Source organism: Trichoplax adhaerens, genomic scaffold, assembly GCF_000150275.1.
Source record: "Trichoplax adhaerens TRIADscaffold_5 genomic scaffold, whole genome shotgun sequence".
Classification (NCBI taxonomy): Eukaryota; Metazoa; Placozoa; class Uniplacotomia; order Trichoplacea; family Trichoplacidae; genus Trichoplax; species Trichoplax adhaerens.
Genome location: NW_002060947.1, coordinates 7504438 through 7628121, shown reverse-complemented (window position 1 = coordinate 7628121; position 123684 = coordinate 7504438). Strand labels below are relative to the sequence as shown.

At 32.4% G+C, this 123684-nt stretch overlaps 8 protein-coding genes across 8 annotated transcripts; 6 read left to right on the top strand and 2 right to left on the bottom strand.

The window, feature by feature from the left end:
* Positions 1 to 5520: 5520 nt before the first annotated feature.
* On the top strand, positions 5521 to 72887 carry TRIADDRAFT_25733 (uncharacterized protein; the record flags this gene model as incomplete). The annotated part of the gene is made up of 15 exons (XM_002113057.1): positions 5521 to 5673; positions 6224 to 6292; positions 6523 to 6629; positions 6870 to 7003; positions 22852 to 22985; positions 24052 to 24147; positions 53421 to 53513; positions 53692 to 53748; positions 53924 to 54060; positions 54389 to 54500; positions 54629 to 54733; positions 54840 to 55013; positions 55156 to 55343; positions 55558 to 55653; positions 72521 to 72887. 15 exons carry the CDS (start codon positions 5521 to 5523, stop codon positions 72885 to 72887), a joined length of 2022 nt encoding a protein of 673 aa, XP_002113093.1.
* Positions 72888 to 78075: 5188 nt separating this feature from the next.
* Positions 78076 to 78420, bottom strand: TRIADDRAFT_8412 (uncharacterized protein; the record flags this gene model as incomplete). Its single annotated transcript, XM_002112620.1, has 1 exon — positions 78076 to 78420. A coding segment is annotated over one exon (345 nt), but the record flags the coding sequence as incomplete, so codon positions are not given.
* Positions 78421 to 79757: 1337 nt separating this feature from the next.
* TRIADDRAFT_26103 (uncharacterized protein) lies at positions 79758 to 80336 on the top strand (the record flags this gene model as incomplete). Its single annotated transcript, XM_002113056.1, has 1 exon — positions 79758 to 80336. A coding segment is annotated over one exon (579 nt), but the record flags the coding sequence as incomplete, so codon positions are not given.
* Positions 80337 to 81701: 1365 nt separating this feature from the next.
* Positions 81702 to 84140, top strand: TRIADDRAFT_56899 (uncharacterized protein; the record flags this gene model as incomplete). Its single annotated transcript, XM_002113055.1, has 8 exons — positions 81702 to 81988; positions 82401 to 82527; positions 82681 to 82776; positions 82935 to 83081; positions 83285 to 83450; positions 83535 to 83647; positions 83788 to 83865; positions 84072 to 84140. 8 exons carry the CDS (start codon positions 81702 to 81704, stop codon positions 84138 to 84140), a joined length of 1083 nt encoding a protein of 360 aa, XP_002113091.1.
* Positions 84141 to 87241: 3101 nt separating this feature from the next.
* On the top strand, positions 87242 to 90136 carry TRIADDRAFT_56898 (uncharacterized protein; the record flags this gene model as incomplete). Its single annotated transcript, XM_002113054.1, has 7 exons — positions 87242 to 87449; positions 87706 to 88241; positions 88339 to 89103; positions 89372 to 89505; positions 89578 to 89722; positions 89841 to 89944; positions 90025 to 90136. The coding sequence occupies 7 exons, from the start codon at positions 87242 to 87244 to the stop codon at positions 90134 to 90136; spliced, it is 2004 nt and encodes a 667-aa protein (XP_002113090.1).
* An 8084-nt stretch (positions 90137 to 98220) lies between these two features.
* Positions 98221 to 101129, top strand: TRIADDRAFT_25548 (uncharacterized protein; the record flags this gene model as incomplete). The annotated part of the gene is made up of 2 exons (XM_002113053.1): positions 98221 to 98998; positions 100561 to 101129. The coding sequence occupies 2 exons, from the start codon at positions 98221 to 98223 to the stop codon at positions 101127 to 101129; spliced, it is 1347 nt and encodes a 448-aa protein (XP_002113089.1).
* Positions 101130 to 104294: 3165 nt separating this feature from the next.
* On the top strand, positions 104295 to 106251 carry TRIADDRAFT_25450 (uncharacterized protein; the record flags this gene model as incomplete). The annotated part of the gene is made up of 3 exons (XM_002113052.1): positions 104295 to 104862; positions 105236 to 105375; positions 105481 to 106251. 3 exons carry the CDS (start codon positions 104295 to 104297, stop codon positions 106249 to 106251), a joined length of 1479 nt encoding a protein of 492 aa, XP_002113088.1.
* A 2068-nt stretch (positions 106252 to 108319) lies between these two features.
* Positions 108320 to 112713, bottom strand: TRIADDRAFT_56895 (uncharacterized protein; the record flags this gene model as incomplete). Its single annotated transcript, XM_002112619.1, has 9 exons — positions 108320 to 108522; positions 108626 to 108890; positions 109036 to 109273; positions 109436 to 109736; positions 110299 to 110389; positions 111281 to 111419; positions 111642 to 111793; positions 112026 to 112173; positions 112400 to 112713. The coding sequence occupies 9 exons, from the start codon at positions 112711 to 112713 to the stop codon at positions 108320 to 108322; spliced, it is 1851 nt and encodes a 616-aa protein (XP_002112655.1).
* Positions 112714 to 123684: the final 10971 nt, after the last annotated feature.

The window sequence follows — 123684 nt, the reverse complement described above, 5'->3', positions numbered from 1 at the left end:
AATTCTGAAGTTAGAAAATCATCTGGTCTAATAGAAATATTCACTATACGCATATTATGAGGAGAGTTACCATCCAAGCCTAATATAACCTTAGAAGAAGTACATAAGCTACAGCCTGACACTCGAATAGAATATTGAGACGCAATCAGAGTTAAATCGATTACATCAGAAAATGGTCTTAAACTAGCGCTTGAACGTTGTAGATGGAAAACAATTTACTATTGTTTGTGTTATCTACACTTGAAACTTTCATGCGGATACAGAGAAGTCCTTGTTAAACAGATGAATTGTATTATTTTGTTGATTGAATACGTAATATTTCGATCGCTAATAACTATAAATATTGCTTTACAATCGGGCTATGATTCAGTGACATGATATGGTACTATTAAATTTGTTTATACACCCTATCAAAGTAGAGCTTTGATAATTGTGTCGTAAAAAGCTTCGCAATGTTACGGTAATGAGATATTTAGCTGCATAAAGCATCCAAATACTGTATCTTGGTGTATAGAAGTGATGTTAAGTCACATTAACGCTAACACTACTGGTGTAACCAAGTCTTACAGTTGATGTTATCGTAAGTGAATACTTTGCAAGAGAATATAGTCGGATTTTCGGTACTTCTATTACAGAAATGGAAATTATTCGTAGCGTATTTCTTTAAGTTAACCTAAACGGTTGTTGGAATTATCTGATGGTATATCGGTATTATTACATGTCATTATTCAACTACGGTACATCAACTTACCTGCAGTATGACTATATCTTAAAGTTTTTTTCATTATTGTTCACTGCAGCATTATTCTCAAGTCAAGATCCTTCATTTATATCATCACTACTTGAAATTCAAAGGAAGATTTATCAGAAACTACATTGGACCCAACGCATAAGACGGAATTACTAAGAGATGTATCAAAGGAGGGTTTCCGGTAAGAATATACAACTATTTGTATCTATCGATCATTCCTTTGCAACGTCGGATTGCAAGTGATATTTATCCGGTAAATTCAGTCTGGTTGAAATACTTGTGAATTTATTAGCCAGCTGGCTACTACTACCCTACTAGATTAATGTTAATTAAATGATGTGACTAATCTTTCGGATCTTATTCTGTCAGTCAATTAAATTGACCATGGCTGATTTATATTATTGATATACTGTTTGTAAAACCTTACGATAACGTATCCTGGGTACCTTCGTTATGTTATAAGTATAGTATCTGTGCTCGTCTATTTGCTTGATTTCACATACGTCATCGTTATACAGTGTTAACCAGAAAGTAAATCTAAACAAACGTCGATCAATAAAATCACTTGAACCTCCTTATTTTACGATAGTGCTGTACCGTTATCTGATCTCAAGGCGTTTAATAACTAATTTATGTCCAATACAACTTATGTTACTTTTCTAAAGATAAGCTATGATTCTGCTTAAACAGAAATGTTAGCACTGATTCATAAATCAGCTAGGCATTCAATTACTATAGGCATTGTACGATAAGAAAATGATGCGGCTTGTCAATGAGCAACTTGTAATTTAAGCTTTGCATGATTAGTTACAAAGGTTCAGTTGCTCATCCTCTTCATTTTTGCTATACAACCTTGAGGATTCACATAAACCGGTTAGATCATGGCTAAAATAGTTAGCTGATGCTACGTAATCTTAATATACTCGCACGTTGTATGCTATATAAAGTATAGTATGACGGAATTTATGTATTATAATAGCTTATTGTTAGAATGAATTATTAGTGTTTAATCCAATATTCGTTGATTGTTGAAGTGTCTTACTGCAATTATGCATATTAAAACTTCTTACGCTTATAGCAGCAAGCCAGCCACAATAAATCACGGTATGTTTCATGTAACGTATTTTCTCGGTCTATCTGCTATCTTCGCCATTTATGCATTACCACAGTCTACATAATTATATATTGTTTTACTACAAAGTAAAATAGTTAAAAGTTATGCCGGATATAATATGTTAGCATTAAGGCAAATAATTGTATGCTATAAAACTGGCAACTTGCACAGGGTTACGGTTAAGTGTTACGGAAATAAACTGATGTATCACCACTATGTTTGCAGAATTTTTCTTTTGCGGCGAAGATAATGCAGCAGTTAGTTAAACAGGGAAAAGGTAATAAAAATTTGTTTGACTGCGGAATGCATCTATTTGTAACATAATTAAACTATTTTAAACGCTGAGAACATAATACATAATTTACTTCAAATCCATAACATTAATTTTGGCCTTGAATTCTTAATTTTATCCAAGAATATAGAAATGAAATTACAGATCGAAAATATATCGATCCATCTCTTTGTATTATATTTACAGTGCTCGGTTAAAAGAAAGTGGGTGACTTTTCGCTTTTTATTAGATAGCTATTTCATATTAACATTCGATAAAACATTACCTCTAATGCCAGCTTATAACGCGTAGCTACAGTGACATATTTGCTGGCTTAAATTGAATTTTAACCAGTCAAATTTCATGCGAGTTTAATTTTTAAGCAGCTGCAATGGAAGGAATCTTATGGATTTACCTTGTGCCAAGAACGTAATATTTGATAATAAATTCATCAATATCTAAAATCTCTAAGACTGGCCATTCTAATAAGCATCGAGCCAATCTGCTATGATCCAGTAATTTTTTTTAGATGATAGAGTAATTCCTAGTACCGACGTACGTACATCAAAGGCTGTATTAGATTGTATAACTTTTTTAAATTATAAACTATATGCTCTTTTGCAGGTGCTAATTATAATTATTTGCATAACTTGCTAAAACGCAATGGTATGTTGAATTTGTTACATATATATAACTACTATAATTTTAAATGCTAACGAAACAACTTATTGATTAATTATAAATTTATATGGAATATTCATTAACTGAAATTATCCAACTTTGCAAATAATGTACTTTGCCAAATCGATAATATTGCTAGATAGACTATCGATTGCTCTTAAATGAATTGCTAAATAAATCATTAATTGTTATTTAGCTAGCCTATTTAGTATATAAAATTCAAAAATTAAACTTATATTTGCATGCTAGATCTTATTATTTTATTACTATGTGCAAGTTTGTCATCAGGAACATGATACACTACGATACTTTACAGGATTAAAGATACTTTAAAACCAGTCGATTTCAGTATTTATGATGGTTTCATCGAATTTTTCCGTACGGTACTTTATTCACAGTGATACTTTATATCCGAAATATTCCCGTCAGATCATAGACTCTGGTAGATATCATTCTGTGATACAATTTCTTCAAATTATTGCAGAATGAGACAATAGCTCTTGCAAAGCTTCACTTTAGTATATAGAATTTGGTTTATACAACTGCTCGAAGGGTTATCTAAATTTAGTCATCCATCTACGATTTATACATAATTGGCTATGCATGTTACATGCGGCTAATTTCATCTTAGAACACATAATATCACAATCTTACAATCAAACATTTAATCTCAACTATTTTCGTCCGGCATTATTAATTTTATCTGATGATAATTTGGGGCTGCACTACGTGTCCCTAACCCTAAGTCATTTTCGACGAGCACATTATGCATCATAATACTTTGCAGTTATACTTAACAATAACTTATTCCTAGTTTGTTGTCGATTATTTTGTCTGATAATTAATGCTGATAATTTAATTATGGAATATTGGATTTTTTATATCCACTAAAAATAAGTTAATTTTTTATTTACTAATCGTAATGGCAATCAACATACTTTAGAATACTTCAAAAAAAAATTAATTATTAATATTATGATTCTTGTCCATAAAACTTTTCTATATTGACAGCTACTAAAAATAATATTAATGACAAATAAATCATGAATAGAAAAATGACCATAAATAACTTGTAATCAATTTATGGTATTAAGGGCAGTGCTATTCGCTAGTATTTCATCTTTGAATTCGGGCATTCGCATTATGCTCAAAACTTTACCCAAATGCTATTTATTCGCTAATATTTTACTTATAAATAGTTATATCCTGGATATATTTCTTTCATATACTGTTTTAGATCTCTGATATCGTTTTTAAATAGGTGAGGAAATTGGCTGATATATCTTAATGTTATTTAAAAGAAAGCAAAGTAAGGCATTTGTTATATGAAATATCGAGATTTACTTATATATAATAGTTTTCTATATATATGAATATTTTAAAGTAATCTAGTGATCAAAATGCTTGAAATCTATGCTGCAAATGGATGACCAACATAAATGCCATGCTAAATATTAGTTATTTTTACGCACGCTCGGTTTATTCATAGCCATATTGCCATGCCAACCATTCTACGTCAGAAACACTAGTATAAGAGCTTTAATGGCGATATTATTAGCGTTAAATTGAAATAGAATAGAAAGTGGAGGTTGTTGATTCGTATTAAATCGATAATTGTATCTGCTTAGCGTAGTACAGTAGTATCATTTAAATATGCCGCTGCAACCGCCCTTTTAAGTGTTACCTCCGTCGATTTTAACTACTACCATTTGCAAGAGAAGCTCAACAACTATCATTGAACATACTTAGAAACCAACTAAGCAATTTCCTTTATAGCTAAGGAAGTAAGATAGTAAATGTTATTTACATCTTGATATACTTATTGATTGAATCAGTTTTTTGCGTATTTCTCTTCAATAAACGAAATACATCTTATCGATAACTTCAGCTACGTTATAGTTCAGTGATTTCCATCTAGGGAAATTGACTAGAAAGACAGAATTTCCTAGGTTTATTATATATAGCGGCAATAAGTTCAATCACTATATACATGTAATGAATTATCTTATCTTTTTAATGATTAATTCGAAAGTTGTTTCTAACAGTTTAAAACCTAAACGTTACAGTTCTCTACTACCGTACTTTTAATCTCCGATAACTATTGAAATTTCTATCAATTAAAAACAATGTTTTTATAAGTCAAAGAAGATTAATTTTTACAATAGTCTCTTACGGATACTAGTTCTTAGTCGAGTATCATAAGAATACGATATCTATTTTGCTATAAATTTAAAATTGCGATACGATAACGTTTGCCAGCATGTTCTGATTGATTTACAATTCAATTTTACCTTACGTCCATTTTAGGACAGTAATGTCTACATTACAAAGAGTAGCATGATAGCTTGTTGGATTAAAATCTATAACCTCACTTTTCCTTTACATACGATATTAATTTTAATCTCAAGGATGGGATGTAGCTCAAGCAGAAATTTGCAAGTAGTAAATCAAAGAGGAAATAATGCGCCCCAAGTTGCAAAAACAACAACTGATAATACAAAGCCAAACACACAAACTGCATCAAATGATAATGCTGGGCATTCATCATCAGCGGGTCCAAACTCTTCAACGAGAAAGAAAATTAGTACTAAAGTTAAAAAATCATCTGGTCCAATAGAAACATTCACTATATTATGGGAGGAATTGCCATCCAAGCCTGAAATAACGTTGGAAGAAGCAAGTGAACTAGAGCCGGATACTGCGATGGAATGTTGGGACGCAGTAAGAGCTACATCGATTACATCAGAAGATGCTGTCATGCCAGCACTTAAACGTCGTGGATGGAAAACAATTCGATTATTTGTATCTTCTACATTTAAAGATTTTCATGCAGAGAGAGAAGTCCTTGTTAAGCAGGTAAATTATATAATTCTAATGGTATAATACGTAGTATTTCGATTACTAATAATAATAAATATTACTTTATACTCGGGCTATGATTGAATGATATTGTGTGTTACTATTAAGAAAACCTTAGTGTAGTTGCAGCAATGCGATATTTTGCAGCATAAAACATCCTAATATCTTAGATATAACTGGTAGTCAAAAGATTATTAGATTGCCATAAAACTTGTAAATTGTTCTTATGAATTGGTTAATAGTAGTTCATATTACAGAACGATCTTACTTGAATGCAACCTTGCATTTAAGCATGCTTTCCCTTAATCTACTTGAAACTATTTTTGGGATGAACATAATTTTGGATGCATTTGAGAGACTATACAGTAAAGCATGAGTGCTCATATTAGAGGAAAATTTGCGTAATGCCATCAATACGAAATAGTAATATTATAATATCTATGACCTCTGATGTAATATAGCAATAGACATGTAAAATTGAGCGCCTATTCATAATTATAAATTTATTTAATTAAGTATATGTGTGTTATAATTATTTTGATGATAGGTCTTTCCTGAATTAAGAATATGGTGTGAAAAGCTAAAGCTGCATTTAATCGAATGCGATTTAAGATGGGTAATAATTATACGTAAATATCAGTTCTGATATAAGTAATATACATAATAGGATATTATTTTCGGTCTTAATAGAGTACACTTCTAAATCTAATGATAGAGTATACTCTGCAATCTCTAAGTAGCGTACGCGAGTATTGTAATTATGATCGCTTAGACTTTATAATTATTTCATTTATTGGATGTGCCGAAGTATTTGCTACAGTACTTAATTTTTGATATCAAATTTAGGGCGTTCCTAAAGAGGCAACGTCTGAAGAAACATTACGTATTTGTCTTGGTGAAATTGATCGTTGCTATGAAGATAATCAGTGGCCTTTTTTTCTGAATCTTTCCAGGTTATATTATGGCAATAATCTAAATCGATACAGCGATAATCATGCTCATCACTACTAATAAAAATACTACTTGTCAATCTTTTCTTATTCGATACTGTGTCATGTTTGAAATGAATAAGCAATAATTTATCTTATTTTGTGTGCATACTTTTACGTCATTGCTATATATACACGCATATCAATTGACCGAAATAGAAAACTATAATCGATTTTTATTATTCATGTCATTTAAATTTATAGCCATCGCTCGGGTTGGATTCCGGGTAAATCTGATGTACCCCAATACTTGGCGAGAGAATATGGTTGGATTTTTGGTACTTCTATCACAGAAATGGAAATTATTCATGGTGCATTTCGTCGAGCAAACCCAAACGGTTGTTCTATAAATGTGACTTTATATTATTAAATATTATTTAGCTACCCTTAGAATGACTATATCTTAATGTGTTTTTTATTATTGCTGATGGCAGCATTATTCTTAATTCGTGATCCTTCGTTCATATCATCACTACCCGAAAAATTGAAGGAACATTTCTCAGAAACTACATCGGATACAATGGATAAGATGGAATTACTGAAGAGATGTATCAAAGGAAGATTTCCGGTAAGATCATCAACTACTTGTATCTATCGATTATTCTTTTGTAACGTCGGGTTGCAAGTGATATTTTATATGGCTAAGTTAGTCAGTCTGATGGAAATACTTATGTAATTTGTAGCTAGCTCGCTACTATTACTTTACTACATTGATACTGATTCAATGATATGACTAGTCTATTCAATGCTACTCTGTCATCCCATGACATTGATGATGGTAGATTGGCATTATCGATCTAGGTCAAATCTTATGATAAAGTATCTTAGTTTTCTTGCAAGGATAGTATCTATGCTCTTCAATTTGCTTGATTTTTTGTATCGTAATACAATGTCAATCATGCAAGCTAACCTAATCTTAATATTGATCATTCAAATTACCCCTAAGATCTTTATTGTACAATATTTTTGTACTGCTGTTTTAATGTCAAGATGCTGGATAATGTGTCATTAATTCGTATATAGCTCAACTATAACTATCATGCTATAAATCCTAATTCTATGTCGACCGAGTCGTCAACAGTAGTGATTGCTAATTCGGCTAGGCATTCAATTACTATAAGCATTGCACTACAAGAGAATGATACAATTTGTCCATGAAAAATAGCGAGCGTATCATTAAAGCTTTGCTTGATTCATGACAAAATGCATCTTGATTGCTTCATTCTCCTTTCTTTCTTTTTTTGCCATGATACCTAGTCTATAAAGCAAAATACTTGTTTGTTAATAAGTTCTTGCTGGTGCTACTACTACAAATGGGTTTTGCTACTCATATTAGCGATGGTAGGCATTTCCTAAGTGAGATTGGAAGACCCCTTATCCAAGGGGTTAGTACTAGAGCCGATGGCCTTGTGTTGATGATAGACCCTTGCCGCGGTAACATAGCAACGGGGAGGAGTGACGTGTGAAGGTCTTATCCATACATTCTCGTCTTGCCCACCCCTCTCGCTATAAAAGACTGCATTAATAGGCATAGTTTGCTACACACTATAGGCCATGATTGGCGTGACCCGCTGATGATTGACTCGACTGTCATCTAATACTGCATGAGTACCATGTATCATACTAGTCTCTAATGCATATCAGTTACTATCATTTCGTAGCCTTGTTTTTCAAGCTTGCTTCCCGGAAGGAAATTGCTAGGCTAGGGCTGCTCTGCCTTTAGAGCTCTACCTGCTCGACTTCTCGACTCCGAGCGCAACCACACCATTGCTAAGCAGCTATTTGCATAGAGCAAAGAAGAAGAGGAGCTGTTCTTCATGTAATTGAATGTAGAATAGGAGACTAACTTGATCAGGCTTTAGTAGAGATCGTTTACTCTTGAGTTTTCTTCTTGTATGGGCGTTTACTGGAGTAGAAAGTGGCAGTAGTCAGAGGTCATCATGGGGAGAAAGAGTATGATGATGATGGCGGCCGCTGGAATCATCTACCCAATTTGCAAATGCTTTAGCGGCCGATATCAACTTGACTCGATTACTGATCCACTTGATCGTTTTCCCTTATTATTATTATTATTCTGATCCATCTGGTATTCCATCGTGTTGGGACTATTTATTGGTCCCCTATTGTTATATCGGCTTGAAGAACGATAGTTTCTAATCATTCCCCCACCACCTTTTCAGTGATCTTGTCGGTTGTGTCCACTTGCTTGAGCGTAGAAGATAGAGAAGTCATAATGACTAGGGTCCAAAGGATTGCCAATTCTCCATCATCTTATAGCATCGATTCTCTTGATCGTTGACACTCTTGCTTAATTGGTCTCTCCTTTCTTATTCTAATCATTTGTAAAGTTATTTTATCGGACCTTGAACAACAATAGTTTACAGTCTTTATTCTTGCATTTTGTTGTCTCTTGTTTCCCTTACTAGAGCATCGATGGTAAATAGGTAGTAATTACTGCATAATCACTAGCATAGAAAGGGTAGGCAATCGTTTACAATCTTTTTCTTGCACTTTGTTGTCTCTTTTTTCCCTTACTAGAGCATCGATGGTAAATAGGTAGTAATTACTGTATAATCACTAGGGTAGAAAGGGTAGGCAATCGTACGCTCGATCAGCGTTAACTCTTACCATCTTCCGTTCTTTCTCAAATCCGTCGTATTTGAATTCATCGTTTGGAGATATCCTTTCATCGAATTTGAACAACGATAGTTTATAATCTTTTTCTTTTCAACTTTCTTGTCTGCTGTACGCTCGCTACAACATACTGTAGAAGTGAAAGAAGCCGTTGTCACTATCAATATAATGGCCATAATAGGAAATGCCGATAGCTGCTCGATTACATCATCTTGAGATCAGATTTATTTCCAACATAATTTTATTAGGCTTGAATATCGATATCTTTAAAATACTTTTCTCTGCCAATGTTCTTTCTGTTACATGAATGCTAGAGCATTTGAGATAAATAAGCAATCATAACGAGTGTACGTTGCCATACGTTACAAGGGGAGAATGGTTAATTGAAATACTCGTTTATCGTTCAATTTCATAGTTTGCCATCTTCCATCTCTATTCTTTCGTGCCCAGATGGATGTTTCATCTAATCATTTCACTACTTAACGGATAAAATAATAAAGGCTAGAATAAGTGTAGATCGAAAATTTTGTTTAATAAATTGCTTTTAGTATTATTTCATTTTAAAGTACTAAGGACTTTTAGTTACATAATGGTGTAGTATTCAATTTTTATGAATGAGCCCACAAACTGATTATCTTTTCTCATCATGTTACCCTTTACAATAATCGTCTTAATTGGCTTAATAGGTTACTAATCGAATATTGTTTTTTTATGCCTCTGTCTATAAACTATTATATATAGGAATCGCGTGTGATAACTTATGCTTGCGAATTTGATGGGCTTGATAAAACAACAGATACAGTTCGTGCAAAAGGTTTAGGAGCAGAATCAACTTTTGTCAGAGCGGTAAGTATGTAGAAAGAGAATGAACGATAGAATGATCCAGTAAAGATTGAAACTCTATTCGCAATAGCAAGATTTTTTACGATTAATTAATTAATCCACTGAATTATTCTGTACATATATTTCTTATTTACATTATATTACAATAATTAGTTATTAAAGTGATTCTATGCTATATCTTGCGTCCTATTGCCGATTTTAAGTGTCAGCCATTGCAAATAGTCAATACTCTAAAACTGACCGATAATCGATTTTGCAACGTTCTATTGCAGGTCATTGACTTTTTCAAAGCTAGAATTAGCCATCAATATCCCTTAGACGATTCTGCTATGGATCAGTTAGAAGTTATCCGTGAAGCTCATGAGGTAACTGCCAGTGTAATGCTACTTAATCTAGACTGATCATTCATTTACTGTTGCATCGACTGTAGTTATGCTAATATTAAATATGATTATAATGTTTAAAGCAGCAAGTCTTTCCTACGGTTGCACATGTTAATTGCACAACACTGATCGCTGTTGCTCTATAGTAATAAATATATCAAACATAAGCCTTTTGCAGTACATATTACTAAACAATAGACATGTATTTGCTTTACTAGATAAGACAGTAATCTATCTATTTACTATATTACTAATGAAATATTTAATCCACGAAAGGTATTAATATGTGTAACTGCATACAATATTTAATAGCTATGAATTAGATTAAAAATCTTATCCAGCAACGCAAACTAATTTGATGATAATAAATTACATGGAAAATCCTAAGTCATTAACAATATTCGTATACAGGTCTTTCTTCACCGTAGCAATAGTAATAGTTGATATCGATAGTAGAATTTATCAACGATGACTTCCATCTCGTCTACTTCATTTCTGTATCTTTAAGATTCGATACCGGCCTACTGATAAAATGGCGATCGTTCTTTCTTACATAATTTACTAGTAATAGTTTTATAAATATTTATGGATATGGCTATAGACATTACGTTGTTATTAGTTATAAGTTATTGATAGACAAATTTAACGGTCGTATTTTGGGAAATTTATTCTTCATACAATGTTGTGAGATCGTAATCATCCTTGCATTATGGTTTTATTCTACAGGCTTTCCTCAATACTCGCTCATCATCAGTGTTAGGTCGCGATGAAATGCTCGATCAGGTACATACAAGCTAGCCAGAACTCAGTTCTATAATTATTATTTGACATAAAAGCTTAAAAAGGCAATAAATAATTCAGATATTTGTAGTAAATTCCATGAGTATTACATTAATACTTTACATAACAAACATACCATTTTGTAATTTTAATTTACAGATATATCTCTGGTAATAGAGATAGTAAGATTAAGTACTGATTTGATGCTTTGTAACCATGTTTTTATTGCACATGGGTGATATTCTTTACTCTAGGTATAGAAGATAATTGCATTCTACTAGAACTACTAATTAGTAATCCTTGTCTTCTGTACAGCTAGATTACTTACTGTTCAAAAACGACGTGGTCTTAATGCTTGCATGATATTGATAATACTCCAAAATAAAATGCTTGAAAGATTTCATGTGTCAACAATAAGTGTCACATTCCACAAACTTACCGGTCACCTACTCTTAATTCTTTATTACTATCGGCTAGATCCAAGATTATATTTGCTCTACGAATCGCGGAATCCCGCTAGTCATCGTTGGTATGGCTGGAGCTGGCAAGAGTGCTGTAATTGCTAGAAGCGCTGCAACAACAGTCAATAAAGCGCTTAACTACGATATTCCTGGGTAAGATTTAAAAATCAGATGTAACCTATTTGAACGATTTATGTTTACTACATTGAAGCTTCAAACTGTTCAGTATGAGACGAAGCCTCATAATCTTAGATTACCTCTCCTTCATAATGTAAGATATTAGTGATCAAAGGATTGCTCTCGTTTTACTCTTGATCAAACTATAGCTAGATTGTTCAGTAAACTAAATGAATTTATAGTATCTATTAATGATAGATTGAGCATATATGATTATTAGTAACGCCATCTCGTCATCTCGAACTGCTTATTAATGGGCTCTACATTATTTTTCGTATTTAGTGGCAGTAATAAGGGCTGGAACGTTTTCTATCATTTTATTGGTGCGGCTCCTGGATCTACTGATCTTGGTTTCATGTTGCAACGAATGCTAAAAGAGCTAAAATATGTGGTAGGTTTGTCAGTTCTATCATAAATTTCTCTATATAAACGCGTATTAACAGTTCACGAAGAAATTAAAACAATGTAACTGAAATTTGTGTTAAAAATTATGTCGAGACGATTCTAAGAATCATCACAAACAAATCACTTCTTTATTCTGACTGGCTAATGTTGTTCTCAATCTCCTTCTACACGTACCACAGGGGGAGATTCCAGCCGATATGGAATCCTTAGTTCGCCTATCTAATATCGTTTTAAGTAGTAAAAATTTAGAACCAACCATATTATTTTTTGATGCTTTAAATCAGGTTAGTCATAACGGTATACAATACACTGCTAATGTTGCAATATTCTAAATTTATAGTTAAAATGGGAAGAGCACTAATTTTACAGCATTTAAAATGATTTAAAAATAAAATTTTGCCTGTCTTTTATCTTTAATAGCTAGATAAGACAAAGGAAGCTGAACAAGTTAGTTGGCTACCATTCGATATATCTCCTAATGCTAGAATCATATGCTCTGTCATCAACGATACTCCATGTCATCGAAGTTTAGCAAGTCGATCTAATCATCCGAAAGAAATATTATGTGGCCCTTTAGACTTAGATAGCAGACGGGTACATAAGCTATTGTCTATCGTAATAGATTATTATAATTTTTGCGAGTCTCTTTTGTAAGCAGAAATTACTACACAACAAACTGAAACTATCGTTCTAAATTACATAGGAAATCGTGGACCAAGTTTTAACTAAATTTAATAAACGATTAGATAATATACAAATGGATTCATTGTTAGCCAAAGAAGCATCTGCTAATCCATTATGGTTATCCATTGCTTGTGAGGAGCTGCGAGTATTTGGTTTATTTAGTAAAGTAACTGACATGATTAAAGGTCTTGCTGACGGCTTGCTTGAGTGAGTTAGCGCTAAAACTAGTGTTTAATATTAACTTCCTATATGTAAGATCGCCTAAAGATTACTTGCTTCTTATAATATGTGTAATAATATAGAAATGATGATGATAATTTGTAGGCTACTAGAACAAGTGCTGACTCGATTCGAAGAAGAAAGTGGTGGTCATTTAATGGTAGCTACATTATGCTATCTTGAATGCTCGCGTCATGGATTGCTCGAGAGAGAGCTACTAGAATTGTTAGGAGAAGATGAGACGCTGAAGCCAGATACGGAAGAACAGTTTGAGAAAAGCCGTAAAATTAGTACGAATAAAGAAAGTACCAATACTGATACCAGCTTAGCAAACGATTTATCGAAACAGCTGCATGTTACGGTAGAAGAAACATACCGTAAAACTGACTTTGAGGAAAAAGCAAATGAAAGTGATAACAAAAACAGTACGTTGATGCAGATCATGTCAATTTCTTTCTCATTTAAATTATTTCAGACGTTGTAATTGTACGGTTTATGTGCTATTCTTCAATTTGCCTTTATTCAACTAAAGATAAAGACATTAGCGAGTCTTCTTCTAAATTAAAGCGAAAGCCTTTACCTGCAGCTAAATGGGCTGTGGTGTTTCGATCATTGAAACCGTTTCTTCGACCCTGTGGAGACAGCGGCGAAGGAAGGCTAGATTTCTATCATCGAGCAATGAGTAAAGCTGTGAGGAGAAAGTTAGTACACACTTCAATCTAAATGCGGCACAGTAGTATTATATTGTGTGTTGGAAGGATTAGTTATAGTATTTCATAGAATCGCTTTTAGCAAATGCTGTATTGATATAATATCAATCGTTCTAGCAGCTATCTTATTACTGATACTATATGCGCTATTTCTATGTATTTTAGATATTTTAAAGTTGGTTCTGAAGATTACCGACAATATTTATACACCTACTGGCATGGAAAGTTAGCAGAATATTTTGAACAGATCGAAAATCAGGATCGTAAAGCCGAGGTAATCTTTTTATGACTTACCTTAAATCTTTGTAAGTACATTCAGGGAATGAAATTATTCTGCGGTAGTAATGGAAGCGTGATAATTTGATATGATTTGTAATTGGGATTGCTAGTTATGGTCTTATCAAAACTTTATCAAGTTTGATAGTTACAAAAGAATTTGTTCCTAGCACTTGTTATTTAAATTTTTTATCTCTATCCTATTGTTATGCTAATAAAATGAGTGATTATCAACAGGAATTACCTTATCACTTGGAGAAGTTGCTGGATCATAGTCGTCTAGCTCGTTGTTTGCTAGAATGGCCCATATTCGAGAAATTATCTGCCGATGAATACAACATTGAACTGTTACGATCATGGCGCTCGGTTTGATGCCTTATGTTTTAGTTTTAATGAAACAATAAATAATGGAGAGACCGAACAATTAATAACAAAAATATTATTTCTAATTAGGCTGGAGGGTATGTAACTGCGGCAACACTTTACTCTCAATCGCTAGAGCAACTAGCTGCAACAGCTACAGATGACGAAATTGCTGACAAAAAATGGCGAGTGGCGCGCTTCTTGTAAGGCTAAAGATTAAATTTCATATTTATTATGTAGTTCTTAATGGCATGGATAGTTGATAAATTTAAGTGTAAATGTAGGTGTCATGCTGGACAGCATAGCGAATGTCAAAGATTAGTTAATGAGGCAATTGATATGGAACAAAATACTCTTGGTGGCAGGAAAGAAAAGCTTGCCAATCAATTCGAATTACTGACCGATACTTTAAGTGAGGTATGATTCGTTCATTTCGCAATATAGGTATTTAAACGAACAATTTGCCGATTAAGCCTTAATTAAATACCCTTTTGACCCTCTCACAATCAAAACTTGCTTATTAACATTACTACGTTTATAGGATAGTAAATTACGAGAATTTATAACGGTTCAAGGAGCCAAAGATCACTATGAAGTAGTGCAAACTGGTTTAAAGGCAATTTCTTATCGCAAAAATCTCAGCGGTGATGATAATAAGGTTATTGATACAGCTTTTATGGGTAAAAATAAGTGAAATTAATTAGTAATAATTTAAAATAGAACAGGACTTAAGATATCTAATTGCATACCTCTAGCATATTGTAACAGATCTATTCCACTTTTTATGCTTATGTTCTTGCCTTTATTTCTCTTTGCAATACAGTATCATTTGGGCTTATTGGAACTACTTGTATCGTTTCATTATGGCGCATTTAGTCAATCAAATTTTGCATATAAAGATCTAACCCCGGCAGAAGGAATTACGAAATGTGAAGTACATTGCAATAATGCGATACAAATATTTCAGGAGGTTCGTAAACTCAATCTATCTAAAATAGCAAAAGAATACTTTAAAAATTGTAGATTATTAGAACGCATGTATCTAAAGTTCAAACCGTAACAATAGTTGGGAGACGTTGGCCATTTAGCGGAAGCTTATCAAAATGTTGCTACCTTTGTCAAGAAAGAAGGAAGTAGTGAGCAAATGCAGGTAATATTGGCTAGGTCGTAAGTTTACTAAAATTTTCTTATTTCGGTAGTTAATTTTGATGTTAGTTGTCAACTGATCTGTGTACTCTTTGTTGTCATACTTTGTCAAAATATAACTTAAAATATGTGATTTGATCCAATGTTTGCTTGTTTGTACCGAACTTTGACAAGATTTAACCAATCTTATTTCTTTATATATTAGCAATACCATAAAGCCCTTGATTTATGTGTCCAAGCCTATGGTGAAAATCATAGATTAACTTCACGAATTGTGTTTAATATGGGAATTGTCATTGAATACAAAAATAAGCATGAGTCGTATCATTACTATCTGAGAGCATACAAGATAAAATGTGAAGTATGTTGATAAGGCATATTTTTATAGGTGTAGTGGCAACTGCTATATTATTTTCTTACAAATTCTTCTCATGATAGCTGCTTTATTATTTCAGAATAATCACTTGCATAGTAACAATGGTCCTTTGCTTTTATAGATTCTTGGGCCAACGCATCCATCTACATTGCGAACCAAAGCTGTTCTTGATGAGCCCGGGTTTCGAATTATTGCCGAAAGCTTGGAAAGGGATAGCGAAAACGACTAGATTCTGTTGAGCACTTTATTTATCTTGACACAGATATCCTCAATGCATACTTCTACCATTTATTGCTCACTGATCTCCTTTACCATGAACTAATTATAATTATAGCAAATTTATGAAGCACTGTAATCCATTTGTCTCTGTAATCAGTACGTGACGCGTTTAAGGTAAATCTTACGACAATATATTGATAAGTTTACGTGCTGGAGGAATACAACTTTAGCGACTTATTCTCTAAGATATTCATTATACTAACAATAATGTAATCTATTTTAAAATAGAAGTGTTATGTCACTTGTGTAAAGTTAACTTAAAATCTTTATACGTCCTAAGCGGCTACTATCCATCATGCAATTCGTGTGGTGTATTACGCATTTTATAGCCATTATTTTATCACTGTATTTTCCAACCGCAAACTACAAGCTGTCGACGCCTATCTTAATTATTGACAGAACTTGTATAGATACTCTGATAAGTTTGCATTTCATTTATTATAAAATGCATGCATATATAGATATTTAATTAATAACTAATTGATAGGATCAATATAACCATGATAACTTTTCACTACAGTAATATAAATAAAATTAAACCAAATATTTAAACAACGGACAAGCTGACTAATGTTATTTATAGCTTTGTTGGAATTTTAAGTTTTAATTACAATTCTGTGTTCCAAAGTCGACAGGGGAAATTATCATTAGTAAGAATACCCCTTTCATTACTTTACTTATTCCTAGCAATCAATGTGATCAATTTATCGATTATACCGAAAAATTATAGTAAGTATACATACTCGTATAGTAGCCATCCTACTGTAATACAATGAATAAATAAAATAAATTGTTCTATACACTCTGAGAGTTAGTCATCAAGAAACGAAATGTGCGGAAATTCAATACTACAGGATGAACAAATGAGCATTATTATATGCGAATAAGAGATAAAAGTAATCACTTGTAGCAACTAATAAATCAATAATGATATCCTTACAGCCATAGTACAGTTTAAGACTAACTTTGAACATGTAGTAATTGCTGTATTGTATGATAGTCGTAATTGGATTTCTTAGCTGATAAATGAATAAAAACTTGTTTACTCCTCCAATCATGATCAATTCTTAAACAATGACAGACTTAACTAAGAATAGAAATCTATCTTTAGGGTATCTTATAAATTAATCTCTGCTTCTATTATTACGCTTCACATGTATATTTAATATAAGCTAGCTTACAATGTTAAAAGAAAAACAAGACTCAAAGTTTAAGATTTTCCTTGATGACAATCGTATATAATCTCATAATCTAGATAGAACTTCGTATAACATTGATAGCAGGATACCGTTGCTTAATTCTATTTTTAATTATAATGCTAATACAGGCAACCATTCAGTAAGCATAAATTCACTTAAAGGTGTAGATAAAGATGCCAAGAAACATTTCGTCTTATTTATAAACTTTCGGATAGCATTATTATTTAACTCCGCTCTGGAGCTGAAAGTGATGCAAAAATAATACTACCGATATTAAGCTTACAGCTCGTAAACTTAAAAATAAATTATTCCTGAGATACAAAACATGAAATATTATGTGAGGAAGATAGCGGAATAATGAAACATCAAAATGCGATCATTTTATTCACCGATCTTTTTGGAATTAGCACAATACCGGCATAGTTGATAAGAATATTTTCTATTTGTTATATGGTATGAGTAAGATCTTACAGTAATTGTTGTGCGTACATTAACATCCGATTTTTAAAGATAATTTTATTTATCTTTAATTATACCAGCTATTACTCAAGTCAAAAGTATTATTTATAGTATAATTAGGAATAAAATACTTAATGCTTACCCGATAGTTTGCCCATCTTGCTGCATATCATTTAATGTGTACTTTTGTAATTGAATTTTTCTTTATCATAGCAATAACTGAAACATATGCAATTTAAAATACCACCGGCAAAACATCAGTATAAACTTTTAGCTAACTTTCTGTAATAGAATTGTCCACCCATTAAACGTTCCGTAAATGAGCTAGTTACAATGCAAGTATATTCATTGATACACTTTATGACGACTATATGTCCCCATGGTAACGGAGGTGGTTCTTCCTAAAGATCACGAATATATTAAATCACATTTTACTTGAGAGAGTAAATGAAACAGAACCGAGATCGATAATTAGTAGCATCTATTCTTATTTTAATCCTTATAGTTAAATACTGATAGCTACTTGAAATAGCAATTGGCAAGAAATTGGAAAAATTAAATTCTCGAAAAGCATTAAGGCCAATTTTGCCAGCAAACCGTAATAGAAAAATTTTTATTTTTCAAGGTACACATAGGTATGATTAAAATGTGTAGATGAAATGATCATTTTCGTTAGAATGTTTTCATTTTGGATTGTTAAATATTCGAATATGTAGTGGACAAAGTAGACGTTCACCATGTCCCTCGTAAAGATGTTTCATATCCACTACAGTATTAAAGCATAACTGACACTAATGCTATTTAGTAGAGAACTACTTTATAGATACTTACGGGTATGTAAGTAGACGTGTAGACAACCGATATCGGTCGTTTAATTCGGCAGTCTAATTCGGCAGTCTAGTTCGGCAGTCTAATTCGCCAGTCTAATTCGCCAGTCTAATTCATCTTACCCAATATTCGGATAATGGTAGAGACTAATGGATTCAGTATGAAACTATTACTGGTGAGCAGCAAATCTCAAGTTAATGCCTCAGAGATTTATGGAGTAGTCATAACAACATATTAATCAGCTTCAAAATAAAATAATTAAAGAAGATTTCATCAGAAATTGTGTATTAATTTGGCAAGAAGATTTACAGATAGTTTGTACTACTTTATCTCTCTTTATAACTTTCTCTCCAACCATCGAATGAAAAATACTATATTTACTTAAAGTTTACATTCCAATAGAATTGATAAAGTACTAACTAGATATTAGTATTATAAGACGTTATTAAAGTATTCATTCCAGTTAAATTTCATTCAAAGTCAAGTAGTTATTCCAATCATGATACCGGAACTACTCTCTCATTTTTTAGCACTTTTTTAAGTCTCAAGTAAGATGTTAGGTTCGCTTTAGTTGAATTTTTTATTATAAAATTAGATAGAAAAAATTTATCAAGCTCTTTGTTTAGCTAGTAGATTCTTCATCAATCCTAGAATAAAATATACTCCAATTAATTTAATAATGAAAATTGACAGACTTGCTAAAAGTACAAGCTAGATGTTTGTATTAAAGTGTGTTCTTAACACGATGATACCCAGTTAAATTTTGTGAGAATTGATGCAGCTATTCTAATTGTGACACAGGGATTATGTTCTTACTTTTCTTTAGCAATTCCTAGAAGATACAAGTAATATATTGCGTTTGTTCTAGTCGGAATTTTTTGCTGCTAAATAAGAAGTCAAAACTGATCAAGCTCTCTTTTAGCCAATAGTCTAATAATAACTATATTTGGTATTGAATTTTGCCGAGGATATATTCCAGAGCACTGCTAATAGATAAACCAGACAAGTTCATCTAAATCTAAGACTTGATTACCTTAATGGATAGGTCCTCTAACATGCATGATTTAATACGTACATCACAATCTAATTATATCACAGGTAAATGCTTCCTTGTTAGAAATGATAAATTACTAATTTTGAAGGTGTTATCGCACACAATTTAACCATTCAATACCCCAACTATTTCTTTATTATTTCTTGCTGGCTGGCTACTTAGTTTAAAATTCACCAATGGAAAGATATTGTACTAAACAGTAGTTTAATTTACGTGTCTTTGAAGTATAAACTATTACTGGTAAAATAAAATAAATATATAACATATACCAGTATATTTTAATAATTACAGGTTCAAAATGTGTACTTTCGAAAGCACAAGAAGTTCATGATTTCGCATATTTAAAGTAATCTTATAATCTACACTCAATACGCGTACCGTATATTATAGTCCAGCTACTCATTTCCAACACTATCGTTCTTATTACTTAATTTCTATCACTTTTTCAGCTAGAGTTTATCGCCATTCATGCTAGCAATTGGTAAACTGTGAAATTGTTCGACAAAAATTCAATTACTAGCGTACTATATACTGCCATTATGGGTTGTGCATCAGGAAAGCAACTACAAGTTGTCAACGAAGCCAATCGACCACTTACTCGTCCGTCCGCTTCTGCAAATAATCATTCATCAAATCCGCAAATCCAAAGTACAAATGTTTCGACAAATGAATCTGATCATTCAACGAGAGATGCAGTCCAAGGCTCGAATACTAAAGCATTGAAATCTAGCACTAAGAATAATGATAGCAGGAGTAGTGCAGACAAAAATAAGCACTCCATAACTACAAATTTACGTAAAATTACAAATGTGACAAAAACATCAGGAACTATTGAAACCTTTACAATCTTATGGTCAGAATTACCACAAGTACCAGAAATGTCATTGCAACAAGTCTGTGAACTGCAGCCATCGACTCCAATGGAATGTTGGAATGCTGTTCGAGCAACATCGATTAAATATCAAGAAGACATTAAACCAGCTTTCAAAAGACGTGGTTGGAAAACTATTCGTTTATTTGTGTCCTCAACATTTAAAGATTTCCATGCAGAACGTGAAGTTTTAGTTAAGCAGGTATAATGCCTTGTCAATGCTAACAAAGCTATTCAATAATGTTTAGATTTAGTGTTTGTTCAGCTAAAGCAAAGGATAATAAATGGACTACTTATGTATATATTGAATATCTCAATTTTAGGGATAAAATTTGAGCACGGTGAAAATTATAATTGATTTTTATTACTATAACTTACACAACTTTAAACTTTCGTCTTAGGTGTTTCCAGAACTGAGGTTATGGTGTGAAAAATTAAAGCTGCATCTCATTGAATGTGATTTACGCTGGGTAAGTAAAATATAAAACTTGATATAAGGGTAGGAACTGTACGTTTTCTCTAGTTCTAGCTACCGTTGCTTGTATTTATTAATATACATTGGCGGCAATGAATCCTTTACTTGTTTAATGCTCAGAATTCATGATATCGCGTACTTATGGATGTGTTATCCTATCTTTCAAGTAGACTACAGGGCACTTGTATAATTTGCCATGTATTGATATTAGGCACGAATTTAATTAAATTCTAGTGAACATTTTATTCTACTCATCATGAAAAGTATTATATCCTTAATCACTTCTTGGTATTGTTTCTGAAATTTACTCAGTTCTTGTCTATGCTCTATGGTATTGTGATATATATCAATCACGAGATTCCATATTATAGAAAAATAAGGGCTTTATTGAATCTTATACAAAGATTAACTACACACAGCTCTACTCTAGCCGCATACTACTACGAAAGACTTCTACAACGAACTAACAGAATAATCTAAAGTTGCATGCTTTTATACTTTTCGTAGCATTTGCAGCTACAATCCGCATAGCAACCTTTTACCTTATTTTACACATAGTTAAACTATTCTTAGTCAGATTATTCTACTGCGGACCATCATTAATCCAATATCGATACGACTACAGTACTTATGTAGACATTATTCACACCAGCCAAAGTACAATGAATTAACCATATCCTAATATATGATTTAAAGTTCTATTTTTACCTATAGCCTTATTAGTAACTCAACACCTTACTGTATATAGTGATCTGTACTCTAGCATAGAGTCTCTACCACTACAGTCTATAGTTATAGCTACCAAATATCTTTTAGGATAAATATCTACCGTACATTATACTAAACATGGCTAACAGTCTACAATCACAATACTAGTTACATTACAGGTATCTTTTCCCCAATAATATTGACATACAATCTTTAAGCGATATTATACTACAAATTTGCTATATTTTAGTATAAATCTCTTCAGTATATTATCCCTTTCATACAAGTCGTTATTATCATTTTTGATTAATTTTGTCTACCATTGGTTGAATATCCATTGTGACTTTAAGGTATTAGCTCAAAGGAACGTGTATTCTCTCCTTAAAATTTATCTAGGGAGTGCCGAAAGAAGCTACATCAGAAGAAACGTTAAGGATCTGCCTTGGAGAAATAGATCGATGCTACGAAGATAATCAATGGCCTTTCTTTTTAAATCTGTCCAGGTGCGATATGATGAAATTTTTTTTAGTTTAAATGTTAAAAATTTTGATTTATGGGCGTACCGTAATAATAGTTTATACCGTCCTCTACCTTAAACATCAATTATTGTAAATATTGATCAGCCACCGTTCAGGTTGGATTCCTGAACAATCCGATGTACCTCAAAATTTAGCTCAAGAGTATGGATGGATTTTTGGAACTTCTATAACTGAAATGGAAATTATTCATGGAGCATTTCGTAAAGCTAATCCTAACTGTAATAAGACTTTCTAGCCAGTATCTAGCTCATTTCGTTTTAGTGCATTATCCCTTTACGTTGGTTCTTATTTACGATTGCTACTTTCAATATTTCTAGCATTATTTCTTATTCGTGATCCAGAATTCATAACATCTATACCGAACAATTTTAAAAATGATTTTACCGAATCATCTGAAGAAGCATTGCAAAAGATGAAGCTCCTAAAGACATGTATCAAAGGGAGATTTCCGGTGAGTTAAGTCATTATAATGTCATAAGTTCATATGTGGTAAGCTAGTACAAGAAAATTTGCAACATCGATGTATGGGTGTAAAAATTTGAGCGTAAAACTTGCGAAATACATACAATCTATTCTTAGCCGAGTTTCTGCTGGTATACTTCATATTTTTTATACTTTATCCTTACATTGTAACAACCCCACTTTCCCCACATCCTCGCATCCCTAATATTTTGAATACCGTACAACATGGCACTATTCTGCATGGATACCTTCGAGCATACATTTTATTAATGCTTCTTACCTGCTCCAAGGCTTGGGCGATTTGTTTTAATGGCAAGTTCGTTCATTCTTTTCCTAAGTAATTAATTCGCGCGGTGCAAGCATTTGCGTATTTCTCCACTTCTAGCTAGCTCTTGCTCGCCTCTATTACATATTGTGTAGCATATATTCTTAGTTTAACCATGGACCACTAGAAGAAGACCTGAAGAAGATTTAAAGGTGTTCTTCTAGTAGTCCATGGTTTAGCCTTCACAGATATTGCTGTAAATACTTATAACTTTTCCAAATTTTTCTCATCCATCCTATTTCTAAAGCTTCGACGTTGTTCAAGAAACTATAATGACTATTCTGTACCAGCATAGAGCCAAATATCTATCATTTATCTGACAAAGTATTAGGTTAATAAATCAATATACAGTAAATAGATCATTTATATCTTTTAAAATGGTTCTGCTTTAGTTACTTCGATTTATTTCTGTCATAATTGCTGTTCAATAATGAACACGATGATAGAACTTTGCATCAGTCACGTAATAAAGTGCTCAAAATGATCATAAAGTAATTAATTATATTGACCTCTATGAACTAGCTTAACATTTAGCATTAACACCTTCCCGCTAGCATCTCTAAATCTACAGTTACTTCCATTTATTGTCTTTTGAGAGGCTTAATATAAGCATCCAATTGCTAGCATCTCCAAATTTACAGTTCTTTTCATTTAATTGTCATTAAGTTTCGTAATTTAGTCAAATTGCAGATCCCCATCAATGGGCTTTACACTATTGATATATTTTTAGGATTCACGTGTGGTAAGTTATAGCTGCTCCTTTAATGGAATCGATGAAATTAACGGTACTATTCGAGTTCAAGGTTTAGGACCAGAATCGACTTTTGTTAAAACGGTAAGGTTACGAAACAGCTAAACTATTTTAGTACACATCAAATATCTCGTAGTTCATTATCAGCCATTTTACGATAATGAGGTACATTCTTGGTAAAGTAATAGTTAGCCAGGTTAAGTTATACCAGATTCTCAAGCATGAACTTTTACAGGTGATTGAATTCTTTAAACGTCAAATTAGTCATCAGTATCCTTTAGACGATTCTCCGATGGATAAATTGGAGGTTATACGTGAAGCACATGAGGTAAATGAATCTGTATGCAGCATATGAGTATAAATATGTTGAAAATCCTTCATAGAAAATCAACGGATAAATTCTTCGATCTGATACATTCGCCAAATATTACAATAGACAAAATGATCATCTAGTAGTTATGGATCTTTTTTTTGCGAATTTCTAGCGCATAGACTGGTAATCGTCTTTCTTCTGCCTTCGTAGCCTATATACTATATAAAATATAGATGTATCCCGTTTTACTTCCTTTTTGATTACTCTCCCAAGAATTTGGATCAGTTTACATTCCTTCATGACCAAATATTAACTTTTTATTCCTAGGTATTCTTGAATACGCGATCATCTACCGTATTGGGTCGAGATGATATTTTAGATCAGGTTCGAAATTTCGTAAAATATTAAATTTGGAATTACACTAATTTAGTCGCGATAGTTAGCAAAATTTATTACTAATCTAGCCAATCTCTATAATTATTGATGAATCTTTGGAATCTTTAGATCCAAGATTATATCTGCTCCAAAGGTTCCGGTGTACCTTTAGTTTTAGTTGGCGTTGCAGGAGCTGGAAAAAGTGCAGTTTTAGCACGAAGTGCGGCCACTACAGTCAATAAGGCCCGCAATCATGACATACCAAAGTGAGCATCTAATTAGGACTAAGAATATCTTTCTTGAAAAGATCTCCACCATGATCACATAAAACCTTTAGAAATGAAAATATCTCCTGTATTAATAATCGTTATCAATTCATTTCTTAGTGGCAGTAACAAGGGCTGGAATGTCTTTTACCATTTTATTGGAGCTGCACCAGGATCAACTGATCTTGGCTTTATGTTACAACGGATGCTAAAGGAGTTGAAATATGTTGTAAGTACTGGAGACTATATAGGGATTAGAATGGTTATACGATAACATAATTAGATATAGTGAAAAGAAATTCATCATAGCCTGCAATATGGAACAATTACTTGAAGATTAATTCATATATTTTTTAAATGATGTAGGGAGAAATACCTGCCGATATTGAATCATTAGTGCGATTATCCAATATTACATTGAATAACCCTAACCTACCACCTACCATTTTATTTTTCGACGCCTTAAATCAGGTTCTTGTCAGATACCCTTAAGATTCTTTGTCTCTCTCCTTATTACATCAATATTCATTCAGCATGGCTAATTCACCGTTTCAATGACCTATTAGCTTGATAAAACTAAAGAAGCTGAACAAGTTACTTGGCTACCCTTTACACTATCGAAAAAGGTTCGCATTATATGTTCAGTGATTAACGATACACCTTGCCATCGTAGCTTAGCCAAACGGATCGAGCCTCCTAAGGAAGTTTTTTGTGGTCCATTAGATTTAAATAGCAGAAAGGTAAGTCCTTGAAGTAGGATACATGAATTACTGCGGAGTTATTTTACATCTGGAGGTAATGATGAATTAGATCAGATTTAAATAGCGAACAGGTAAGTCCGTGGAATAGGATACAGAATACCTGTTGAGTTATTGCACGTCTAAAGGTAATGATTAATTAAATTAGATATAAATAGCGGAAAGATAAGTCCTTGGGATAGGATACAGAATATCAGCTCTATTATTTTACATATAGCGATAGCGACTAATTAAATTAGATTTAAATAGCGGAAAGATAAGTCCTTGGGATAGGATATAGAATATCAGCTCAGCTATTGTACATCTAGACGCAGCGTTGGCAAGATGCTAAGTTACGATGACTGATAAAATTCAAACGGTTTATCTTCATTTCGAAAATTTCTACAGTATTAAAGCATAAGCACAGTCCCTAGAATCTACCTTATAGTTTAAGAGATTAAATAGCAGAAAGTCAAGTCGCTGGATAGGGATAGAATGCGGAATGTGGGCTCAGTTATTTTATATCTGGAGGCAGCGATTAACTAGATTAGATTTAAATCGCGAAGAGTTAAGTCCTTGAGTTGGAATAGGGTACGGAATAGAGTGTGTGCGGTCGTGTGGAATATCTGTTTTATTATTTTGCGTCAAGAGGTAGCGATTAATTAAATTACTTTTAATTCGCGCAAAGTTAAGTCCTTAGATTGGAGTAGGATGCAGAATCTATCGGCTCAGTTACTAACTATATTAGATTCAAATAGCAGAAAGTTAAGTTCTTGAATTGGAGTAAAACGCAGGATGTCTGCTCACTTATTTTACGTCTAGAGGTAGTGATTAGCTAGGTTAGATTTAAACTACAGAAATTTAAATTCTTCTATTGGAATAGGATGCGGAATGTTTGCTATTTATTTTACATTTAGAGACAGCGATTAAGTAGATTAGAATTAAATAGCGAAAAGCTAACGCCTTGGATTGAAATAGGATACAGAATATCGGATCAGTTATTTTATATCTATAGGTATTAGGTAGTGGTTAAATAGAATAATATTTAAAATTTTAGGAAATTGCCGATCAAATTTTGACCAAATTTAATAAAAGATTGGATAGTAAGCAAATGGAGCTTTTACTATCTAAGGAAGCATCGGCTAATCCACTTTGGTTATCGATTGCTTGTGAAGAACTGCGAGTTTTTGGTTTATTTAGTAAAGTTACGGAAATGATTAAAGGATTAGCCGATGGTTTGTTGGAGTAAGTCTAATGACAGTATTTAACCATGATTGAAAAGTCACATCCTATAAACTTTGTTGATCCGAATGAGGATAGAGTATGATCTCATTTAGTATTATTTTTAGATTATTAGAACAAGTCCTTACACGCTTTGAAGCTGAGAGTGGTGGACATTTAATGGTAGCAACACTTTGCTTGTTGGAATGTTCTCGCCATGGATTATTAGAGCGAGAATTGCTAGAATTACTTGGAGAAGATGAAGCACTGGAACCACCATCGTCGGAGCAATATCTTAGTGGAGGATTGCCTACCGTAACAAAAATATCTCCAGAAAAGCACATAGAAGAAAAAGATGTAGATGAGACCTTAGCAAAGGATTTATCAAAGCAACTCCATGTCACGGTAGAAGAAACATATCGTAAAACCGATTTTAGCGAAAAGAAAAATTCTTCTAGTGAGTATTTCTGCATTGACTTTTGGATTAGAAGTTCTTTTCTACCTTAGGTTGATTAGCTGCCCAGGTATGTTGCTTACGTGACTAGATATGAATCACTAAATGATTTACAATGTTTTATAGGCGATTATGTCGAGGAATCGCAATCGATTCCTTCTAAGAGACAACCATTGCCTGCTGCTAAATGGGCTGTCGTATTTCGAGCACTAAAGCCATTTCTACGACCATGCGGCGATAGTGGCGAAGGAAGACTCGATTTCTATCACCGCGCCATGAGCAAAGCCGTTCGAAAAAAGTAAGCTTTTAGCTCAAATTAGTGCAGCAATGCTACATATTCTAATCGATTTGAAGAATAGAAAAGAATCTATCTCAGTTATTAGCATCATTAGTTCACAAATTAAAACAAGTCAGTCTGCTATTTCTGACTTGGAAAGTGTTCCATTGGATGGCAATATTTCTACCTGTAAGACTAGATTCTATCGTGAAACTGTAGGCAAAGCAGTAAAAAGCCTCATAATAGTTATGATTACTTTAGCAAGTACTGCAGAACACAATCTACTTCTAGTTTTGCCAATACAAATTCTATGATAGTTTACACCTTTATTTCTAAATTTAGAAAATTAATTATTTCTATAGCTTACCAGGCACTCTTTCATATTTTCAATGTTAGATACTTTAAAGTCAGTTCTGAGGATTATAGAAAGTTTTTATATACCTGGTGGCATGGCAAACTTGCCGGCTATTTCGAACAAGTAGAACACTATGATCGTAAGGCAGAGGTAATTTTCTTGGATTAAGGTAGTTAGATTAACTGATTGAACTTATTCTCAATAGTTTTATATCACTTACAATTAGCTTTTGGGTGGACTTTGATATATCAACATTTGAACTAGTTATTACATCATAGAAGTCGTTTACATGCTTTCAACATTACCATCATTATTTCCGTTATTTTGATATGAATTATAACTATCTAACTCTTCATATACGGTACATGTGTCATCGCTAGGAGTTGCCCTATCATCTAGAAAAATTGCTGGATCATAGCAGATTGGCTCGATGTTTACTAGAATGGCCAGTCTTTGAAAAATTAGCTGCTGATGAATTTAATATCGAACTGTTACGTTCTTGGCGCAAGGTTAATCCACTAAAGTCTATTTATTGTAACACTTAAGTATTAAACTTGCATGAAATCTGACAGATTTAAATTCAATTTAGGCTGGCGGATATGCTACTGCAGCTACACTGTATACTCAAGCTTTAGAGTTCATGTCCTCATCGAATGCTAACATGGGAGAATTAGCTGATAAAAAATGGAAAGTGGCCCGCTTTCTGTTAGTCGCGTATTATAAATAGAATATGAAGAACTGAATTGATGTAGCACTTTCGATCTATAATTTTTTACGATAATTTTTGATAAAATTATTGCAGCTGCTGTGCAGGACAATATGATATCGCGGAAAAGTTATCGAACGAAGCAATTGACATAGAAACGAAGCGGTTAGGAGCACGAACAGAAAAACTAGCTAATCTGTATGAATTGCTGACTGATATTAAAGCTGAAGTAAGTTAACTTGATATAATAAACTATCTAATCCATTCATGGGATGATATATAAGTTTCTAATCAATCAAAATAAGTCAATAAATAAAACTATTGCAGGTATGATTTGAGAACAACTTGATTCAGATACAACACATATCATAAATTCCTACTGTGATCTTTAATCTATTCTATTTAATTTAATTTTTTGAATTAATGCAAACTTAAAGAAAATATTAATAAATATTAACTTTAACATACTAAAAAAACTATGGTTATTTTTGTTATTTGATCAAAGCAAATTATGATTTTAGCACGGACCACTAGAAATTTTAAGAAATTTCTAGTGGTTCATATCTTTAGCCTATCCGATTCTTGATCATCTAATTTCCATAATTTATAGTAATCTTTGTTCTGGAATAATTACCGACATCTAATTTCTATAAATTACAGTTTTTTTATTGTTAAATTTATACTGATTATAAGCATATTAAACTCTAGATCATGTTATTTCTATAATTGACGATTGATGCTGTATTTAGGTCAGCAAATTAGCAGAATTTATTAGAGCAAGTGACGCAGGCAAACACTATGATATAGTGCAGATTGGATTGAAGGCCATTTCGTTACGTAAAAATTTACAGGGAGATGAAAATAAGGTGTTATAAAATTGATAAGAATTTAAAAATTTTGATTTAGGATTAAAATAGATGATATTGGTTAATTACTATACGTAAGTCGGCTAATTATGTTGCAGTACCACTTAGGTTTGGTAGAACTTCGAGTATCTTGGCATTATGGAGCTGTCTATAAAACAGGAATACGCTACAAGGATTTGACTTTGAGGAAAGCTAAAAATGCTAGTGGAACTCACGCAAATAATGCTTTACAAATATTTCAAGAGGTGACTATTTTATGGCCTAAATGAATTAAATTTACTAATAATCTGTTGTTATATTGCATAGATCAAGTGCAGATTATTATTAAGCAGAAATGAAGTGACGATATTTACTTCATCTAATTTAGCTCGGCGATATCGGACATTTAGCAGAAGCAAAATTGAATGTAGGGATGTATACTCTTGATGAGGGATCAGACGCTCAAATGAAGGTAGAGACAATAATTTTTGATCTTTATGCTAGATGAAATTAAACTCGTGTAACCACATACATATTGAAATACGGCCGCTTAATATAGTAAATCAAATAATAGGAAATCACAGCGAAGGCGATAAAGTCGGCTAGAGCATTTAAGAAATGTTTTGTTAAACAAAATTTCATATAATCTAGTCGCATATAAATATTATATTCTAATATGTTATTCGCTTGTACTGAATAAGAATACTTTCTATAAAATACGCAGCTTTTATGTAAATTTCATCCAGCTATTATCCCATCTAAATTTATTAATAGAAGAGAATATGTTTATTAAACGTGATTAGAACGATAGAGGGTATCTTGCATTAAGCTTAATAATGTTTACAGCGGCTATTAAGGCCTCATATATTACGTGTACACAGTAATTATTACTGTAAGGAAAGCTTCTTCTACTTTTTAAAGAAAAGATGCCAGTGATGATAATTTAAATCAATAATAAATTTCTTTCTTGACTAGAATTATGAGAAAGCACTTGAATTGTGTATCCTGGCATATGGCGAGTTTCACAAACTAACAACGCGAATAGTTTTTAACACAGCCATTATTATTGAATATACTGATAAAGGAAAATCCTATACATATTACAAAAGAGCATACGATATTTCTTGCGAGGTAAAATAAGGATATGTAACTTAAAATATTACTATTTTCAGTATATTTATCAGCTGTATCATGAATATTATTCATTTAATTAATATTATAGATATTGGGACCTACCCATCCGTCGACATTGCGAGTCAAATCTGTCCTTGACGAACCAGAATTTCTCGCAATGGCTGAGAATCCTTGAGCAACATTAACGTCATAGTAACACTAATATCTATTATTTGCTTTTAATCAAGACAGAAATGTGCCAAATTTGACATTATACGAATTGTTAAACTACCATTTATATTATTTAAGCAGTACTGTACCTATTTAATTTAGGTTATGTAAGATCTAACTAACCACAGTATATTACAAGTGTCAATATAGAATTAGCACTAACCAAGAACATCAACTGCATTTGCAGTTATGCGAGTGTTCTAATTATATATTGTGGATAGTTGACTAATTTTGTTAACATACTTTACAAGTAATTGATGTAGCACAATATGATGAATATTTTTTGCGATACTGATTACATAATTTAGGAATCTGTACACTTGTATCTAATTAGAAACTAGTATTCTTACAGTAGATTGTTTACTTTAAAGCTATACTCTAGCATCTGGAGCTTCTCATATTTCCTATTTTGCCAACAGTATGGATATTATAAAGAAAACTACCATTATCATTCCGATGAATGGTACGTTCAAAAGACGAGATACATAATGCAATATTTCATGTATTGAAATAAAAATCTTCATCTAACGAAGACTAGGACAACATTATGCAGTACGAACATGAGTTAATTCGATCTTATAATATGAAATAGGTTGGATATTAGGATAAGTACATTTATGATTTATGCTTTTTCAGTTACCCCATGCTATAGTACATACAATCCTAAATGTTATTTATAATTTTATAATATAACAATAACCTTGTTAAAAAAATTCTTTACTAAAAGTTTAAGCCGTAAAATACAATTAAAGATTAGTGATGATAAGACGCAGAGTTGGATTTAGTAAATGTACCGATAGTTTTGTATTACAATGACTGTTTGATTAGGCAAGAAACTACTGAAAATGCAGAACTCGATACTATGGTACTGACACAAATTACGCATCGCATCTTGTTTTTAAGTAGATTAGATGGAGCATTACTATATGAGTCTTTTTGCGAAAATTAACTAAGACTTTAATCACTTCACTAACGCTATATTCAACATCATTATAACCACTAAATTCAATAAGTATTATTATTAATACTTCTTGCCATGGAGGGCTCGAAGAGCTAACGGATGCGGACTAAGTAGCCATTCGCAAAGCTATATTAGGAGATATATTAAAAAAAGAATATTTTATTGTGAATAAAACCGTGTACAGTGCGGCAGTTACTAGTAGATCAGCATGTAAGCTGTCGCGAAGTAACGTGTATAGATACCGTACTAACATTAACAAACTCAACTAACAAATCAGAGATAGAAATCAGTATTTATAGTTTTTGAGATAGAACATACGGTACGTAGAGAACAGGATTGCAGATTTAGATACGAGATATGCCACATCAAACTATGAAATAGCAAACGATTGTAGAAATTAGCGTAGACTATATATGGTATAAATAACTAAACATAACAAGCAATATTTGACTCAAGAGCTTACAGAGCGATCTAAATACATTACACCTACAATTATTAAAATATTGAATAATCTTGTAAAGCCCCATAGAGTAAACTTATATATATATAATCTTGATACCATACATTATTATCTTTCAGTAATTCTATATCTATTTCCAGCAAATATAATCTAGGAATTCAAGCGAAGCAGTTGGAAATTGTAATTATGCATTAAGTTTTTTTTTTAAAAAGCATTACGATATTTTAAAAGTGATAGATACTGGAACGCAATGATTTTATTCATTCATATTTCAAATATATTTTAAAGGAGCTCAATACTGGAATGTAATCATTTTATTCATTCATATCAGCACTACATACTAAATAATTGATTACTTTCACAGTAACATTATGCTTAATAAAGTAACAGTATGATCGCATCAACGATTCTTTTATATCACTATCAAATCAGATTAAGATCATAAAATATCGTAAAGGTATAATAAAAATATAAAGATCTTCCGAGTTTGTAAATGAGTTTTCAGCATTTCTCAAAAGCCAAAGACTCGCTAATCATAACGCAGTACTATCCGACGATAACGAGCATCTATATCAAAATGGCTACGGATACAGAAATTTTACGAGTTAAAGCTGATGAAATAAATTACTTGATAACGACTATCGGTCTCCATGGCAACATAGGCGGATCACTCCTGATTAAAGATTGTGAATATATTAAAATCTAGGGCTATATAGGGTGACTGGCCTAATTTAATTCTAAATTAAGACCAGAAATTAAAACAAACTTTCATTCGAATTAGTTATTAAAATAAAACGATAGCTTAGTCGTACCTCATTAAATTAGCGGTGGAAACAAGTCCAATCCTTGAATATTTGCCATTAAGGACGAATTCGAATGACTGGTACCAAAAAAACTTTGCTTACTTTAATGATAAAGTAAGCCATAAGGTTCGCAAATATTTATATACGTATACATGTATATATATATATAATCTCGATATGATAGCTATTAACGAAAATTCGCTCTTTCATTAGAAATTTGTTCCTATCTTTGACAAGAGCAAAGGCAAATTTAAATTTCTTTATCTTTACTATAATGTTCAAATAGCACTAAACTAAATCATATGTTGAAGCATAACATGAGATTGTAAACTATACTAGGAGTAGTTTGTATTTCTTTTTTCCGTATATATCAACATTTGAAGGATAGTCAGGATTAATATCTACACAATCTTTCTTCGATTTTTCTTAGTTACATTTTATGTTTGTAAGTCGGATACCCAAGTGTGATAATCCATGATTTTATTTATGCTACTATTAAAGTCTATATCACATCGTAATCAATATTAGAATGGTATGGAAAATTCATAGGGACTATTTATGAAAAGCCATCGTGCATCTTAAAAATTCTAGTTAGTGAAAACTCTACCCTGAGGGTAGTTGATATACAAACCCTTTAGTATAAAACAATACAATGCTTCTTTGACATCTTTTATGCCATTGTACAAAGTAACAAGTTGTCATGTCAAAATTGCCTAATATTAAATGTAGTTTTCGCATTACTTTATGGGTTTCCTGTCCATTTTACGTAATGTTTGCTTAACCACAGCAAACTATACGAATCGATATTCAAATATTTACCTGACAATTGCCGCCATTTATAAAGAAATCTTTAATCACTGCATCTTTTAATCATTGCGTCAAGTCCTTTAAACTCGGGCAATTCATCAATGTTATAGAAGTAGTGTCCACCTTTGGTTACTTGAACAATGTCAGCAGGACAGTATTTATTACTGAATAAGAATTTATCATCTTAAGGTTAATAATGCTACGTTAATTCTATTTTATTATCGTTTCGCCACAGAAATAAGCACTTTCTTACTTTTAATCTTGTTCATAAGTACTACTTCTTTCGATTCAGATCAAACTATCGCCCCTAGGATAATACTAAGTTAATTTTATTTTATTATCGTTTTGCCATAGGAAGTATCAGTTTTAATTTTTAATCCTGTTCATAAGTATCATTTCTTTCCATTGAAATCAAGCATTTAAAAGAACTACGAGTATAAATTGCTGAGTTAGCCAATTCCAATAAGAATTGGTCATTTTTTAATTAAACCATTGCAATAACTGAAACGAAGAATTATTCTAATTTTTAGTCAAGTACTCATGATCGAAATTAGCCATCATAACTGATTCAGTCTAGTCGAGCAAGATACTCTCTATGATACATCGAAAGTAATCTTTTCTTTGCTATAAGTGACGTGGTACAAACCATGGACCACTAAAAAATATAGGCATTTTTTAACAGTCCATATATAAGCTTGGCTTACGTTGATTTCGTTTTAAGCTGTAGCATCATCTCGTATTATATCGTGTTTTATTTTATTTCTTAATAGGCTAATGCCGTATTATTCTTCATCTATAGTAGCCTGCATTTACAATACGATTGGAGATTATGTGCCTTGACTTAATTGGATTAAGCAATTCTAATAGTACTTTTTAACTAATTTCTTTAATTTTCTAATATTGATCATAGGTAATTAAAATTTTGCAATACTTTTAACTCCATACATCACTTATGAAGTAATTCATCAAAATTTATTTACTGATATGATTGTTTTTACGTCAAGTATCAATAGCCATTTTTATAGTATGTTATATAGAGATTTTAGATCGTTTCGATCGCAAATATGCTGCTAGCTAATTGCTTTATTCTTGATTTCTTTCTTAGCTAGCGGAAGCCCAACAGGAAGGTGGCTATTAAAACACCGTAATTTATCTATTTTTATTCGTCCGATTGATAGATTTTTGCTGCTCGTTATACTTGTAAAAGATTTATACTCGAGAATTATCCGCTAGAAAAATTATCGAAAACTCAACGGTTTAAACTATCACTATGGGTTGTGCTTCAGGAAAGCCATTACAAGTCGTTAATGGAATTAGTCGACCTACGACTAATCCTTCAACTATCACCAAGAATCAAAGAGCTCAAGCTTCAACCCGTAAGAGCTCAACGAATAGATTAGAGCAAGTAGTAACAAATTCCAATCAAGCATCTAATAATGATACATCTAGCAGTGTTGATAATTCCAGCGGCAGTACTGATATAAATAAGCGTACTATAGCTGCAAATCCGCGCAAAGTAACGCATGTGTCCAAAATATCTGGAACTATTGAAACTTTTACAATTTTATGGTCAGAATTACCACCTGAACCTGAGTTATCATTACAAGAAGTCTGTGAGTTGCAACCATCGACTCCAATAGAATGTTGGAATGCTGTTCGAGCAACATCGATCAAGTATCTAAATGATATTAAACCAGTTGTTAAAAGGCGAGGATGGAAAACTATTCGTTTATTTGTATCCTCGACATTTAAAGATTTCCATGCCGAACGTGAAGTCTTAGTCAAGCAGGTGCAGTACAACAATTTATTATTTTCTAAACAGTTAGCTTTTGTAACCATAATCATTAAAGTTGATAAAAATTTACAATTCATATTTTATTAAATCCTATAAGTATTTCCAATATAAAAAACTTTTGTGATACATTGAAGCATATTGGAAGAATGGAATTGACTAACAAAGTTTTAAGTAACTTAAAGTATTGGATTATCGTAGGTATTTCCGGAACTGAGATTATGGTGTGAAAAATTAAAACTGCATTTAATTGAATGTGATTTACGTTGGGTAAGACGTAATACTTGCTAGAAGAATTTTGCAATAGATCTAAAGTGCTAGTTAACTTCAACGGTACTGAATTATTTAATCAGTTTTAGCATGATAAATTAATCTTCATTAAAGTCTAATACTTACGATACAAGAAATTATTCCCCTTTTAACATAAATCATTCATTCATTAAAGTTTGATTTTAGCATGATGATATTAATCTTATGTAAGTCTAAAATATACTATAATGACATTATGTCACCTTTTAAAATAAGTTATTAATTCATTGAGACTTGATTTTAGCATGATGCATGGCAAAATTTCACCTTTAAAATGAAATATTAATTCGTTATAATTTGATTTTAGCACAATAATATTAATCTCAGATTTATAAAGTCTAAAATTTACTTTACAAGACATTATTTTACCTTTTATAGTAAAATCATTTAATGCATAAAACTAGAATGAAATTTGAACTTGATCAATATATATCTTGCCAAATTAAGTTTTCAATGAGCATCTGAAATTCTGACGTTGAGAGCTTGATGTTTGTCTAGGGTGTGCCAAAAGAAGCAACTTCAGAAGAAACGCTTAGGATATGTCTTGGAGAAATTGATCGATGTTATGAAGACAACCAGTGGCCTTTTTTCTTGAATTTATCTAGGTGCAGACCCATGTATAGACTGTACTGTATAACTATTCGCTCAAGTATATTATGCGATCATGTCTTTCCTTTGCTCCGCGATTTGCCTGTACTCTTACCTTAAACCCTATTCCTCATGCTATGCTTTCAAAAAGAATAATATTCTATTTATGTTCTTCTAGTCATCGGTCAGGTTGGATTCCAGGACAATCCGATGTACCTCAAAATTTAGCTCAAGAGTATGGATGGGTGTTTGGTACTTCAATAACGGAAATGGAAATTATTCATGGTGCATTTCGTAAAGCCAATCCAAACGGTATAGCTATCTTCTAATGTCTATTTATAAAGTATATCAGCACAACGTATCATCAAATCTTAGCTATAATCATCATTTTCAATATTTTCAGCACTCTTTTTGATCCGTGATCCAGTGTTTATAAAATCATTACCTAGTAACTTCAAGGAAACATTTTCAGAATCATCCGAGGAGGCGTTGGAAAAAATGGAGTTATTGAAGAATTGTATTAAAGGAAGATTTCCGGTTAGCCATAATATACTAAATAATCTCGGATTTAAGTTTTGTGGTATCAAAGCAAAATCAAAATTTCTAAATATAAATTTGCTTATTTTGGCATAAACATGAGAGTCCTGACTTAAACACTTACAATCCATTCATTGATTTTTTCATAATTACCGTAACGAAATAACATTATTGCTTATTTCGACTTTGCCAAGAAACAGTTTAGATACGATATTATCGGTTATACGTTGAATATCCATGATGAATCTAATTTTAGAGGATATGATAGGATAATGCTTAATGTTTTGTTATAGGAATCGCGTGTGGTAACTTATACTTGCTCCTTTGATGGAGTTGACGACATTAATGACATTGTTCGAGTTCGAGGCTTAGGATCAGAATCGATTTTCGTTAAAACGGTGAGCTAAGAAATACTTGTAGCTTAAGGCCATTTTATAATCAATACTGTTTTAGTATTTATTTAATGATTGTTACTTATTGTAGTTGATATTCTACGCTACATCATGATATTACTAATTAGTATAAAATTTGAGTCATTACTTCAAATATAGTGACTGTAAACTATCTTATAGTCAAAATGAAATGTTCTTTGCACTATGATAAAAGCATCATTATAAAAAATTGAATTACTTTCTCACAAGTATTCTACTTTCAAACTTAAAAAAGATCTTTGATCTTCGATATCAAACCTAATTTGAGTCATTCTTTCTTGGTAGCGTTTCATTAAAACTAGTGTGACACATACCGTAATAAAAGAGGAAAATCTTTAATAGAAAAGATCTTATATCCTTATAATATTTTAATTGTATTGCATTTAAAATTTCTTGTCATTAATATGAGAAAAAGAATTTCTACCAGTAAATATACTATTCATGTCCAACAAGATATCTAATTTATATTGCTGAAATTATCTAAGCACATATAGCAGATGCTAATAGGAATTTCCAAGGCAAAATATATTATATTTTGGATGCAAAAGGCAAATAATTGGTTCTTACTCGTATTTACCCTTTAATCCTCAGTTAAATTTTAAAATCCTGTAGCATCACTAGCGTTGCTTGTTACCCTTCCCTTAATGCACTCTAAAGCATTGCACACGATTTAATCATGGAAGTTGTTCTCTTTTAATCTCTCTCAGTTAGTGCAAGTTATATAAGTAAGCTTTTAAAAGAAAGCTGTCTGTCTTTCGCTGATTTTATAATATCGAACAACCATAAACTTAATTACAAGTAAATCAAATGCAATTTTCTTTCCAAACTATCAAAAGCTCCGTTTTATCATCTTATCATTTAAATTCAGTAATGCTCTGAAGGTTTGTTAAAAACTGCAAATTCCTAACTGAGCAATATAGAAACTAGAGCTAGTGTAACTATAGATAGTGTATATTGCATGCACAGTAAGTCTGATGAAAATTTTCATAAGGTAGCGCTAAGCAGTACTGCATTGTGCATAAGTAAATAAATATAAGCAAATGATCTCCGTTACCTTCTTGTCATAATAGGCATATAAAACTAAGAACTAATGTTGTGGAACTACTGTTGTGCGGATTTCACCTCAAAATTAAATCGATTCTTTATTCCTAGTAGATGCATTCTGCATAGTATTAGAGGGCTTTCAATTATTTTTGGATAATAATCATCAGCACATTGAAAGACATAAGGTTCATAATCCGTAAAGAAATGTTGCCAAAATTGCTACGAGGAACAATGTAGTATTTTCTCCTCTTGTATTCAGGAAGTTCATATATTTCCATACAGCACTTTCGAAATGAACAGTAAGTAGTCGGCTATTTGAAATTCGATCGAAATTTGATCCTATATTATGTTAAAAGTATTTTGCCAATTCAGAAGACAAAACTTCTAAAAAGTAACTACTTCTATTTTAATTTTAATATTTTTCACAAATGTCTAGTTTTGCAAAATTTTTCATCATGGTGTTATCAGGTTCTGATATGTATATCTTACTTTGCTTATTAACTTTGGTTTGGATCGCAAGCAATCAACTATTCAGATTTCTGTATAAAGCCAATGTTTAGCATGCACAAAACTGTTCCACCGATATTTACACAACTTATAAATCGAATTTCCACAGAATATTTTATGTCTTAAAGCGTCTATGTAGAATTTGCTAGACTTTATACGCAAATTGATTTTGTAAGAGATCACTGCGATAAAATTTCTTGCCATATTTACGTCTTCTGTGATTCCTTAATAGTAAGAGCTGATTTAATCTTCATGTTGATCTTAACCTCTAAATTTAACATCAGGCAAATGTAGCAATTGTTTTAAATAGAGTAATCTTATCCTTCAATTAATGATAATTGCGATGAAAAATTCAGATTTAAGCGATATTCAATACAAAAAAAGTTTTGACCATACCTTCAAATCATTAATTATAACTCAATCCAACCAAAATACTAACTAGATTCTAATAAAATACGCAGGTAATTGAATTCTTTAAGCGCCAAATTAGTCATCAATACCCTCTGGATCATTCTTCAATGGATATGTTAGAAGTAATACGTGAAGCACATGAGGTAATGTTGTTTGAATATATCCTAGTATCGGACATTATTCATTAATACTTATTATTTACCGCAATCGAAATTCACTGTATCTAATCATTCGGATAAATACAAACCGTGACTGTTTACAAATTGGCCAATATTTCAGTTACAATATGATATAAAACGAAACTAGTTGAAGTCTGACTTAGAATAAATTTCTTCTTTTTAGCGAAAACTGCTAAAAGAAATTTATCATTCGATTTATTACTATCATTCCTTACCCTATAGCAACTAAAGAAAAGACAAAATATCTACGAAATTTTAAACTTAAATATTAAGTTATTTCTTCACAGGTATTTCTAAATACGCGATCATCTACTGTATTAGGTCGAGATGAAATTTTAGACCAGGTTAGAGTCAAAATTTTGCACTGTTATTGTCTGTAGATAGCCATCAGATATTGCTAATCGAATGTATGTAGATATAACAAATTATATATTCAAAATTTAAAGATACCTGTAAGTTAATATAATAAACTGTTTGTGTCACAGTTATTTCTAATTTGAGATATCTTTAGGCCGATATAACAAACTGTCTATACGCTTATTCTCATTATTTTATTCTATTTCTGTATATTAAAATCTCTGCAATATCATCACTTATAGATAGCCATTACAGTAAACGACACATACATATACACATCTAGTAATTTTATCCTATATCTGTATTAACATAGATCCAAGATTATATTAGTTCCAAGGATTCAGGAGTTCCTATGGTTTTAGTTGGAGTTGCTGGAGCTGGAAAAAGTGCAATCATAGCACGAAGTGCAGCCACCACAGTTAACAAGGCTAATAATAATGATATTAAGGGGTAAATATTCTTAAGATTATCATGATACACTTAGATATATGGAAATTTTTTACCGTAATCTATTAGACTTGAGTATTTTTAGAACTAATAATAGCGGTAATTAATGTTTCAGAGGTAGCAATAAAGGTTGGAACATCTTTTATCACTTTATTGGAGCAGCACCTGGTTCGACCGATCTTGGCTTTATGCTGCAACGTATGCTGAAAGAATTGAAGTATGTGGTGAGTATTACTTAAATCTAGGAACTTCTAGGTTTCTGAATTATTCTTTATTTCTTTCAAACTCAAAATATTCTGTATAAAAGAAATATAAGAAAGTAAATATGATGGTATATGTTTATAATAATACAGGGAGAAATTCCGGCAGATACTGAATCGTTGGTTCGGCTATCCAACATTACATTAAGTAATCCAAGTTTGCCACCTACTATTTTATTTTTTGATGCCTTAAATCAGGTTCTTATTTCTACCATAAAGTTTAAAATTATAAATCTTGATATAGTACCAAGTACGGAAAAATTGTAAAGAATATATATCTGGGATAAAATAAATTCTTTAATGTTATCTAGAGTGTTTTAATCACACAGCTAACAATAATTACATTATTAATATTACTAGCTCGATAAAACGAAAGAAGCTGAACAAGTTACTTGGCTTCCCTTCAAATTATCCAAAAAGGTGCGAATTATATGTTCGGTTATCAATGACACACCTTGCCATCGTAGTCTTGCGAAACGCTCAGACCGACCTAAGGAACTTTTTTGTGGACCATTAGATTTGGCAAGCAGAAGGGTAAAAATCAATATATTAGTGCTATGCAAGAAATTTTCGATAGATCATGTTATTTGAAAAAAAATATTGAGCTAGAGTTGCATTTTAAATTATAGGAAATTGTAGATCAAGTCTTGACCAAATTTAATAAACGATTAGATAATACACAAATGGAACTTTTACTATCTAAGAAAGCATCTGCTAATCCACTTTGGCTATCAATCGCTTGTGAAGAACTGCGAGTTTTTGGTTTATTTAGTAAAGTTACAGAGATGATTAAAGGATTAGCTGATGGCTTGTTAGAGTAAGTCTAATTCAGTGTGTTTTGTATGATCTTAATGATACCTTTCTGATTTGCTGACAAAATTAAGTTTAAAACCTATAGAAATAATTCATAATTTGCTTCTATGTGCAGATTGTTAGAACAAGTTCTTACTCGTTTTGAAGCTGAAAGCGGTGGCCATTTAATGGTAGCAACACTCTGCTTGCTAGAATGTTCTCGTCACGGATTACTGGAACGAGAATTATTAGAATTACTTGGAGAAGATGAAACGCTAAAACCGCCTTCTCAAAAGGAATATCTCGGTAAAGGGCCTTATCAAATGCAAGCTATGCGTACAGAAAACAATCTTGGCGAAAAAGATGTAGATGAAAGCTTAGCACATGATTTATCAAAGCAGTTACATGTAGCGGTGGAAGAAACATATAGAAAAACCGATTTTGAAGAAAAGAAAAGCCTTAGTAAGTACCATATTAAGAAAGAAGTTGCTAAATGAGGGGATACTTTACTGAACAATTTTTGTCGTTTTACGATAATAGATAAATTCAACTAATAGTTTCAATCTGCTGTTACAATAAATAGTAATAATAGTTCAATTATTAACCCATTAAAGCTAAAGAAGAAGTAGAAGAGTCTAAATCAACTCGCTCAACTAGACAGCCATTGCCAGCTGCTAAATGGGCTGTTGTATTTCGTGCACTCAAACCATTTCTACGACCTTGTGGCGATAGTGGTGAAGGCAGATTAGACTTTTACCATCGTGCAATGAGCAAAGCGGTTCGAAAAAAGTGAGAATAGAAATATTGCATGTCTAAAAGTTGTTCCAGATATTGCATAAGTCAGTGCTAGTCTTCACAATTATTCCAACTGAAATTGAAATATTAGACAGCCACTTATTACTTCGAAATATTTTTACCTTGGAACGTAACTTAGATTACTCTTTCACGATCTTTACACAATGATGATTAACATACACCTTTAAGATTGCTCTTAAAATCGACCTGGCATCAAATGAATTGTTGTCTGTAACAAATTTAAAAATCACTGAAGGATATTTGTATTTCAATCCTTTGGTTATTAATTTTTCTGCTGTATACTTTCTTTCATCTAAGATATTTTAAGTCTAGCTCTGACGATTATAGAAAGTTCTTATACACTTGGTGGCATGGCAAGCTTGCTAGCTATTTCGAGCAAGTAGAAAATCATGATCGCAAAGCAGAGGTAATGTTCTTCCTTTTTGCGTAAACAGCTTCAAATAAACTCTAGCTAGGTTTAACTTAGCTAGAACAACCGTTAGCAATAACTAGTGCATCTAAATGACAATCTTATTATTAAATCATAAGTTTGACATTTTAAATCAGTCTATTTGATAGTAATTACTATCATATTAATTCTTATATAATTTCGATAATGAAACACTACCCATATAATATCAGGAGTTACCGTATCATTTGGAAAGATTACTTGATCATAGTAGATTAGCTAGATGTCTGCTAGAATGGCCTGTCTTTGAGAAACTAGCTGCTGATGAATATAATGTGGAATTATTACGTTCATGGCGCAAGGTGCTTAAGTTAAATTTTTTGCTCTATGCCATAACGAACTTTTTAGTACTTGAATAAAATAAATTACATAATCTTGCCAATTTAGGCTGGTGGATATGGAACAGCAGCAACGCTCTATACGCAAGCACTGGAAACTTTGTCTTCATCGAAGACTAAAGCTGCAGACTTTGTTGACAAAAAATGGAGAGTAGCTCGTTTCCTGTTAGTGGAGTATCTGATCATATATCTTAATAGAGTTACTGTAGTGAGTAAAGAAGCAGTGTTTTAACACAATTTATTAATTATAATTATTTTTATTATTAATTTCTTTCAGTTGCTGTGCTGGTCAATACGATGTAGCAGAAAGGCTATCCGATGAAGCTATTACATTAGAAATTAACGAATTAGGTGGACGAAAAGAAAAATTAGCCAATCTATATGAATTGCTAACGGATATTAAATCCGAAGTAAGTCTAATTGAATTTGAGGAGATAAAATTTCATTACCATAACTAAATATAAGCATTATTGCCGTGATATGTGCCTGAAATTAGATATTTAATGAAATTCTAGTTGTGATGATTTATTCTTAACGCTTACCTGATGATATTTTCCATGCCATAATAATAATTAATCAACTACTGTGCCTTCAAATGCCTTTTTAATAGTATTGGCTATTCTAATAATTAATAGTTCTATTTTATTCTTCATATATCTTTTATATAATAGCTCTACTTTAGCCTTCAGATACCTATTGAATAATATCAACTATGTCAATACTTAATAGCTATACTTTTTCTTCATTAGATGCAAAAAATGTTGACTAATGACTTTAATATATCATCCAACTGATTGCTCCTCATTTATGACATAACTGATATAGGTCAGCAAGTTAGCAGAATTTGTCCGGCCAAGTGATGCATATAAGCATTATGATGTAATACAGACAGGACTGAAGGCAATTTCATTGCGTAAAAATCTACAAGGCGATGATAATAAGGTCCTGTTGCAGTGAGGAGGTGGAATCTTGTTAGGGTGTAGTGGCAAAATTACTAAAATAAGTTGTTTTAACATTATATAGTATCATTTAGGATTAGTAGAACTTCGTGTATCTTTCCACTATGGAACTTTCCAGAAATTTCGAAGAACTTACAAGGATTTAACTCCTGAAAAAGCTAAAAGAAATAGCGGAACTCACGCTAACAATGCGCTAGGAATATTTCAAGAGGTACATCAGATTCATTCAGCATATCCCAAACTTCTCACCTAATATAACAGTACGCCGACCTATTTATAGAAATTTTGAAATAGCTTCAATTGCTGTTTGTTAAATCTTGTTAAATTTTTGTTTGTAACTTTCAAGAATTTTAAGAACTTGGTAATTCACATGTAGTAATGTGCGGTACGATTGGGCATAGTTAAAGGGGTAGCTAGAAACAAATGCTTCCAAGTGACATTATATTGTTCTTGCCTATTATTGGCACTTGTATAATAACTATGCTCCTAGATTATAGCTTACAGCTGGTTACTTTAAGCTTGATTCAGCTAGTACCGTAATAAATTTATTATTAATTTTTAATGTTGTGCTTATTTAGTAACGAATAGTAATTTGAAATTAAACATTTTCAATTATTATTTCTACTCAGCTTGGTGACATTGGTCATTTAGCCGAAGCCAACTTGAACTTAGGAATGTATACCTTTAAAGAAAGATCGAAAGAACAAATAAGGGTATGCAATTGCTATTAGCAGTTTTTCTTGTGAAGAAATGTGATATCGAAAGAAAAAATTGCTTTTTAAGATAAATTACAGTACAAATTGCAGGATATCATAAGTATATCGAGAATAAATGTGCACTATACCACATAATCCATGTGTCGCGGTACGCCGTTACTAATTAAGTAACTGTTGATTAATGAATGCTTATGAATAAATAAGATAAGGTTATGTGCTATGTTTAATGCGCTTGTAGCTGATAATAGGATGGTAGAAATGAGATAGAAATAGAAGTTGTTAACAGTTGATTTACTGTAGATTTATAAGGTGTCTTAATCTCTAAAAATTAAACCGTATATAGACGAAGGTTAAGCGTCTAACACCTGATAGCTTGTAGCTATCTAAGTCTGAGAATATCGATATGTATATTTAGTAATGGTATTATACTAATTAATGTAACTTGTAAAGTATGGATTCTCACTCGTTAATGTTGGAATTCACTGTAGAAACCTATTTAAGCGCGTGTGTTTGTAGAATAAAGTTAGTAATTGCTCAAGAAACGGCAAGACTCATATCGTGAAGAATAGTGTAATAATTAGTCAGTTGTCTGTCGAGATCAGCCGAGAAATCGAGTTCTCAAATACTTCTCTCACAGAAACTGAAAGTACTGGGAGAAATAGCCCAAGTTTTAATTAACTACACTAGAGTTCTTTACTTTCCTTTGCCACAAGTGAGGGTTGTGACACCATGGTCAGTATATTCAGTCTTACTAAAGAATAAGCATAGTAGAATAAGCCCATCTTGAAGAAATTAAGCTTTTGTTTCTAGCATATAGATAAACTTATTAACTTATAATCTTTGCATTTTTGTTATATGATTGTTATGGCTAATCATGCAACATACTATTCATTTGCTGATGATTAATACGATTTAAACATTGCTTTAAAGATTTCCTTTTGAAAATGGAATAATTTAAAAAAATTTTCAATTTTCTCTCCTTTTATTTATTAGAAATATGAGAAGGCGCTCGAGTTGTGCACACTAGCTTACGGCGAATTTCACAAACTAACCGCAAGAATCGTCTTTAATACTGGTATTTTGATTGAATACGAAGACAAGAGAAAATCATATACTTATTATAAAAGAGCATTTGACATTTCTTGCGAGGTAAAATGATATTTTACTACTTCTTTCTAGGTATATAATTAATTTTAAATCAATAATATCATATTTTTGGATTATTTCGTAGGTATTAGGACCTACACATCCATCTGCTTTGAGAATCAAATCTGTTCTTGATGAACCGGAATTTCTCAGAATAGCTCAAATGAGTTGAAGGACACCAATACCATAGCAATACCTATTGCCTATGCACTGATCATCTTTGATCTAGATCTAGATTTATTTATTTATTACATCTCATTTATTTTTATAAGAAGATCGCTTATATAATTTATGAATTTACTTAATCTAATTAACAAAAGTAATAACTGCATAATCTAATCTTCATTTGCACGTGCATTTTAACTATAAATAATTGTAATTGTTTAAACGTTCTTTAATATAATTCGTCTAAAAACGATAAGAATCATGGCTCTTAGATCGGGTAATTATCATTTTTTTACAAATAATTATATTCTTATCATATTATTTTTCGTGTCGGTAAATTTTAAGACAACTTTATGTAAAATTGGTACGTATGAATGGAAATATTACCTTACTCTTACTGCTTTAAAGTTGATCTATATACTGAACTATCTGTGTAGAGTAGACTTGTGGACATTTCAATTTCATATTATACAGTACAATGCAGCTAAACATCATTCTATATTCTATCATAATTTCTTTCATTTTATAGCCTTGATAATACTTATATAAATAATTTTTATTTCTTATGAATTAACTGCATTTCATAATACATGTATTTCAAGGTATGAATAACCTTAACAATAAAATGCTTTGCATCTGGTAGCAGTAAGGCTTACGGCACATTAAAATCTCAAACTGGAATCATACTTCAATACTACGTAATTTAGAAGGCAACAAATGTGGACTGTACTATAAGATACGTTACATCATGCAATGTAAGCAGAATAGAGATCGATCATGTTGGCAAATGTTATATATGAACAATACATTTCAGATAAATTTAGATAATTTTGTCTGTCTGGAAGTAAAAATATTAATTAAGGAAAATAATGACACCTAATTGAGAGTTAAGGTAATCTGCTTTAGCAAAAGTTACAATAAATTTATATAATTATGTCTCTTCTTATTAATCAATTGGAAAATAGCATCGCATTACTTGATGACTACAAGAAAATAGTGTTGTTGAGTTCGTACATTATCTGATCATTTTCATTGCCAGTTATAGCAGCGCAACCGATTGTTTAAAAAGAATGGTAGTCATAGCGATATGGCCACTCCCTTTTTCATTCGTAACCATAGGAATACGCCGAATAGGTTGCTAATTTACGTCAAAATTATGTCGAATACGAGTAGTGAAACATTGAACTGCCAAAGCAAACTATAGATTAGCGATATTGGTCAGTGTTATCAAATAAGTGACTTACTTTAGCCTTCGTTTCTAGCCAATAGAAGAAACTTGGTGTTGCGACTGCAAGAAATTATTAGACAAATTAAGCAAAGAACAATATTGCAAGTAAATAAAGTAAGGAGTAGTGAATAAACTAGTTTAAAGTAAATGGATTTATAAATAAATAAATAAGAAATTAATCATCCATCGCCTTGTGGATTTTATTGACTGAAACTTGTCGAAATGTGTGGTACAGTAGTTATTGATCGTATTGTATGTGAATGGATAAAATACAGGAATAAATTTCGTAGTTTTCTAACAACACTACTCATTTATAACTACCGTAACAAGTAACAATGACGAAGAAGTTCCCAAAAGACCTAAGTATACTTACTTTACCTCTAAAAATATCGATCAGTACTGGTATTCCAGATCCTTGAGGATATGGAATTGTAAATACTGAAATTTTTGCTTGTAATTACTAATTAACAATTATTTGTATTGCGGTAGAATAAGGATAAATTATCACTGATATCTAACATCCTATAAAAATATCGACCAGAGCTGATTTTTGATAAATATATATGATTGAGGACATAGAGTTGTAACTACCCAAGCTTTAGCTTGTAATAGCTTCTACTTGACAATTATTACGTATTATAGTAGCATGAAGCTAAATTAGTACCGGTATCTAATGCTGTATTGCATGAAACCAAAAGTAAAGCTAGCGTTTAGGATTTTAAAGTTTACGACTTTAGTATTATGTCACCTCTAGAGGCATAAGACCACTACCAGTACATTGCTGTAAATATTTTAAAATAATATAAATATTAAAGTAACATCTTAAAGCTATTATTAACGAAATTAGTGATAGAAGAAGCGTTACGTAAAGATTAAAAACCATATAGTAATTTACTTTTAAAAGATAATAGGACTCTTATTTTCACATAAATTAAAACTTGCAGTCACGTAGAGTTCACATATATCATCGATGATATCACATCATTATTGAATATTACAATCAAGAATAAAAGTAATTCTTACAGATAACGTTTTAAGTGGAAAACATAGTATAAAATAGCTACCGGTCCTATCGTAGAAATGAAAACAACTGTATTTATAATCTTACAGAGCTCATTGTAACGAATCATTTAGATTGATTTTAAATTACAGAAAGAACTTGTAGATGAGTTTGCTCAAAATAGAGAAGATCTATTTTGCTTGACCCAATCATTCGTAAATTAGTAGATTTTCAACTATAAATTGGTATTAAAATTCTGGTGGTTTAAATTTAAAAAATTTAGAAAGCAAAATCTAACTTTAAATTTTATAATCGAAAGTAAAAAGCCAGAGAAATGATTTAATCTTCATTTTAACTGTTATAATAATGGCATAGCATACAGCAGTTTCATATCGTTTAAGATTTTCTTAAATAATTTAGAATAGAATCTAAATTGTTTGTAAATTTACTAAATATAAGCATTAATGAAACAATATTTCTACGCCTACTACTCAATAGAAAGGCTTCCCATTTCCTAGAAAAGCTTAATTATAAACTAACGCAAATATGGGCTGCGCATCTAGTAAAAATTTACAAGTGGTTGCTCAAACGGATCCACCTGAACCGCCAAATGCTGCTCCTTGCAATGCTACTTCCAACGATAATAGCAATAGCATTACTAGTAACATTGATAATGCGCCGACAACTAAAAGAGAATTTAAAGTTACTAAGCGTTCTGGTCCAATTGACACTTTTACCATATTATGGTCAGAGTTACCACCTAAACCAGAATTATCTTTGAATGAAGTTTGCGAAATAAAACCAGCTAATGCAATGGAGTGTTGGGATTGCGTTAGAGCTACTTCAACGCCCGAAACCAGTGCAGTTGTACCATCTACAAAAAGACGAGGATGGAAAACTATACGATTATTTGTATCCTCGACATTTAAAGATTTTCATGCTGAACGAGAAGTACTTGTTAAACAGGTAATGGGCATTAAAGTAGCTATTGATTTGATGGTATAACTTTCTACTTTGCGTATGCTAATGTTATTAAAGTAACTCGGCCAAGTGTTAATAGTATTGATTGATTACTTATAGGTCTTTCCGGAACTCAGGCTATGGTGTGAAAAATTAAAATTACATTTAATTGAATGTGACTTACGATGGGTTAGTCTGCTTATGAATTAGATCCGTTTGATTTTAATAGCCTTTAAGACTGTCTATACTATATAGAAATAACTTTAGAAAGTCTCATTAGTACATGAGGCTGCACCATATTTTATAAATTTGTGTTTAGATATGGTTAATCTGAAGATTATTTATAATTTGATTGTAAGATTAAATTATTGCTTTTATATAGAGATATTTTGAGAATAAGATCGTAAAAATAAAAGCTGCATTTGAGTCCTATTCAATATGCAATCTTATGTTAAAAAGAAATTTACAATACTTTGATCCTTAATTCCCTTAGAAGAAGAATTCTTTGATAGTGATTGCAATAAATCGTCCTGAAAATTTAATACAATTCCAGGCTTAATTTTTCTATTCTATCTCAGGGAGTTCCTAAAGAAGCTACGTCAGAGGAAACGCTACGAATATGTCTTGGAGAAATAGATCGATGTTATGAAGATAATATGTGGCCATTTTTCTTAAACCTGTCCAGGTTCGATATTATTTTAGAATACTGATTTTAAAATAAGTAATATAACTAGTTTTTTATGCGATTTATGACAAGAGATGGTAGTGATTATGACCGTACAGTAAATAAGTAAATTGCTGTATATAAGTCCAGCAGGCAGAAATGATATTATAGAAACATGATAATGATAATGGTACTTGTAAATTTATAGACTCTAGCATTAACAAATGACAATAATTATTTTTGTTCGATATTGGTAGTCATCGCTCAGGCTGGATACCAAGTGAATCTGATGTACCAAAATATTTAGCTGAAGAATATGGATGGATATTTGGTACATCTATTACCGAAATGGAAATTATCCATGGTGCTTTCCGTAGAGCTAACCCAAATGGTCGGTGTTATGCATGCAATGAAAAGCTTAGAATACAGCAAATATTTCTTCTAAACTTCATTTTTTAATTACGTTGCTATTAATTCAATACAAGTATGCTGTTGATTGGATTTTTAGTCCACCTATTGACCTTTCTATCCATATCGATGTTAATTATTTAGCTCTATTCCTCATTCGTGATCCGGATTTTATTACGACTTTGCCATCAGAACTGAAAGACGATTTTACTGAATCTTCCGAGCAAGCAGAGGAAAAAATGAAATTATTAAAAGATTGCATTAAAGGAAGATTTCCGGTAACATCATAATCATGATTTAGAATGCTTAATTTAGCATGCAAATTTCGCTTATCTTCTCCTATATATCCATGCTCAATCTATCATCATCATTCCATCCGTTGTAACCTCAGTACTTTGCAATGAATAGAGTAAATTATTTAAATGAGCCCTTTCCATCAACATCAACTTTTCTACTTGCTATCGATATTCTATCGATCTATGAAGCCGAGTACCGGCTTGCTGTTCACCCCTCCTTCATTTTGCCTAACCCTAATTGCAGATCAGCGAGCTAATGACCCGATTGCATTTAACAGGGTAATTACGCATGCGCTTTTGTTATGTGGCTATTGCTATCATAAGGCTTAAATAAGACATTCTAAGTGCTACTGTATGACTAAAACATAAGGAAAACTTTGTATTTCCAGCATTCAATACGATCACAACTCCTAATCGACTATGTAACATATCAGTCAATAAAGTTGCAGAGACTATATGAAAGTCATGATGATTCATACCATAGACTTTCAGCATCGAGCCAATCAAATCAAAATGGCTGGAACCGATCACTTTGCAGTCATCGATAGTCAATCATGTCAGTAATATCAAGTTAATTTATCATTTTCTTGTTGTTGTTATTCTATCTGAATAATCCTATTATCATTGAGTGCTTATGTCTGATAATTTAAGCCAATTTAATGCGCGACTAGAGCTAGCACAGTTGATTACTTTCTATTTGGTTACCATGTTGAATTTCTCACTCACGATATAAATAAACATTAACAAAGTTTAAAGGAATTAAGTACAGCACTTAGTGAGATAGAAACGTTTAAATGAAGAGATTTATCAGTAGCTATCGTTATACCTAGGCTTCATTTGCTCTTTACAGGATCCCTCATAACTAAATACATACGCCTTTACGATCATGCATCAATGATTAGGCATTAATTGATTTCTTTATCTCACCTGATGCCTTTTTATAGTAGAACACCTTAAGTGATGATCAGTCGGGTACGATTCCCTAATAAGTTAATGAATGATAACGACAAAAAATTTTATCAACAAAATGGAGAGCGCAATATATAATATAGTTTAACGCCTTCCAAGACAATGAATAAAACGAATATCTTAATTTTCAGTCTAGAAATGAAATTCTAGTGTTTGTACTTACCCTTCATTAATTTGTGGAATGTTGGATTCTGGCATAGTCTTGATATTGCACTAATGATTTCTAAGCTTCACATTACTAACTTACAACTTAAAAATGATAATCCTTTGCTGGTATGCAAGTGATGTAAGCTAACTTGCCCAAGGATAAGCCAATTTTATTAGCGATATATTTGTAGACAGTTGAACTAGTTAATTTTATATATGTTATATACGCGTGTTATGATTGATAGAACTACAAATTACTGATAAATTTTTTTTGTGGAAAGTTAAACTAGTTAACTTTAAATATCTTCAGATTGATGAAACTACAAATCAATAATCGATATATTTGCTGCATAAAGTTGAAGTAGTAGTCTACTTTATACAATTCTGATCCATAAAACTATCAATTATTGTTATATTCGTTGTAGATAGTTAAATTAGTTAACTTTATGTATCTTCTGATTGATAAATTATCAATTATCAATTCATTTGTTGTTAGCGGTTGAATTAGTTAACTTTGAATGTCTTTTGACTGATAAAGCTATTAACTATCGAAAATTTTACACTTAAGCAAGTTAGCATATATATCTAATATTCTGATGGATATATAATGCTATCAAACTATAAATTTGTAAGGAAATGAATCACCACTATTATTCATATTAACAGGACTAGATTTATGGCAAGTAACCCTTAATTCTCAAAATGTGTTATGATGCTAGAATACCTAGACCAATAGAATGTAGAATAATGAAGTTTTAAAATTATGTTGACAGCAGCTTTTATCAATATAATTTTAAGCTGCCTAAAAGAAATCTTCCGAAGGAAATATCGCCAAAAGTAGTATGAAGCTATGAGATGGATGTATACTTGACTTTATCGAGTTTACCTTACGACGAGTATAATATTAAGTAGCACTAAATTGTATTGAAATTAGTGCTAAATAAGGATATAACGCTATTGAAACATAATATTGAGACAGCTTTGCGTTAGTGACTTCTAAAAATGATACAACTAGCTATGTATTTTCATAATTTAGTAATAATTTGGTCTTAAGGTTTCATTAATCATTTTGTAAACAACAATGACAATTCCTAAATATTATAAAATACATAGATTACACTGACGCTTCGCTGACCAGTATTTAAATCTCAATGATCAGCATCTTTCACTACGAACTACAAATAAGGAATCAATTCATTTATTAGCAATTTTGGTCTACTTGATAACAGGAATCAAGAGTTGTAGCATACAGCTGCCAATACGAAGGGACTAATAAAGTTACCAACACTATCCGTGTTAAAGGATTAGAGGCCGATTCCATCTTCGTAAAATCGGTTAGTAAATTTTAGCAGCAGATCTTGATTTGCGATAATTATAATATAGTTATTAGCTGAAGACGCTGAGACCTTATCATATACGCGTAAACCGGTACATAAAATACCGTAGCCCTCCCGTGCAACATGAAAGCTAACACACGATTCGTAACATCGTAAAATTTATTGTCGATTAGGTCATTGAATTTTTTAAGGCTAGAATTAGTTATCAATATCCTCTGGATAAGTCTAAAATGGATCCATTAGAAACTATTCGAGAAGCCCATGAGGTAAATCTTACCAATTGTTTCTATTCCCCAAAAAATAATTATCAACTAATAAATATAATTTTATTATGTGTTAATTTTAATAATTTTGCATATATGTACTGGAATTAACGTATTAAACATAGTAAAACGTTAATAAAATAGAGCACTATATCGTCTTGATTGATTTTGATAATTTTAGTCCTTCCTCAATACTCGATCATCAACAGTTTTAGGCCGTGACACCATTTTAGAAAAGGTAAATCAGTATGATAAGATAATAGTTTGCTATTATTTGTAGCTGTTCTGCCTTCTATTTTTGACATTAACGATTTTTTTTTGCCTACCTTGAGAAATGGTTAATTATACTTAACATAGATTCTCAAAAGAATTAATAAATATTCCTATTCAGCTATAATATTTTATCTTAATAGATTCAAGAATATATCATGGCCCCAGCGTCCGGCTTACCGATGGTTATCATTGGTGTTGCAGGGGCTGGCAAGAGTGCAGTGATGGCAAGAAGTGCTGCCACAACTGTTGCTAAAGCTCTTAACAATGATATACCAGGGTAAGAGTAACTAAACATGAATTTTATGTATAGGGAGCGTTTTTAAACGAACGTTTAAATTACAATATAGTTCGAAATTTCATTGAATTGTAATATACTTACTAGTTGCTAAAAATGAGACGTATAATTCTTAGGTCATTAGTTGCTTATTTAAGCAATCGTGTTTTATATTCATGCTTATGTTACAGTGTACTGCATATTTTTCTCAGCCACTGGATATTCATCGATACAATTTCACCTTATTATCAGAATACATTCAACCCTGAAAGTCTATATTAATGTATTCGTATACACAATTTTCTTCTTGCTTTAATGCTATTAGAGGCAGCAATAAAGGTTGGAATGTCTTCTATCATTTTATTGGAGCAGCGCCTGGTTCCACTGATCTTGGATTCATGTTACAAAGAATGCTAAAAGAAATAAAATATATTGTAAGTAAAGTTTTTTTATTTAACTAAATTCTGCAATACTCGTAAGATGATTAGATTAGGCGAACAAGATAAATAAAAAATTTTCGAATTTAATGAGTTTACCAATACAATATACCCTTCGTACTTTGCACGTAAAGGGAGAAATGCCGGCGGATACAGAGTCACTTGTTAGACTATCAAACACTACCTTAGGAAATCCTAACCTGGAACCAACAATTTTATTTTTCGATGCCCTAAACCAAGTAAGTTAGAGTATAGCGTTTGATATATTGGTATTTCATAAGCTGCACTGAATGCATGATCATACAGTAATAACGCCATTGCCCATTTAAACTATCACATCACCAGCTCGATAAAAGTAAGGATGCTGAACAAGTTAGCTGGTTACCTCTTGCTTTATCGCCTAATGTGCGAATTATATGCTCTGTCATCAACGATACGCCTTGCCATCGCAGCCTGTCTAGTCGAACCAATCGTCCTAAAGATATTTTATGTGGCCCATTAGATTTATCAAGTAGACGGGTATGTCAGGGGCCTTTCTTATTACAATTGCAATTTATAGCTGCTATGACCTAACCATTCAATGAAATAAACGATTTTTAAATGAAATGAAGATATTGCTGTAGAGCTAATGTTCCTTTTGGAACTGACTATGTACATATAGGAAATTGTCGATCAAGTTTTAACGAAATTCAATAAGAGATTAGACCCTACACAAATGGACTTGCTACTATCGAAAGAAGCTTCTGCGAATCCTCTTTGGTTATCGATAGCTTGTGAAGAATTAAGAGTCTTTGGTTTATTTAGTAAAGTAACTGAGATGATAAAAGGATTAGCTGATGGGCTACTAGAGTAAGTTTCCTCTAATTCTTTACAAGCATAGCCATCTAATCAGAAATAATCCATCTTAATTTTATTTTGAATACTTATTAATATGGTGAACCCAAATTAATGAAATTTTAAAACTTCACCCACAATAAATCAATTTTTTAACTCTAACCCTAAACTTAACTAATTATTTTATTTGATATCAACCTAAATTCTGATTTCTAAACATTTTTCATAGACTACTAGAGCAAGTGTTAACGCGTTTCGAAGAAGAAAGTGGTGGTCACTTAATGGTTGCAACACTTTGCTTTCTTGAATGTTCCCGTCATGGACTGTTAGAGCGAGAACTACTTGAACTGCTTGGGGATGATGAATTGCTGAAGCCGCCGTCTTTAGAAGAATTTATGAAAAAAAATAGTGAATCATCGCCTAAAACTTCTGAAGCAACCGAAAGTTTAGCTAATGATTTATCTAAAAAGCTTCATGTTACGGTGGAGGAAACTTACCGCAAAAATAACGTACAAGACGAAGAACAACCGGATGATAATGATGCAGGTATACGATATCCATGCCTAAAATGGCATCTATACGAAATATGGAATTAAACCTTTAAAATTGAACTTTCGGTATTCTATTATAAATGATATAGATGATGATAAGGATAGCAGGATTTCCAAAAAGAAAAGATCTCCACCTTTGCCAGCAGCGAAATGGGCAGTGGTTTATCGTGCGTTAAAACCTTTCCTGCGACCTTGCGGTGATAGTGGCGAAGGCAGATTGGATTTCTATCATCGAGCAATGAGTAAAGCTGTCAGAAAAAAGTTAGAAATCAAATTAATTTTATTCGTTATAAGAGTGCTTTTAGTTTCTTGAATTGCATCCTCAGATTGTATGATGCTAATTTCTATTTTGATCCTGGAGTTGTTACAGTAGTCTTTACATTGTTGTTTAATTTTATGTCTTATAACAAATATCGTTTAAAAGGTACTTTAAGAAAGATTCAGAAGATTATCGAACATTCTTATACACGTGGTGGCATGGAAAATTAGCAGAATATTTTGAACAAGTAGATAATCATGATCGCAAAGCTGAGGTAAGCCAATTAATTGGTTACATGAATGAAATCAACAATTTGAAAATATTCAAGTTGCAAGGCTATTTATTAATATAGGTATAATTAACAGTGCGTTAAGAATTTTCTTATCTTCTTTCTATCAATAATTTGCAATGAATAGTGTTATCAAAATCTACATACATGTAATTAATGTATAAGTATGTAGCCATGTGATAACTTATTGGACATATATCTATACCTACCCGTCAATATTAAATATATAGTCCCACCATTGCATTTAAATACAGTACTACAGCCTAGCATGATATTATTTACATCAATATTTATTTAGAGATAGCATACGGTATTTAACACATGTACTCTTTATAAAATCAGAGGAGTTGGATGCAATAAGTTGGGTGCTACTATGATATTTAAATAGTTCCATAAAGTTATGCGAATACAAAACAGTATCATGTTTTAAAACCATTAAAATTAAAATTATGATAATTTAAATTGTCTTGAATCACTTAGGAACTTCCGTATCATTTAGAAAAACTATTGGACCACAGTCGCTTAGCCAGATGCTTGCTAGAATGGCCTGTATTCGAAAAACTTTCTGCTGACGAACACAACGTCGAACTCTTGAGATCTTGGCGAAAAGTAAGCAATGGCGCTTATTGATATCCTAATAATCCTTTCTAAAATATATTAATCGAATTTATCCTAGGCTGGAGGTTATGCAGCTGCTGCAACGTTGTATATACAATCATTAGAACAACTTAGCAATAGTGCATCGGATGAGGAAATGGCGGATAAGAAGTGGAAAGTGGCTCATTTCTTGTATGTCTTCAAATTAATAGCAATATAAGTTAATGACAAAGGTTACAATGGTGAAATCATTCTCATGATTCCATGGAATACTTTAAATTAATTCTCATTTTATTAAAAGTTGCTGTGCTGGGCAATTTAATGAGGCTGAACAACTGGTAACTGAAGCTATTAAAATAGAAAACGAAAAACTTGGTGCAAGAAGAGAAAAATTGGCCAGTTTTTATGAGCTCTTAACCGATATCAAAAGTGACGTATGTAAAAGTTTGGAATAAAACATAATTTAATAACTTCATTCGACGACTATAGTCTTATTACATCAATAGAGAAAAGTTGTTTAATTAGATCATTTAATAAGCAATTACATATTTCGTTAAAGGCTAGCAAACTATCGGATTTCATTAGTGCAGAAGATACCAAAAAAGACTACGATATTGTCCAAACCGGATTAAAGGCAATTTCCTACCGTAAAAACTTGGCCGGCGATGATAATAAAGTGAGCTAATTAATGCCTAACACTCATATAGAATATAAATTAGATTTTGCCTAATTATGTTAACGATGATATACCGCGTATAGATTGTTCAGTACTACTAACGGCATCATAATATATTATTTTCAGTATCATTTAGGATTGCTAGAACTTCGTGTATCTTTTCATTATGGTGCATTTGCGAGAACCGGTAGACCTTACCAAGATTTAACCGTTAAAGATGCTTTATCGAGATGCTCAGATCACTGTAATAATTGTGTGCAAATCTTCGATGAGGTAATTAGCTGCATTTTAATAATATTCTTTAAAAAATTTTGATTGCTAAAACGTTAATATCTACTAATACCGAATTTATAGCGTAATATATTATTCTTGACGTTTTGACAACTGTATTCATTATAGTTAAAAGATGTTGGGCATAAAGCTGAAACTCTACAAAATATAGCGACGTATCTTTTCGATCGTGAATATAATAAGCAAATGAAGGTATTTTAAGATGAACACTTTTCGATGATATAGAAGATTTTGTAAATTTCAACTTCTTGTTACCGATGCTATACAACGGCGATTTTGCATACTTTAACACTTACTATGATTTTCTAGTATTGCTTAATAATATTTTGTATTATAAATTGATATGTGTATGTCATATCGTTACACCTGTTTTCTTCTATGTAGACATTTACCGTAAATTATGTTAAACCAACAAGTACAGCGGAACTTGTCGATTAAAATTGATATAATTATGTAGTGTTCAGTGCAGCAGATTTAGATTATAGTAGATACTTAAAATTAAATATAACTTTTAACAGTCACAAATTGTTACCTTAATTTTAAAGTAATAATAAAAATTGTTCCTGTCTTATCTAAGTAAATTTATTTTATACATTAGATATTCAACGAAGCTCTAGATCTATGTTTGCAAGCCTATGGAGAATATCATAAACTGACAGCAAGAATAATCTTTAATATGGCTATTAGCTTGGAATCTCGTGATAAACGGCAGGCCTACAAGTACTTTAAGAGAGCGTATGATATCAAAGCAGAGGTATACTTTGTTAAACCGTGGCTTAATAACTTTTGAGTAAAATTTTTAATATATTCTTGAATGTTTATATGAAAATACTTCCATTTATAGCTATAATGCCGTATTGCGAGTAGTGATAACTATATATAATTGTGTATTTATTACTTGAATAGGTTTTCGGGCCTTCACATCCTTCAACACTTCGATATAAATCAGTGCTTGACGAACCAGGTTTCAAACTTATTGCATCACAAATCGAAGCTGAGAAATAATATAATTTTCGAAGCGATTCTTTTATTATCAATTGATTACCGCACTAGCGAGTAATATTTACGTTACCAAACTTGCGTTCAATTAGGTCCAATTAAGCACTTGATATCATCAATTCGTGCATTACTAGCATTCAGGTATCCGTATCGTATTGAGATAATTTACCTGTATGTAGTATTTTCTTCTTGAACGATATTTATCATCTTTAAATACTTTTAATTGGTTTAGTTACCATTCTCTAGGCGAATTAAATTATTTATTGAGATTAAATTCATAATGTAGTATAAAATATATAATCTAAAGAATATCTGTTATCGAAGATGCTAAGATCTTTTAAACTGACGAAATAACTGAGTTGCTTTGCAATCGATCGTTTTAATGGTTATACGTTATACGTTTGCTAAAGAATACTCTATTCCGTCAAATCTTTATGGAACTAAGATTGTTTTATTACATACATCCATGCATATCTACTCATTCTTATGGAAGCATAATATTGTGCTGTATTAACATGATCGACATTTATGCTAGTATTAATCCTTATTATGATACTAAAAATGAAATAAATTTCGTTAGATTAATTTTTCTTAATTTTTCTAAATTTCTGTAATACTTTTTAATTTAGCCGTACAGCCTAAAATTTTAAATATTTGACAATATAAAATATTGGAGATATCAAAAGGTTATATATAGTTGTTATTACTACAGCAATTAAGATTTTCCCTAAACTGTACGTGCTTCCGATTCGTTTACATCGTATGAACTTAAACATCAGAATAATTCAAACATCTCGATCAACGTATCCAATTTAAGGCATGCAGAAAGTTTATAATGATATTACTGAACAAAACGATTTTGAGTCTGATGCTTTTTATTTTAATTGAGCAAGATAATTAAAGTGAGTGAGTTATGCTATAGTGCAGTGAAAAATAACTTTAGCTAAGAATAGACTGTACTATATTTATAAGTATATGCTACAATTTTTACAAAAATAGTATAGTTACTAGCGATTAATAATATGAGATCAAAGTAAGCTCATTAGCTATAAAGTAAATATCTTAATTTGGATGATTTAAGCTTAACTATTTATACAAATTTAATATAGCTGCAAGCAGTTGTAACAAGGATAGTATAAGATCAAAGTTATGTCACTAGCTATAAAGGAAGTCCTGTGAATTCACGCTTCATTATTTTATAAAAATAATATAGCTGCAAGCATTTATAGCCGATAATTTGAGATTGAAGTTGTGCCATTAGCTATAAAGTAAAAGTATAAATTTAGAGGACTTATGCTTAATTATTACTGCAAAAATAGTTCTGTTATAAGCGGACAACATGAGATCAAAATTATATCATTGGCTACTACGGAAAGGTATGAATTTGGAGAATTTATACCTATAATAGAATAACTCAAAATATTAATGACATAAAAAAATAATATTATAAAATTCTCGTGAAAATATTATGATATTGTAAAATACTTATGCTTCATAATTATACCTAATTCTAATTTACATAATTTAAGTAAGATCCAAGGTAATCATCTAATTATATTTAAATAATAATAGCATATTTAAAAATCAAAAGTTAATATCGTTCTCTTTTCTATCAGCCATGAACTATTCATTAAAGCACGATCTATCGTAACAATCGACTTTATTATTATTCTCGCTCGCAAATAATAACACCAAACAATTAAATTATAAAATTTTAACCAGTTATTTGTTTGATGAAAGAGCTATAACTTATTATACGCATGCTTACATTACTGCCTTCTTGGACTGAATTAAGTAGCCATAGCGACAGTGGTCAATCCTATTTTGTCTAATTTTAACATTGCCACCGCATACAGGATTAGTGACGGGACACAATCAATTATATTATTCTTAACCTAGATATAACATCTCCGTATGGAAATGCGTTTAGTAAAGAATTACTTTACCTTAGACGCAAATTGATGATTGTTCAATCTAATAACTTATTTTACTATTAATAAATCAGAAATATTGGAGTATCGTCTTTCTAGAAATCACATCTGGTAATCTATTTAGTCTTTCTGGTAAGTAAACTTTATATGCCACTATCAACAGCATACTATTATTAAATATAGCTAGCATTAATAATACATGACTTAGCTCGTAATACTATAAGCCAGCAAGCTAGTTTATCTGAAATATGTAAAATATTTTTCCTGTAACGAATGATACCACATTTCATGAAGTGATTATCAATGGTATAAGCCAAAAATCAGTCATCAACATTCTAAATTAATTAATAAATGCAGTCGTGCTATAATTGTAAGGTTACAGTGACATCCGTAAGTGATGTAAATACTATAATATACGTTTAAAAACTACAAAAATTTCCAATCACGATTTTTATAAACAGTTGTACTTGGATATGACGTACTATAGTCTTATATAATGATGATGACGATGAAAGATGGTTTTAAAATCCTATCATTTTTGTAATACACTCAGATTTACTAGCATGCCTACCTACATGCTGTAAATACGTTGGTTATGATATATACAGTATACACCATTAGATGATTTAAGAAATACTGAAGGTTTCTTAGTTAATTGAAAAATTGTTACAAGGTATCGAATACGAATACTATTTCAAGCTGTCAATTTTAACTATATATTTGAGACCATTAGTAATAATTACATGAAAGGCACAACTCAATGGTGAGCATCTCAAATTCCCGTCAGGGGTTCTGAATTCCACGATCTCACCTGTTTTTAATTTTTTGAACTTCATTTTTACTTTCCAATATCATTTAATGAGTAGAAATAAAACTGTTTCTCAATAACTTTTGTTTATGGCATCGATTACTTTATTGTTAATTCTTCGATTTAGAAAAGAATGTTTCATATAACTTCATAGTTTATTAATAATGCAGTACATGAGTACTAATTATTATTTCGCTCGTTAATCATTAGTAACCCCAATTTTGGTGTTGTTTTATTTCAAAAAGTAACGAGATCAACCCGATTCTAAATTTCTGGTTCACGATTTATATTTTATACATATTTAGCAAGCCAATCCTTTATTTTGATAGTATAGATACGATAAATTCGTATATAATTCCAAGTTTAGAGTAATCCTGCATCATGGGTTGTTCGTCTAGTAAGAGTTTAAAGGTTGTGGATGATAATCTACCTACAGCAAGGAATAAGCCTCCTCCTTCTAGCACGGCAACGGATGTTTCGACGGCATCGTCTAGACGTAGATCGATTCAGGTGAGGAAGGCATCGGGATCTATCGAGACATTTACTATATTGTGGTCAGATTTGCCACCCAAGCCTTCACTATCGCTACAAGAGGTATCCGAATGTAAACCAGCTAGTCTGAGAGAATGTTGGGACTGTGTTCGAGCAACATCAATTCGTAATGAAACTGAGATAAAGCCAGTAATCAAAAGACGTGGCTGGAAGACGATACGCTTATTTGTATCTTCAACATTTAAAGATTTCCATGCTGAAAGAGAAATTTTGGTCAAACAAGTATGTAGACTGTACTTAATAGCCCTTACTATTTATGAATAGTTTTCATAGGGAAAAGGCAGTTAAATGAGAATTTTAGGATAACATATCAGAATAATGATAAATTTTTTTCGAATGTATTGAATGTGAGTACTAATTAGATGCTATTTGGCGGTCATCTATGATCAAGGTCTTCCCTGAATTAAGAATATGGTGCGAAAAGCTAAAGTTGCACTTAATTGAATGTGATTTACGCTGGGTAAGTTAATCGAATGTCTCACCAAGTGTAATAATATTATTAATGGTAATATTTTACTTTTATTCCAATGCAAACCATGATTGTAAGCATAATCAACTGCTTAGATTATTTTATTATTAGTTTGAAATACAGTAAATATCGTCTAAAGACGAAACTAGCATCTATAATACGGTGCATAATTTTACTGTGAGCATTGTGAAGGAATAATTCTGATAGTAGCTCATAGCTATGGGTAGAATATTGCCTTATATTGAGAATGATATACTATTTATTAATGTTACTCAATTCAGTTTACGAGTACCATTATTACCGTACTAAAGTAATTTAGCTAACTCCGAAAATAATATTTCCTAATTTTCGCTGAAGCTATTGATAATTTTACACCTGATTAATGAATAAGTAACCGGCAATTTATCTTATAGAAAGGATAGTAGTTATCTTAATGAAATAAAATAGCGTATTGAGGCTATAAATTGAGTTATTTCTTAACCGCAAGTAAATAAACTAATGCTTGATTAGGGCGTGCCTAAAGAAGCTACTTCAGAAGAAACACTGAAAATATGTCTTGGAGAAATTGATCGATGTTATGAAGATAATCAATGGCCATTCTTTATAAATCTTTCCAGGTTAGCATGCACATACACAAATTTATGAAATAGTTTTTATTGCCGTGAAATTTTAGACTATGTTGAGATTATCCATAAATTAATTTATGGCTATATTAAGTTTGGCTTAAGTGATCTAGTCTAGAAAATTTAAAGTTTGGTTCATGAAATGCTATGATTTATACTTACATTAAAGTTTAATTTAATGTAACGCAAACTGTTAATTCGGCCTACTATACTTACTCCATTATCGTATTCATTTAACAGAGGCAGCTAACTTTATAACGCAACTATATGCTTTATACGTTAATATGTAGTCATCGTACCGGTTGGATTCCCCAAATATCAGAGGTTCCTCAGTACTTAGCACAAGAATATGGTTGGATTTTTGGTACCTCTATCACTGAGATGGAAATTATTCATGGCGCATTCCGTAACGCTAACCCAAATGGTATCGCAAACATTATTATTTATGAATTACTTGTATTATTTAATTATTGATTTTCGTCGATTTTTATTTTTGATCCATACGGAGTATTCATCCTACTTTGCGTAATAGAATTGCTTAAACTGATAGGTAATTACTATCATAAATATCCAAATTCAAGTTCTCAATTTATCCTCGAATTATTCTTTCAGCGTTATTTTTAGTTCGTGATCAGACTTTTCTATCAACGTTACCCGATGAAGTTAAGGAAAACTTCTCTGAAACGACCACTGAAGCAGCAGAAAAAATGGATATGTTGAAACAGTGTATACTAGGAAGATTTCCGGTACGAAAAATTGAAAATAGGATATATTCTTCATGCTATATACAGTACATACATATCCTTGCGTTATGGATTTTACTTAGAGTGAATAATTTCATCTTTTTCTACGACCCAATCAATAGCATCTGACAGAGTTTCATATTTAGATAGTAGTAATTCTTGCAAGATATCTAATTAAGAGTGCTCAGTAAATCAGTAGAATAATGAGTCATTAATTAAAGCTATGACAATTTAGTGCTATGAGACTATGATTGACGACAAAACCAGGGATAAAATCTGATTTAGATTTATGACGAATTGTGTTACTACTGATGACATGAGTAGTATACGCTAAAACCAAAGATATGCTGGCATGTATTACTTTCTTGACTGACTAGTTGATGTTATATTGATGTAATACTTTCAGCAAATAGTGAACTGCAGGTATTTCCGAGCTATTTATTAAGAACTTGAACATGCTGTATTTTTTTTGGCCTATTACAATATAGTTACTAAATTATCTATATATATTTAACAGCTAGTCTCATAGTATACAGTAGCGTTTTACCAAAGTTAAAGACAGATGAGGATAACGGTTTGGAATGAAGATTAGTTGATACTTATTCATACTATGCTTTTCCTTTGCTATACTAAACTTCCCAGTAACTTTTATGTGAGATATGTGATACACACAACAATTTCTTTCAATTTTTTTCTCAACTCCTTGCTAAATAGTGATAATTATTTTAGTAAACAGTAACAATATAGAGTTGATCTAGTAAGCAAGTACCGGTAATGTATTTACATGATGCCATAAATCGATTTCATTATCCTGTCTTTGAAATGTATTATTTTGTGATAGCATAACCTTCTCACTTAAGATACTTTACGAAAATGTACCGTTACTATCATACGTTTATAGTCAGTGAGCTCTTTACACTTCATTATTCTGTGATCAATCCCGGGAATCGGTCATTTGCTGGGGAATGACCAATATATGTATAATCGATCTATTTTTGATGATTGCTTCTATCGTTACATATCTAAGAAAAAGGAGAACTCTAAATTGCCGCGACTTTCTCATACTCGTCGTTTTGTCTTGACGACAGTAGTCTTTACCTGTAGTATCTTTCATGTTAATTGATGACATATCTAAGCACAATGATACAATCTATCTACAGTGCATAATCGATCTATCTTTGACGATTGCTTCTATCGTCGCATATCAAAGAACTTCAAACTGCCAAGACTTTAGCTAGCTGTAATTCTAGGTAAATAAGGGGCTAGTCAAGTAGATGAGAGTAGGTGAAAACAGACCAACTGGATCAAATCGAGCTGGATACTGCGTAACTATTAGGAGAACTTCAAACTGCCAAGACTTTATCTAACTGTAATTCTAGGTAAATAAGGGGCTAGTCAAGTAGATGAGAGTAGGTGAAAACAGACCAGCTGGATCAAATCGAGCTGGATACTGCGTAACTATTAGGAGAACTTCAAACTGCCAAGACTTTATCTAACTGTAATTCTAGGTAAATAAAGGGCTAGTCAAATAGATGAGAGTAGGTGAAAATAGACCAGCTGGATCAAATCGAGCTGGATACTGCGTAACTGTTAGGAGAACTTCAAACTGCCAAGACTTTAGCTAGCTGTAATTCTAGGTATATAAGGGGCTAGTAAAGTAGATGAGAGTAGGTGAAAACAGACCAGCTGGATTAAATCGAGCTGGATACTGCGTAACTGTTAGGAGAACTTCAAACTGCCAAGACTTTAGCTAGCTGTAATTCTAGGTAAATAACGGGCTAGTCGAGTAGATGAGAGTAGGTGAAAACAGACCAACTGGATCAAATCGAGCTGGATACTGCGTAACTGTCAGGAGAACTTCAAACTGCCAAGACTTTAGCTAGCTGTAATTCTAGATAAATAACGGGCTAGTCGAGTAGATGAGAGTAGGTGAAAACAGACCAACTGGATCAAATCGAGCTGGATACTGCGTAACTGTTAGGAGGTCTGGTAGCGTTGTTTGGGTCCAACGCGGGGAATGACCGATTCCGGCGATTGACCGTATCAGAGTGACGTACTGAGTCAAAACCAAACCCACGATACTGTACCGTTGGACTTGTCCAATCACTCTACCGGTCCATACCGGTACTAATAACGGTCCATACTGGTACTAATAACGGTATCGATATCCATTGTTCGATGCGATGAAGTGTAGTAGAGATCGTGGTTGACGATCCGACCGCCCCTTTTCAATCATTTGTTGTAGTGGGTGACCGGAGAGCCGTCGCCGCTGCCTTTTAGGGTTGTGTTTGATACCGTACTGTTGACTACTGTAGAGTCTGCTGGCGATGCTTTTGCTGTCCTTGACTCGTGCAGGATTCCCATGTTCATTTTCAAAACAACAAACTTGAATTCTTCAGCGCATCTTTCTTCCTGCTTATACGATCCACATCTCGGTAGATTTAAATGATGAATTCTATGCTATGATTATTGGTAGTCCTAGTAATACTAATCTGATAGTCCTGCTGTTGTTATGATGTTCATTTTGGCTTATTTTTTGCCTGACAATCGTAGTTGTCCTCATTTTTTGATTCAACTTTCCAAATCAAAGCCACTTCCCCTTTTGACATTCTTTGCGTTGTATTATCACATTGATCGATCTTGAGGTATGGATGGAATAGTAATTCAACACTGGATCTTACAGCATCTACTGTAATAGGAAAACAACGTCAACTTTACTGCTAGCTTGAAAATGCATTGGTAATAGCAACAATTCTCTTCCTCAAATCATACTGCCTTGACGACGAAAGAATCGTTTTGCTAAAAGTATACAGGAGATGGTTGGGGGCGGGGGCTGGTAGAACTACCGATCGGTCACATTAAACAAAAATCAATAAATCTGCTTACCTAACGAGCAGTAAAGAAGAGTAAGGTGGATGAAAGTTGCCGAATAATGTGCTTGGACTGTTAATTGAACCATTCAAAGTGTAATCACTTATAAGAAATTATAGATAAAAAGTCACAACATGAAATTATTGAGTATTTTGGTGCTTGTTTATCCTTTCCATCATCATCAACAATTCCTGCTTGCATCCAAACTTTTAGTCAGTACTTACTGCCTTTTACTCCACCACAAATGAAAACTTCATCGGCAATAGCTCGTATGGCTATTTCCTTAGACTCATCGAGCATAACCTTTGCTTCATACTTTTTATTCATTTTTATGATTGCTATCATTTCAAGAATGATTAACCATTTGTCCTATGGCGTAAAATCACAACATTGATTGCAATATTCTCTACTCTAAACGCGGTTATAACAAGTGTTGAATCAATTATTATCCTATATGCTACTTCCATTTAGCAAATACATATAAATACTACTAATTTCATCAATTTGTGTCTCATTTAACTCTTTAATATCGTCCATAGACAACCATTTTACTCTCTTTTTTATTCAGTGTTTCATAAATTTGCTAAATTTTTCTACGTCTATTTAGGCAAACATACGTTTTAATTGCAATGGGATTTTAATTCAATATAGGAATCGCGAGTGGTAACTTACACCTGCCAATACAATGGTATTGATGCTGCATCAAATACTGTCCGTGTTAAAGGCCTAGGAGCAGACTCTATCTTTGTTAAAAGCGTAAGTTATATCATAATTTCATTTCGTAATATTTCCTTAACTAGCTTGTTATTTCATTTTGCCTGGTATATAACTGTAAGGAAGGATATGATTTACTGTTGATGAATCTCAATCGATCGAATCCACTTTTATAGCTGTGTTGTAAAGCTAGCCAGTGTCTCCCACTGCCCATAATACAGTTTTATAAGCAATCATACACTTACACTACAAGCATTTCAATTGAGCCATTTTACACCATGATTGATCGATCTTGGCCGATTGACTTTACTGTAGTTATGCATCACTAAGCTTTTCTATACGCTTGCGGAAAGTTCCAACAGTTACGTCATTATTGTACAACCTCTGAAAATAAGTCGCTACTTTGTTCAATATTTCCTATGATTATATATAATTAAACTCTGTTAATAGGTTATCTTTATATCATTGCGGCTAGCTTCACCAGATTATGCCTTAGTAGTTTCATTGAATAACTCTCGCTGTTGTTGTCCTGATTTTACTGTCTTCGCTAGAACTTGACATCGAACTATTCAAATACTTGAACAATTTATTTAGGCGTATAACGAGGTTTATCGATCTATCGTTGCGATACAATCATAAAAAAAAGTTTTAACATCAATTGACACGTAATGTAGAAAATTTCTCTAAGATAGCTACTTGTTCACCGCCAAGTCTACGCTAACTCATTGTAAGTTATTATTGCTACTGAGTTCAAAATTAGAATACTTAATCATTTAACAGGATGTGAACTACAAGGCCAAGAATAGTCGAAAGCCTTTTTTGTTTGGTTATCATAATCACACCATTAACCTAACTATCGAGTAATTGCTTGTTTTCTTTTCTTAACAATGATTCTGCCAAGCAAGTTTGATTCATTTGATTAGCATTACAGATCAATCCAATTTCGATTTTATCTAATAGTACAATAATGTTGAAACCCTATTACAATTAGCTTTTACGCTTTATTTCCAAACTTTTTTATCGTTCATAGCGCAGCATCAGTCGATATGATCTTACAATCTTCTAATAATCGACAGCTTAATTTGAGTATAACTAGTATATCCCTCGCTCTTTATACTTTGCGTAGTATCTCCTTCTTAATTCATTTCAGTCAAGTCGATCAAGTTGTTATCATTCTTTATTCGTACGCGATAGCTATTAACTATACGAGTTATAAATAGTAATCTCTACTATATCTGAGGCTGTAACATACAAAAACTAGACAAGTTGATTTAAATAAAGAATTCGTACAAGAAATGAGTTTAATCACTTCACTTCACGTCACAAGCAATTAGCTATTACGTCCATATTGACAAGCTGGAAGTGCTTTTGGTTAACACTTATCCATATTGTGATCATCATCAATTTTGGATCAGAATAGTCATTCCAATGAGCCCTACTTCGATTGTATTACTTATTTATTAGTCTCATTTAGTATTATCGATTACGAACGGTATACTTAACGGTAAAGTATTAAAGACGAACTTCTACTTTCACTTGTAAACACCACTGCGATATGAGAATCTTTTATTTCTCGTCTATCCAATTTATTTCTCCATTGTGGAAAAATAATTAATAAGGAAGGAGCTGATCAACCTTAGCTGGAGTCGGTTATTATGTTGCTAAGATCAGGGAGGATCAGCCAAGATGCTGCTGTAAAGTATACGCTAGTCTACTGTGCTCTATCACGTATGGAATAAAATGGCCTTGTACTCAACGCCTATAGCTGTGCCGTACTATCAAAATGGAAAGTAATGGATAGTACCCTTGTTTAGTATAAACTCAAAGCCCTGTATCGGTACCATATGCAATACAGTATGAACTAAAAGTCGACGATGATGACTCTCACAAAGTCTCCATGTCCTTCATTGGGTAGCCACCATTTCAGCCGAAATATAGAGAGCTTGAAAGCAATTTTGACTGCCTTCAAGGCAAATGGGCTTACTAGTAAATGACCTAATTATCATATCCTTGTGTTCTGTGGGTACAAGGCAGTGGAATGAATCGATAGTACGCAAAAAAAAAACTTCAATTTTCGCCAATGCTCGCATGAATCTGCGCAGTTAATTAATCGTAAATTATATATATCATATTCACAACAGTAACAGAATAGGCGTTCAATAGGGAATGATGCTGATGACTTAGAGGATGTTACAGCTGTTACACCGACTAATTTAGTGCTAACGCCCCCATTTGATTTAGTTCCTAGCACCAAGGAATGCGAAGAGGTACTAACAGGTGCCTCCAAACTGTGTTTCGTACAAGGACCAATTACTATTTATTTATATTAGCTGAATTACATAATATAAATAGAAAGAATGACATTATCAAGAAAATAATACTCAATAGACGGATCTTAGCTAATAAGGAATATAATTATTCTCTCGTAATCTTAATTATACTAGTAAATCAAATTGGAAACATTACTCCAACGGATGATAGCCATTCCAGATCTGAGTTTAGCCTTAATGCCAAGTTATTCATTTTATTCAAGTATATGTAAATAACTGTAAGTTTATTATTTATTCAGGTACTTGAATTTTTTAAAACACGAATAAGTCATCAGTATCCTCTAGATACTTCATCTATGGACCAGTTAGAAGTAATACGTGAAGCACACGAGGTAACGATTAGTTTCGAATACTCATACATGTATCTTGTAACACTCATAATTTGATCAGTGTTTCAGCTGTAAATTAGAAAGTATTGCTATGAGCGTGTTTGTCCTTTTGGTTTTTTTAAGTAAAGTAAAATTGACGGGTTAACATATAAATTAACTTTCAGTTAATTTAATCTGAACTTCTAACTTAATTAAAAATAGTTTTAAATAATTAATGCATATCATACTTATATATGGTAATTCTTTGATAAGTCAACGATAGAAATTGAATTCTAAGTGGTATGATATTCTACTAAAGCGGTAGAATTGAATTGTACTAGTCCATAAAATTATTGTGTTTTATGGATAACTTTTCAACATACTGTGTCTATTTACAAGCCAATATAAGTTCTTACATTTGTTTTTAATAGACTTTCCTCAATTCTCGTTCCTCCAGCGTTTTGGGCCGAGATGAAATCTTAGATCAAGTACGTGACAGTAGTAACAGCATAATTCCAAAAAATTGAGTGCACCACGTTTGCCACTATAACCATTATCAATTAATTACTTTGTTGGATATACGTATCATACATTAGCATATACAGTAAATGATTACATTTATTTTTAGGATATGAGATTCAATACATGAAGGATATTTACAGTGTCAATATTTACAGTATTTTGAAATCTTATTCTTGTTGCAATATAGATCCAAGATTTTATTCGTTCGGAAAGCACTTGTGTCCCTATGGTAGTTGTTGGTGTAGCAGGAGCTGGAAAAAGTGCAATTATCGCTAGAAGTGCTGCCACAACTGTAAATAAAGCACAAAACTACGATATACCTGGGTACTATAGATTCCTCCATCAATGCATAATATTAATTAATGTTTGTTTTCCTCTAGCTTATACTTAAAACTTAGAAGGCTTATGCAGTATCTGTCCATTAGTATGCCACAGTACTTCGATATTGTTTTCTTTTGCGTTGAATTAATTTATTAGCTCCATTTCTAATACTAGCAATTGATGATATACACGATGTTAGCACGTTTATTACGTATTGATGATTTGATTGCTTTGCTAACGCACAGCGGTGGTAACAAGGGTTGGAATGTCTTCTATCATTTTATTGGGGCTGCGCCAGGATCTACTGACCTCGGTTTTACATTACAACGAATGCTGAAGGAATTGAAATATGTAGTAAGTTGATCATTACTCGCTGTTGAACTAGTAATCGCAAAGTACTGGAATTGAAGCTAGGGGTTCATGTAATAACCCCCCACTCTCCGGCTGTTGTGGTCTATGTTTTAAATTTTTACTTATTTTGTAGGGAGAAATTCCTGCTGATACAGAATCGCTGGTACGCCTTTCAAATATCACTCTCAGCAATCCTAAACTTGAACCTACTATTCTTTTCTTCGATGCTTTGAATCAGGTGCAATATTAAGATGTAATAGTGTCTATGCTTTATAAGATTGCCGTACTTGCAAGACATGCTATAACTAACAATCTGTAATGAATTGTCCAATATTGCTTCTACATAGCTCGATAAAACTAAGGAATCTGAGCAAGTTAGCTGGATGCCATTTAAATTATCACCTAATGTAAGAGTCATTTGTTCTGTAATCAACGGCACACCATGTCACCATAGTCTAGCAGGGCGATTAAATCCTCCTAAAGAGGTATTATGTGGGCCACTGGATCTAGATAGTAGAAGGGTATGTTGATCCTACTGAATTCCTATGCCTCCATTTTTATTGCTTCGCTAATTCATTTGCAAGATAACTGAAAAAATTATTAATGGTTGCAATGGTTACAATAAAACATTGCTTTGCATTCATGTAAAAATGTATAGGAAATTGTAGATGAAGTTTTAACGAAATTCAATAAAAGATTAGACGCCGTACAAATGGATTCTCTACTATCTAAAGAAGCGTCAGCGAATCCTTTGTGGCTGTCAATTGCTTGTGAAGAACTGCGGGTATTCGGTTTATTTAGTAAAGTAACAGAAATGATCAAAGGGCTAGCTGACGGATTATTAGAGTAAGTCTGGACATCATACTGTATATTTGGCTCTTTAATTTTCAATTTAATGTTAATTTCAATATTGTATATGAATTCGATCTTGGAAATAAAATTATTACCATGGAAAGTATTTATAATAATCATTTTTATTTCTTTCAGATTATTAGAGCAAGTTTTAACACGCTTCGAAGAGGAAAGTGGTGGACATTTAATGGTTGCAACCTTGTGCTTTCTGGAATGTTCGCGTCATGGATTACTAGAAAGAGAGTTACTTGAATTACTTGGAGAAGATGAAACGCTGAGACCTCCTAGTGAAAAAGATTTTACTGAGAAAGGTCCTGACGCGGCACAAGAGATTTCGAAAAGGGAAAATAGTGATAAAGATACTGCATTAGCGAATGATTTATCGAAAAAGCTGCATGTTACCGTGGAAGAGACTTACCGTAAAACTGACTTTGACAAGAAATTTGATGACGAATTTGATATAGATGGTTTGCTTATGATTCATTTCTTGCATCTGAAATAGAATAAATTTTGTGATTTACTCCGTATTGTTATTTACTTAATGCTGGGTGTATAATCTTTATTACAGATATTGAAGATAAAAATGAAGCAAAATCGTCACGATCAAAGCGACCCCCACCACTCCCTGCTGCAAAATGGGCCGCTGTTTTTCGTTCACTAAAGCCGTTCCTCCGCCCGTGCGGTGACACTGGTGAAGGAAGATTGGACTTTTACCACCGAGCAATGAGTAAAGCTGTTAGAAGAAAGTATGTATCAGCTTCATCCTTACTTACTTTATTGAACAAATCATAATTGAGAATAGATTCACGGTGTTCGCCTTAACATATACTCGTGTTATCACTGTGTATTCTATTTTATTGTGTAGATATTTTAAAACCGGTTCGGAAGACTACAGGAAATTCTTATATACATGGTGGCATGGCAAATTGGCCGAGTACTTTGAACAAATTGAGAATCATGATCGCAAAGCTGAGGTAAGTTCAATTTATGGCGATCGTACAAACCAAACTTTCTAGCTACTTGCAAATTTATTTCTCCATTATGAGTGTGATATAGTGATAGCCTAAATATGATCATAACTTAAGGATCTTGCCCAACTTTTTAACAGCTTTAACAAAATATACTATTTTAATCAATACATAGTTAGTTCTTAATGTGAAGATACTAGCTAGCTACTATATGATGTATATCTGAACTTCTATTGAATAAACATTTTTTAAATTTATTTCACTACTAAAGGAATTACCATATCATCTGGAAAAATTACTTGATCATAGTCGCCTAGCTAGATGCTTGTTGGAATGGCCTGTGTTTGAAAAGTTGTCTTCAGATGAACATAACATCGAATTGTTACGATCGTGGCGAAAGGTTAAGGACTTACTAATGCTGGCAAATTCTCGAAAGTCGCGTCAGTTTCATAACTTTATATTAAATCATTTTTGTCCTTTTTTAGGCTGGAGGTTATGCAACTGCTTCAAACCTATACATTCAATCACTGCAACAACTCACATCAAATACTGATGATGAAGAATTAGCTGACAAGAAATGGCGTGTTGCTCGCTTCCTGTTAGTATTTTAAATCCAACTAGTAACTTTGCAAAACTATGCGCGTATCCGATTGTAGTTAATTCTGATATACATAATAATTTTTTATGCTACTCATAGGTGTTGTGCTGGTCAATATAAAGATGCAGAGACATTATTATCTGATGCAATCGAATTAGAAGAAAACAAGCTTGGAGCAAGAAAACATAGAATGGCATGTCTGTTCCAGCTGTTGACAGATATTAAAAGCGAGGTTGGACATACTGTAGTTCTAGACAAGTATACTTATATTGAACTTGATGTCAGAATTCTTTACTTTATATCTTGCTCGATCTAGGTTAGCAAACTTGCAGAGTTTATCAGTGTGAATGATACCAAGAAGCATTATAATGTGATCCAAACTGCACTTAAAGCTATTTCTCTTCGCAAGAACTTGAAGGGCAACGAGAATAGAGTAAATCAACGCCTAACTTAAATTAAGGACATTTATTTAGTGTTCTACTGGATAACATAGACATATTTTTTTAGTATCAATTAGGCTTACTCGAACTTCGGTTGTCATTCCACTATGGAGCCTTTTTCCGAGTTGGAAGAACTTATAAGGAATTATTATCCCAAGAAAGTAGAGTCAGGTGTGAAGTGCATTGCCATAATGCGCTGCAAATATTTCAAGAGGTACTACAAAGAATATTACGACATTAATTGTTTACTTAAATAACGTAGTTGGGATTAATAAGATGCCTAAATTTCTTTTCCCAAGCTTGGTGATAACGGTCATGTGGCTGAAGCGTATCAGAATATCGCTACATTCGTTTATGATGACACTGATCCTCAACAATCTGAGGTATTACACTCGATAGTCCATTACTGTTCTTGCAATTGCAAGTACATGATGAAATTATTACCGTATGCTGCTGTTATTTCAAATGGCGTAAAGCCATTAGTGAATGTAATGCCGTATCTTTCATAAATTTTAAAATTTTATTGAGAAAGTCTTGCCGATAGATTTTACATAGTGTATTATGCTTTATGCTACAAGCTAGATTTTAAGTCTTTTAATACATGTTCTTGTCTAATATAGTGGTACAAGAAAGCGCTTGAAGTTTGCATGCAAGCCTACGGCGAATATCATAAGTTAACCGCTCGAATTGTATTCAATATGGGAATCGTGATTGAATATCGAAATAAGAAAGAATCCTATAAATACTATAAGAGAGCATATGACATTGATTGCGAAGTACTTGATAATATAAGAAATTAGAAATGAATCATAATTTTATTTTTCTTCATTTCATTTAATTTTTCTAAATTTTATTAAGCTCCATTTATTATAAAATCTAAATAGATTTTTGGTCCTACACATCCTACTACTTTACGAACAAAATCTGTTCTTGATGAACCTGCATTTCGAATCATATCAGAAGAAATGGAAATGGATCAAGGAAAAACTTCGTAAATGTATCAAATTTCTAATCATGGACTATTGTCACTGTTTTCAATATCTCGATAAGTTAATATAACGTAGTCTGCCTGTTGATGTAAACTTGTGATCAATACGATACTTGATGTATATGAATGTCTTTATAGCATTACAATATTTAGTTACTTCTTTGCATTGTTGAATATGTTACTAATGGCTGTGTCCTGTGTTCGCGATGATAATTTTATAAGTGTTTATTTGGCTGCAGTGTTTATAATTCATCTCATCGAATTTATTTGTAGAATTAAATGTTACAGATAGGTAGTCGTGCATACAGTACATTAAAAACCTGCTTAGTATGATTTTACAGACTATATTTTAACAAATTTACTTCTAACAAGGTCATCATTGTGACTACAGTATTACTGACTTGATTAATAGATATTTATTGTCGCTTGCATTACGGTGCAAACGAAGTAATTCTTATTAGTTTACTATACAATATTATTATAAGAAAGTATTTCATCAGTAATTAAGCAAGCATCGAGTAGAATTTAACGAAAAAAGCGTTTACTATGAAATATTGGTTTAGGAGAATTTGTTGCAAGATTTTCGTGATTTTATTAGTTATTTCTGTAACATTTAAAAATTGAATATACACTAGTGTTTCGTTACTGGTAAACTTTCCGACATGAAACACTTAATATACACACTTATCGTTGTCATAGTAATTATAATTTTTCAACTGTTCAGTCGAATTTCATAAACCGATTAATATATATCCTATCGACTTGAACTAAAGCGTATTGAAGTTTCTCTGGTAAATTACATGTTTGAGTGTATCAAAATGAATAAAGTTTGGTGATTTCAACTCAAATTTTTATCTTGTCTATTTATCTTCACACACCTCTGTCCATCCTATTACAATTACCAAGCTCTCAATTAAATAGTTGAAAATGCGAACATGTGAAAATAGTGTACTCGTACCTATATATTATCGTCTTGACCAAACCGATGATATCGCTTGTGATAGTTTAATTGAGAGAAATGAAACAGCAGTCTGCGCAAATTTAGATCATTCATTCTTGTTAACTATACTTTAAATTTATTCTGTAATCCTTACAGCTTTATTATGCAAGCGTTGAATTTGTAATAACTTTGAGCCTTTCGTAACCACCGTAACCACCTATTAAAAATAAAGGGAAAGCTAACGATTTGCTAATGATACGAACTATTCATAAACGATATATCACGCTATTCAAAGTTATCTCTTTAATGGTGGTTTAATTACAATCGATTCAATGAAGATGCAGTAGGATAGGACTATTTTCAAATCAAGTTAGCCATTAAGTACAGTAAAATAAGCTTCTTCGAACAAAAGAGATAAGTATAGGTTTCGATAGTTTATAAAATCAAATCTCTATCCTTTACCTTATATAGAAATGTAATATTATTTTTCACTTTAAGGAACGAAAGGATGAACCAATAATATTTTCAGAACAAAAACTCGAAGTGCGACCAGTTTATTTATATATGTTATATTGCCGTTGCTAGAAAAGAGTTGCACTAATTTCAATACGGCAACAAAAGTTTGCTAGGCAAACACTTCAATCTCTAGCAAAGGGACGGTTCAATTCAAAAAGTCTTGACACAAATGTGGAGTACTGTAATTTTTATTTAAAATTTAAAGTTTTACAGTAGTGGAGTAGGAGAATTTACGTTATGACTCGTCATGATCTATCGAATGAAATATTAGCTAAATTATAGGCAATCACTAGCAGACTAAAATTTGGTGGTCAAATAAAATTGAAGGAGTTTGCAAGTAGCAGCAACTTATTTCGGAAAAGACAGCGATTACAGACAGATACGCTGGCTAAATTGAGTCAATCGATGCATTCTTCCCTCAAATTTAATCAAACAGAACGCAAGAGAAATATTTTTCTTCATGTTTTATTTAAATATATCCTTACTATTCGCTTTTAATCTAATCTATTCATAACATACGCTTACTCAGCCGGTGAATATGATCGACAAAGCAGGCTAAAACAGCACAAGAATGCTTCAGTTCAATATGAGTCAATAGCAATGGACCCGTGTGGCAACGAAGCTATTGTTACAGAGCGAAAACTTTAGTCATCTTATGATCTATAAAACATGCTCATGTTAATTAAAAAATAAGATTCTATAAACGGACTAGCTTAAATGATTGGTTATAGCTATTAGTAAAGATAGATAAAGGTCAGTCAAATAACATTCATCTAGGAGGGTAACAAAAGTTCCTCTATTGTAAAACAACTTGTAGACTAGATAATACTTCGAAAGTTGCAATATACGTGACTAGAGAAAACGAGAGTCATCCACCCCTAATGAGGGGGCAGGTTGAACGAGAAATCATTAGCGCAGTACATTGATTAATTTAAAAAGTGCACCCAAAAAAGTTTCACTAGAACCACTGGTGGATTAAATCGTAGACAATCATAAATAGTATCCGCTGTTGATGTAAGAGCGCGATCAATAAGAAATGGAACATTTACAGTGTCCATTGCTATTAGGTTATCAATACAACGACGATAATATCTGTAATTTAATATTGGATTAATGCTATGACCATGGAAGCAAAAATGAGTCCAAGACTGATGGTAGTACTGCCGATAGCACCATTGCATACGGTATCATGGCAGTAAAGCCAAGTTTGCTTCTGACAACATGCCTTGGAATTAATTGGCTCACAAATACCAGGATGGGTAATATTGGTGGTACGAATAGGTGGATTGCCGCCCACTGACCAGACACAGTTAGGATCACCTAATTCTTCCCCATTGGATAAGCCATCGCCATCCGAATCAGCTAGGCAAGCTGATCTTCCCCATTGCACTCCAACTTCGCCCATTAGGATACCGAAAGTATTGCGGGTACCGCCACCAGCTCTTTTTTGATGGCCCACACCACCCCAAAATTGAGCGGTGTTACACGGATCGGGTACATTAGCGCCATTTGGAATTTGTGCCTGATATCTTTGATAACAATTGACAACGGAAAAGAAGAGCAATAAAACAAGATAAATCTTCATCATGTCTGTATCAAGTCGTATACGATTGACTAAATGAAAAGGAATTTTGGTCGTCACGTTGGTCAATGATGGTTAAAAAGTCACAACTCGAAAGGTAACTGCAATTTTGACCTCCACAATTCCAACTCTATTTTACCCCTCTAATATATGCACATATATAATTCAAAAGCAAGAGTTCATCATCTTCACTTCATCATATACTTTACAGTAAGTACGGTTCTCCATACACTTTTGACTTGATTTTATATAGGGTACTGTATAGTAAGTCATATGGCACGACTAATATTAATTCAATGTTAATTAATTATTAATTATTTAATTTAATTTTATTTTACTACAGTATAAACAAGTCAACAAAGTCGACGCCTCGACGACGTTGCTACGACGGCTACAGTCACAGTATAATGCAGTATGTACTGTATGTACAGACGGTACGGGACTAAAGTCAGTATAAAACATACTGTACAGTATCATACAGTACTGTACAGTACAGTGTACTGTACATTCTTTTCCTATTAGAATCTCGCATGCTCAACTGCTCATCAATCATTTAATCTCTTCGCTGCTAATATTTCCGGCATAAATAAAATTTCCAGCCATTCTTCCAATGGCTCGTTATTGATCGACAACATCGAAAATTGGTATTCTGTTAGACAAGGAGGAATAGTGCAATCTACTCATGGTATGACTGATGTAACTGACTGTATACGAGTATACTGTTAATGTTGTAAGCCAACAGTACTGATGACTGTTAAAGTAATATACACGTACGAGGAGAGTGTACAACATGGGACAACTTGGCAGTAAGGCAGCTGGTCTAGACTGTTAGCATGGAGGATGATTACCAGGTAATGTTCCATCAAAACAAAATTTCCGACATGCTTTCCAATCGATTGTATGATGAATGATGAATACTATTGTTTAATTCGCTTAATGGTTACCTGTGATATTGCTATTGACTGCCATTTTAGAGGATTGGCCAATCGATCATACATGACAGCTTCAGCCATGACCACGAACAGTACAATTATGGCGGTTGCCAATGTTGGCACTGTTCCGATGCAAAGTGTCACCAAAGTAGGAGAGTCTATGATGACGCTAGAAGACTGCTAAGAATTCTAAGTAAGTTTGTAGCTTAAAGATTATTCAATCACCTGCGTTGTAGCTTGTTGTAACAGAACATAGAAAGCAAAAGCAACATTAATCTGTGCAGCATGTAGCAAATGGAATAATCGACTATCCGAGTAATGGATTATTTATTTATTTATTGCAAACTTGTAATGTAATTCAATGACTACTCCTACCATGTAGACAAGAATTGCTCAGAACTTCAAAATCCTGTCATAGAATGCAACGATTCCTGTCTTTGTAGCATATATTGCTGGAATCGAGTGGTGCAACTAGGTTCTTCTGCAAAATTAGAATGCTTCAAAACCCAATCTAAAGGTTTAGGTGTAAGAACTACAGACAAATTAATAGCTGGTCAATTTGTCTGTGAATACCTTGGACAGGTTGTTAGTGTCCATGAAGCTAAAAGTAGATTCTCTCAAAGTGATCTCACGAAGCCTAATTATCTCCTTGTTTTAAGAGAACACATTACAAATTTTTCTAATCCTCATATTTTAATCACTTGCATTGATGCTACTAAATTTGGTAATATTGCCCGCTTTATCAATCACTCTTGCAGTCCCAATCTATTGGCAATTGCTGTTCGAATCAACACTAATGTGCCTCATTTGGCTTTTTTTGCTAAAAGAGATATTGCACCCAACGAAGAATTAACATTTGATTACGCTGGTGGTTATCGGGACAATTATAAACAAGAAACTAGTCACGGAATTAAATGCTTGTGTCAGAGTGAGACATGTTTCGGATACTTACCCTATGATCAAATGCTATTTGACGAATCGAAGTAGACATATCCATATTTATACATTTGTAAATAATTGCTTCTTCCTCCTCTACTGTTGTGATTTAGAACATTTCACCAAAGCAATTTGGAAACACCAGGCAATGTTTATTATACATGCATCACATATAGTGTAAAATCAATTCTCGATCATATTATGTTCCATCTTTTGCCTACGTACGAACATGGTTACGGGCACGTTATGTATAGCCATAGAGATATTAATCTCATCAATTGAATACAATCATCGAAAAAATTTAAAGTATTACAAGATTAAAAATTTGCACTATTTTCAATGATGATGGTACATAATTCAGAGAATTTATTAATATGCTATCACATGTACATATACATCGATGAAGCAATCAGAGTATTTATATAAGGTGATTAAAAATTCCCAGCTTGTAATTATATGATTCGTTCCTTGTACGTAAAGATCTTTAAAAGCATTGTGCCTGTTTTATAACTATGTACTAATTTTTGAACTGTAATCGAATACATAATCTACTGACTACACATTAATTGATTAATGATGATTAACTGGCTAATATTTAATATTTGGCTTGCTTTTTCCTGGTAAACTCTATTTTATTCTTACGTTACTTTAAGATTGTACGAGGTGAATGGCTTTATGCACAAGCATAAAGCCACAAACGTACGAGCTGCTATTTTACTACAGCAGGTGGTTTCTAAACGACCTTGCGAATATTATTACAAACTTCTCTATTGGCAAAGCATGGATATTGCTATAGTTAACTTTAGGAAATAGCATCACCATTTTTCAACACCACTATTGGATATACGTAAATAAACTAATATGCCTAAATATTTGCTGTTTATACCTTAGATAATGACAATAGCGGCAGAAAGTAAAGAAGTAGCCTTGAGCTCCTACTGAAACGCAGTTGTTGGCATTGAAACTTTTAACTATATGTTACCTTAGTTTTGCCGATCCAATTTTAGCGAACCGTCATCGCGATGATCCCATCACAACTAATAAAATGCACTTTAAATGACATCTATACATCCAGAAACTGCATGGAAAGCTCCTCACTTCCAGAATTACAAGTAGTAAATTTATCTAAAAATATAAATGCAACTGAGAGCTGATATAGTATGCCCGAATTTACCGTGATAACGATTACGTATATTTGAAATGAAAACATCAATCATTTGTTTATTTTACTAATAGTTGCGCAGACGTGAGAGTATGCACAAATTTTAATTTATTTACGTTGTCGTATACCTAATAGTCTATAATGCTTCATTGTGCTTCGCTACGGAATATCAAGTAATTATAAAAGATTAAACCATCTAGTAAATTTAGTATTAAACGTTACAACGTTGAACTACTTTCTACAGGAAAGTAACAATGCTTGATCGACGTAAGCAGCAGAAACAACATGAAAACCAATTATCTGTCTTTGAAACAATCTTTCATCGTCAGAAATTACGTAAAAGTAGTAAATCTAAGAAAGACAAAAAATATCCTCCACTATTAGATCGTTCCAAATCGATCCCTGGCCCTAGCTTCGTTATTGATCAGGACGAAGATACCATTGAAAGCTATCACGATTTCCGGATTGTACAACTAACCAATCCAACTTGGTGTGATTATTGCACTGATTTTATTTGGGGCTTATTCAAGCAAGCAATCAGGTGTAAAGGTGATTATTTTAGTGAAAAAGGGATTTGATTTGACTTTCCCACTATTTTTGATTTATAATATACAATGTTAGAAATCTATAAATTAGTATGGGCATTACGATATTGACATTTCTATTCTATTAAGGGATAATGCAACCGATAGTTTAATGACAATAAAAAATAAACAATCTTATGAATCCTTCCTCTCCATAAGAGAATGATATAAGTTAAATAATGGCAACTCGAGCCAACTTTTACCTAATAGATTATTTGATGGGGTTTCAACTACTCCGATTCCTTTTCAAAATGCTATAACAAAGTTAGAGTATTGTAAATACCTACATTACCTTTGTCAGTTAGTACTAACTAAAAGGTCTTTATATCTAGCATGTAGGTATACCTGCCATAAAAAATGCCAATTTAGGATTGATTTGAAATGTCCTCGATCGTTGGCTAAACAGATATCAGAAAATCACCAGCATATAGTACAACAGGAACAATCCCTACAACTAATTAGCGGAAAGGCCAACGAAAAGCCAGGATACGCACGGGTCTGAAATAAACTTCTAATCGTAAATAAAATGAATCTTGAAAAACCTTTTAAACCATTAAAGCTACAGCTTTAGGCTGCGATATTAGGATGTATAAAGCTTAGAAAATTTTTTTTAATTTACATGGCCTTAAATTTGGCAATCATTTCTTAGAATACTTTAGAAGTATTGGGGTTAAAATCTACACAAGAACTGAAAGAAGTTATACAAAGATACAATCAGAAATCTTCTGGTTTAATCATTACCATGGTTAGTTCAGAAGGCAGTATTATCGATTTGCCAAATATTATAATCAATCAGTGTTTCCAGATTGTGTATATACACATAGAGGAAGAAATTGTATTATGAAAATGATATCATAAATTTATCTCATTAATCTACGTATATATGAATATCTCAAACTCAAGCAACCAAAGAGCTGCAAGTTCGCTGGGTTTATTCATATTGGCGTCGATATTCTTCGACCAGTAAATGTTCATCCTTTCAATGGTAAAATAAAAGAACAGCTGAAAGATTCGCCTAAGCTTGGTTCTAGTAACGTTAATAGGAAACGAGTTAGTATAAATGAATAACGATTGAAGCCAGTCTCGCGTTTATTGGCTAATAACTAATAATCATACTATACGATATCCAAATTATTTATATCATGCGAATAATCATCTATGTATAGCTATATGAATATTGAATGTTTATTTATTCTCAATTAATAGTTTCTATTAGATTAATGTTTTATTGAAACTTTGTCAATACATTGTAGAGTACATCTTTCTTTATGCCGAGTGGTAGTTTACAGGCTATTCATGTTACGAGTGATACAACCGCAACGGAAATTATCGTTACCTTTTTAGAAAAGTATAAAATTGCTGATAATCCACAAAAGTTTGCAATCTATGAAAGGGTGCACAAGCTTACCAAGTACTTTGGTACAGTATAAAGATCTATGCATGTAGTAGATATTACTATGTAAACTAAAAAGTCTTTAAAAGTATTACTACTATATCTTACAGATAGAAAGCTGAATGACTACGAAAGACCTTTATGCCTTAAATTAATGTGGAATAAACAGAACGACGAAGAGAAATCGTTTGTTATCGGTGAAAATAAAACTGGAGATATTTGTGTTAGTATCGTAGCTAATTGCCCTAAGATATGGGAGACCAGGATTTAATTATTGTCTACATTTAAGATATCGAATTCATGTTTAATAAGCGCGCTTATAGATTCAATTTTGACGTAGTTAATCATATATTTATGTTATAGTGGGATGCATTTTCAGTAGCGGAGCTGGAAAATTTTTTGACTATCTTAAATTTAGAAGAGAAAGAGCATATTAATCAGGTTAGTAGTGGTTATGAATATAGCTTATATATTTTATATTAAACAACTACTTTAATATACACCGGATGTAAACGCTACTTTCCATATAATACATCCTATTTAATGTTATTTCTCTTATTTTATGATTACTTTTCATAGCAATATCAATTCTTCTAAAATCTATCAGTACAATTTGTAGTCATTTTTATTATTTCGTAATGTATAAGGTTCGTACACGATATGAAAGGCAAGAAAATTATTTGCGAAGTATGCTTGAAACTCCAAAACAAGATTAAAATTATTGCTGTATTCAATAAAACTGCGATCCGGTGATAATTTATCCACCAAAGTTATAATTGGTTAACTTAGCAAGTCGTCTATGATAACCAATGTTATGTCTGCACATATTCATGGAAGCACACCGCTGCCTGTAATAATAAGTTAGTTTATCAGGAATCGTCTCAATGATTTGTAATAGGTGTTTACAATATCTCCTGGTATTGTGTAGCCTGTATGTATAGGCTTTAGCCGCTTTCTGTTCTATATTAGTGCGAAATATAAAATCGACCGCATCTAAATACCATATTCGAGAGTCTATAACGCCATTCTTGTATACCTAATGTGAAATATGGTGGTCTACTGTACGCACATGTATTCTAACGACGTCATTATTAAAGCTAATGGACTCTTAAACCCATTGCTGTATTTGTATTTCAATTGCTGATGACGTGAGCGTAAGACTTTCGAATTATTTCCGATTCTATTATAATTACTAGTGCAAACTCCCGTCGCTTTGCTGACGGTTTACGATAATGTGCTCATTTAACAGATAGTATTACCATTTGATAGACCTGTCAGACTCAGTCTTGTTATAGGCAACATTGTTGTCATTTCTACCTATGCCGCTTTTGAGCCGGCCATCATTAGCCTCAATTGGCCCAGTACAGTATGCGAATATCCATCATAGTAGTATAGAAAACTGAAAAAGCGAATCAATCGTCCCACCGAATTTGCACCATCGTTAGATCAAAATGACAATAAGCCTCGTAATATCGTTACCCTCGATGAATATAAATGTAATATTTTAAAAGATGCCCAGTTCTCGACCTCTACTGTGAAGCTGATCGCATTTCAGTGCTGTACTGTATATATGCGTGACTATATACCGTACGGCAATTCGCACAGCATTGTTGATGCGTGGATATGTATATATATACTCCTACAATATTTTCTTTCGCTAAGGCCACTCGTGTATGATTGCCTGTGGGCACTCTTATATACGAGTGATGACCAAAATGCTAGAAAGAACTACTGAATGAATCATGTAGCTACTGGCTGGCACTGGTGGGTAGGCATTATTTTTGCTGGTGATTTCAAACTTGGGTCATTCAGCGCAGATATAGTGAGAGGGGCAGCGCACGGATACGCTGAGCTAACGCAGTGCAGTCGACTCTCTTTTTCTTTCGTACTTCTGGTTGTTTAGCCTACAGTATTGCTCATGGTCTGATTGATAGTACTCTTGTTCTTCTCTGCATTGATCGATTGTGAATGCTTGCAATTCTAACTTTTCGTATTTCTCTGCTTGATCGATCTGACAATCTCTCTCCAAGCCTATTGCAGTTCATACTGATGGTTTTGTTTATTGCTGTTGACGCACTATCTGATACTACAGCACAGTAGAAGAGAAAAGAGCTTACGTACTGTACTGTACTGTCCAGTATGTACAATACTACACCACAAATGATGGTTTGTTGTTTTTTTGGACCTCATCAATTTCGATCCTTCCTCCTCTGATTTCTGGATCATTTGGCGAAGATCTATCTGATTCAACTCGTTTAAAACTGTACCATACCATATCGAGGTTTGTTGTTTTTTTGGACCTCATCTATTTCGATCCTTGCTATTCCAATTTCTGGGTCGGAGATCCTATCTGATTCAACTCGTTTAACCCTTTAAAGTCGCGCAGCCGCTGTCGCAGTTGCTCTTAGACTTACTGTTGCCGTATGGAAACAATACTGTTTATACGATAAGCATTTAAACTGTACCGTACAGTACAGTACAGTACAGTACCGTATAATACTACAGTACAATACCGTACAATACCGTACAATACCGTACAGTACATGTTGAAACTTTGTACTGTACTCTACTCGTCAAGAGCCAATAGAAAAAGCTTGCCCAATTGTCTGCACTTTGCAAGCAGTGACACAGTCAGTCAACGCATTCCATACTCAAGCCTACAATTGGGTAGAGTGCACCAAGCGAGTACTGCCATAGTCCTGGCGAACTCAATCCAGAAAGGATTGATGGCGGATTGGATAGTCATGACAAGCTGCAACGGTGAAAATTGAATGTTCTAATGGCAATGAAACTGATGGGAAATGTTGTTCTTGCTTGAAGGAGAAAGATGAATTGCGAAGAGTATAGTAATCGTATTTTACAGACTGTTGTGGCTCAAATTTGCTTAGCTATCGGATGGACATCCATCTCCGATTCAGCCTTGCAAGTCTTGGTCGATCTAATCAATCGTCATATCCACAATATCGGCAAAAGAACACAATTATACTGTGCTCATGGTAACTACTACTGATACATTCCTATTGCATGTTCATGGACATAGCATTGATTAGCTAGAGTGGAGTGATTGATTCTCTTGCATGATCTGTTGACAACTAAGTTTCCTTATTATACTGTACATTTGTCAATCTTACGCTATCTGCATCTCGTGTCTGATAACAGACCTCATTCTCTCGGAAAAGACTGCTTGTAAAATGAAAATGACATCTTGCAATAGTGGCAGAAAGTTGTGTTAATTAGTTTGAATAGAGGAAGGATACTGTACTCGTTGTACTCGTACGATCGTATCGTGTTGTTGGACACCAATACACAATCATGACACGATCGATTAACATCGTTCAGATGGTTTACACTTTCAATCCAAATGATAGATTGACTGTGAATAACATCACATCTATACAATTCATTTCCAATGCTGATCATTCTGTATTTGGACAAGAAGGAAACACCATAGAATGATCAATAAAGTACAACTCAATAGTAAGCCATAGTCAAAACTAGATAACCTTGTCCATAGGACCCAAAAGGGAATCGATTTCTCCAAAAGTACATACAAACTCTTTATCATGACAATGTGATAGTACAATACGCGTCACAATATCAAGTATAAAATGATTTGCGGTAGAGAGAGTGACTGCAAATGAAGATTCGTTTCTCCACTTTCCAATCATCAACGCTGGATAGATAACAAAAATATTTCTAGATTAAAAACAGTCTACTTTACGCGTATGACAACAAGCAAGGTTGACAATTGATGCATTAAATCGCTTCCCTATCTTATTTAGACGGCCGTACAGAATCCAATTTGGATGATTTACAGATGGCTTTTGACGATGTTGGTATCGATTTGAAAGAAGTCCTTGAATACATTGGTCAAGTCGATGTGGTTCCTTTAGGCCAAGAATATTATTCATTTCCAGTGCCTGTACCTGATAAAATCATCTACCTTGAAGAGGACGATGACGAGCAAAAATCCAATGCCAGCGATCACATTGATCTTCACCCACCCAATCATGACCTTAACGAAAGTAAGTCATGTTGATGTAGTTGCCTCCTACAATATATTTTGCAAATCTACACAGTCTTCAACTCATCAGTTACACAATTGGAATTAATTTTCAGTCATTAGTCATACTACGGCACACGGGTATATAATGCTACTTTGATGAATAACACCGTGAACTTTTTCTTATCTAAACTGCTTAAAAATGTTCCTTACTATACATTAGTTGTCAATTTTTGACCTGTTGATGACATAACATCCATTATATTCGTAAATAGTAGGTACCAAACAAGTAGAAATGATGGAAATAGATGAAAATATTACAAAGACAGATACCAAGTTAATAAATAACGATGCTACAGATAGTGTAAAAAGAGATGTGAATGATCAAGCAAAGGCCGAAAATCTGGAAAGCCATGATAGTATTGAAAATGAACCTGAAGTTATTGTAATTAATAAACGAAATAAAATTGAAGATTTAAGGCAACGTTATCGACCAGACACCCTTTATACCAGTGATCGAAAAGAATGGCACATGTCTAACAACAGAGCCATTTCTCTCGCTAGTAGCAAGGAAGCTGAAATGAAACCAACAACATTGTCTATGCCGATGGTAAAGCCTCTAAGGACCAATTCTGAACCGAATAAGCCAATACAACCTGATGTCATCTTGAAGAGCAACGCCGCATCGATCAATAAAACTAAAGTGAAATCTGCATCAAAACTGAAGCCTTCTAATAGTAAGTCAGAAATGAAAACAACCAAGGATTCTCCTACGGCAGCTGAATCATCTCTCGTTGACCCAAAGAAAGTCATGGTAATTACCTTTCTACTAATTAATTGATTGATTGATTGTTTGATAAGCAATGCTCAGTAAGTTGAAGACATTACCGCAATTTTTTTCTTAATTTCAGACCATGAAAAATATTGTTCTTAAGATTACAGCTTCAGTGGATGAAAAGAAAAAGAAAAAAAAATCATTTTCCGGTGTTGAGATTATCGAGAAAGCTGCCAAATTATCCCCAAATAAGAATAAATCTGAAACTAACAAGGCTAAATCCGATAGCAATGTTGCTAACGTAAGTAACAGTAAAGTCAGCAAGGTTAAACGTCCAGATGGAGAAAAATTGAAAACAAAGCGAAGCAATGAGGGGAAGACTAAGGAAAAAAAATTGGTTAAGAAATATATCGACGAATTGAGCGGCGTTACAGATCAGATAAAGGGTAAAATGAAAGCTAAACCGAAGGATAAGATAAAAAAGGTTAAAGGCAAACATAAAGGCAATGTTCAAGGTAAAGGTAAAACCAAAGTCAAAAGTGATGGCAAAATCAAGGGTAAAGACAAATTCAAAGGTGGTAGTAAAATTAAAGCTGAAAGCAAACGTAAACGTAAAGGGAATGACAAAGATACAAGTGAAAGAAAGCATAAATCTGAGGGTAAAAGTAAAATCTATACAACAGATGATAACAAAAAGAAGGCTTTAAAAAGTCAGGATATTAAAAGGAAGGATTCTAAAGGGAATATCAGCTTGAAATCGAAAACCAAGTTAGATAAAAGTAAATCAGAGAAATCTAAAATTGCTGGAAAAAAGAAAGATAAACCTGCACTAAAAACTAGCGCTGATATGTCTACTAAGCTGACATTGAAAGACAAACCCATTAAAAATGCTTATTCTAAGGTTAAGCTTTTTTATTTCAAATGCTCTTAATTGGTAAAATCTAACATTGACAATATATCGTCATCGCAGTTTACTGTAGATGTACCCAAGTCGAAAAGTCAACCTGAAACACCGAAAAAGAAAAGAAAAATCAGTGATATTGGTACAGAGTCAATAGAATCTCCTAAGCGGCCTAAATTAAGCTTTAAGGCAAGTCAATAGCCAGTGTAAAATTCAGATAAGTTAATAGCTTGAGTTCTTACGAATTGGCATGAAATTTCTTGTATAGATTCCAGCAGGTATCGCCGACAATTCAGCTGTTAAAACGCCATCAAAAAAACGAAAATCTGAATTTGAAGATATCAAGCCTGGTTCTGCAAAGATCCATAAACAAGCAGAAAAAAAATCGAAAATTGAAGAAAAGTACGTCAATACACGTAAATAAGTAAACACTGCATTACTTGTGACAAATCTTTTTACGCTAACTTTATACAGAAGTAATCGGAGCAAAAAGGCAACGAAAAGTAAATCAAACAAAAGTAGTCAAGGCAAACCACTTGACAGTGTAAAATCGAAACCATCTCTGCCTCCTGTTTATGTAAAGGCAATTGTCGATGAAACAATCTCTACTGCGAACAATGTATGTAATAAGCTATGTTGCAAATTAATGCTTAAGGGATAGCTTGACAAATTCGTCATATTGAATTACCTATTATGCTGGGTTATTATGTTAATATTTTATGTTTTAATTTGGTAAGGCTACCGAAACTTCGAATTCTTACGATCCCTGTCCAGTTTGTCATCTTTTGGATGATGGATCATCAATGGTATTTTGCGATGAATGCGAGAAGTGGTTTCATTTGTTAGTAAAAATTCATTACTGCTGTATATTTTTATGCTGCTTTCGAAATGATCAATTCTCCATGAATTTCTATCGTATAGTAAATGTGTTGGTTTAGAAATTGCGCCAAAAGAGGAAGACGCATGGTTTTGCAATGCCTGCCGACGTAAGAAAAAGACTGGTAAAACTAGTCAAAAATTTATAAAAAAATAGGTAAGAATTTAATACTGTAGGATAAAATTAGTTTTGGACGATAACTCATGCTTTAACTTAGTAGATATGAATATTGACTTTCTATTAAAGACTGTGGTCATGATTTATAATTCTTCCTAATCATTTTTGATCGCCAAACTTTTTAGCAAGGCAGGTTTTCGAATAAGATACGAAATGAAGCGTGAGGTTTATCGAGAGTGTAATCTTGAATGTATTATGATGATGCTATTTCATAATTCGATATTAAATTTGCCATGTCAGTGGGGATCGGCTTTATGAAATTTTAATTTATCCTGTATCATTGTAATCTAATTTACGTTAAATGTTGCTGTTGTACGATTTGGCGAAAAAGAGACAACATTATCATAAATCCGGACCTGGAGCTCCGAATGATTGTCAAAATGTAACACAATCAATAAATCAACACTCAATTTTTATCCGGTTTTCTTGTATAAAATTTTAGCACAGCAACCTAAATGTCTTGTGCGTAGAGCAGTCGACAATTGAAATTGTATTAAAATATTTGTATCATTTAACATTAATTTTATTTCTGTTGCCGAAACGTTATTGTAAATCGAAGTAGACTCGGTATTTGCTGATTTAGGGCGGACACAAGGCTTTTATTCTATGTAGTAAATTTGTATACCAACTCTGCTTGGAACCAAATATATTCTATTTATTCCAATGTCATAACTTATATGGGATACTTGAATTAAGTTCATAATAAATATTTGGCTAGATTTTAGTTCTCATATGTGACGGAAGAGTCGTTACTTAATGAGTGTATAACTAAAAAATTATCATGTATACGCGTATTTACTAGCATGTTAAAAAAGTTTGTACGAAGTGGCTATCGTATCGGTAATCTCAGAAAACTTTCTTTTAATAATTCTTTTGTATTAGTAGTGTCGACGCAATAACATTAATACTGAAGATGTAGGAATTTTTTCCAGTAGTAATCGAATGACAATATTACCTAATTCGCATTTGCAACTACAAAATTCTTTACACCTATTTTTCCGGAGGAGGTGATTTTTGTAGGTTAATGTGTTTAAATTTAAATATGAAATAACGCATTTGTAACTGTAAATTCTTCTTGGTACGTAAAATCTTTCTGATGTTGTCACAAATCATACGGATCGAGCGCGCAGCAGCAAGGCTAAGATCAATATTCAACACTATTAACTTTGCCTTGCGTTGTTGATAAAATATTATTTCGTACTGAGTGATTATTACAAAGGCTATTGTACTAAATTAGAAACTGTAAATCCAAATTATGTCATAGCAGTATATCCCGCTATTTAGAAATGACCAGAACTCACAAAGAATCCTCCACATGCTTGTTATTAATACATGAGTAGCGGGTGAATTGGAAGATATCTACCGGTTCTCAATCGAGATCCTGCAAGTCTCTAGGTTGGAAAATATCTACCGATCAAGCCGGCTAATAAATGCTGAAATACAGTAGATCGTTAATGAATTGTCAAATAAGTACGAATAAATATATGGGTTCGCTGAACAAAGTCTAAACTATAATTCCGGAATTATGTCTACAAATGCTTGCGTAAGCGCACTACTATATGCAGTAGGAAATTTGCTATTACCTACTACGTCCAGTACAGACACAGTATACTGTTCATGCCAGTTGTAAATAAAACCTATCTTTACTAAATGCACCGTCTCTCAGACTTCATCAATGATAGGCAGATAATTCAGTTGTGAATGTTATCATACTCCTTGAAATTTCTTGCTTATCAATTTCATTACAGTATAATTTTTTTGTATCATTATAAATCCATTTTTATATTAATTGATGGCAAGTCCATACTACTGTATAAGTCTACCATTAAAAAAGTATGAAAATACCGAAGATATACTAATATCATTGTTGACGAAATTTGTGAAATATCGAATCGTTGATTTCTTGACATTCTATGGGAATGTGATAATTAGTATTCATCTTTATACAATTTACTTGTACCAATCTTATATCGGAGCAAAGCTAAAATTAAAGCTTTAGTTCCCTAAATAAATTTCATTCACGAATTTTGTATTTACATGCATAATCAAACCTTTCATCATTGATATCTGCTCTAAAAATAAATGTTATCATCCTTGATATACTGATAAAAACTGGTACCCCTATAATCTGGAATAAACTTATATACGTATGTATAATTAAAGATCTCATCCTTTCTATCGGCAATGAAAGTAGAAATTTATCATCTTTGATTCACTAATGCAAAGAGTTGACCTCTAGATTTGGTGTGAATTTTACATGCTCGTATGTGATTAAATATCTCATCATTTCTATCCATCCTAAGAGTAAAGCTTTATCGTCTTCGATTTACTAATGTAAGAAGTTAGCCCTCATACTTTGGTGTGAACTTCACTTTACACATATGAATTAAATATCTCATAATTTCTATCTGTCGTGAAAGTAAAACTTTATCATCCATGATTTATTGATGAAAGATGTTTTTCTTATATTCCGCCATGAGTTTTACATACGAGTACGTAATTAAACATCTTTTCATTTGTATTGCCCTAAAAGTAAAACTCTTATCATTCTAAATTTACAAATGAAAGGAATCTGTTGCTAGATTTTGGCTTGAACTCTAAGCGCAACTGTATATTGAACACATTGCAAGATTAATTAACAGTAGCCTTTTATAATCTTAAAGTAGTAGACAGACTTGTTATTTTAATTCACGATCCGATCAATTGATCTTATTAATATATCGATATGTTAAACAATAATTTCATCAAGAACTCACTCTCTGCATCTCTTGAGCAATAACATTTTTCTATTTTTAAATCATCATTCAATACAATATAACTAATGTTCATTATCTTACTTCCCCGTCATTTAACAAATAACTGACCCATTTAAAAAAGGCGAACATGACTAAGATGTACATAATTCATTACTGGTATTCGTAATGAAACTCCTACTAAAATTAGTGACAATGCCATTGACTGAGAGATCCTGTCATTCCACCCGTTTAAAATATCCATCATTTATTGATAATATGACGTTCATAACGACAGGTAGCTTCTAATTAGAACCAATATTGATGGGTCATAAGGTAGCATGTTATTGCTTGTGCCTTCATCCATCACAACGTAAGTCATTTTTATCTGGAAAGAATTTGACTTTTAATTCTAATTTACAATATGCGTCATCAAGTCAATTGTATTGGCTTCTCATATGAGGATGTAATATTATAAAAGGCTGTTCTAAAACAATCTTTTACTTTACTATTAGTTCACTTTGTTGATATCCTATTCTCAATGAATGCTATTGAAATGGAATTTATTGCCACAAGATATGCTTTTATAAAGTAAAGAATAGACATCTTGTCATCTTAGCTTGATTCCTGGCCAATTTATGAGTAGTCCTGCTGATTGCGTCGATATCATAGCCAAAAAATATAAACAATCAAGTCTAGACTATAACATAGAATAAGCCTTTTTTGTTTCTTAGTAGTAGTCTTTTACAAAATTATTCATCAAGTTGTGTCATTCATGAAGTCATCATTTTTGAGCAGATATTAAAATATCTTGATCATTAGATAATAATCATGTAAAGTATCAATACTTACGTGGATGTAAAATCAACATGGCTAGTTAAAGGAGTAAACCAATAGTACGCTAGGATTAGCATTCTTGTGTAATCAATTTTTCCATTTTGGTCTCTAATCTATTTGAACAATCATCATGGTACATAAATAGACTAAGCGATGATAGCTCCATATATATAAGCATAGAAATGGATAGATATCGATAAGATAGAAGATTTCTATCACGAATAAAAATGATCTTGAATTATATATTGATTAACAATAATAAAATTAAATTTATCGAATGATCGACGATAGGGTTACTGCTATTCATTTTCTTCATCCGCTGATGAATAAGTAGTGATTAAAATGAGAAATAGTTCGTGATGATCATTTATTTTTTTTATTTTTAATGAAATATATATCTTTATTTTCAGCTATAATATTTTCAATCCTCATCTATTAAATAGATATAGTGTCAATTGATCAAATGATCGATGAGAATTTTACTACTATTCTTCAAATTTTAATCAATGAGAGGATAGAACGTTCGTGATGATTCCTTTTATTGACGTAAACGTCTTTCTATTCTGGTTCAATAAATTCAATTTTAACCGTCCTTTTCAATGCCTTTGATGCTAGAGTTGTATCACGGATAAAAATGAAATTGGATACGCCATAAATGTCGTTCAGTTGCTCGTGCAATGAAAATTAAGAGTTTAACTATTGTTTACTTTCTTCATGCGCTGATGATTAGAATAAAATAACGTAATAAATAATCTTTGCACTGATTAATCCATTTCTCATACGTGATCAATTTCATTTCTATTCGACATATCTATGACTGAAATTGAAATCCAAATCACGGCTGCAATTAAATAGATCATCCTTGCATGACGATTTAATATTATTTTTCTCAATTCCTACCCATCTACGCATACTGATGGCATCGATCCATACCTTATGTCAAGCACTCTTACGATTCTCTTTTCTAGTCGTCAATCGCCATGATGATTTAAAATAATATTATTTTCGATCCAGGCCTCATTTACGTGTGTTTATGATATCTACCTATGCCCTATATCAAGAACTCCTACGCGTATTTATGATATCTACAAATTTATACCCTATATCAAGTACTCCTACGATTCTCTTTTCTAGTCGTCAATCGTCATCATGATTTAAAATAATATTATTTTTAATCCAAGCCTCATCTACGGTATTTATGATATTTATCTATGCCCTATATTAAAGACTCCTACGCGTATTTTAATATCTATCTATGCCCTATATCAAGGACTCGTACGCGTATTTATGATATCTACGAATGTATACCCTATACCCTATATCAAGCACTCCTACGATTCTCTTTTCTAGTCGTCCATCGTCATGATGATTGAATATTATTATTCTTGATCGATGCTCTATCTAGGCGTCTTTATGATATCTACCTATAGTATGTCCTATATCAAGAACTCGTACAATTCTCTTTTCTAGTAATCCTTGGTTATATACAACGTATATGAGAATTAATTGTCGATCCTCTTTATCGTCAATATGGCCTAGTAGTAATGTCATAGATTAGAATACAAGCTGATTTCCCCGGTAAAGGAATAGAATCAATAAATGATCGTTGCTCTGATTAATCCAATTCTCATACCCGTGGATCAATTTTATTTCTATTAGACATGATCATGACAGCAACTGAATCCAATCTACAATTATAAATTGGATAAATTATCCTTGCATGATGATTTGATATTCCCCTCTTCTCCATACTGTATCGATTCATTCTATCCATGGATGCCCTATATAAATAATGGTGGATCATCTTGATCGTCAATATGCCCGAGCAGTCATATTGTTGATTATGCAAGCTAATTTACTGGGCAAAAGAATAGAATAACTTAATAAACAATAGTTGTTCTGCCCTAATCAACATTAAATTAGTTACTGTATTGGCTTGCATGATGAATAGTCACACCTATTATGGGAAAACATTGGATATTATATCATTTGAATAAGGTGAAAGAAGTTCTTTACAATCTTTAGTCTTGTTATTGTTACTTTATGTAGAGAAAGTAGATAGAAAGGTGAATGCATTTCAAAACATGCCAATCCTTCTATATTATCAACGTAATAGGAGACATTGAGATCCAATGACGTAGTATACAGTACAAGAGTTACCTCTGGCAAATTGATCTCTATTTAATAACCAACTTTGATAGCCATACAAAATGGTTTAATATCAAGGTTAACAATGTGTTTTTCCATTTATTTTTACCTATTAGGTGATCTAGAACGATAAAATAGTGGTTGAATTCCTTCTCTTGGACGGGAAATTACCGTTGAAATTCATCAAGATTCCGTCAAAATCAATCCTCAATCTCCATTCCTTTCGCTATTCTATTCTACGATATTGAGAAGCCATATTAAATGGCAAGAATTTCCTTCCAGCACAGACGTAAGCCAACCAAAATGAACAGAATTATTCTTGTAATCGTTGTTCGAGTGATTTGATCCAAATTAGAATTAATTTTTCCCCAATGGAAGGATAACTGGATAAATTGATCGGATTGTAGATAGTCTAGAAAGTGGTAGAGTAAAAGATTTCAAAAGCAATTTCAACATGGCATCCAACAAAGTCACAAGGTAAAAATAATATTATCCTAGAGTTTTTTTGGTGACACGGGTAAGGAAGAAAGGATTAAAAACTTGACAACATAGATATCGATCCTAAGGTCTATATTGGGATTATTGGCCATGATCATGCAATTGATCAACAGTAGCATAGAATTATTAGGCTTTGAAATTGCGCTAATTTATCTAATTATTCAATTACAATTATAGGTCATAATAAGAGATACTAGAGTTAGCAACAGATCTCGTCCATGATTTGCAGCCACGTTATTAAATACGATAGAATATCTATTGCAACAGCAGTCAGAGGTCAAAATTTTGCTTTGCCTTCAAGCATTTTCTAATTTCAAAGGTAGAATAGCCATTCAAGTAGAAGGTGATTGATTATTCAATTGACTTCCATATTAAATTGCTCAATACGACGTAGGTGGCATGAAAGGACGCTAACAGCAGCCATTCTCTATCTAATCCAGTACCGAATAGCATCATCCATTATCCATAAAAACCATTTTTATTACAACCAATCCCTTTTCCATCGATCTTGCAAAATTGGACTAGGAACTCAGTGCTATAATCACTTTGATTTTGAGGGTTAGTCTGGAAGAATTTTCCAGACATTATGTTGGGGAGGAGGTTCAATACTATAAATTAAAGTGAGGGAAAAGACAATTAAAATTAATATTGTGAATTACAATCATTGCCTGCCCATTTCCTTTCCATCATCTTCCAAACTGAAACGGCAGTATATCCGCGCTTTTAAGCCTGGATAAATTGGCATAGATTGGAGATCCATTTTATGCAAGCCGTTAAATAAAGTGGATCAAAGCTGCCATCGCTGGATCAACAACTCAGAAGCAAAGTCAACATTGTGAGAAATAATCCGTGGTGGCCATTCCAGCTAGTTTCCAAGCTTGTTCAATAGGACAGTAAAAAAACAGTTTTGTGTTCACCTTTTCGTTTCTGATCTAGTCTGGATTAAATTTGCAAAGGTTGGAGATTCATTTCACGCAAAGCATCCATTAAAGTGGGAAAAAATTGTCGTCGCTTTCCAGCAAACTGTCAAGCTTAAGTAACACCAATTCGATTGTGTAGTTATTTTTGTTTTTCGGTCTAGAGTGGGAAGAGTATTTAGCCGTTATCACTGGATCAACAAACTCTAAACTAAAGACAACATTAACATAACTCTGAGAAAACGACCTGTGTTGCCCATTTTTCCTTTCCAGTAAATTTCCAAGCTTCAACAGGACAGTAGAGCATCAGTTCTGTGGTCACTTTTTAGTTTCTGACCTAGCCTGGATAAACTTGCAACGATCCATTTCACTTACAATCATTCATCAAAGCGGATAAAAATTTCATTGCTTTCCAGCAAACTTTCAAACTTAAGCAACAGTAAATGAATTGAGTAGTTGCTTTTATTTTCTGGTCTAAAGTGGGATAAAATCCTTTGCAAAGATTAGAGAGAGAAATTATCGTTGTCGATTGGACGTAAAACGTTCATTAATAAAAGAAAGGAAATCCATGATTGCTATACCAATAAACGATGCACTAAGGTCAACATTTTCTGAAACTCTCGGTGTCGCCAATTTCTCATCGCTCGATCGAATATTAAATTAGTTGTAGGATAATCACCTTTAGTTCTCAGCTTCGTCAAGAAAAACTTTAAGATTACAGTCAGTGCCTTCGATTTCATTTTAAAGCTCCATTAAAGCGCATCCAAAATCCTTCATTCCGAGACAACATCCATAAACGATGAGATCAGGTTGCTAAGCACGCTTGCATTACTTGATCATCTAGCTCTGCTTATCCACACTCGTTTTAGTTGATCCCTTGCCATTCCAGTCAGTTTTTACTATTAAACCAAGCCAAGTTGAAAATATCAAGATGGAGTCGGATAGTGTTCTCAATTATGTACGCTCGCAATTTCCAATCGAAACTTTACATCAATTATACACCAATGGAGAACTATGTGATATCCAAGTGAAAATCGGCCATCAAACTTACCATTGCCATCGTATCGTGTTAGCAAGCAATAGTACTTACTTTCATGCCATGTTTACCGGCAATTTAACTGAAAGCAAACAAAATAGTGTGGAAATTAAAGAAGCCGATCGAGAAGCAGTCGCTATCTTAATTGATTATTTCTATCGAGGTAAAATTGAAATTAATACCAATAATGTCCAAAGTGTAGCCGTCACGTCGTCAATGCTCGGTGTCGACGAAATTGTTCATGTATGCTGCCAATTTATAAGCGATTTATTAGCTCCAAGTAACTGCTTGGAAATTCGTTATTTCGCCCAATTTCATCATTTTGAAGCATTAGGCGAAGCGGCGGATAATTATATCGCTAACCATTTCTCGGAAATTGTCGAAACCGATTCATTTGTTGAAATGTCCTACGAGCACTTAATTAATATCTTACCTATGCCTCATTTAAAAATGATTGAAGAAATTAGTGTCTTTAATGCAGTAATGAAATGGATTCGATCGGATCTAAAAGCAAGAAATGAACAACTACCCAAGTTATTAAATTGTGTCCGATTAGCATTGATTCCGGTTGAAACTTTAATTGCTAAAGTGGAAAGTGAAGACCTTATCGTTCATGAATTTCAATGTCAAATGTATTTACATCGAGCTAAAAATTATCATTTTATGCCCGAGCGTTTCTTCTCTGCTAAAACACAACCAAGAGAACATCATGACACTCTTCTATTAACTCTAGAACAACAAAATTATCAAAATTTGTTTGTCTATTCTGATCTGACACCAAACGCTAAATTATTATATACTGATAATAATTTCGCCCGGACACAATTTGCAGTTCTGGCTTTGGGAAAGAAAATCTTTTTCTTTGGTGGTAGAGCCAGCTATAACTCCAATAACTACGGTAATTCATCAAGGCGTCATCGGCGATATAGTAAGTATAGCCATAGCCATTCCTCAACGATTCCATAATAGACTTTAAAAATTTCATGAGTAATTATATAATTGCTATACGACAGAATCCAATGATATAGAAATTACTTTTTAACCCATTTAATCTTTCCATTGCTCATCATTAACAAGAAAGAGTTGCTTATTAGCTTTTCATTGAACTGCAATGGAGTTTTATCTAAATAGGTACCACCTGTCAACTAACCTAGTTTTGTATTTTGCAGTTCTTAAATAGCGATAATGCATATTTAGCGAAGATTTCGGCTAAATTAGCCATTGCTCAGCTAAGCTGGCTTCGTATTTTGATGTCATTGAATAGCGATATCGCGTATTGCATGAGGATTTCAACTAGATTAGCTATTGCTCAACTAGCCTAGCTTTGTATTTTGCAATTCTTTAGTAGCTATATTTCATAATCAGAAGATTTGAACCAAATCAGTCATTACTCAACAAGTCTTGCTTTGCATCTTTGCAATCTTTTAGCATTGCTATTCTTTAGCAGCTATCTCATACTGGGCAAAGATTTCAACCAAATTGGCTATGCTCTACGAGTCGAGCTTTGTCTCTCGCAATCCTTTAGCATTGCTATTCTTTAACAGCTATCTCATACTCAGGAAATATTTTAACCAAATTCGCTATTGCTCAAGTAGTCTAGCTTTGTATTTTCCAATCCACTAGCATGGCTGTTCTTAAGCTGCCATTCCTCAAACTGAATGAAGATCTTCAAAACGTGATGTTTCATAAGTGTCGTCAATGGAGATTCAAATAAAATTAAACTTTATTTAGGCTTTAGTAGCATTCGTTGTGTTTCCACTCTTAGTCGTTAACGTTAGCACGCGGAACTTTGATACACTCCTACTAGTAAGCTTACTGAAAAGTCTCTCTTATTTAGGATTTACTGCATTTAAATAGTATAGCTGTAATGGCGTATTATACCCTTATCTTAGTAATTCATTACCTTATCTTATACTAACACGTTAGGTGCAGTACAACAAGTTACTGTATTCTTACATACATAACAGCATTTACAACAACGATATCTCATTTTTAAGGCTTTATTGGATTAGTACTATGAATGTAATCACATCGGTATCTTATTAATAGAACTAATTTTTCTCCTTCGCTATGTAGGTGGAACTCTTGAAATGGACAATTACGGTTACTCGTCTATCCCTGTCAATAACTTTACTGATGTGTCTTGCCTAAATGTTAATAATTATAGTTGGACCAATAGAAGTTCCATAACTCCAATGCCAATATCTGTCTTTTCGCATAGAGTCTGTCAACTAGACGAATCTATCTATCTACTTGGTGGCATCTTAAACGAAAACCACCAAGTAGCTCCCAATGGTAATACTACCTCGATATCCGATGTCTATGCTTATCATAATGGAATTTGGTCAAAAAAAGCTTCCATGCTAACGGCTAGAGCTAATTTTGGTGCTGTAGTTCATGAAGGACGTTTATATTGTGCAGGAGGTCGAACAGAAGGTCAATTAACTTGTGTAGCACTAACCAATACAGTTGAAATTTATGATCCAAAGGATGATAAATGGGTAGAAGGAAAGCCTATGAATGAGGCTCGTGAAGGTTGCGGATTAATTTCTTTAGCTGGTCAATTGTATGCATTAGGTGGCTATAATGGCAATAATGTTCTATGTAGTGTTGAAAAATATGATGAAAATAAAGGTAAATGGATTCAAGTTTGCGCTATGAAAGTTAGTCGTAGTCATGCAAATTATATTGCCTACAAAGGAGAAATATGGGCGATTGGTGGAGGTAAATTTTTTATGTATGATTATATTTGTCAATATATAAATGCCAAGTACAGAGATTTGCAAATGAAGAACTATAACTAAAATATACGAGTATTGATACTTTATCCATTCATCAAATACGACCATCGACAAAAATTGAGTATACAAACTCAACGAATAGTTTGTCCATTAGTTTAGTAAGAACGTTTGCAAATTAATTAAAAAAGTAGCACGAACTGCTAATTTGAGAATTCATCAAGGATAGCAATTTTGCAAATTAACATCTTTAAGTGCTAAAATCACTTACTGATTTGTCAGGTGCAAGCATTTACAAACACTAGCAGCTACAATAAATTGATGATTTATCAATTCATTAAATATTCGTTATATGGTTGGTTGCAAAATTATACTACTGATTTGAAGATTCATCAAGGATAGCGATTTGCTAATTCATGTCTTAAAATTAATTGCAGAATCAATTACTGACTTGTTAAGTGATGACATACACAATTACAATTCAGTAACTAGAATAGGTTTGTTAATTTGGTAAATATCTTAGCTTGTAAATGAAAATCAGCTGCCAATATCGGCTAGTAGTAAGTGCAACCGATTCATAAATGACTATTTGCACATTCACATCATCCATTTACTTCAACTTTCAACTATCCCTTCATGACTAAAGCAAATAAAGCGTTCTTGTGTGATTTATTGAGCATGAAATTGTTAACAGGAGCTTTACCATGACTTACTTGCTTAGCTTTGTTTCTCATACGTATTTGCATTAGGAGTGCGTAATATTAACTCTCTCCAATTCATTTCCAGCTAACCCTTCTTTGACTACCAACCATCTTTTAACACTTAGTAAGTCAGTTTTTAATTAATTTACAAAACTGGTAATATTATTTTTTTACATTTTATTTCGATCCTATGAAAAATAGATGAAATTAGCTTATGATTACCAAAATAAGTGATCAACAGTTAAAACTAAGATATTTAAATACAACCAAATGGATATATTATAGGTGTATCAGGACTACTACTAATAGTATAAATTTATATCGCAGATTTCACCTCGCAGAATCAACCATACCACTCTGATTTAGTTGAAAAATATGATCCTGTCCATGATAGTTGGGAATTATACCAATCACGTTCAACAACTTCGGCCCTATGGAATGCCGTTAGTTTGTCAAAATACTAATTTGATACTTAGTTTCTTAACAAGATGTAATTATAAAGTATTTGATAAAGATGTATTTGGGAGCTTAGCCAAATGCTCACGATCAATTTAAGTTTAATTAATATAATTTTTTCTTGTTTATAACTGTTTTCTTTCGTTTCTCAATATTAAGAGTCATTGGTAGTTATGTTGTATACATAAAATGTCGTATTTTGCCTATTGACTATACTATTTATGCTTTGATACGGAAGGGATGCCAAATACTTCAATTCTTGACCTGTTTATAATTTTTTATTGCGATAATAGGCATAAATTTGAATGTATAATTGCAATCTTTGTTGCTGCATTGTATTCCAGCCAGCTGCGTGTTGATTATGTACCCGTTTCATTTTAGTTTCATTACATTTGAATGCAATACTAAAAATTTCATCGATACTCATAATTATTTAAAACTTTCTACCTATGAGTATTGAGTATGATTTTTCGCTTGCTTCCTTCCTAAAAATTTTGCTAATAATTATATTACAGTTTCTTATTTAGTTTGGAATATGATTTTATACATGGTAGCATTTAACTTTATTCTATAAAGTTTGTATTGATACTCGATTATCAGCCTCGAGTTGAGTTTTCCCAGTTTACAAATAGAAAGCCACTTATTACTTATAACTTTGATGTCATTGCTGTTCAATCGATGTTTTCTTTATTCGTCATTATCAATAATTTTGGCTAACCAATTTAATTGTTGATTGTCCACCTACGTGTGAATAAACTCATAAGATCAATTTGAGATTGTATGATTTATTCTCCATTATGAGAACGAATACAAGTATATCGAATCTAAGATTTGAATGTTTATTCCACTCGTTCTGTTGATTAGTTTACGGTTTCCATTACATTTACACTATACAGGACATATGGTGCTATTACTTATAGTTAAGATAATCTCTCTATAATCCAGTTTAGATGGCCTAAATGTAATCTTAATTATTTTACCGCTGAGTATTGCTCATAACGATCATCGGATGATACTATACTTACTATATCGGAAGTTAGTGATAGATTAACGTCTATCTTCTTGGTTATTGAGAGCCCGAATAGTGAATATTACTGTTGAACCATTATTACGAAATCCCGACAGCTATATATCGGGATTGGATATTATTATGGCGTCTATCTGCTGATAGATAGAGAAAATAATCATGCTATTGGCTATAAATCCTATGCTACTGTATATAAGTATATATATATATATATATATATATCCAATCTAAGGTTTAAATGTTTATTCAACTCGTTCTGTAGATTAGTTTACGGTTTCCATCACGTGTACACTATACAGGACATATAATGCTATTACTTATAGTTAAGATAATCTCTCTATAATCCAGTTTAGATGGCCGAGATATAATCTTCATTATTTTACCGTTGATTATTGTCACAACGATCATCGAATAATACTATACTTACTATATCGGAAGTTAGTGATAGATTAACGTCTATCTTCTTGGTTATTGAGAGCTCGAATGGTGAATATTACTGGTGAACCATTATTATGAAATCCCGACAGCTATATATCGGGATTGGATATTATTATGGCGTCTATCTGCTGATAGATAGAGAAAATAATCATGCTACTGGCTATAAATGCTATGCTACAGCTTGGTTTGTCTTCATTTTGAGCCAATATATTGTACATGTGACAGAAAATGGTTGACATAAGGTACTGTTTGAGTATCCAGATAATTTTAGTATAGGCGCCAAACGTACAAGCTGGGCGCTCCGGGAGCCTTCATAGACCAGGCTATACCACTTATCTTCCATATTGTTACATGTATTTTGGAGCAATGTTTATGATAGTCTATAGTAGTAGCCAGTACAGACACCATAAACAGCGAGCTAGACGAGGACCAGGTCAGACAGGAGCTCGTCTCCATTAGCAACCCCATCAATCATGGCCGAGTATCTTTGCAATCAAGGCTAGAAGTATAGCTTGTACTTTAGTTAATGTCTCCAAAGGATGAGCTCCTGAATTGGGAATAGTATCGTTATTGTAGCTGAATTCATTATTGGAGACGATAGGCACAGTTATGGTGCACATTTCCTCCTCGATTGGTTTTAAAGTCATTGCTAACTGTGGTTACCTCCCTGGAGCTCTTTTCTCAGTTCTCCCTCGACATGCAGTTGCTCGTTGCTATAGCCAATCTTGCCATGATGGCCTAGGAACTTTAAAGGAGAATGCAAAACAAATTCTAACTGCTGCACTTCAAGCGGTAGCACCGGAGACGCTGGTTCAAAGGGCAATCCGACGATCTGCATGTAGCCAATACTTGCATGTAGGCGATGCTACTTATCCTTTGCAAAAAAATGTTTACATCGCTGCTTTTGGTAAAGGTGTCTATCCCATGGCTAAAGCAGTTACCTCTATTGTACATGATCATCTAGTCGATGGTATTGTTAGTGTACCAGCTGGTAGCTCAACCCCAGCTCTATCGAATTTACAGATAATTCAGGGTGGAAGGAAAAACTTACCAGATTCCAATTCTATGATGGCGGCGGATTCCATCATGAAGATGGCCAATTCTCTGGGTCAGCATGATATACTATTAGTGTTGATGACAGGAGGTGGTTCAGCGTTATTTCCATTGCCAGTACATGGTAAAGTTCTGTAATATTCTGCTTATTAAAACCGTATAGAGCAATGAACGATGCTAACCTACTATAGCAGTTCAAATCTTTTCAGTATTATACTGGATTAAATCTGTCGAATATACTCGTGCATTTGTTCCATGATACATGTTAACCTCATACAGTAGTTCAATTCATTTCTATTAAGTATTCTAACATCTATATACAATTCTGCAAGAGTTAGTGATAACCTAATGCAGCAGCTTAAGTCTTTACAATACTACACTTGAATGGAGAGTGATAATCCTAACACAGCTGCTGAATTCTTTTTAGTACTATACTTGGTAAAATTAGATTTTGCAATGGATAGTGATAACCTAATATAGCAATCATTACGACTTAGGTGTAACATTGGATGAGAAATTGCAAGCGATTAAAGCTATTGCCAATGCGGGTGGTGATATTTTTCAACTGAACACGATACGAAAGAATCTGTCTGCATGCAAGGGTGGAAAATTAGCATTGGCAGCCAATCCAGCCAAGGTAAGGAGCTATTACTTTCCAGGCAAATCACATTGCGATTAAAGATTATCACTAGTATCAATATTTTAAATTATATCTCAATCTGTTGACTACGCATAATACCAGGTAATAAGTTTTATCGTCTCCGATGTTATTGGCGACAACCTTGAAATTATTGCTTCGGGGCCAACAGTGAAGGACTCATCATCGCACAAAGACTGCCTCACAATCATAAAAAATTTATCTATTGATAAAAAAATACCAACTTCAGTCCTCAATTTATTTTCTGGCAAAACATGCTCTGATATAGCTAAGAACAAGCAAACCTTTAATAATGTTCAGAATGTTTTAATCGGATCAAATAAAGTAGCAATCCATGCTGCTTTTGAGAAAGCATCACAGTTAGGATTTGATGCCACCATACACTCTACCACTGTTTGTGGAGAAGCAAAAGATGTAGGAAAAACATACTGCCAGATGCTATTGGAGAACCAAAGACTATGCCGTAAAGTATGTATTCTCAGTGGCGGAGAGACAACTGTTAGGGTAGAAGGAAGCGGTGTTGGAGGAAGAAACCAAGAGTTTGCATTGTCAGCTTCAGTTCAAATGTTTGAAAGTAAGTTAGCCAGCAATCTGACTGACAAGAAATGCCCAGCAGTCTTACTTAGTGCCGGAACAGATGGACAAGATGGTCCAACACCAGCAGCAGGTGCTTTTGCCTATCCCGGCCAACTCTGTGACAATAATATTAATACAGCCAGACATCATTTGGCCAACAATGATTCGTATACTTTCTTTTCCACTTTAAATAATGGTGATGATCTGATAGTGACTGGATTAACCAACACAAACGTCATGGATATTCAAATAATGCTTATCGATGAACCAACTACATAGTGGATTGTTGTAATTTCAAGATGAATGGTTATCGCTTATGTTAAAACTAATGTCTATACTTTAACAAATGTTTCTTCCCCGTTCCTTAATTCAACTGTAAATTTTAATGAAAACTATGATGGTTGATATAATTGATTTGATTGAACATAAAAATAGATTAGTTTCATTTCCTTAAGTAATGGTTTACTACGAAGATCGATTACGTGTTTCTATTTAATATGTACTAAAACGACAGATTACTGTGACTAAATGTATCTATCCTTCAAATTTATTGTTGGTAAGCTGAGCAACGATGTAAGTTCTATTATACCGCAATATAACCTGTGATCTTGTATTTATATTTATTTTCAATTTCGGTTGCCAATTAGCCTATATGGCTATTCAAGAGAATAGAATCTTGATTGTAAATGGCTTACAATCTATAGTCAATTCGTGCTAAAATAGCTTTTGCTTTTGCTAATCTATGGAGCAAGAAATGCTTGTATATTCGAATAAATTACTTACTTTCAATACAGCGTACACTTAAAAGATTATGTATATTAATATTAAGTAAATTGGCCTCTGTAATCATATATCGATGATAGAGCTATTGTTACTAGATGGTACACAATCTATCTTCCATTTGATAACTATTCTAATCAAAAATCGCGAAGTAGCCTTATTTCCTTTATGGTAGGATGCAAGTACAAATTCGATTAGTTCTCCAATAAATGTGACTCCAAATTCCTCCCTAAAGAAACAAGTATGCTGCAACAATATTTGAGTCTTTACGAGTGATCAACTCAATTTTTAAACCTCTAAATCTTCTCGAAGATCTGAATTTGCTAGTGATTTGTCATGCAGTAGCATATGTAATACTGATCGTTTACCAATTATAGCTGAAATAGTTCATAACTGTTTTTCAGGATGATTTGACAGTGCTATATTATCAACTCCATAGATTAGTCAAAAGGTTATAATTCGAAAGCACATAATGTCATTGATTCCCATCGCATTACTATAGGTAAGATTTTTTTGATAGATGCTATACTAAGAATTCACTATCTAAGCCTAAAGAGAATCGAAGTTCAACTTGATGGAAATTAAGACATGGCACGAAATCACAGAACCTTAAATGTAGCATTATAATAAAAAATATCATATAAGTCAGGAATTACCAATTGTTCGTAGTCAATCTATTATAAAGCTTTTTCTAAGAACTTTCTTCGTTAAGCAAAGATGATAGGTTAAAAATTTTAATGAAATTCAAATTAATTCAAGCATGATTTGAGATAGCTTGTCTGCAGTAACGAGAATATTCTATGTTGTATTTATATTATGACAGTTCTAAAATCTTCATCATGATCGGATTCTATTAATTGCTAGTGTACTCTTACTTTGATATTAAATATATTTTCAATTTGTAAATGCAAAGGATGAAAACTAAATCGGAATAATATTTTTAGGTGAAAATTAACGTGTAAAAATGCAAATTGCCATTTTAAGTTTACATATAAATATAAAATAGTGTCATTAAATTAGTGCATAACCGTAAGATGAAAATAGCGGAAAATATACAGTATCGTTCCAATATTAAGAAGTAAAATTTACAGGCAATTTTCTACTTCAGTTACGATATATTCCAGATTTATGCCTTAATTATATACTTGAAATATCCCATTATAAATCTATTGCATAATTTACAGTATGTCAGTAAGTTGATAATAATAATAAGAAGAAGAAATAGGATAATATATAGCTATCTCAGTCTTGCTAGTTGCTCGAGACCTTTACAGTACAATTTACAAATTTTTAATTTATAAATTGGTTTGGAGCGAGCTCGATTTTACAACTTTAAGGTAAAATGGTAGAAATAATCTATAAATATCATTATGACTTACAGTTTATTCTATACATATCATGAAATTATTCGACTAGAGACTAATAAGAACAGAAACATAATGTCATATGTAAAATACATGAATTCGAAGTACTAGAAAAAATATCAGTAATAAAGAAATAGTATTATGAAATACTTAATGTCGCATGAATTAAACAATATTTTTAAGGCTTATATATTATTTAATTTTTAATAAGTACGATTTGAAGTAGGCTTTGGCCTACTATAAGTAAGCATAGCTCCATCAGGCAATATCGGCTTTGTGGGTAAAGAACGTGTTCTGCGTTGTTGCGATGTAGGAAGAGAACTTTCTCGTTCTAGATTTTGATTAGAATATGTGGGCCTGTAATGGGCAGATTTAGCTCTTCTTACCGCTAGTACATTTGTATCACCTATTAAATAGGAACAAATAAGAACTAAATATTTTATTTACAGGATCTTAAAATTCTTGAAATTAAGGAGGAAAGTTTTTATAACATTACCCTTGCAACTTACATGCCAATTTTTCTTCTTTTTCCTTCTGAGCTTTCATAACTGATGATAAAACATCATTTTTATAACTTCGCCATTGATAATCGATGCAGTACAACTCAGCTAAGGATTCATCTGTCGGTACTTTATGCAGCAATTTTTCTGCTTTACTTAATGTGATTTTATCTGTCAATAATCGAAATAGAGATTTTGATATTTTAGTGACGACACAACCACTTGATACAAGAGCCAAGGATATAGTGTTTTCGTCAAGGATAGCATCCAGACCCTAATTTAGGTAGAATAATATTATAATTTGACCTCAAATATTTACCTAAAAGGTTAATTTCAAAATAGTAAAAAGTTATTACGATAATTTAGAGTCTATGTCAATTCAGGATATTGAACTAGGTCATAGATCTAAGTTTACTTACGAAACAGCTTTTCTCTGATAGTGAACCAATATTAACATAAACTTGAACGTTTTTGGAATTCGAATTGCGCTTGCTGTGGTTTAAATAACGATGTATATTTTTCTTAACTAAGCCTACAGAGTTTTCAATCTGCTTATCAATATAGTAGTACGATGCGTTATAGCCTATTAGCTCATTTTTGACTTCATCCCTGAATGTTTCCGACTGCAATTTAAAATCTCTACTTTTTGATTGTAAGCTAGGTAAATGAATTTAAAATAGGGTGAAGATGTTTAGAAAGTTAAACTGAAAATCAAAACGAAGTATTACGAAACTACATAATAATCTAGATGAGAATTGGATACAACTATCTTCATTAGCCTTAAATTGGATAAGAAATAACAAAATATATTGAGTTAACCTTTTACTCGATAGCATTTGAGTCTTTTGGCTGTTTTGAAATGTGGAAATGGATTGGGGCCTTTTAGGATTGATTAACTCGTCTGGACGATGAAGTATTGGAACATGCTTGATATAATGGGCTATAGATTCTTTCCTTCTACTATTACTTGTATCCAAGTAAGCTATTTCGAGAGGCCCTTCATGAATCCACGATGGTCTTGAATTTAAGGACATTTCTCTATTTTTGGAGCTGCCAAAACGGATAGAATTGGCTCTAAATCTTCTGTCACTGTCTCTTCTAGTATGCAGATCCTCTAGTGCTATAAACCAAACATGTATGGATATATTAATTTGGTAAAGTTGCCTATTGTTAGTACATTCTGCTTTCCTATTACTGTATTAGTAGTACATGAACTCTCGACTACTGCAGATATAGTTTTATATTCGCTTTACTTCCTAATGAACTGCTATATTAATGTTAATAAATAAACCTTGGCAAAAATTTTTATTCTTGCAGTAAACTTTCTCTTATACATGAAAAATGTCATGGACCAGACAGTTTTTATATTCGGTTATACTGTAAAAATCATTTATGTAATAGTATATTTCTTAGGTAGAAGGTGTAATAGTCAGGATATTTTTCAGATCTCGTTATACTTGGGTTTGTCGTTTAATGACAGTTTTTCCCTGATAAACCCATTTAAAAATTAAATAATGATAGAATATAGTCTCGTTGATACTATATTCCATAAAGTATTACGTGTAATTTTACTAAACTAGCAGTTGCATATAAAATTATTTAACGCTACTGTAGATAAAAAGATGCTGACTTCATATTTAATATGTATAATGTCCTTCATAAGTAGTTACATCATCACTTACTATATTGCCGTCTTGCATTGTTCATTCCCTGTTCATTTGAATGATCAATAAGTTGGCTCAAATTAAGTAATCTTAATTGTTGACACTTGCCCTAAAGATGTAAGAAAGACAATATTTAAAAGTTGTATTACTACAGTAAGTAGTTGACTTCTAATTATTCCTTGACACTTATAACTAATGAAATGGATAAGTGATAGAATTGTTTGTTGATACAGCTTGCATTGCATACGTGCAATTTGATAGTCTTATATCATACATTGTTAAGGAAAGCTTCCATACATCAATTCCAAAGGAATTAAATCCAATCAACAACCATATAGATTAAAAATAATTTAAACTAGATTTCAAGCTATTAGAAGCATCTAACATTGAACTGCATTCCATGCAAATTAATTGAAGCTATTAACGCAAATCATGGATAGAATGATTTTGACCAAAAGAAATCTTTACGGATATACTACCGTATAGAAAACAGAATAGAATTTATTAAACTACTTAATGATGTGTTATATCACGATCATTTCAACCACAACAACGCTATAAATCAGCTGGAAACGGTACGCTTTAGAGACTGAGATTTGATGTTACACACTACTTCGATTAAGACTACTTTTAAACCTCTACTGTATACGTGAGTGTCTATTAATTCTTCTGCTAGCTGTAAAAATATTTTAGTACAGTATTCCATCCATTTCATCAAATTGATCTTGTAGTTTAGTTGCAAAACTAGTAAAATCCTGATAGGATATCAGGGGCAGTAGCGTATTTAATCTGTAATTTACATCAAGAGGTAATATGGCAGAAAAGTCCAATATTGTAAAATGAGTATTTAATAGAATTTATATATAGAAATTTTCCTAAAATTTACATTGGGAATTTATATTGATACTGCTGAAGATTATTATTAAATTAAATAACACTACAGTATAGGTTGGATACTGAGAATTACCGGTTGGGAAAGAAAATATAGCTTAATAAATACCTTTAAGATAAATACGATCCATTCTGATTGCTTAGAATCCTCTACGATAACTTGATTGGAATAGTACTCGATTAAGTCATGATTTCTTAGTAAACACTTTATATTATTGTCAGACCAACTCGAAAAGAGATCCATTTTTCTAATATGAATTAAAAAGAGTTGGTTATATACGCGTATTACCCGCAAGTGATAATCTCATGTCACTAATATTATATTAAAAACTTGTAAAATAATGTGTGGTCACTGTGATCTTTGGATAAAAACGATCAGGGCTATTTTTTGAAAAAAATATTTATGACATAAAATTATCGAGTGGAGAATTTTTTAAGATACTTTCAGTAGCACAGTTCAATTCATGTACCTGAAATATTTATACTGAAAATCTTTTTCCCTCTCTAAATGTTTATCTATATCGAACTTGTTGTAATCATCACGATCAATAACTAATAGATCGGTAAGTTCCAAGCAAACCGCCGTATGCTTTCTCCTGCCGCCTCGAAGAAAAGCTGAATCCTAAAATGGAATGTTATAAATATAAGAAATAAGTTTATAGCTATACCAATACTAAGGTTTTGTTGCATCGATCAGTAGTGTTTTTAAATGAAGCATAGACACGGAAATAAAAAAGAAAAGCACTGTGATGGAGTTTTAGAATTAGCATTACAGTAATGTTTGGAGTGAAAATGAGCATTATTATTTAAGAATCTTGAATAGCTTAGGATTATGATCAATTGGTATAAAGTACCCCAAAACCTTCTCCACGACGTAATACTTGAAATCGTTGCAAAGCGTTTTCCGCTTCCAGATTTAATAAACAGACAGAACCAGAAAATACCATGTAATAACTTCCACTATAATGCCCAAGTTTATAAATGATTCTTCCTCGTTGAAACCTTGAGTTAGATCAGTTTTAATTGAGAATTTAAGTAAGAATAAGGTTATGCATGAGCTGTATAATTAAGACAATAAAAATTCATTCGAGATGCAAATATAATTTAAAGGGAAATTAATAGGACTAAGAAGCTTCTGTTTCTTCATCTATAGATTTAGAGAACTATTGTAATATTAAAATTTATGGTGCCTTATAAATGAGAATAGAATTTGCTGATTATATCTTACCTTTCATGTCGAACAATTTTACATAACTTATCCTGCATGGTTGTTGTAAAATGGCCAAAGGATGGTAGAGGTCGTAGCATAGCTCGAATCATAGAGACATGATGGGAGCTACGCTGTTCAGCAGATAATCGAGTAATCTTAATAATATTCTTAGGGATGGTAAATATCTTTCGGACCTTATAATCTCCAATGTTAAATCGAGGTAAAGTTTCAAAACTAGACAATTGATCAGTCGACTCACTACTTGGAATAATTCCTTGTTCTTCAATATCCTGAAGATATTGCTCATCACAATTGATAGTAATAGCTCGCATTACTTTAAGGATTAGATTAATCTGAAAGGAATTCATGAATAATTCAATTTTTAATAGTTAAGATTATTTTTCACTCGTATCTAAACGCAGAGGAAATACACTGCAGCAGTAAAATTAATATGTGAAAATTGAAGTCTAGAAATGGTTAAAATAATCTACTTTAATAACAATTTTAGGGAATATTTCAAATTTCTATTTAGGGAACTATAAAGCGTTCTTTTACTCCTACATAAGTCATGGTCTAGTTGACTTAAAAACTATGAATTACAGAAATTTGCCTCACAAAGATTTCTATAACTAGATTGGGTAATGCTGATTTGTGTTGATCTAGAAGGCAAGTAAAAACTAATGTTACAATGACTGAAATTGACCTTAATGTTCAAGTAATAATAAATTTGACGTAATTACTTCATTCTTTTATATCTCAAATAATGATTGATACAAAATCAGACAATCTATTTATTGACAGTAGGGAGTCTTTCTATAATCTATATAAAAGTGCATCAATTTCTTTAGCCTTATTGATTTCTTCGACATAATACAGTACGTAAAAAGGCTTAATGGTGATTATTTAGCTTGGTTAGAATGAAAGGATATTGTTTAGCGAAGGTGACAGATAAACTACGGCATTAATATGATTTGATTTAATATTACTAAATTAACCCTATACTAGCTCATAAATGGAAAAATTGGGATAGCCAAAGCATCTAGTTATAAGAACAAGATTAGCTTAAGGTTATCGCCCATCTATAGAGCAAGAATGAGAAATTAACTAGCTGATGATCTAGATTGAATGTTATGGAAAGACATAAGTATTGAATTTTAATTACATATTATCAAAATAAAATTGGTTTAAAGTTGAATAATAGCTCAACTATATTCAGCATTCCTGATTTATATCGATATATCTAAATCTATCATATGCTAATTTATAAATGAGAGAATCTATCATAAGCTACCTTATAGGTGAAGCAATTCAAGTAACGAGAAAATCACATGAATAATGTTAGCTTAAGATTATGGTCCTACCACAGAAACAGGATTAATTAGGACCGAATTTGGAATTCGAGGGCATTAATGGGCTTTAATAAGCATTCATTTCTAACATAGCAACTGTTTCTAACGTTCGTAACAATCTCTTTACTCATCGTTTGGCCCAATTCTCATAAACTAATTTAGTAAAGTATTCATTTCCAAAGGATGAATAATTAATTATGCCGATATGAATAGGATCCATAAGCACAACAAAATTTTTGCCTTTATATAGACTGATTCATAGCAAATTAGCCTTCTTTACCAAAAAAGACGTATATAGTTATGTCATAAGCGAATAATAACGGAGTTGGTAGAAAAATCTTACTGTAATCATAGTTGTTCTGTTCAATCCATGCATAAGATAAATTAATTATTAATATAAACAGTTCATAAATGTATATCTGATCCAATTAGTTAGACGTTAATGTCACATTTTCTACTACTGCTATGATTTTCATTACGAGACTGCCTACTCATTATAGATTAATTGAATCAAACCTTATGTATAATTCTTTTGAAATGGTCTATTGGCAATGTGGCTCGTACCTAAAATATGAAATGTAAAATATTCATAAATAGCATTAATATTTGATTAAAAAGCCATATTATAACATACCGTAAATGAAAATTATGACTGATTAATCTACAAATTTTTTACTATCATTCATTCCTTAAACATATCGAAAGTCAGTCAAGAATTTGATACTATTTTATTATAATTAAATAATTATTGAGATCTTTTAACAACGTCATGAGGTTTGAAGTCTAGCCACTAAGCTAATTTAATTTCAATACAGAGTAGCGAAAATTGAATGCCTTCTCCTAACATATCGTGGTAGTGCTACTATCGATTAACACACACCAAATTAGCTTGTATAAAATATCATTGACTCAAACTAGTTCTTTCAAGCCTAGTCAATGTAAGGCTTTTGGCTAGAGAGAATAAGATTCGCATTCCAAGATGTATTGATGAAACTATTAATAGGATAGGATATATAGAGAGGTTATGGAATACGCGTATAGATGAAAAGAAATTTACAATTATGCCAGCATACAGTACACTAATAATTATGCTATTAAATAGCTAGGGATTTTACTTATCAATGCAAGTATTCGTATGTGTTAAGAACTGTAGATGAAATAACATCTCATAAATTATACCCGTAAAATAGTAAGGAATTCCGTTTATCTTCTTCATTATTCAAACTGCTGTTAATACAAATTCCATTCAGTTATAAGTAAAACTAACGGATATGATTCATCATCGCCTTAAGATTATACGCGATTTCCATATAAATTATATATATGAGCACAAATTTATTGAACTAGTTAAGTATTAATGTCCACAGCTCATTGTATCCAACTCATAGCTATAGAAAGAGTAAACCTCTTTGATAAACTAATTTTAATACATATAAATCTACATAATAACACGTTAATCTATCGCGATACACCTTAATTGGACGGCAGCACTAGATATTAGGTATAAACAGATGCGTATGCGCATTTATGGATATATAGGTACAATTAGTTATACCATGACTACACAACTCCATACTAACGACGTAAATGTAGATTTTTAATAACGTTATTCACGGTAATAAATTTTCTTTAATAGAGAATTTCATTCATAAAGCTAGGCATGACTGCATATGAAAAGAAAGACAGCTAATAAAAAGAATATAACTGTACGGTAATCCTTGCTACGACCTAATAAAGTTTAAGGACTTGAAATTAATACAGTTGGCATCGGTATGTAATAAAATCTTGATTTAATGGCAATTATTTCACTTAATAATTTCAATGGTATTTAAGAAGTGATAGAGCAAAATCGTTTAGTCTACGTAAAATTTAAAGGCAAAACGATCCTTGTTGATAGCGGCCCAATCGCTGATTTTCAATCTTGGCTAGTATAGAATAGTGAGATAGCATCGCAGCCTACATCTCTGACCTATATTAACTTACGATCGATTGAATTGAGCATCTAGCGGCCTAATCGCTGACTCAATTATAAGTAGGCCAATAAGGAATAACGAAACTGCATAGCAGCGTCGATCTCTGATCTACAGTATATTAACTTCGATAGTTGAGCCTTAAAATCGGCTTATTTTCTAAGTATTAGAATTTCTCAAACAGGAAATAGGGTCAAATCAGTCGTTGATGGATTGCAATTTGTTAAAACTTTGATGTAAGAAATTTTATATTGTCTTTTTAAGATAAAATAAATATTGGTATGTCTTATATAGGAAATAATCAACTGATTTTTCTGAGTATCGGAATTTCTCAAATGGTAGATAGGGTCAAATCGATCGTCGATGGATTGCAATATGCCAAAAATTTGATTTAAGAAATTGTATCGCATGTTTTCTTTCAAGGTAAAACAGATACCTCCTTCTGTTAAATAGGAGACAGGATCGAATAAATAGTCGGTGGATTCCAATATATCATAACTTTGATCTAACAAATTGAACCTTGACCTTTTAGAAAAAAACGGATATCTAGATCGCCTTAAAAGGAAAATGGATCTAATCGATTGTCGATAGATAGGCAGAATTTTGACCTAAGAATTTACCCTTTTTGCGCGATAAAATGGATATCAAAACGGTTAAAGAAGAAATGGAGTTGAATCAATTGTCGATAAGTTGCAATATTTCCTATCTTTGATCAAAAGAATTTTAAGCTTTCCTTTTAGCATCATGCAACAAATATTAGAACGGCTTAAATAGAAGATCGGATCGAATCTATTATCGATAGATGGTAATATGTCAAAACTTTAATCAAAAAAATTTCAAGTTATCCTTTTGGCTCCATAAAAAATATTGGAATGGCTTAAATAAGTGATAGGATCGAATCCGTTGTCGGTAGATGACGATATATTAAAATCTGAATCCTACTTCTATGGCTACGAGAGCAGCTTTTAAAACACGTAGTAACAGGTCAACTTGAGCGATCGTAATAAACATCAATCATATTCGTTGTTGTCATCGAATTTGATTGATTACTCTTGCTAAACGTGTTTAAAATCGAACTAGACTTAACAACTAATCATTAAATTATTTTCAATTGTTTGATTTTTACTTGATTAGAGTCTAAAATCAATCACCAAAGGTATTGAACTATAGCCTTCTTTGTTATTGGAGTTGTTAACAAATGACGGGTAATGATCAATTTTGGATTGGAAAAGTTCAAATTAAATCCCTCTAATTTAGATAAAACTGGTTAATTGATTTAACGCTAATCGAAGGAAATTGTTCGATCAATAGCCGAAAGAAATAATTGATAGAAATGCAGGCATGAGCAAAAGCCGGATTGACATTAAAAGCTATAGTGCATTTCATGATAGTAAACTCAAATGATTAGGATTTCTTACGCGAAAAGATTCAAATTAGCTTCAGTTAAAATGATTAAGCCAAAAAGGTATCAAATAGCTTGGTATAAATAGTCAGAGAATGGAAATAAAATAATAAATTCGCAAAGTAAAGGATAAATTATGTTACTGTAAATTGCCCATTTTAAAAAAGTTACCAGCCACTATTAAGTCCATATGACAAAGGTAAATGAAAAGATGAATGTCAAGACGGCTATTTATAACACTAATGCAAAGATTGAACCTAAAAACTACTTTTCCACATTTAGATTTCTAAGGTAGAGAATTACAGGAATTCTGCTAGAGTTCTATTCCTACTTACATTAGACATCGATAATGCTCGAATTTGATGGCGTCGCCATAATTGTTGTCGTAATTTTGCCAACTGCAGTTTTGAAGAAATGACACTTTTAACATTATTTCCACTTTCTGTAGAACTGGAATGGCACGGGTTGTCCATCCTTTAACTTTATGGAATGGCAATATTGAAATCTAAGGCTGCCAGATAAACTAACTTGAAGCGTTCCTTCCCCAATATTTGTTTAGGTTCAGCGGTTACAAACTTATTTATTTCGCTAACTTGCCCGTCAATGATAGACGTGTATTAATCCTTACAATATCCATTTGATAATTTAAATCAAAGCCAGCGTCATTCCTGGACAATAACTTGGCATTCGTCGCTTCAATCTAGTTTAACAAGTGATAAAGTTAGAGTAACAGTTTGCTTTCTACTCTCACATTTTAAGGGTTCTTTCAACTTGATTGAAACAAATAAACTTGATCATGTAGTATTGATTCCGATTTAGAGGTCAACTTTCATTCCATATATTATTTGCCTTGTCTAGTTACCATTCAATCAACAACAAATGTTTACTTTTCTTAAAACCCCCTGGTGCTACATTAAAATTACTTTCTATTATTCGTTACTTCGTTACCATGAATTATAGAATGAAATAAAGTATCACCAAGAAGGACTACATAATAAAAAACCGTTATGAATAGATATTAGAACAATACTAGCCTTATTTTGACATCTATTCATTTTGTCTAATCGTCGTTTAGGAACAGTGTTAACATATAAGTTGCAATCTATGAATATACTCGCATAAACATTTAACTCTGATGAGTACTTTCTTCTATATGACGTAGACCGGATATCTACAACGATTACTATTTCATAAATGTTCGGATAAGTTGACATCTATTCCTCATGTCTCATCCTCCTCTAGGAATAAAATGCCATTTTATAATTTGCAATCTTTGCATGCGAGTATATTCACATAACCAACTATTTCTGATGAGCACCCTCGTCTGTATAATATAGACCCGAAATTTAAAACTATCGCTATTTCATAGATGCGTGGATAGATTGACATTTATTCATCTTGTCTAAACATCGCCGAAGAATAGTGTTATCATATAATTTGCGACCTTTGCTTATGTAAATATATATTTCGGAAGGTAATCTCGTCTACATGGTATAGACTAGATACTTACAACTATCATTATTACACAGATGCGCGGATATGTCAACATTTATTCATTTTGTCTAATCATCGTCTATGAACAATATTATGATATAATTTGCAATCTTTGTATCTATAAAAAATACATTTCTGATTAGTATCCACGTCCACATGATAGAGACCGAATACTTAGCACAATTACTATTTCATAGATGCACGGATAGGCTGATACTTATTTATCTTGTCTAATCATCATCTAAAAGCAAATGTTGTCTTGTAATTTGCGATATTTGAATATACTCGTATAAACATCAATTTTTAATGAGTATCCACATCTACATGATATTGACCGGATAGTAAGCGTTATCACTATTTCATAGATGCACGGATATTTTGACATCAATTCATCATGTCTAATTATTTCTAGAAACAAATATTGTCTTGTAATTTGCGATTTCTGAATATGCTCATATAAGATCTATTTCTAAAGAGTATCCACGTCAATATGATATTGACCGGATAGTGCTATCGCTATTTCATAGATGCTCGGATAGGTTGACATCTATCCATCTTGTCTAGTCATCATCTAGTAATAGTATCATCATCTAATTTGTAATCTTTATACTCGTATAAATGTATATTCCTGATAAATAGCCTCATCTGCATGATACAGACTGGATGCTTAGTACTATCGCTATTTCATAGACTCGTAGATACAATGTCATCTATTCATCTTGTCTTATCGTCGTTTGGAAACAATATTATCATATAATTTACGATCTTTATACTCATATAAGTATATATTTCTGATAAGTATCCTTATCCACTTGCTATAGACCGGAAACTTAGCGCTATCACTATTTCATAGATTTACGGATAAGTTGACATCTGCTCATTTCGTCTGATCGCCGTCTGAAAACAATATTATCAAATAATTCACGATCTTTATATATACATATATATATATAGATATATTTCTAATGAGTATCCATGTCTACATGATATAGATTGGATATTTACAACTATCACTATTTCATAGACGAATAGATAGATTACTGTATAAACAATAATTTTGCTATAAAAGACGTAGCTTTAGACTCATTGTTTCTAATTCGATTCTATTTCATTTTGGATAAAAAGTCCAAGAAAATTTTCTTTGTCTAGTAGCTTTAGCTCAATTAACGAAAATATGACTACTTAAATAATATACTAAATTGCAAGAGCAAAGCTGTTGGTAGCTGTTACTATGCGAGGGCTATTGAGGAGGATGAAGTAAGACTAATAAGTAAATCTACAGTGTGTCTGTCGCCATAACTTCGGTAATACATATTCATAACAGACTATAATTAGCTATCTGCGATCAAATAGTTGATATTATTACAGATTACACAAAAGGAAATTCGCTACTGTATATTACAATATGCGACAGTAGTATCATGAACTCTTTCGATCCGATGAGGAAAAGCCACTAAACAATCTTTTTAGATATATAATGTAATGAAATCTATTTTAAAAAATACGTTTACGCTCTGATTGAACCGGGTCCTTAGTTAGAGACTTTTATGATGAAACTGCTAAATAATGTCGCTATATACTAGTATTCAATACAATCAAATAGAATCGAAGCTAGTTAAATAGTCCTTACTATTACTTTAAGTAGCTTCTTAAAACTTTTTCTACAATTTTGCTAAGAAAAAGTAGATGAGAATTTTGTTTCCTTATGCTCTTAACCCTATACATTCAATGCGCTGCAATGTAATTCATAAATATTAACAAAAATGCTGTAAAAATGGTACCGCGGTTATAGATTTGTGCGAATTGTTTGCAGTCAGTGCTAGTCCTTATCGCAAAAAATGATAATCAGAATCTTATTCCTATAACCTGAATGAGGATTAATTATTTTAAACATTTCTGCTCAAATGGTCGGCTAAAATGAAATTGATTTTACTGATTACCCAACAACATCGTAGACAGCCTCATTTTTGAGATAGATGCCGTTTCTGAACATCAATTAAATGATATATATGACTTGAATTTGAATAAGTATTAAAATTACATCTTCCATTACATAGAATGAATTTTTCAATTTGAATCGGATTCTATGCCTCTTTTCATTCTAATTGGATCTAAATTTTCCACTATTACCTCAGGATTGGATAAATTCATCATTAATTATAGCATGTATGATAAATTGTACGCTGCTTTTAGCATACATTGATCCTGTATTTAGATTGTTATCTCACTCAATGCAAAATTAATTTTGGCAATTATCATATGAATGAAAGCTTGAGTATAATTCAAAGCTTTTTAGTTTATTCAATTCAATCCTAATTTTACATGGTGATCCTTTTCTCTAGTCTACTTGTAAGCTACCTTTATCGAATTGTATGGGCTCGAAGTTTAAACTAGATCAGTAAGTTCTTTGATATTGCATTTCCCATCATCTCATGATATAAAAATAATGAAATATGCAAATCAGAATATTTCAATGATATAAGTAAAACTCTAGTACTCCAGGAAGACACTATCGTTTTTATGTGCATATTACCATCGTATTATGAGACGAGAAAAACATTTATAAACTCAAATGTAGCCGTTCTTGCTAACTGCAAATTTTATTATATTTACGCACTCAATTAGCCATAACCATATCTAATATTAAATTAAAACCAGTTGCAATAATAAAGCCGAGATACATTGATTTATTTTTTGAAATTTTACCGCATCCCAATTCTTAAAATCTATTTTCTGTATTTAAGAATAATAGCGCCCATATATCTTTAATGTTCTATAATTCACACTGGATCAAGCCGTACGAGTATTTTAGCAGTATCAAATATTTGTTAGAAGTCTGTTAGCTTCGGATCACCAGGCCGATATCAATTTAAAAATTATTTCTAAGCTCACTATAAAATTAGTGCCATAAATTGCTTCAATTCTGGAATAATCGCAGTTGTATTAATAGATGAGAATTTCTGCATAAATAAATAAGGAATTTTTGAACACATTACTCGAGTTAGCATTCCAGCATTTTCATTCAATGTATTATTCACAAACGTGACTATGTATGCTATTTCAAATATTTTTCCATTAGTTTTTATTATAGTAATCTATAAGTAGCTAACTAAATAGACCTTTTCATTCTTCACGAATATGCAAGGCGAAATATTTTGTAATACTAATTTCAATCGTTAATAAACAATGCGGATAATTTGTTTTAAATTAGAAATCTTTTATTCCTTTACAATTAATTTACAGCTACTATAAAAGCATATTGGTTTGCGTCGTAGAAGATATCAAGCAATAAATAATCAAATTTTGAAGATCAAATTCTCGGTAAAGAATAATACTAGGTCTAGCTCTACTTATAATTGATAAGGTGATATGGTAATAAATACTAAACATCCATGAGAGTTCTTATTTAAATTTTAACAATAACTATCGTAAAATTATCAAGTCTATATAAAATAATAACTATAAACTATACTCTTTAATATAACGGGCATTACATTTATTCAATCTCATGTAAGCCAAGAACTCTTACAATAATGCCTATTAAAATTTGATAGCTAGCTAAATCAAGGTCTGATGGACGAACAACATACTTTTGTAAAAATATGTCATAAAAAATTTGATAGTATTTGTATCTGTGTTCATACAATATACTAGCCAATAATATAATTATTGAGTCATTACTGCTAACTAAAATTTTAAAAATTTGCTCCTTTCGATATAGATACATGTTCATTAGGCGGCTTTTAGCAGATCTTTGATAGGAATGATTTCGAAATTTTGGTATCTCATTAACTTGTCAAACACTTACTTATTTTTGTTTAATTTGGACTAATATGAAGTTCATCTATATCTATGCTGTTATGCATGTATGCAAACATAGAGAAATTCTGATTACTGACGAAATTTTTACATACGTAGTTAAATAGAGTTTATAGAATTGAAATGGATACATGAAGAATTTGAGTAAAATATGAGTGAGCAATCGTTATATACCAGATCGCTAGAGTATAGATATGTGAATTCGGTTAAAACGGATATCAGCATAGCACTTAAGTAATTTATTGAAGAATTAATAGTTTAGTGATGGTGATTAAATAGGGTTGAACTTCCGATTCCTAAGACGGACGATTTATGCCCTGTAGGTAAAATTGATTGCAAACGCTTGTCAAGAAACGGCGGATATCCTCTTTTAAAAACTTTATTTCCGTTTAAAAATATTACATGAAATTTGCTCTATTTCTACGCTTCTGTAGTCGAATTTTCAATGTCAGATGGTACCCAGTTGCTCAACTGCAAACTTCAGTTGAGCTTACTGTTTACTGTTATCAAGAGCTTATGCTCAAACAGTTTAATCTACCTTTTTGAGGAATATTCTTCGATGATTTAGTGGTAGAGAGAAATTAGATTTGGTGATCAACTTGCATTAGTCGCACTATTCCTAAGTCATAAACTTGCTACCAAATTACTACACAAACATGATCTACAAACGTTCAAGAAATGCTCATCTATATTCTCAATTACGACTTTAGGATTCGCTGCGTAGTTTTAAATACTTGAATTAAACGGTACCTACGTCTTATTGCACTAAATTCTGTATGTAGTCTGCACCATTTTTTGCTCTGCTAGTGTATCAGTGGTACAATAAATCAACTACATAACCATCTTATGGTAAAAAAATATTTTACTGAATTTAAAAAATTGATGTTAGATCAGGAGTGCATATCTATGCGACAAAAATGGATTAAAAATATTTACCAAATGAATTTAATATTAGTCTAGAGTTTATTGCACATCGTAATTATAACTGATTAATAATGAATATTTCGACTAGTTTTTGATGCTCTGTTTGCACTAGCTGAGGGTCAAATTTGCTACCTAAATGCGATAAGATTTTTAGCCATGTATTAACGATTCTTTTATTTAATGGATGCCCCCGGCCATGATTGTAGTATCAAAAACATTCTAAAGCACCAATATAAGTGATTCTAAATCGCACCCTTCCTTTTCAGCATTATACGTGTGGCTCTAATAGGCAAGTAGAGCTCCACTTGTTATGACGTCAATACAGCCAGTGCCGGAATTCAAGCA